General features: G+C 35.3%; 2 protein-coding genes and 1 long non-coding RNA gene across 3 annotated transcripts; 1 reads left to right on the top strand and 2 right to left on the bottom strand.

The window, feature by feature from the left end:
• Positions 1-42,582: 42,582 nt before the first annotated feature.
• LOC149578548 (2-isopropylmalate synthase A-like) lies at positions 42,583-143,691 on the top strand. Its single transcript, XM_089829774.1, has 12 exons — positions 42,583-43,473; positions 58,329-58,542; positions 58,645-58,725; positions 98,935-99,027; positions 99,135-99,221; positions 99,884-99,984; positions 120,175-120,208; positions 120,369-120,443; positions 141,576-141,659; positions 141,834-141,968; positions 142,953-143,098; positions 143,212-143,691. Exons 1-12 carry the CDS (start codon positions 42,770-42,772, stop codon positions 143,342-143,344), a joined length of 1,887 nt encoding a protein of 628 aa, XP_089685900.1. The 5' UTR covers positions 42,583-42,769; the 3' UTR covers positions 143,345-143,691.
• Positions 47,299-47,840, bottom strand: LOC149578550 (uncharacterized). Its single transcript, XR_016356491.1, has 2 exons — positions 47,623-47,840; positions 47,299-47,515 (listed from the first exon to the last, which is right to left on the bottom strand). It is a non-coding gene; the product is annotated as an uncharacterized LOC149578550 (long non-coding RNA).
• LOC149578549 (uncharacterized) lies at positions 47,879-48,569 on the bottom strand. Its single transcript, XM_089802102.1, has 2 exons — positions 48,230-48,569; positions 47,879-48,118 (listed from the first exon to the last, which is right to left on the bottom strand). Exons 1-2 carry the CDS (start codon positions 48,449-48,451, stop codon positions 47,930-47,932), a joined length of 411 nt encoding a protein of 136 aa, XP_089658228.1. The 5' UTR covers positions 48,452-48,569; the 3' UTR covers positions 47,879-47,929.
• Positions 143,692-144,179: the final 488 nt, after the last annotated feature.

Here is a 144,179-nt window from a genome sequence, read left to right as displayed (position 1 = left end):
CCATTCGCGGGGCTTATAATATAAAAGGAAAAGTTTATATTTAAACTTTGTTAAAAAAACCACCAACCCTTTTAAAATAAGGGTATTTGTTATATGGTTAAGATTTAAACCCCCAATTTGGTTTCAAGCCAAATTTATAAAATGGCCAAAGGGGGATTTTGGATACGGGTTAATTAATAGGCCCTATTTTTATATGTTTTGTTATAGCCTATTTTAGGCTAATTTTTTGTATAAAAAGAGGGGGGGCTTTTCTTATGAAGCCATTCTGAATTTTCCAGAGCATCCCGAAGCCATTTTAGAGGAGAGAATTCTAGAGGAGATTTTTGGAGAGAATTTCTGAGAGCCACTCCATGATGCTTATGTTTTGAGTCTGCAGTCAAACCTTTTTAGGCAAAGCCTTCTTGGCTCTTCAGTAACTTGTCTTGTGCCTTAGGAGCTTGTTACAAGATGGTTTCAAGTCAGGATTTGTGTAATGACTTTGTGAATAGACTGTAGCATATTGTAATCAACTTTTAAAGAGTCATTTTGTACTTTGGTCACTCAGTTGAGATAGACCCAAAGATGTAGTCTGTTCAGCTAGATGAACTCTGAAATCAAATCGGTTCTCTCTCTCTTTCTCTATTTCATGTGCTTTAATGTGCTTTTAGTTTTACTTAACTATCATTAAGTTCTTTATTCCGCATTGAACCAAATCGAAGTGGTTAAGTAAATTGGCATAGAGTCAGTGTTTTAACACATTGCACTAGCACATTCAAGGTTTTTTCAGAATACTCAGTTTCTCTATATTTACCTTCCATCTGGTTCATGTCATTCTTAATGTTTAATGTATTTTTAGTTAAACATTAGAAATTAAGCATATGTCCACTTATTCTGCAATTTTTCACTCAGTATATAATTGCCTAGATCTTCGTAATTAGATCAAATATGATCATGAAGATCCTAATAGAGGAAGGATAAGACAAAACATTGCTTTCTTGATAAACTAGAACTAGAGTATAGATTCTAGTGAATATGAATGGGAATCTCTCTCAGATGCATCTTGTGAGTTAGGAGTGGATTTCATCCATGCCTATGCTACCCAACCAAATATAGTCAACGAGTCTAGTATAGGGTCTAATGAGTACCATTCGCAAACTGCTTTAGTGGATCATGCCGGTTCCTTTAGGTCTATTCCTAATTTGGAACCCTTTGGGGCTTTCCCTATTGTCTTGACCTCTCATGTCACCAAAGATGGATCCTTCCACATCAACAACCTTGAAGCCTCCACTTCCCCTCATTGATCCACCGTGATCTCATAGATTGGTCTACTCAACACCAAAGACTGGAACTACCATCTTTTTAGAATGACTATGAGATCGCTTGCTACCTCAACACCAGTGAACCTATAATATCTTCCACCAATGAACCCACAGTTAACATGACAAAAAAAATCAAGTACCTTAGTTAAAAAATCAAGAGAAAAACAAAAAAATAAGTGTTTAAATGAAAAAAAAACCACTTTGTGGCAGTGTTTGAACCCCAAAAAAGTAAAAATAAAGATGTATCCAAGGGTGAAAACTACTTTGAGGCACCTGAGGATGAGGTGCTTGGTAGTCTGCCTAGCTATTTCCAAGATAGATCTTCAGTTCTTATTGAACCTACACAACCTATCAATCTTGGATAATGAATCTCCTATGATCATTCATGTGGCTCAATCATTATCAGCTAAGGAAAAGGAGGAATTTACTAAATTTTTCCAAGAAAAAAAGGATCAACTTTGCACAGACATATTTAGATATGCCTAGTTTAAACATAGATCTTGTCATGCATCATCTATATATTTCTCCTAGTGTCAAACTCATCAAGAAAAAGTTGATAAAAATGGATCCACATGTTGTTGTCTTGGTTAAAGAAAAACTAGAAAATCTCTTAAGTGCAAAATTCATTCAAGCTATTGACTATGCAAAGTGGATCTCCAACATTATACCTGTGTCCAAACATGACAAATCCATTTGTGTGTGCACCAATTTCATTGACTTGAACAAAGCATGCCCTAAGGATGATTTTCCACTTCCCAACATAGATATGATAGTGGATATGATGACAGGTTATGAAATGTATTCTTTAATGGATAGATTCTCTAGATATAATCAAATCAAAATTTCCCTTGGGGATCAAGAGAAAAGAACCTTTACATGTGCATTGTAACACCCCGCCAAGTGACCCAAAATAAATTAACCTAACATTTCACTAAGTTAACCAAACATAAATAAAACGTACATGTACACCATACACATGCAAGTATGGGGTAAGTAACTATAGAACTACATATAATAAATCCATCTATCTAACCATCATGAGATAACTTAAATCACTAACTAAACATATCTATATCATCATCAAAGTAATCATAAACACATTAAATAGCTAGTAACTCATCACATATAGTTAACTGAGTATAAAACAACATCTAATCAAATCTAGTAACCATAAACCAATAATCATAAAACATAGTCAGAAAACTAACCTAAAAGAATCTGATAATACAATCAAAAAAGTCAACTAGGGGTAGGCATTACATCCACTCCCCCTAGAATTTGGCTTACTCCTAGAAGCCTACAAGAAAGATAAAACTAAACTAGGGGTATGCATTACATCCACTCCCCCTAGACTTAGGCTTACTTTTGGAAGCTTACTACAATGACTAGGGTAAATAAAAGTCAAAGAGTACTATCTACAATGTCAAAAAAAAAGCTCATTTAAGAGAGTAATACAAATAAGTTAACTATGTATACACTTTCAATCACTTAGAACAATATGATTCTGGTTTAATAATAAACCAAAAACCTTAGTGATCCAACATTCATCTTTTTAACAAATACTGAAATAGATCCCCTAAAACACTCCAAACAAAAGATCAACATCTCTAAATCCATCAAAAAACATAAAAGTTATAATGTATAGACATAAATCAAAAGTCAAGAAGATAAATATTATGAGTTTCCAAGTTTCATGTTAAAAAGTTCCACTGCTTCTAATTTTTCTTGTTCAAACTATTTAGGTTCAAGTTTGTAACTCTACTGAAAACACCCAAACAAGAATAACATAATGCCCACAAAGACAATCAAAGGCATGCTACCTTAAAGCATAATCATAAGAAAATATGTTTGAAATCTAACTCAAGAGTTATATAAGTTTTGCCTTTTTCTATGTTTCAAGAAATCGAGTCTTAAGTTTCAAGTGTTCAAGTTTGAAGTTTCCAAGTATTAAAGTTTGAAGTTTCCAAGTGTTAAAGTTGCAAAAGACACATAAGATTGTTTACGTTTCATTTCAGTTCAACTAGTTCAAGTGTTCAAGTTTATAATAGATACACATAATAGTTCAAGTTTTGTTTCAGTTCAACTAGTTAACAACTAGTGGCATTCCAATATACCCAAAGCTCCCAATGTAGAAACGCATGCCTTGATACTAGATGTAATGCCCTGCCAGGTGACCCAAAAAGAAATTAACCTAACATTTCACTAATTTTACCAGACATAAAGAAAATGTACACGTACACCATACACATGCAAGTATGAGGTAAGTAACCATAGAACTACATATAATAAATCCATCTATCTAACCATCATGAGATAAATGAAATCACTAACTGAACATATCTATATCATCATTGAAATAATCATAAACATATTAAATAACTAGTAACTCATCACATCTAATCAACTGAGTATAAAACAACATCTAATCAAATCCAGTAACCATGCACCTATAATCATAAAACATAGTCAAAAAATTGACGTAAAAGAATTTGACAATACAATCAAAAAAGTCAACTAGGAGTATGCATTACATGCATGGGGTACTTTCTATTGGAACATCATGCGCTTTGGGTTAAAGAACACATGAGCCACTTACTAAAGGGCCATGACCACTATCTTCCATGACATGATGCATAAAATATGGAAGACTATGTTGATGACACATTGGCCAAATCTAAAAAAAGAGATACAAATCTTGATGGCCTAAGTTTGATAGTGGACCACATGGAATAGTTTCAGCTCAATTTAAATCCCAAAAAGTGTGCCTTTGGCATAACATTAGGAAAATTAATAGGATACATCATATCTGTTAAAGGCATCAAAGTTGATCTAGAAAAGGTGCAAGTCATTATGGAAATGCCTCCTCCTAGGAACATCAGTCAATTAAGAAGTCTTTAGAGATGTCTTCAATCTATTTGGAGGTTTATATCTCAGCTAGCTAATTGAGCACAATCCTTCAACAATAACTTGCACAAAGGTTTCACCTATATCTAGAATGAGGAATTTTAGGCAAGCTTATATCAAATCAAAGGCTATTTGGCAAACCTCCAATATTGATGCCACCCATACCAGGGAAAGCTTTGATTCTATACATCTTAGGTACATAATCTTCTCTAGGAGCATTGCTAGTACAAAGTGATGAGAATGGAAAAGAATGTGCTATTTACTACATTAGTCACAATTTGGTGGCTTATGAAGTGAATTATAGAAACATTGAAAAAGCTTTTCTTGCAGTGGTATTTTCATCCCAAAAGCTTAGGCAATACATGTTGGCTCACACAGTACATCTCATTACAAAGATTGATCCCCTCAAATATTTACTAAGTAAAGCTATGCTTACTAGATGTCTTGCTAAATGGATGATGATTCTCTCTGAATTTGACATTCAATATGTCGAACACAAAGCCATTAAGGGGCAAGCCATGGTTTATCAACTTGTTAATTTTCCATTGCAAGATATTGCTCCTATGTAGATTGAATTTCTAGATGCTTTCATCATGTATGTCACCGAAAGAACATGGAAGATGTTCTTCGATGGCTCTCACACCCAGAATGGAGTTGGTGCAGGAATCCTATTTGTCACACCTCATGGGTATACAATCCCTAAGTCCTATAAATGCTTGTTTCCATGCACCAACAATATAGCAGAGTATGAGGCCTTAACCAATGGGATCAAAATGGCTTTAGAATGGAGGATCACAAAGCTAGATATCTCTGGAGACTCTCAGCTTATTACTGGCCAAGATAATAATGATTATTAAAATAAAGATGACAAGTTGGTACCTTACAAGAAATTGATTGACGCCCTACATAACTACTTCACATTTGTGATATTTTAGCAAATTTCTAGAGCAAAGATAAGGTCGCAAATGCTATGGCCACTCTAGCATCTATTCTTCAGTTATGAGAACATGAATCGTGCTTTGAGTTCCTAATGGAAGAATTATGTTATCCCACATATGACTGCCTCAATATTTATGTTAACACTAAACTTAGGGAATCTAACTACATTAGTCATCTTGACATACATATCTTTGATGCTTGGGTCAAATTCCCATATTTCTATCCAACATAGATCATATGCATATCCTCATAGTTATACGAGTGATGATTGTATGATATCTCGATGTCCCTAATAATGCTTGATGATGAAATTAGAGTGTAAATGTTTTGCGACCCTTGCAAGTAAACCATTTCGCATATGGAGAGAGCTATCTCTTCATCTTTCATAGACATGTGAGCTAACTCCATTATCTTTTCTTGCTTCTTGATCATACCTTGTCATCTTCTCTTAGATTTCACTCATCTCTTTGTTATCCTATCATCACATCTATCTAAACTTTTGACCCTATTTTGACCTAATTTTGAAATCCTTGATCCATTTTCAGGATCAAAATCAAAATCCAAGTTCATCTTAATGGTCAAAATTGCATTTTAAAATTCTACCTTCTTTTATGCAGTTTGCTGACCTTTTGAGGTCTAAACTTTGAATCTTCACTAGGACATCTTCATTTCTCCATGTCTTCATCATTTCTACACTCCGTACCAACTTCAATTTACATCTTTCTCTCCTGAACCATCTTTCTTCTTGATTTGACCTAATTTGCATACTTTATCCTTCTTGGTCAACTCTAGTCAAACTAGGGCATTCTATCACTTCCTTGTGGTCACTCTATGGTTCTAATCACATATTTGCCATCATGAACTTTTCTATATCTCAATTTTCTCATATTTTGTTCATTTTTGCATTCCCTTTACCTCATTTCAATTTTGATCTTGATGGAGCAAAAATAATCTATCATTGATTGCTACAATGATGGGGAGGCTATGATAGACTAGTTATTCTATGTTCCTAGTCCTCAAATCCACAAATCCACAAACACTTCTCTATCTACTTCAAAACATATTAAAAATTAGTAACTATCACTACAAATTTAGGCACGACTATTATATCTGTACTGTAGTCATACAATAGCATTTGCCAACCCTTGATTTTGGGTTCCTTAGGTCTTAAATAGCCTCCTCCTTGGTAAGTGTGTTGAGTTATGGCTTCTTAGCCACTTAAACAAGGTTAATCTTTCACAAAGAAAATGTTGCTCAACAACTTTTGAGGAGCAATTTTTACTCTTACATCACTAAGACCATTGCTAGGTCTTCCCAAGGCATTCTTGGGCTTAAAACTCCACCAACTACACCACCTAAGACCTCTAAGCACACAATTAGGCAAAGATCTCATGATGAAAACTTTTGAGCAACTTTTTATTGCTCAAGCAAGTTTTTCCCTTACACTCAAATAACCAAAATGTAGGCCATCCTAAGGCACACATGTGCTCATATTGCAACAAAAACTCTTATTCCAAACTTCTAACTCATAGCAAATCAATGATCTCATGATGACAACATACGTTGAGGCATTATGCCACTTACAAGGACCAACTAAACTTCTAGGACCTAAACTAGGCCTAAACATAGAAAATGAGCTTTAAGCTCTTATTTTACTTACATGCTTCTTATAAGAAGTTCAACGCAACAAAAATTTGATGGTGGGAGCCCTTAGAAGGGTGCTCCTGCACCATACTTATTCCTTAAAAAAATTTGAGTCACTTTGGGGTCAAGAATAGCCAGATCAATACCAAACTTCTTAAACTGTCCTTCCTCAATCCAGGTGACTTCAGATTCAGGTCAATCCTTCCATTTGATCAGATGCTTCATGTAGACTTGATGCCTTATAGTTTTCTTTACTCTAGATTCCAAGACTTTCTTTGCTTTGGCTAGGTTCTTCTTGGGCATTGCATTAGTGTCAATGTCTTATAGTACCGTTGGTGGAGTTGTACCTTGTTAACTAATATCTACTTTGAATTTGATTAGGTTTGCAACATTAAACACTAGTGAGATGGCTAAGTCTAATGGCAAGTCCACTTTATAAGCATTCTTTCCATATTTGGCTAGAACCTTGCATGTGCCTACTCCTCTCATCTGTAGCTTCATGGGTATGCCCTACTGCATCATTGCTTTATTAAGGTGGACCATGACATAGTCCCAACCTGAAACTGTACTTCTTTCCTCTTTTCATCCATTTTAGCCTTGAGCCTTTGAGTAGACTCCAACATCATTTTCTTTACTTGATCTTGAACCTCCTTGATAGTTTGAGTGAAATCTTCAGCTTGTCCACTCTACAACTCCATAGAATCTAAGTCTCTCAACTCACACACTCCTCTAGGGTGTCTTCCATATACTATCTCAAAAGGACTTCTTCCTGTGGCCTTGTTTACATTGTCATTGTAAGCATATTTAGCCTGAGATATAACATGATCCCAAGTCTGCCCATACTCCTTTGTCAAACACCTTAGCAAGTTGTCAAGCACCTTGTTGATGACCTCAGTTTGACCATCGGTTTGAGGATGGTATGCTAAAATAAAAGAGAGATTAGTTCCCAACCTTTTCCATAATGTTTTCCAAAAATGACCCATGAACTTGCTATCCCTAACAGATACAATACTCAGAGGGAGTCTGCTACGCCTTTAATATTGTTGTATATAGGGTTATGAATAGTCAACTTGTGGCTATCTTAATCCTCAATTAAGTCATGTTATCATTATTATATTATTATTTAGGTAGGTAGATCAGCCTAGGTGTTATGTTGGGTTGTGTCTATTCAACCTAAGCATAATTAGGTGTATATAGGAGGTTGTGAGTCTTATTTCATCATCATAATTGTGAATTGTGTTCTCATTGGAGATATTTGGAGGTTGCCCAATCGAAGTGGCCTATTAATCTCAGATATTATCAATTATTTATATAATATTTCAAATTATTTCTTCTATTGTGCAAGTTATTTCATTACAAGTGGTATCAGAGCATAATCTTGGCACCATAGAGGCAAGATATTTTCTCAATGTTAGGGCGATTTTGGGAAGAGCATAACTTTTAGATTTTAGCAATTTTTTCAAAGATTTTTAAAGGGTTTTTGAAGAACATATTAAAGAAGCCATAGTCCAAAATTTAGAGGAATTGGAGCAAATTTGAGGAAATTATTGCAGAATTACTATTTCTACACAATTTTTTGAGATCTTCATATCTCTCACATCCTACCAAATTGGAGTATAACTTGTATTGGGTTTTTCAATACATAGTACAGGAGCCTAAATTCAAAGCTTGGAGAAATTGAAAAACAAAAATAAGCAAAATATTGTAAAATTAGGAAAATTCTCTCTCAAGGCAACAAATTTGCTAATTTCTTTTTTTGGGGGATTTTTTTGAGTAAGGATTTCTTGGCCAAAGTAAGTTATAGTAAAAAATAAATAAATCAGAGAATTTACATTTCATTTGTGTGATTTATTTCAAAAACATTGGTTTCCATCATGACGGAGCCTCCAACAAGAGGCAAAAAGAATTCTACCACACCAGGGAAATCCCCTGATCAAGATTGGGAAGCAATAGAGGATAGTAATCCCAATGAGGAACTTAGTTAGTTCAAGGAAGAGGTTAAGAAGGATATGTGTGACCTACAAGGAGATTTATCAAATATACAAAGCATGTTAAGCACCTATATGAATGAAACAAGGAAGGAGCTCTCAAGCAATCAAGGTGAAATCTTCAAGTTGAGTAATAATGACACAAATTTTATTAATCCTACGGGATCTAGGAATTTTTTTCCAAAGGTGGATATGCCCAAATTTGATGGCAAGGATCCTCTAACATGGACAAATAAAATGGAGAATTTTTTTGAATTACATCAAATCCCATATAGACAAAAGATTATGATGGATTCCTTATATCTAGAACCAAATCAATTCATTTGGTATCATTAGCTTTGTACTCATAGGAGGAGAAAGGGTCTCACTGTACCATGGTCAATTTTTACAGAAGAACTCCAAGCACAATATAGCAATAGTGCGACTGAAAGCTTCTTTAGCCAACTTGCTAAGCTTTAACAAACATGATCAGTTAAGGATTATATTCAAAAATTCCAAAATCTATCCTTAAGAGTGGATACGATTATAGAGGAGAACTTGAATGATTTATTCTTGCGTGGTCTCGAGGATTACATTCAACATGAGGTATGCATGTTTTGTTCTAGTTCAGTAAATGAGTCTTTTATATTGGCACACAGGGTAGAGGAGAAGTTCTTGATTCCTAGAAAGAAAGGGGCTAATGTGACAATAGAAAAAGGATATTCAACACCTCATCTTCCTCAACCTACTAGGTTGACTCCACAACAAATTGAGGAGAAAAGAGCAAAAGGGTTGTTTTTCAATTGTGATAGAAAATATAGTCAAGGAGATACATGTAGTGAAAATAAATTGTTCTATATTGAAGGTCCAAGTGAGGAAGAAGAGGATGAGCCCATATTAGAGGAGGATAGGGAGTCAAGTGAGGAATAACATGATTCTCAACCAATCATTTCTTGTCATGCACTTTCAGGTTTCAGTGCACCACAAACTCTCAAGGTAGTGGGTTTCTTAAAGAAGCAAAAAGTAATAATAGTTGATTGCCTCACTAAATATGCACATTTTATTGCATTATCACATCCTTTTACAGCAAGTATAGTGGCAAATATTTTCTTGGAGAAAATCCAAAAGCTACATGGTACACCTAAGGTTATTGTTAGTGATCGTGATCCTATCTTTACTAGTCACTTTTGGAAAGATTTATTCTCATGTTTGGGTACTCAATTGGCTCATAGTTCTTCATACCATCCTCAATTAGATGGGCAAGTTGAGATGGCTAATAAATTTTTGGAAGGATATCTACATTGTTTCACTTTGGAAAAATAATCTCAATGGGTAGATTAGCTACCTCGTACAGAATGGTGGTACAATACTTCTTTTCACAGCTCATCAAAAATGTCTCCATTTTTGGCACTTTATGGATACCATCCTCCTTCCATCACATCATCATTAAAGGTGTCACCAAGAGTTCAAGCAGTAAAGGATCACTTGCTTCATCAACAATAGGTACTTTTAGGACATAAGGAGAATTTAGCTATGTTACAAAATTGAATGAAACAACAAGTGGACCAACATCGTAGTGAAAGATATTTTGAAGTTGGGGACTGGGTCTTCTTGAGATTGCAGCCTTATAAAAAAATCTCAATGAAGCAACAAAAAAAGAATAATAAGTTGTCTCCAAGATATTATGGACCATACCAAATCATGCAAAAGATTGGTAGTGTTGGCTACAAGCTTGAGTTGCCACCAACAATGAAGATACATCCAATTTTTCATGTTTCTTGTTTGAAGAAGGTAATTGGGCAGAATATCCCTACTCAAATAGTACTACCAAAACTTGATGAAGAAGGCAGAATAAATTTAGAACCAGAGTGCACTCTTCAAACATGTACAAAGAAGCTGAGGAATAGAACCATGACTCAGTATCCCATCCAATGGAAGAATTTACTAGTTGAAAAAGCCACATGGGATGATGAGGATTTCATTCAAAAGAATCCACACTTGGTTAGCATTGAGGACAATGCTCTTTCAAGAGAGGGGGCATGCTACACCCTTAATATTGTTGTATATAGGGTTATGAATAGTTAACTTGTGGCTATCTTTATCCTTAATTAAGTCATGTTATCATTATTATATTATTATTTAGGTAGGTAGGTTGGCCTAGGTGTTATGTAGGGTTGTGTCTATTCAACCTAAGCATAATTAGGTATATATAGGAGGTTGTGAGTATTATTTCATCATCATAATTGTGAATTGTGTTCTCATTGGAGATATTTGGAGGTTGCCCCTCGAAGTGGCCTATTACTCTCATCTATTATCAAGTATTTATTTAATATTCCATATTATTTCTTCTGTTGTGCAATTTATTTCATTACAAAGTCCATGAATCCTAACTATCTCCTTGAAGAAGAGATGTGCTATATAACTTGCATCATGAGTAGTTTTACATAGAATGAAATGACTCATTTTAGAGAACCTGTGTACTACAACATAGATGTTATCCATACCTTATTTGGTTTTAGGGAGTTCAACCACAAAATCCATGCTTACACACTCCCAAGGCCTATTTGGAATTGCTAAAGGTTGGTAGAGTCCTGCATTCCTTGAACCTCCTTTAGCTCTTTGGCATATTCTACATTGCTCAACATATCTCCATACATCCCTTGCTAGCTTAGGCCAAAAGTAGTATCTCTGTACAAACTCCAATGTTTTGTTTATGCCAAAATGTCCACTCAAGTTGCCATTATGCTTCTCTTGAATCAGATTTTCTCTCATGGATCCCCTAGGTACACATAGCTAATTACCTTTAAACAATAATCATTTAAATAATGGTTCTCAAACTATAGGCACACCTTGTAGGCTTGTGAGAAGTCTTCATCCTCCTCATATAAATTTGTGAAACCTACTAGAGTCCTACATTGCTTGAACCTCCTTTAGCTCTTTGGCATATTCCACATTGTTCAACATATCTCCATACATCCCTTGCTAGCTTAGGCCAAAAGTGGTATCTATGTACTAACTCCAATGTTTTGTTTATGCCAAAATGTCCACTCAAGCTGCCATTATGCTTCTCTTGAATCAGATTTTCCCTCATGGATCCCCTCGGTAGACATAGCTGATTACCTTTAAACAATAACCCTTTAAACAATGGTTCTCAAACTCCAGGCACACCTTGTAGACTTGTGAGAAGTCTTCATCCTCCTAATATAAATTTGTGAAACCTGCCATCCCAATTCTTTGTAGTTGTACTTCTTGGACAGTCAAAATCTTTCTACTCAAGGCATCTACTACCTTGTTGAGTTGTCCCTTCTTGTGCTTGATTGTGAAGGTAAAGGATTGGAGGTACTCCATCCACTTTAAATGTGTGTTACTAAACTTCTTTTGAGTGTTTATATAGCTTAAAGTTTGATTATCAGTAAAGACAACAAATTCTTTGGGTAGAAGGTAATGCCTCCACTTCTTGAGAGATTGTACCAATGCATACAACTCCAAGTCATAAGTTGAATACTTCTTCTTTGCCTCATTGAATTTCTCACTAAAGAATGCCACAGGCCGTCCTTCTTGACTCAATACACCCCCTACTACTACACCACTTGCATCACATTCAATGCTAAACAATTTATTAAAAGTAGGTAAGAGTAAGATAGGTTTTGTAGCTACCTCTTGTTTCAATGTTTGAAATGCCTTCTCAGCTGCCTCAGTCCATTTGAACTTGGCTTTCAATCCTCCTTTGATGGTATCTAGTATTGGTGCACAAATCCCACCGAAGTTCATCACAAACTTTTCATAAAATTGTGTCAAGCCATGAAAACTTCTAAATGCAGTTCCTATTTTAGGGGCAAGCCAATTCAAGATTGCCTCCACCTTGCTTGGGTTCATTTTCAAATTACCTTTGGACACTACAAAGCCCAAATAAACTAGCTCTTGCTGCATAAACACACACTTTTCTAGGTTGATGGCTAATCATTCTTCATGGAGTCTCTTCATAACCAACCTCAAATGCTCAAGATGTTTTACTTTTGTCTTGCTATAGATGAGTATATCATCTAGATATACCACTACAAATCTTCTTGTGAATTCCTTCAAGACCTCATTCATCAATCTCATGAAGGTGCTTCGGGCATTAGTAAGCCCAAATGGCATTACAAGCCATTCATACAATCCATTTGTGGTTTTAAAAGCAGTCTTCCATTCATCACCGTCCTTAATTCTAATTTAGTGGTAACCACTCTTTAAATCCAACTTTGTGAAGTACGTAACACCTCCTAAACAATCCATCAAATCTTCTATTCTTGGAATTGGGAATCTATACCTAGTAGTGATCCTGTTGATAGCCCTTAAGTCTGTGCAAAGTCTCCATTTTCCTCCTTTCTTGGATTCTAAGACCATTGGGATTGCACATGGACTAATGCTCTTCTCGATTATCCCTTGATCTAATAATTCTTGCACTTGTCTTGCGACTTCCTTATTCTGATCAGTAGTAAGCTTATAGGCTGCTTTGTTAAGCAGAGATGCACTAGGAACAAAGTCAATTTGATGACTTATAGCTCTTCTTGGGGGTAGAGTGGCAAGGTTCCATCACTTACTATATCTCTAAATTCTTCCAACATTTGATGCACTTCCAATGGTAGTTCTACCTACGACTTCTTGTCTTCCTCCTTTCGCTTCTCCATGGTAGCACATCCTATGGTCTCCTCATCATGTAATGCTTACACGAACTCTTTACACCTACTAAGGAACACACTAGGTGGCTTAGAAGTTCCCTCTCCATTCTCTATTAAGGACTAAAATTTGAAAGTCCTCCCATCCTTCTTGAAAGAAATGGCATTCTCCTCTCCATCATAGATCACCTTCCTATAAAATTTCCATGGTCTTCCCAATAGAAGATGGCATGCATCTAATGAGGCCAAATATTGCCTTTATTTCATGATAGTTTTTAAACACTTTGTTGATACTCTGTTTTATCTTTGTCAAAACATTTGTGGACCTATGTTTACCAAAACCTATGATAAACCTATGGGTAGATACTATGCCATCTTTTGCTAGTATTATATATATTATGCAATATTTTATATAATTATCAAAATGTGTGTTCTTATATTTGAATTTAATTTGATAAATGTTTATTTGCAAGCATGTCTTTGTATTATAACTAACCTATTAGCAATGAAGCTGAAAGATGATTGGAAGAATTCAAAGATGAGTGCCAATAGCATTTTAGGAAAAAAGAACGCTAAAATGTAGCCATGGTGGAGGAAAGTTGCAATAGTTCCAAAGGACATGACATCAAATATGGAGGAGCTATGAAGACTTATTATATTCTCTGCATTTATTCCTATGGTGAGCAGATGTTCAAACTGTATTATTCCCACCTTAAACCATTATCTCTTCTTCCTGCCTTGAGTTGTTATTTTCCTTCTTTCTCTCCTGTGGATTTAAAGCTAGGTTATTTACTTTTCTATTATGGGAATAAGTGTTGATCTCCTATATATATGAATCGACCCAAGTGTGTTAGTTTAGCCAATTAGAAGAAAGAGTTTATGAGAATAGACTATTAACTTTTACAATGAGTTGTGTTTTTACAGAACTTTGTGTTATGTAATGAATTTCTGAAATGTAATGAATTAAGTTTTTGGCTTCTATCTTGTGTTAGTAGTTTAGTTGAAGCTGACCAAGGGGGGCCATTTGTAAGGTGGATTAGATTAGGTTATAATAGATTTATTTCCAAGCATTCTTAGTAGTTAGAAGTTGTAAGTTCCTTCCTGTAGCATCGCACTTCGTGAATGTTCATGTAGCATATGTGAGAACAACTGTAGTGGATGAACTGAGTTGGAATATTTGTTAGCCTTTCATTATATTTCCAGTATTCATAGAGTTAAGTGTGTTAGTTTCCTACAACAATAGTGTAAGTTCTTTTCCTTGCATTTTACTTTCCTGCAACATAAGCTTAGTGACTCATTAAGAGACCTAGTGCACATACTATGCCAACCATTTCAAGTATAGTCCCTAGGTTGACAAGATTAAATGCACCTCATAGTGGGAAAAATAGTCCTTAGTTTGAATATATTATTCCTAAGCATGGCCCAAAGCATGACTATGATACACCTATTGTGAGGCAGACCATTTTTGGTGCCATTGCTAGGGATGGTGTCAAGCTAGGAGCATTTTTTGAGTCATAGTTCTTAGATAAAGATTTTTTTTAGAAATTTCTAGTTTTGAAGCTTCTTTCACCAGTGTGAAAAGTTCAATTGCATGCATCAAAGAGGAAGATGATGAGATGAATATGGTAGATTTCTTCCATGGGAGTCTATTAATTTGAACGAAGAAATTGAAGAAGAAGAAGTTGAGTTACATTTTGAAGACACAAGCCCTAGTTTTCCCACAGCATCATCATCAAGAGTTGAACCAATAGATACAAGTGGTCTTCAACCTTTTACTGAAGTTTTGGCTAGTTTTCTTGATAACACTACTCTGAATCCACCAGTTGTTAATCATTCAGTACCCAATGTTCTTTTTCAGCAACAACCTCATAATCTAATACCTCCAGTAATGGCACAACCTACTTTTCCATTTTCTCTCCCAAGCTTTGTAAATATTGATAATCTCAAGAATATACTTGCAGCTGCCCTTCCAAAGTTATATGGCCTTGCAATTGAAGACCTTGATACTTTCTTGTTTGAATTTGACATACTTTGTCGTAGTTTTGACTACAACATTGATGCCCATAAACTCAAATTGTTTCTAGCAACATTGAAAGAATCAGCTCTACGATGGTTCATGGGCTTAGGACCCAATGCAAAGGAACTTGGGATGAAATGCAAACTCTATTTTTGCATAAGTACAAAGAGTATTACAAAGCATTTGGTTCAAAAAGAGATGATGTCTTTAGGATATCTCAAAAGGAGGAAGAAACATTAGAATATTATGTTTCACATTTCTTATATACACTGCAGAAGAACCCTCAACATGTGTTGTCCGAGGATTCACAAAAGCTAGTCTTTCTAAGAGGTGTGAATGATGACTATCTAGAAGCACTAGACTTGATGGCTGGTGGTGATGTATATCAAGCTTCCTGGGAAAACCTCAAGAAGATTTGTCAAAACTATTCAAGGTCAACCATGAAGAAAGGCTGAGGACCTCGTTTCACAGTCACCGAAGGAATTAGTCAAGGTATTTCAAAGCTCGAGATATCTAACCTATTGCCAAATTTCAAACAAGACATCATCAATGATGTCGTTACACATCTTGATACAATGACTACAAAGAAGAAGTATGCAAAAGCTAAGCTACAACTAGCTGAATATTGCCCTCATTGCTAGAAGCAAAAGAAGGATTGCCAATGTAAACTAGTTGCAAACATGGAGAACCAGCATCTTCCAACTGAGTACATCAAGATAGATGGAGATGATGAGCAAGCATTATTTATTTCTCAATGCTGACCATGGGCCCAATGTTAAGGTATGCCTCAGGACCCTTTGCAAAATTCAAATTCACATGGCAATCAATGGAAAAACTGTAATCCCCAAGGTCCTCCACAATATCAACCTAATTGGAACAATTTTGGGCAAAACAACCCACAACAATCTCAATGGCCTCAAAATTCCCAACCACCCTAGCCTAACCAACAGAGTAACCAATGATAAAACCAACAAAACTATTGGCAGAACTAGTAGAACCAATGGCAACCACCCCAAGGGAATTGGCAGTCTACGAACCAATGGAGGGGATCTCAACAATGGCCTACCCAAAATACTGGTACTCCACAATTACCACCTCTAGCTCAACAACCTGCTCTAATGCCACCATCTACAAATCTTGGACCTCAAAAGTAGACATAGTTACCTGCACAACCTTAGCCAACAACCACAACAGCCCCATGTATAGTGCTAATGCTCAATAATATCTTTCTTATGCTTTGGGTGTTGTAGATATACATCTAAGATCTGGTACAACTTTACCAGTGCCTAAACTGCCTCTTATAACTGAAATACCAAACCCTCCTATAGCATCAGAACCCTCAGTTGCTGAAATAGTTGACCTAACCAATGTTACCATGTCAACCCTAGCTCAATTAGTAGTGGAACTTCCTTTTCTAGAAAAGCTTATATAGAAGAAACCTAAACAAACAGAGGAATAACCTTTTAATATTGTTAATCAGTTGAAAAACATTCATGTCCAAATACCCCTGTTTCAAGCCCTTAAGGATGTTCCAGTTTATGGAAAAGCCATTAGAGATGCTTGCCTGAAGAAGCCTGGAAGGAAGAAAAAGGACCCCACCACAGTCCATGTCGTGGGACAATTGGCTTACATCATGTTAGGGAAATTGATCACACCAAAATATTCTGATCTAGGAAGTCTAGTAGTGAATGTCAGTATAAATGGTCAGTTTGTTAAAAATGCTTTAATAGATCTTAGAGCTGCTATAAATGTCATGACCAAGGATACTATGAAGAAGTTGAGAATAGAAGGACTAAGGGCTACACCAACAATTCTACAACTTGTAGATAGTTCTACTGTCACCCCTGATGGGATGATAGAAAACATAGTTGTAACCTTAGATTCTCTAGAATATCTTGCAAACTTCATATTTTATCCCCCAAAGTTAATCTATCTGGTTACCCTGTCATCCTAGGTCGACCATGGTTAGCCACAACTGATGCAAATATAAGTTGTAGATCAGGGAATATGACCATATCAAATGGCCAAGCAACAAAGAATTTTGATTTATACCCTACAGCCCAACCATTACTAGATTTGAGCACATCTGTTTGGCCAGATTCAGGGGATGAAGAAGAAAAGTTAAATTCTATAGTACAACTCATGATGTTACATAGACAATCTTCTCTAAAATTGCAAGAGGAAGATTTAGTACTTTAGAGTATCCTCACTAATAGTTATGTGGTACAAAAAGATGTATCTAAAAGTTCTGTGTTGGAATTAATCACATATGAAGAATGTGATAAGAATTGTACTTTTCTCAAAGAACCTAATATTCTTTATCCACTCTTACCATGTGAATTAGAAGCAAGTCCAATCTCTAAAGTTGCTATGATAGAGTCCACCACTACTGTTGAACTAACTAAAGGTCATAATCTCCATGTTAATCCCAAATTAACACACACACATAGATGGAACAGTTAAAAGAATTGCTTCAAAGGCATGAAAAGGTCTTTGCATGGGACTATAATGATATGAAAGGATTGAGTCCTACACTATGCACCCATAGGATATACATCAATGAAGGTTGTCTACCACTCCGTCAACCCTAGAGAAGGATAAATCAAAGCCTTAGAGAGATAGTTAAAACTGAATTGCAAAAATTGCTTGATGTTGGTTTTATTTATCCTATATCTGATAGTAGATGGGTGTCACCCCTAGTCATAGTGCCTAAAAAGGGAGGAAAGTGGAGAATTTGTGTAGATTATAGAGAATTGAACAAGGCCACCAAAAAAGATCACTTTCCTTTACCATTTATAGACCAAGTTCTGGACACTCTAGCTGGAAAAAAGTATTTTTATTTTCTAGATGGGTATAGTGGTTATAACCAAATCAGTATTGCTCCTGAAGATCAAGACAAAACCACATTCACATGCCCATGGGGTACTTTTGCATACTCTATTTTACAATTTGGTCTATGTAATGCTCCTGCAACATTCCAACGAGCAGTTATTAGCATCTTTGCTGATATATCACATGATTGTATGGAAATATACATGGATGACTTCACAACATTTGGAATCACTTTTGAGGAAGCAATGGTGAATCTTGAAAAGGTTTTGGTAAGGTGTCAAGAACATAATTTGGCACTTAATAGTGAAAAGTGTTTCATGCCCATGCAGGAAGGCATGGTACTTGGTCATTTCATATTAGCTACAGGAATACAAGTGGATCCAGCTACAATAGAGGTAATTCAAACATTGCCCATACCTACAAAATCAAAAGATGTAAGATATTTTCTAGGACATGTTGGATATTACAAATGTTTCATAAAAGATTTCAGCAAAATAGCTAGTCCCTTGAATAAGTTACTCACAAAAGAAGCTAATTTTAGTTGGACATCTGAATGTGATGAAGCCTTCCTGCAGCTTAAGAAACTTCTAACTACAGCCCCAAATTTACAAGGCCCTAATTGGAATTTACCTTTTCATATATATACAGATGCCTCTGATTATGTCATAGGTGCAGTCCTAGCACAACAATCCCAAAATCTTGAAAATGCAATCTATTATATTAGTAAGAGCCTTCATGGACCAAAATTAAACTACACAATGACAGAAAAAGAACTGCTAGTAGTAGTTTATGCCCTAAAAAAAATTTGGCATTACATAACTAGCTATTGTATATTTGTTTATACTGATCATGCAACAATTAAATATCTCATGAATAAACCTGCTATAACCGACAGATTAGCAAGATGGTTACTGTTGTTGCAAGAATTTGATATAACTATTGTTGATAAGCCTGGAAAAGCCAATGTTGTAGCTGATTATTTATCAAGAATCCATCATGATAATACTGACATTACTTTGATAGATGATGCATTTTCATATGAGCATTTAGTTCATATTGTTGTTCAAACTCCATGGTATGCAGACATTGCTAACCACATTGCAGCCAATAAAATACTAGAACATTTTTCTTACAAGGAAAAGAAGTTGCTTGTAGAGAAAAGCTTTTGTTTCTCCTGGATGGATAATCTCTTGTTTTACGCTGGACCTAATCAAGTTATGAGAAGATGTGTGAGAGAGGATGAGACATGTGATATTCTACAAGCATGTCATAATGAACCATGTGGAGGACACTTTACAGCAAAAAGAATAGCCTTAAAAATCTTGACAACTGGTTATTATTGGCCTACACTTCACAAAGATGCAACCAACTATACAAGGAAATGTGACAAGTGTCAAAGGATGGGTCGACCAACAAGAACAGATGAAATGCCTCTTAATCCTCAAATGGCATTAAAACCATTTGACAAATGGGGCATGGACTTCATTGGTCCAATTGATCCTCCATCTAATGGGAAATCTTATATTCTTGTGTGCACTGATTACCTAACAAAATGGGTTGAAGTCAAGGCCATGAAACATGCTCATGATGAAAAAGTTGTTGAATTTCTATATGAATTTTTTTTTACTCGCTATGGTGTACCCAAAGAGCTAGTCACTGACCAAGGAGTGCAATTTACCTCTAATCTGATCTCAGAGTTAATGAAACAATAAAACATCAAGAACTGAAAATCCAGTCCTTATCATCCTCAAGCTAATGGACAAGCAGAGGTCACAAATTGTGAACTCGAGAACATCCTAACAAAAATAATTTATTTACATCATAGGGATTGGACCAGTAGATTACAAGAAGCTATTTGGGCTTACAGGACAACCTGGAAGACTACTACATGATTTACACCATTTGAGCTCTTGTATGGAAAGGTAGCAATGCTTCTAATTGAATTTGAACACAAAACTCTAAGGATAACATTGGCATTGGATATTGAACTTCCTGTAGCACAAACAGAATGTCTTCTACATCTTAATTCTCTGGATGAAATGCACAAAGCTTCTTTGGAACACACTGGACTTATACAAAAACAAAGGAAACAATGGCACGACTCTCATATTATTAGTAAACAATTTCAAGTTGGTGACTGGGCACTACTATATGATTCCATATTTAAAGATATGCCAGGAAAGCTGCAGACAAGATGGTTGGGACCATATGAAATTAGTCATGTGTTTGATAATGGAGTTGTTCAACTAACTACCATTGATCCAGTACCTTTCAAATTATTAGTCAATGTTCATAGGCTCAAATTATATAAACAACCCCAAACAAAGGAGGAATTCCTATAGCAATTCCAACAGCCCAATTCAAATACAAACAAGGTAACTCTTCCTACAACCAAAGGTGTCAACCTTCTGCCTGTCGCTCTTCAACATTAGTTTCTTTGTGCATGCTCATAATCAAGATTTTATGTCCATATAAAGTTCACTTTTCATTCACTTTCTCATTCCATCTCATCTCTTTACCTTCCACCCATCCACCTCATCTCATTTCTCTATCTTCCATCCACCCACTTTCCATGTCATCAATTTCTCATGTTTTCAATAAACCCCACGAGATGCTGATAGATGCTGCTAATTTTGATATCACTTTCACCACCTTTTTTTTGGTATGTATGATGGTCAGTTGACAAGTATAACATTTTAAAATTATAATTCACTTATAGTTCGCAAATTCCATCAATTTTTTTTAATACTACATACTTTATATGATGGCGGCATTATGCCAATCCCTTACTTGTACTAGGTCTGACAAGTGTGGACACTTGTCCATATTTAGTAGGGGGCAGGGAAGGTCACTAATATCTAATGGCATTCCTATTTATCTGTAAAGATTTTTTCAAATCTTCATATTTCCTTCATTGTTGGAATTTAATTGCCATAAGTACACAAGTGAGGTGTCGTACCCCTTATTTTTGAATGATTTTTTGTGTCAAGTTGTGATGTGACTTGTGTTTATATTTTATGTGATATGAACCCCATTTTCAGATGATTCTCACACATATTCATGATTTACCTTCATTAAAAGCCAAATTATTGTGCATAAAAAATTGTTATGACATTAATTGCCTGTTAAAACAAAGAAATGTGAGTTGAGTCTGTAAAACAACGAAGCAACTTGAATTCAAAAGGGGGAAAACATAGCAGATAGAGAAAGTGTTAAGAAAATGGGTGGACAGCTACAGAGGAGAGAACCAGTGGAACATATTGTGTTGCTCTTAGATGTAGAGGTTGTAAGAAGGTTTAATACATACGGATGGCTAGGGTATTTCTTGAGTTTGACTACATATGATGAAGAGGTAGCCACATAATTCACAAGGACATTTGATGAAGGCGAAGCTTCCATTTGGGGTTTAATAGTGATTGCAATAGAGGAATGCATTGCTAAAGTAACTAGGTTACCTATAGTTGGAGAACATTATCCCATCACACATAATGCGAGGTCAGTAAGAGCTCAATTTACTAGACCGACTGATCCTCAAATGGACATCACAAAGCAAGGTTGCAAGAGAATGTCACTATTGCCACCATACACTGAATTAGCCATGCATATTATTAGGTACCTTACATGTGAAGGTAGATTCTCATACTTACATGCATGCCATTTCAAATTACTTAGTTGTATAAGGCATAATCTTTCAGTAAAAATTCCAAATTTCTTGTATAATATGCTTTGTATTAGTGCAGAAGAGACTCAAAAAGGAAAATATAATTTCGTTACCCATCATGCCCTAATTAAATTACTGATAGAAAGGCCACTTAGGGATGTGTCTTCCATGACATTGGATGAATTTGTGCAAGCCAAAACTCCACAACCCCAAGCAACCCCTAGTGAATAGCCTAGTGAGAAAAATGTCCCCACCAATGAGCCTACTGAACAAAATACCCAAGAGGTTGAAGCTGAAACTACCCAAGAAAATGTGCAAGAAACCATCCTTGTTCAAGAAATTGTGCCTTCACCTATGCAAGAAACCCCAAAACCTACTTCTAGCAGAGCAAAGAGGAACAAAAACTACAAGAAGAAATCTCTATTTAGGAAAAGGAAGAACCAAACCCTACAGTTGTGAGACAGAAGAGAACTAAGAAAAGTCCTACAACAGAGACACCCAAAGGAAAAGGCAGATGAAAGGCTGTCATACAAAAATAAACCCCCATAAGGAGAATCCCTAGGATGAGAGGGAAAGTTTCTAAAGATTCTACTTTGTCCAAAATATCTACTAAGTAATCCCCAATGCAGATTGTCTCTAATCAATCTCCTACCCATCCTAAAATTACAAGTATTCCCAAAAATCCTAATGAGGAATGTAGGGATGAAATCAAATAAAATCCAAATGATACCCCAATAGACCAACTAGGTACTTCAAGCTGTAGGGATGAAATAGTTCCTGAGCAAGTTAATCCAAACACTACCCTAGTTCCCCATAAATCAACATGGATTACTGGTTTTGTAGAACATTTATGGCAGGAAAAGAGAAAGAGGAAAAGAAATCATGAAGAAGACAGTGGTTCTATTATGCTACAGAAACTTCTTCTTCAATTGTTTGGACAACATAAGTTTGTTGAGGCCTTGTGGGGAGAAGCGAGGAAAAAGATGAATAAAGTTATAGCATCTCAAGGTGAATAAATCGCATATTTAAAGGAACAATTAGCAAGTCCAAAGCAACGGATGGATCATGCCCTCAAGTTGGCTGATCAGGCACTTACTTGTAGACCACCACCAAGAGTTTATGCTCTCTATTTAAAAGAACGACTTCTTTTGTTTCAATTAATGTTAACTCTTAAGGATATTAATGCAAATTTCAAATCAACACAAGAATTTTATGGACTATATCAGACTCTGCCACCCTAGCAGCAGAATTTACTTTGTGAATTATACATTCATAATTTTGTTATCCCTTCAAAGACTCAATGGAATCCCTTTCTCTATATAGGGGATATACATTTAAGATCCCTCATGTCCTGGATGTCCAATGAAGCAAACTATGACAGGCAGCTGAATAATTATAGGGATGAGGAAAGGACAGAACCCTTGCCTTTAAGAGCTAAGAGTAGCAAGCCAAATGAAGTTCTCAGTGTTGGTTCACATTAACTTATGGAAAGAAGAATCCAGAAGTAAGGGATAGGATCTTTGCTGCCAGAGCTAAGGCTTATGCTAATTATGAGAATTTTCCCTACTTTGCTTTCTAGAGAGCTATGACTGGTGCTAGGAGTAGATGGGCAAGATTGCCTGAATCACTTAAAAAGTCAAAACCACATAGTCCCATCAACTTGGAGGCAACACTTCATAGGATTCCAAAGTATCTAGAATTAGGAAAGTAGGCCAGACTAGAATTATGGTGTCCCCTAACCATGCAGCCTCCAATGCTCCTATGGCCTTTGTATGAAATTAATGTCGATAGACTCAACAAGCTTTAGGAAGATCACATAAGGGAAGTCTGAGAAAAAACAAGAGGATTTTACTATACCTTCAAGAGTAGCAGGAAAGGAAGGACTAAGATTGGAGAGTTCAAGTCATTAACAAGAAAGTGCAATGCTTGAGGACAAGCATTAGTTTAGCAGGGGGTAGATGATGAGGCCAAATATTGCCTTTATTTCATGATAGTTTTTAAACACTTGTTGATACTCTGTTTTATCTTTGTCAAAACATTTGTGGACCTATGTTTACCAAAACCTATGATAAACCTATGGGTAGATACTATGCCATCTTTTGCTAGCATTATATATATTATGCAGTATTTCATATAATTATCAAAATGTGTGTTCTTATATTTGAATTTAATTTGATAAATGTTTATTTGCAAACATGTCTCTCTATTATAACTAACCTATTAGCAATGAATCTGAAAGATGATTGGAAGAATTCAAAGATGAGTGCCTATAGCATTTAAGGAGAAAATAACGCTAAAATGTAGCCATGGTGGAGGAAAGTTGCAATGGTTCCAAAGGACACGATAGTGAGTATGGAGGAGCTATGAAGACTTATTGTATTCTCTGCATTTATCCCTATGGCGAGTGGATGTTCAGACTTTATTATTCCCGCCTTAAACCATTATCTCTTCTTCCTGCCTTGAGTTGTTATTTTCCTTCTTTCTCTCCTGCAGATTTAAAGCTAGGTTATTTACTTTTCTATTATGGGAACAAGTGTTGATATCCTATATATATGAATTGACCCAAGTGTGTTAGTTTAGCCAGTTAGAAGAAAGAGTTTATGAGAACAGACTGTTAACTTTTACAGTGAGTTGTGTTTTTATAGTTCTGTGTTATGTAATGAATTTCTAAAATGTAATGAATTAAGTTTTTGGCTACTATCTTGTGTTAGTAGTTTAGTGGAAGCCAACCAAGGGGGCCCACTTGGAAGGTGGATTAGATTAGGTTAGAATAGATTTATTTCCAAGCATCCTTAGTATTTTAGAAGTTGTAAGTTCCTTCTTGCAACATATGTGAGAACAGTTGTAGTGGATGAACTGAGTTGGAATATTTGTTAGCCTTTCATTGTATTTCTAGTATTCATAGAGTTAAGTGTGTTAGTTTCCTGCATCAATAGTGTAAGTTCTTTTCCTTGCATTTTACTTTCCTCCAGCATAAGCTTAGTGACTCATTAAGAGACTTAGTGTGCATATTGTGCCAACCATTTCAAGTATACATCCCTGGGTTGACAAGATTAAATGCACCTCATAGTGGGAAAAATAGTCCTTAGTTTGAATATATTATTCCTAAGCATGGGCCAAAGCATGACTATGATACACCTATTGTGAGGTGGACCAACATCCATGGGTAAGACATCACAAAGCACTTTGTCTTTATAGCCTCTAATTGAAAACTCCACCCATGTCTGCTCATTAACTAGCACACGTTACTCTTGATTCAACCAAGTCACCTTGTAAGGGTTTGCATGGGGAACCTTTGTAAGTTTTAGCTTCTTTGTTGCTTCTTCTGCTATGATGTTATCAGTAGAACCTAAATCCACTATAACCTTGCAAACTTTGCCTTGTATCTTGCACCTGATTCTAAAAAGAGCTCTTCTCTACTTGGGTTCATCTTGATTAGGTTGCTTTATAAGTACCTTCTTGAACATTAGGTTCTCACCCATTTATGATTCTAACTTGTTGACTTCATTAGTGCATGAGCTGTTGCTATCTTCTCGGGTATAGGCTACCCTCTTCTCATTATTTGAGACTGATGGTTTGTCAAGACACCTATAGGCAAGCTATCCATGTTGATAGTACTTCATGGTGACAAAGTAGGAGCTGCTTCTTCCTGCTCCTCTTCCTCTGTTTCCTCAAGAACCTCTTCCTCCACCAAAAGATCCTGTTGTGCTAATTTTTGAACTTTGTTCCAAGAGTCCGCTCTCCCCTTGGCTTATTGATTCACCACCTCTACTAGAAGCACCTCTTTGACCTCCTCTAGAGTCTCTACCCCTTCCTCTATTATTTAAGGTATGGTCCTGCTTTATTTTTTTTTCTCTTGCACCTCTAAGGCCATTTGATAACACTGATGAACTATTTTAGGAGTGTCAAGGCTCATGTCTTTTTGAATATACCACTTGAGTCCATTCAAATATCTTGCCAATATGATGCTTTCATCTTCTACCACCTTAGACCTTAAGCATAGCTTTTGGAACTCTTCAGTATAAGAGTGCACATCCATATCTTTTTGCCTCAAATTCTGTCTTCTTCTATGCAACTATATTTCATAATCTTTTGGAATGTAGGTTTGTTTAATTTTGGCCACCATTCCTTTCCAAGTGACAATGAGACATTTTCCTTCTTTTCCCCTCTTTGTTTGAACAAACTTGCACCAGGTTAGAGCAGTACCTCTTAACTTGGATTTTGCCACTTTGACTTTTTGAGCATCAAAGACACCATCACATTCAAAATGATTCTCTATTCTTTTAATCCATTCCATGATGAGGTCTAGATCCATCTTGCCATTGAATAGAGGAATGCCTTCCAAGGCTTTGCTATTTATTGCCTTGATTGTCTTCAAGAAAGGCTCTTTTGGTAAATTAGGATCTGGTGTTGGAGTTTCTTCTTCCAACTGAATCTTTTTCTCTTTGGGCTTCTTTCTCTTCTTTCTGCTCTATCTTTTCCTTGAATTTATCTGCTATGTCTTAGACCTTGCTCAACAACTATTCAAGTTGTGCCAATCTTTCTCTCAAAGACTTGTTGTTTTCCTCTTACTCTTCTACCTTTTTTTCTTATTCTTCGACATTCTTGACCAATTTAACATTGGTCACCATTGTGTTTGAACCACTGGATTCACTAGGTGACAACATTCACCTTGCTTTGCACTTTCTTTTTTCGACACCTTTGTAGGCTCTGATACTAATTTGATGGGGAGGCTAGGATAAACTAGCTAGTCTATGCTCCTAATCCTCAACTTGGATCTTAGTGTTCTCCAGACACTTATGAAGGTCTATAGGATTTTCCTCTCCTCAAAGAATCCCCTGACCTAGCCTAACCTAACCACCAAGTATAGCTTTAGCTTCTAACAACCTATCAAGCATTTTTTTTCCTAGTATTATCCCTTCCATAGGCTTATAAAAGCCTCTTAGGCTTCTAACTCCTTCCCAAACTCTAATAAAGGTTTTGGTGAGTTCCAAGGTAGTTTTGGGTCATTTGACACCTCTTCAATGCATTGGCAAGATTGGGCTTTCACCTAATTGTAGGGTTTCTTCACAAATAAGGCTACCAGAGGAGCCCCAATCAGACCTCCTTTTGGTTTTGTAGGGCTTTTAACTCCTTTCCTTCAAGGATTCATCACACTTTGTCTTAAGAACATTTTTTACAAATGACCAACCTTAATGATTTTTAGGGTCTTGAGCCTCCATATGACTGTAAAATGCCTATGCCAAAATGTGAGGGTTTCTAGATCTCCTTGCTATCCTAGTCTTTACAACACTTTCCAAGGCTTCTCTAATCCTCTCTTCCACAACACTACACCTCCTACTGCTCTTCTTGACTCCCTCCAAAGGGTTTGTCTTGAAACCCACTCCTCTATCTTATTTGGACCCTTTTGTTGTTGTCTGCTCCCAGCTGGGCTCTGTTGTATCTGCCTAGGGCAAGGCCAAATAAATGTTTGCATGTACTTTCTAAGCCCCTGCTTGCACATATTTATAGGTTATGGTCTGTAGTCCTAGAATCCAAACTGCCATGGTGTGCCCACGATGGAAACAAGATCTACAACCCCATATTTACAAAGCTCTCCAACTCTGGTAGAACACAGTCTACTTTGAAATAAATAAACAAAACACTTGCACAACTTGAAAAGACCTAATCTAATGCACACACAAGGAAGAATTATCACTATACACATTATTCCATCCAACAAATCCACAAACACTTTTCTATCTACTTCAAAACATATTAAAAACTAGTAACTGTCATTACAAATTTAGGCACAGTCTGCTATATCCATACTATAGCCATGCAATAACATTTTCAAACCTTTTATTTAGGGTTCCTAAGGTCTTAAATAGCCTCCTTCTCGGTAAGTGTGTTGAGTTAGGGCTTCTTAGCCACTTAAACAAGGTTAAGCCTTCACAAAGAAAAAGTTGCTCAACAACTTTAGAGCAACTTTTTGTTACTCGAGCAATTTTTGCTCTTACATCACTAAGACCATTGCTAGGTCTTCCCAAGGCACTCTTGGGCTTAAAAATCCACCAACTACACCACCTAAGACCTCTAAGCACACAGTTAGGCAAAGATCTCATGATGACAACTTTTGAGCAACTTTTTATTGCTCAAGCAAGTTTTGCCCTTACACTCAAATAACCAAAATGTAGGTCCTCCTAAGGCACACATTTGCTCATATTGCAACAAAAACTCCTATTCCAAACTTCTAACTCATAGCAAATCAATGCTCTAAGGATGACAACATACACTGAGGCATTATGCCACTTACAAGGACCAATTGAACTTCTAGGACCTAGACTAGGCCTAAACACACAAAATAAGCTTCAAGCTCTTATTTTACTTAAATGCTTCTTATAAGAAGTTCAACACAACAAAAATGTGATGGTGGGAGCCCTTGGAAGGGTGCTCCTGCACCATACAACTATCTATTTCTCAGGAGCATAAGCTTGACCTTTCCATTTGTTCTCGATCTATCTATTTTGCTTAATGTTAATAGTCTTCTTGAGTTCTAATATCATCTCTCTCTCCTAGTGTTTAGTACTATCACTACCAGGCTACACATTCAAGACTTGCAATCTCATTTTGCATTTTGTTCTTCAGAATCAAATCTCCCTATCTTTTGTTGCCAACTTGGCTTTTGTATTATTTGATGCATGTGTTCCCAGATCAATCACACATTAGTCAAAGAGGGGCAAATTTATTCACCTAAAAATGGTCATATAGACTATTAGTCCCCTTCTCAACATTTTGGCTAAATTAGTTAATCATTTGCCTAGGCCAATTTGCTAAAAATAAATTTATTTGATCTTAACCTATAGTTTGACTATACTATCGTAAGTCCATATTTATTTAAAAGAACATGTCCTCTTTTAATTAAATAAAAGACCCCATTCTTCTAACCCAATGTGTACACATAAAGTCTTTTTCCTATTTACAAATTAAAATAAAAAGGCTTTTGTTTCACATGAAAAGTTAACTCCTTTTCATTGGTTGACTTGATCTTGCACACGGATCATGCCAAAGGTCAACCCCCACCCTTGATCATCCATTTCTTGATCTTGATCTCAATCATTAATTTACTTTTAAAAGAGAGAGTTCTTTCCTTCTCTAGGGATCCTATTTTGAGCTAATGTTATGCTATAGGTTTCTTGGAGCACTTGAGGAGAAATTCTATTCTTCTTACCTTATTCTTGCATCCCTCATCTTAGCACTAGATTCATTTCGAATAGCTTGATTTCCTTTGTTATAACATAGCTTACATATCCTAATTAGCAATGGTTGTAACACATTCATCTTGTTTAACTTAGTTGCATCCTTGCATTTCATCATAGCATAATTCATTCTTGCATTGCATGTTTAAGAGCTCTCTTGGCTCTTGTCTAAGGGATCTCCCATTGCATGGTTTACTAGCAATGGTTATGTCTCTAAGGCTTAGCTAAGAGCTCCTCATAGGGAGCTCTAAGCCGCCATTCAAGTTTCTCAAGTTATGCAATACCTTGGATAGATGGGTTTAGAGAAGTGCACAAATTGAGTTTACAATAACAGGTTATCAAAATTGTGAATTCATATCTAGAAACCTACAACCAAGATCTATTTGCAAAAAAATGGTTGGCTACACTTTTCCTCTTCAAGAACATGTCTATCAACCCATAAACATCCATGTATAGGCTGATCATGTTGACTTGTACCTAGGCAAAATTAAAGATTGACCTAGTTTTGTTTTTCAAGTTTCCTATGACCTAAGGGAAGCTTTTTCTATTTCAGGACCCATAGGTGGTGGAAAATCAACATTCTTTTCCTTCTATCTATTTTCCTCTCTTAAAGTATGTATTTTTCCATAGCTCCTACTTTGATGTTTTACATTTGATCTTCCACGTGCTTAGTTACGATATACGCCTCTTGCAATCTCAATCAATCTAATTAATTTGCCTTCACATTACAAAATTAAAGTTAATAAACACATCACAAAAGAGGGATTACTTGCATACTTCCTTGGTGTAATTTGAGTTTAGTATCAACATCCCTTTATCTTATTTGAGTTTTGCTAATCTAACTTGAGTTTTATTAAGAGTTATGTTTGGGAGCCCCTCTTTCTCTTGTATTGAATGACTTAGGGTCAAACTATTTAGCTAATGAACTAATCTCATCTAGTTTACATTATTGTATTTATTGATTTCATTTTATCCTAAATAATTATATTGTTACTGGTGCATTATCTTACCACTATTCGACATTCCATCATATGATGATGCATTTTATTGCACCCAAAAGGGAGTTTCATCATACAATGTTGACCTATTTCATCATTCTCTGGACAGTGAACACTTTCAAACTTTTTAGAGATTGTAAGTTGGTGTTTGAGATACTTGTTTGGGGTCTGCATCTTCCCAGTTTGGAATAGATTGACTATCAACCATTTTTCATGATAGTTGGAATAGTTATCTTGTTAATGTTATATTTTAAACTAGAATGACTAATCATTTAGGAACTTGTATTGGACTAACTGCCAACATTCCCCTTCAAGAGTCATGACATTTCTCAACTACCTAGTGTGTCCTATAAGTCTAGTGGTTGTATCAAGCATTGGAAGGTTCACTTTTGTAGTAATGACAACCCTAGCTTAAAACAAGTGGTATCAGAGCTTGATCATGGGTTCAAATCTCCTTAGGTAATGCCAAGGGGTGGATTGTTGGACTAACTACCAACGTTCTCCTTGGGAATTCATGAAATAAATTAACTACCTCACGCATTTTATAAGTCTAGTGGTTGTGTTAAGCATTAACATGTCAATCTTTTGGTGCAATGACAAGCTTAGCTTGTAACAACTTGTACTTGGGCATTAAAATGTTCATCATATTAAATGCAAATGTAGTAATTAGAATAATTTTGTATGTCAATCACCTAGATGGAAAATGAATTCATTTGAGAGCAATGATAGACTTTAGAAACTTAAGATTGTTGGTTAAGTCTTCCACTTACAATTGTCATGTATGATATATGTATGTTTATAAATTTTATTTAACCAAAAAATATGTTAGTTTATGTTTAATCCTTATTTTTAAAGATTCTCAAATAAAACACTACAAGTTCCAAGTACACAATCTTTTTAAACAAATGTAATTTTAAATTAGTCTCATGGTGATAGTAAAAAATAAAGTAAAAGGCATATTCTTATCCAATGACTATATTGACATCATTCTTATTGTATTTGTTGTAGGCTATACTATTGCAATCAATTGTACTTAATTAGTGATTAATATTTTTGATTTCAACCAATTCGATGCAAGTATTTTTTTTAAAAAATTTTTATCAATAAACGGCCAAGGCCATAATAATTGATTAGAATAAAATTTAAATACAATAGCGTTCCCTCGTTCAAACGGGCACTAGTAGGAAAGAAAATGTCCAGTCTAGCCCGAGACCACGGTCCTTTATTATTACAAATTAAAAGGGGCATACCCCAGTCAAAATATCCTTATTATAAATATTACAATCTTAGATCTTGATGAATGAAAATGATAAAAATACATCTCCTTAAAGTTTCCAGTAACCTCTTGGCGAGGAAACAATACTTCTCTTTCGTAAACTGAATCCGAATACATTTTATCCCTGTTTGTTCACTTCCAATCAAGCCGATTAATGAAATAACATGATTTAAAGCAACATTCCTATTTATCTCTAATTAAAGTTAGAAGAATTCTTAGTAAGAAGTCTATTTGAGAATCCAAGAGAAGAGAAAACATACACTTACTTAAAATAAAGATAAATTAGGCCTAACCTATAAAGGAGAAACTAGACACCTACCCAAATAACCTCCTATAGAAATTTAAAAGAGTTAGCCTAACATTCTAATGTTAATCTTATACCTAAAAATCACTAATAAATAACATCTATTATTCACAAAACATGAAAAACCTCCCTAATAGAGAGAGTATCAAAAAATAAACAAATAGGCTCGTAGCCATCACTCACTTGCAGCTCCATACACTGGCCTACACCTTAAATAGTATTACTAAGCTAACCAGCACATAAAGAAGCTCACCATAATACAACTATATAGCATATCAACTAATAATTTAGGATTTAAGAGAAGACAATATAATAGCTCAATCCATATCATAGAGTCTAGAACTAATATGAAGATTACTGAAATAATAAAAGGAGGGTAAAACTACCAGGGCCCTCATAATTCATTATTCATACTCCATAATATCATAGCCCAATTGAGAGAGGATCGCCATATCATCTCTGAATATCTATCAGAATAGACCACCTACAGATAATCATTCAAATGGAATATCCCCACTAAACTAAATGAATAACCTAACTACAAACTGCCTTAGATTTTCAATTATCATTAGAAGTAGAGCACCATGAATCTATCAAGACCGCAAAACCATAATTCCAACTAATTTGGTGGCATGCAGATTACCAAATTTTGATCCTTCAATAGAACCCCATTAATACCAGACATTGAATCATATAAGAGTAAATTACAAACTAAAAACTCATGCGAAAATTAAAACAAGCTCCATGATTTGGGAAAACATACACCATGAAAATCTTCTGGAACATAAACATTAATAGAAAGTCATTAAAAATATTATTACCATTATAATTCGCCTATGCCAAACACATATTAAGGGAGTTACCAAAATACTCCATACAACCATATCAAAGTATTACATACATGTAGAGTTTAGTATTACTGCTATATATAACAAAAATTATAGTCTTCAGTACAAGACGCCAACTATAACATGATTTCTTAATCACTAAACCAAAAAACAAAAACCATTACATACAACCTACTACTTCCATGCACATTACATACAATCCAATTGGGCACCTGAATTCACCTATTTCCAATATACCATAATGACTTCGGAGACTTCATTTGGATTCTCCACATGAAAATTTGGGGGAAATTCAAAATCAAATTTAGCCCTGCTTGTCTTCTCCGTATTTGGCATATAGAAATTTAGGGTATCCAAATTCTCAAAGGTAACCCCAGGTTGGATATATTCATTAAAGGCGTTGAGGTAATTGATTAACCATAATTTGTTCTCATCCTCAACAATACCCATCCATCAGAGCAGGAAGTGGATACTGGCCTCCATCTTTGGCCATTCCCTGTAGAATGCATAGTTTTTACGAATGACCAAAGAGGGATGACGATAAGCAACCTCTAGATCTGGAGACCCTGGTGGAAGCTCCATGTATTTCTTTGGTAGAGAAATGTGTAACTTGTCATTAATGCTCTTAACCGCCTGTTCGAACCCCTTCCTCTAGGTAGGATTAAAAATGTTGCAATAGAGTCGGATGATGGCTCCTGGATCCACCCTCGCTCTAGCCATGCATCCAATGAAGGAACCGATGATATCACTATTCATCCTCCATGTAAAACTATAATCAAAGATTCCTTCTCCAATTACTCTGCTCACGGTAATCCTAGCCATGTCATCCAGCGGGTTTCAGAATTTTGCTCCACCGCTCTGGTTTAACATTTCCATAGAATGCCATGGTGTGGGCCTCTATTGTGTGGAAGACATATACATTGGAATTCGTTGCAGAAAAAGATAGAAAAAACCTAGGGCCTCGACAGTGACATAGAAGAATAAAAAAAAAAAATCAAAGGGTCTAGAAGCCTGCTTGCATGACCTCATGCTTTGATGACACCAGCAGGCCGAAACACGGGCTAAACACATAGAGGCATGAAGGATAAGCCAAAACCAAAAAATGATAACAAAGCCATGTCGACAATAGAAGGAAACAAGTCTCCACCTTTCCTAATGATATGCAGAAGTGGGGGGCTATCCATGAAAGCACAACATTAGAATCTATAATTCTACTACCATCATCTAATGACCTATAAAAGACAGCTCCACAAAATCATAATGATCTACATTACTATAACCTAAGAGGATAGACAATCCTAAGAAGTAACATTAATTAAAATAAACAAAACAAACAAAGGGGGATATTTTAACATAACCTAGGGATATGAAAAAAGCAGAGAATGTATAAGCTATGTTCCATTAATAATCAAGAAATTAACACCATCAGCTCCTTTGTTCGCTAAATAATCCACTTTCTAGTTACCTTCTCAGAATATATGACATATCAGAGAATCAGTGAAGAATGAGGACATTGCTAAGTTTAGAATTTAGGACCCAGTTAGGGTTAGCACATTTCCTAATCGCATTTAGGATGATCTAGGAGTCACCTTCTATTATGACTTTTGTCAATCCTAACTCCATACATAGAAGTAGACCTTTTTCCAATGCTTCTAATTCTGCTAAATTGTTGAATGTAGGTTGAATCGACATGGCTTTTTTAGCAATCCAATTGCTTGAATCATCATGTATGATACAACCAATTCCTGCTGTTCCCAGATTACCTTTAGCTGCTCCATCAAAATTGAGTTTATACCATCCATACAGGGGAGGGGACCATTTATAGTTTCTTTGGCCTCCTTGTTGTTATTAGTGTATACTAGAGGTAGATTTATTAGATTGATCCAATTCTTCTTCATGAGGCCATTCCAAGATGAAAAGGAATGTTCTTCTTTCCTAGACTTCCTAAGATGTGCATTAGTAACTTCCACAATGTTGGCCTCTATTTTTAATAATAATGCTTCCAATTTCATTTCAATGTCTCTAAAAATATGTCTATTTCTCTCCTTCTAGATTTCCCAGGACACAATAGCTGGGTAGATATTCTAGAGCTTGTTGTAAATACCCTTTACCATATTTGCGGGCCATCCTTTAAGGAGATCAAAAAAGGATCTTGGCAAAGGGGTTGACCACCCTAACCTGAATCTAAGCCATTCCCAACAGGATTGGGAAAATGGACAACTATATAATAAGTGGTCCAAATCCTTGTTATTATGTTTACATAACACGTACTTGGAAGGGCCTTGAAATCCAAATTTGTATAACCTGTCTTTAGTCAAAATTCAATTCTAAAAGGCTAGCCATAGAAAGAAACCTACGTTGGGTAGACAAGCCGTATCCCAACAAAGATTGAGAGGAATTTCTACATTATCCCATCCTTGTGAATGTATTTGAATGTTGTATCCATTTCTAATGCTGTATTTTCTGTCATTCGAAGCTGCCCACATAAGTTCATCTTTCCTCTCGGTTTGCTTAACTTTCCTATCAAACAAAATCTTTTCATAGGCCTCTCTTGTTTGAGAATCTACCCCCACCCCATCAAAATATTTCCAAACCCATTTGGATGAACCTTCCAAAGAGATTTTAATCTTGTAATTACTTACTTTGACTCTCTAGAGAGAAACTAATTTATCTTTGAGGTCCTTAGGGAAGGGCTTAGAGATAATTGGAGGGAAACCATCCCAAGAGTCCTCCCAAAATAGGACCTCATCACCCACTCCTACATCTCAGGTTAGAAATTCACAAATTAAATAACGACAATTTGTCATAAAATTCCAACTTTTAGATCCTTTGGGAAGGTTCCTCATTCTAAAAATCGATAAAGGGTCATCCGCATTAAGATATTTATTGTATAATATCTTAGCTCATTTCTGGTCTCTTTCGTCAAAATTCTATTCTAAAAGGCCAGCCATAGAAAGAAACCTACCTTGGGTAGACAAGTTGTATCCCAACAAAGATTGAGAGGAATTTCTACATTATTCCATCTTTTTGAATGTATCAGAATGTTGTATCCATTTCTAACGTTGTATTTTCTATCATTCGAAGCTGCCCACATAAGTTCATCTTTCCTCTCGGTTTGCTTAACTGTCCTATCAAACAAAATCTTTTCATAGGCCTCTCTTGTCTGAGAATCTACCCCCACCCCATCCAAATATTTCCAAACCCATTTGGATGAACCTTCCAAAGAGATTTTAATCTTGTAATTACTTACTTTGACTCCCCGGAGAGAAACTAATTTATCTTTGAGGTCCTTAGGGAAGGGCCTAGAGATAATTGGAGGGAAACCATCCCAAGAGTCATCCCAAAATAGGACCTCATCACCTGCTCCTACATCCCAGGTTAGAAATTCACAAATTAAATGATGACACTTTGTCATAAAATTCCAACTTTTAGATCCTTTGGGAAGGTTCCTCATTCTAAAAATTGACAAAGGGTCATCCGCATTAAGATATTTATTGTATAATATCTTAGCCCATTTCTGGTCTTCATTTTGCCATTGAAGATTTTTAATCCCAAGACCACCCATCTCCTTGGGTTTGCATATATTTTCCCATTTAATAAGTGTCAATTTTTTATCTTCTTCACAATCCTTCCAAAGGAAGTTCCTAAGCTTTGTTTCAAATTTACTTAATGACTCTCAGAGAGAGGGAGACAAGAAAGGGGAAAGGTAGGAATGGTTGACAAAATAGATTTAATTTTTGTACTTTTTCTAGCCTTTGAGAGCCATTTATCTTTCCAACTTCCAATCCTAGCATCCAATTTTTCAAAGGTATTCTGCCAGACCTTGCTGGATTTCGAGCCCTTCTCTAAAGCAATGCCCAAATATTTACAAGGAAACTGACCTTTCTTGTAACCCATTACCTTGCAAATTTGATCTTCTACATCTTTTTTAGTGTTTAAGAAATAGATCTCAGATTTGAACTCATTTACTCTTTGACCTGATGCAACCATATATGATTTAATTATGGATTTTAGATTCAAAGCTTCTATGACTGTACTTTTTCCAGGCAGGATCATGTCATCAACATATTGTTGATGTGTGATATTGGGCACATTTCGAGCCACATTAATACTGAAGATTTTTTGATTGTTGTAGGCATCTGCCACAACTCTCCCAGAGGCCTCCACCATAATGATGAAGAGGGATGGGGATAAAGGATCTCCTTGTCTGATGCCCCTTGATATTTAAAAAAAAACCTTCAGGTGTCCCATTAATAAGGACTAAAATTTTGGGAGTAGAGATGAATTTGAAAATAAGATTGATCCATTGATACGAGAAACCAAAAGTTTCAAGCACCTTACAAAAGAACCTCCAATCAACCATGTCATAGGCTTTTTGGATGTCTAGTTTCATGAACATGCTTGGCTCTTTTCTCTTGCAAGCAGAATGAATAGTTTCTTGAATAGTAAGGATGCCATCGAGAACGGATCTACCTGGGACAAAACCTGTTTGTTCCTCGGAGATTATTTTCAAGAGCAAAACCTTAAGTCTATTCATTAAAATTTTGGAATAAATCTTATAAATAGTGTTGCAAAGAGAAATAGGTTTGAAATCTCTAGTGGCTTTAGGTTCATATTTTTTGGGGATCAAAGTTAGAAAGGAGTAATTGATTTCTGATAACAACACTCCAGCATTCCTTGAGCCTTCAATGGCTTTCCAAAGGTCTTCTCCGATAATGTCCCAACATTTTTGATAAAAGAAGGCCTGAAAACCATCTAGGCCAGGGGATTTATCATGATTCATATTAAGAACAACCTTTTTGACTTCTTCCAAGGTAATAGATTTATTTAGGATCTTATTATCCTCAGGAGTAATTAATTTTGGAATAAATTTGAGTAAATTAGCTTGTGCCTCTCTATTAGACCCTTCATAATTATTTAGAATTTCCTGAAAGCGTGTCATAAAGGTATCCACAATTTTGCTTGGATTTTTAGTGAGGATACCCAATTTATTTCTAATACTAGTTATTTTGCTCTTTGATCTATTGTATAGGGTGGAATCATGAAAGAATTTTGTATTCTAGTCCCCTTCATCTAACTATTTCTCCCTAGATTTCTACCTCCAAAATCTTTCCTCTTTGGACAATATGTCTTCCTATTTAGCGAGCAATTCTTTTTCTAACAAATAGCGTTCATTATTCATGCCTTTCTTAATTACTTCTAGATTTAAATCATTTTCTTTCACTTCTATCTCTATTTTTTCTTTAAAGATGTTCTTGAAGTGATCTTTATTCCATATAAGAATCCGTTCTTTCAACAGCTTCATTTTGGACACGAAAATGAACATTTTGGAACCTTCGAAATTATCTTGTTCCCATCATTCTTTTATATTTTTGATAAAATTAGGGTCTAGGAACCACATTTTCTCACATTTAAATGGATTCCTAGTTGGTTTCGAAGGCTCTACAAATTCTAATCTAACTGGGTAATGATTTGACCCAGCAATTGGCAAAATGGAAGAGTGCATGTCAAAATAATTCCCATCTAAATCACCTTTAAAGAAAAACCTATCTAATTTCTCCACAATATACGCAAAATATTTCCTCCTATTATTCCAAGTGTAATTCCCATTATTGATTGGAATATCAATCAAGTTATGTTTATCACACCATTCTTTAAAATCCAAGGAGGATTGCAAGAGGTGGCAAATGCCACCTACTTTTACACATGGATTTAAAACAATATTAAAATCACCACCTATTAAGAATGGACTATCCTTATAATTATACATAAAAGAACTAATTTCGTCCCAAACCATTTACTTTCCTAAATAACTAATCGAACCATATACATTAATTAACAAGAATTGAAGATTTGATTTCAGACTCTGAACCCTAACACTGATCTAGTTGTTACTACAATTAAGATAATCTATGGAGACTTTCCTAGGGTTCCAAAGGATTCCTAGACCCCCAGAAGCACCTGTTGATTCTTGAAATGTAGAGCTCCAAAGACCAAGCATCTTATTTAATTTCATTCCTTATGCCTTACTCAACTTTGTTTCCTAAACTAAAATTATATCTGAATCAAATAATTTAAGGTTTTGTTTTAGTAACCTTTTTTTGCTAGGGGCATTTAAGCCCCTAGCATTCTAGGTAGTAATCTTCATGGTTCCTTGGGAAGGCTCTTCCCCTTCCCATTGTTAAGTAAATGATCTATCTTCTACTATTCTTTGTTGATTCCATATGCTCCCTTAAGTTCCTTCAAAGACCTTCTGCCTCTTTTGCCTTTCAGTTTTTCATATTTGGGTGAGCTTAGTCCTTCCTGATTCATCTGTATCCCTAGATGCTTCATTTTGTTCTAAACACTAAAAACCTTATTGCAATCCTTTCCTTCCTTTTCATCAGTTTCAAGTTCTCTTATGATCTAGTTTATTATGCTTGGTTGTTTTCTTTCTCCTGAGTCTGAATCTTTTGCGCTATCCTTAACAATCCCTTTGTCTTCTTGCTCTGATACCATTGCATATTATTTTGTCTGAATCTGACCCTTATTATTATCCTTAGCTTCAATATTATGTAGATCTTGTCTTAAATCTTCATATGTGTAATTCTTACCACCTAATTTAAGAATTCTCTAAATCAATTCTTCCTTCTAAGCTTTTGTGCTACTATCCATGTTCTCAAGGCAGAAAACTTGAACTAGTTCCTTAGTTAACTAATCAAGAAACTCATCTTCTGATTTTTGAAGTACCACTTCTAAATCTATAACACTATCCTTGCTAAGAAAATTCTGGAGCTCTTTTGACAGGGACCTTCCCGTTGTCTTTGTATTATAGTCTGCAACTTTTTGGTTGTCAACTGGAGAAAATGGTGACCTACCAATGGCTATTGGAGTCTGCCAAAACTTGGATCTATTAAAGACCTCTCTAATATGAGTTATGTTTATGTCCTTTGAAACTTGTAACTAACATTGCTCCATTTTAATCTCTTTCTTCAAAGCTATGTGATCTTCTCCATTATTTGGACTTGGTTCAAATAATAAGGAGTTCTCTATGTCTTCTATGCTTTCTTTACTGGTCATCCCTTCTTCCTTGCTTTGCTGAGATGATGTTAACTTTGATTCTAGGGCTACCTCGCCTGTACCACTTAGGTTTTTATCCGTTTGTACTCCACATAAAGGATTAACTCGATATTGTTGCTTATAACTTAATAAATTTTCTCCCCTTTCCCTGGATTCAACCTAATTTTGAATACTTTGTAAATTTATCTCACATTCTTCTATGCCTTTGCTTTCTTTTGATGAATTATTCTGCTCTGAATTGCTCTTTATGCCTATTCTTCTTAGGATCCACCACTATGATTGATTTGAGTCTTACTTTAGCTTCTGAGTTATTCTTATTATTCTCCATGACATTCCTTTTAGTATGCAGAAGATCTGTTAGTCTCTCATTCTTCTGATAAATCTGTGTAGAAGTATTCTGATATGAGGATCTTAATCTCAATTTCTTTTTCTAAATTCTGATCTAGGGAAACTTGCTAAGAAAGTTTGAAGTGAGTGGCAAGGTTTTGAATCTGATTTTCCTAATATAATCAAACTTAATAATTTATGATATTTTCCCTTCAAATGTTTGGAGATTTATATCATAGGATGCTCTGTTTGTTATTATCTTCTTATGAGTTTGAAATGGTTGATTAAGCTTGGTTTTGATGAGCAATTTCACATTGTTACAGTACTAAAATGAGGAATCAATACCTATGAGTTCTCCCATTGCAGACCTTAACGACCTAAGAATCTCTATTTAGATCAGCTCTTGGGGTAAAGACTAGATGCTATACCACATTGGACACATAATATCTATCCCTTCTATCTTAAAATTCAGAATCCATTCTACAAAATTAACTAAATGACCATTGAAAAAACATCTAGACATATAAATGAACTCTTTCTTAATGGACTCATCCATACATCTCAAATAAAGGATTCTTTTCGAAAAGTGAGAAATACTTACCTGCTCTTTGCAATTGTCTTCTAACCAATTTGAAAGGAAAGCTAGATCTTTCTTCGGGCCATTCCATATCGCAAAAACTCCAACTTTTTGATAGTCATACCATAAATCTTCAATTTCCTCATTGGAGATGCGGATGGGATTATCCTCAATTTTTGGGGAAACCTAAAAATCTCAAGAACCACTAAGGTTTGGTGAAACTACAGACACCTCAACCATAGACTGTTAGTGTGGGGGAATATATGAGCACTAATATACTTTTACAGGGGGTTCATTAGGTCCAACCCTAATGGGATGCGGAGGAATAAAAGTCACTAACAAATTGGATCCTACTACAAATGGGGCGAGGGGTGTTGCATCTACTGGGTTGGGCATACTTAGTTAGGTTAAAGACCCTAAACTGATTGTCCAAACTATCAATGGTGAAGATTGGCTGAGGTTGCAGATTACCTATTATACCAAAGACATTGAGAAAGGATTTGCGCTGGACAATCTTTGGTGGTTCTAATCTTCCATTAGACACTATTGGCTGGGGAATTGTTGTATGCTGATTATGCCAATTTTGTCTTTCAGACTTCTCTAACTTCTCCAGGATAGAGAATCTATTCGTTGTCTAGATTGTGTAATCCGAATTCCTCCGTTGCTTGGCCGAAGACCGTGATTTAATACAATTCTTCGGATTAATTAATTGATTTTGCCTACACCCTACAATGACCTAGGGTTTTTGTTTATTTGGATGAAAGCCTACTCTGCTTTTTTCGCATTAACACTGAAATTCGCCATTTTTATTATTAATTAGATGCAAGTATTTTTATTTCTTATTGTCACTTTTCATTTTTCTAAAGTATATATGTGAGTTTTTTAGTTTCTAAATTCATTAAAATTATTTTAATGCGATTTGATTGGCTGATATATTTTGGTGTTATAGGAGCTTATTTCCAGGAAACATTGTATTATAGGCAATATTGTAGGAAGCTCAATATATTAATATATCTAAACTTTAATTCTTTTAGATTAATTATCTTTCTTATAGTTATAAGTTTCATCTTAATTTATATTTTTATATTAAGTGTTTTACCCTATTTACACTCTAAAAGTATTTTTTCTACAAACTATATTCCACACACTAATTTATCCATTTTTCATACTTTATTTTATTTATATATAAACTAATCATAAGTATTTTAAATACTATTATTTAAATTACTTCTATATTAATTTAATTGTTTCAATTTTTTATTTTAATATTATATAATCATTTTATTTAAATCTCGCAATCAAACTTTTATTACCTATATTCTATTTCTATTGAGTACAACTTACGGCAAATACAAGCCACTATGTGACACTTGTGAATGAATGAAAGATTTTTAATGATGTCCACGAGGCTATAAGCCTAAGGGACCCACATAAAACTCCTAGTCAGTCTGATGTGATTTCTCCAGCCTGTCTCTTTTGTTGTGAATCTACATAAGTAAAATGGCCCCCTTGAGGAGTCTTGGTCCTTTGAAAAGGTCTTTTATGTTGTTCGCTTTTAACGTTTCTTTGTGTTGGTTACGAATGTCTTCATATGCTATACAATCCTTCAGATAGTGCCACTTTGTTTCCACCACACCCTCGCTGTAGAATCTACAAATTCTGTCCTCCCACTCTTCCTTAAAGACCTTCCATCTACCAGTTTCACATTTCAAACGGTAGAAACCAAATCTCAATTGTTTTGCGATTATGATTTTTACCTTTCCTTTGATCTTGACTCCTAAATATTCTTTGCTTCCATGTTCGCATGTGAGATTAAATTCTTTGAAATAATAGTTGTTGAATTATTATTATTCAACACCAACATGAATAAATATTTCACCATCTTCATTCCACACTAGCAATCAAATAAACTATTAGCCGATTGGAACACCCCCTAATAAATTAATAATAATAATAATAAAAAATATAGCTTTGAGCCAATTTCGCGCTGAAGAGTAGTAGTAGATTAGAATGCCACGGCAGAAGTCAGTAACGTAGGCCAAGGAACTAGTTATGGGTCAAAACTGTTTTTCTGACTGGAGAGTTTTTGATGGGGAAGGCATAGCAAAGCCTTAAACCCTACATGCACTTCGCTGTGAAGGCACAGAGGAATCTTTAGATCTTCTCATTGCCTCGTTAGGAAGGGGAAGCTTTAACTGGTGATTTTTGACCGTTAATCCTCTATGGAGCAGTTGTGTGGTGGAATTCATCTTACGCCCAAACCCACCATGGAGTCCCGCTTACGCCCCTCCATTTGCCCTGCAAAATCATTGTTTTTTTGTAGAGTTCCGCTCAAACGCGCAACAGAAGTAGGGGCGACAATGCAATGCTCGAGCTACACAAATTTCAGAGTGAGATGCAACAGCAGCGGTGCAGGGAATTCCTATCGGCGAACCCGGCCCGACTATGTGCCAAACCGCATTGACGACCCCTGCTATGTGCGCATCTTCGACACAACGCTGCGCGACGGAGAGCAATCACCGGGAGCCACCATGACCAGCAAGGAGAAACTGGATGTTGCCCGACATCTTTCTAGGCTGGGTGTGGACATTATTGAAGCAGGGTTCCCCATTGCATCCCCTGACGACCTGCAAGCAGTGAAGATGATTGCAAAGGAAGTGGGTAATCATGTCGATGATGACGGTTACGTTCCAGTCATCTGTGGCCTCTCCAGATGTAACAAGGCTGACATTGATGCTGCCTGGGAGGCCGTGCGCTGGGCTTTGAAACCCAGGATACACACCTTTATTGCTACCAGTGATATACATCTCAACTATAAGCTTAAGAAGTCACGGGAAGAGGTCATTAACATCGCCAGAGATATGGTGGCCTACGCTCGTTCGCTTGGATGCAACGATGTTGAATTCAGCCCCGAGGATGCTGGAAGGTCGCCAAGCTTCTTACGCCCTTCTTTTTTCGGTGAAAGTAAACAGTCAGCACAATGTTTGTTTTTTGGACCTTTGAACATCTGTGCAGTTCAATGACAACTTAAAGTTTTCAATTTTTTTACCAAAAGTGCCCTTATATTTGTCTCAAGTAATCTTTGTTAATTGGCAAGTTAAACTCTTAAATTTTTACGCTAGAAATGGCAATAATTTATGTCAGGTAAACTGTATTCATTTTTGGCACATTAGAGTCTATAATCATTTTGTGGAGTAGAACCTATAATCATTTTGTGGAATATAGTTCTTAACCAGATTTCCAAACCAGCGGCTTTACAAAGAACCCAATTTTAAAGACTTAACAATGAACAATATTGAGACGTCTATTAGGTTGACATCCCATTTACAAGTGTAGTCGTTCTTCTGTCATCTATTACTTATGCAAACTGATAATAGTTACAAGACAGGGCAACCAAGAGTGGACAGAAGCACTTAACTAATTCTGATTAGAACGAGAGAGGAGGAGAATGCTAACATATTAGGGTATCCACTTTTACCCAAAGCCAGCATTTAATCACGTTGCTGAGTATGCCAACACCTAAAACTAAGGAATACGCTCTTACAATCTAACGTTTGAGAGTAAATTTAATATTGGCTCCTATATTTATTTTCGTGGGAAAATTTGTTATACGAAGATTTAATTTTTTGAAACGTATTTGAAAACTAGTCAGTTGCCAGAAAAATTCTTTTAAGATATGATTACAGTACTTTTTGTGGTGGATATTGGATTGTTCCTCATTTTAAATAGATATGTGACTGCTGAAGATACGCAGATAACAGGGCATACAAACAGATATAGCTGGCTTCAGAAGCAAGATCTGTAGTTTCCTTGGTCACAAGCTCAGCTTTGACCAATACACTTGCACATGCAAGTTCTTTCCTTTTAAATTTGGGGCTCTGATTATTGCATCAAATTGTGAAGCGAACTTGTGTGCGACTTCATTATTGGAGTTTTGCATTATGGTATCGGAAATGGTCCAAATGTTCAAATGAACCTTCACTATATTTGATTTTGATTTTTGCTTCCTTTTTGAAGGCAGCCCTGCTAGACATAATGAAAGAATACAAATATCTGGGGATTGATTTTCATTATAGTCTCAGCTGGGGGACTTGTAGAGAGAAAATGATAGACGGGGATGGAAAGCGTCATATGTACTTCACAATAGATGCAGACATCTTAAGCTCTCAGACTGGAAGACCAAGAAAACTCTTTTTGGTTTGCTTGCCACACTGGTTGTCCTTTATGGCTGTGAAGTTTGGGAAGGCAGCTTGACAAAATGTGGATGGAGACAATTAGAAAGGATTCAAAAAGACTTAGTCACAAGCAATGTCAAAATCAAGTCCTCAGTGCCATATGAAATTCTATTAGCAAAAGCTAGTATTTTACCGGTGGAGGTGGCAGCAATGACTCAGTTGATAAGCTATTTAAAAAAACTAAAAAACACGAATAACCAATGATGGCCCAAAATTGTGACGAAATAAAGTTTGGTTGGAAGAACTCTTGGATGAAACAAAACATAAATTGGTTGAGCATGTGGAACATCAAGTTGGAAGAGTGTCCTAATACGAATGCGGAAATAATAAAGTTTGCCATAGAAAAGCTTTGGACTGCCATGTGGACTAATAACATGGGTAGGAAAAACCTTCACTATATCAAAGTGTTAAACTCAACTTGATAACATGGTGATAAGGCTTATCTAGGGGCATCTATTAAAGGGAAAGCTAGGTTGTTAGTGGCACAATTAAGGACGGGTTTGCATCATCTCAGATGCGAGATGGGTAGATAGAGAAGGCCCTCAGTGGTAAGAGAGAACTTGCATGTTCTGCGATACGAGAGGGATTGAGACTGAATGACACTTTATCATGGAGTACATAACCTGTGAAGACTTCTAGGCTTCAGTACAAAATCATCTCAAAGCCTGCCAACATGCACAATTCATTTGAAACAAGATCAACTCGACTGGTAGTTTGATTGTCAAGATCCATAGCAGGAGACCAGACAAGGAATATGGAGTTAGCTTAAGGCTGTGAATCCGTGGTCCTTTAGACTGTTCAGTCCCATGGACATCATTAAAATCCTTCATTCATTCATTAACATCTAGGAATCAATGACCAAAACCTTTATTCTCAATATTTTAAGTTTGCTATACCGCGTTTACACAGTATTTGCAAGAAAAACTCATTATTTTGTTGCTATGTCATATTTGAAGTTTCTATATTGGTTTAAAGGATTATGGAGAGTTTTTGTGTGTAAAAGGTGCTGAATTTCAATTGTCTATGACATTTTCAGTCAACCCCAGTTGAGTGTTTCTTTTGAAGTAAGAAAATCAGACATTTGGAACTAAGTTCCCAGTTTGGATTCTGGTACAGATGTGGGTTTGAGATTCGGGTTTGAAATTCATCCAAATCTTTTTAGGTAGGGTTCAGGTTCATTCTGAGTTTGTCTGTACAAGGTTTTAAAAAAAAATACATAAATCTAAAAATATGCTGCAGCAAACAACTTCATACACCACTATGCTAATATTAATACAACTTAGCAAAATACGCCACCACATATATTAATCTTTTAGTTCAAAGACATAACAAAATGTCAAAATACACCACCACATATATTAATCTTTTAGTTCAAAGACATAACAAAATGTCAAAATACACCACCATATCAATGTTTTGATTAAAAAACAATAATGTCAACATTACTAATCGGTCATCTGTGATCAAATATCATCAAAACTCAACAAACAAATCATTATCATTCTGCTGTTGCAGATTAGAAGCACAAATAATGCCACTAGCAATAATACCAGCAGCCTCCCAACTTCAGGATCAGCCTCAACATCACTAAGCAGTTTGTGATCACCATCATCAAATCAAGTGCATCAAAGTGGGCTTCCAGCTCTGCAGACTTTGGTTCAAGATCCTAATACTTTGCCTCGTCTTTTTTGTAAGTATCGTCTTTGTGTGTTGTGAGCCTTAATTTGATTGCACAAAGACCAAGTTATCTGCCTTCTTGGAGTTTAGTCGGTTGCATTTTATTGAGTGGATGAAGGAGTGTGTGCAGGCTTTTACTGAGTATCGCCTTTTCTTTGCAGCTATCACTGTTTTGCTGAGGATGGAAAGGCTTTGTAGGTGTCAACTTTGTTTTCTTTGCAGGTGAGGACTGAGTATAGCCTTTGTTTTCTTTGTAGGCGAGGACTGAAAGTGAATATCTTAGTTGCTGATTCGTGACACGAATCCGATTCGGGCACGTGAATCGGATCCGTGGATTCGGGATTTTTTTTTTTTTTCCCAATTATGATTCGTGGAGGATTCGTGCATATATATATATATACTAAAAAATAAGAGAAATATACATAATTCTAAAACTAAATCATTTCATAGTATGAATCTATGATTCTAGTATGCATCTATGAATCTAGTATACTTGATCAATGACATTGATAATTAATCTATTTTCACGATTATAAAGAAAATCAACACATTCACATTGAATTACTGAAAGTGAAAGTTTGTAACATTCAAAATATAGATTATTAAACTTAAAGTTTATAACATGATTTACTCATAAAAGAGTCAAGAGTCAACACTAAAGTTTTTTATTTAATCATCAAATGGATTTTCAAGAAAACCCGCATCAGAGGGGTACTGGTGAGCTGCAAGTGCTGCATCTATATCAGTAGAGGAACCCAAACCACTAGTAGTAGAGGGGATTGTTAACTCATAATCCTCCTCCTCATCATCCACATCAATCAAAGTGGATCTAGCAAGATCCCTGATGGTCATATCTAAATCAAGAGTCTCGGGTGCTACATCCCAAAGCTTTTCGGGCCCCTTCTTCTACTTAGGATCCTTCCGTGACAACAAGCGCAAATTGTTGTGAATGAACACAAGGTCTTCTGATTTTTTTGGAGCCAACCGGTTGCATTTGATTGAGTGGATAAAGGAGTAAGTACTCCAATTCCGCTCAGCGGCAGAAGAGCTGGCAACCTAAAGAGAAATTAAAAATTATCAATACAACAATCAAGATAAATAAATTAAATAATAAATTCAAGGAATTGAGAATGTTAACCTTAAGCTTAATTTTACAAACTTACTTGGGATAGGACCTTTATGGCAAGAGGTTGGAGGTACGTGAAGGCTTGCCCATGAAGGTACCACCATTTGATGGCACCCATCCTGCTTTGGTCTGCTATGGCAATAGGGTCGAAATCCTCACCTGAGTTGAAAGCAGCAAATTCACTCCTCACAATTGCCCCAATCTCTGGATCTTGGAATATCTTAGCTAGTGCCCTCTTATACCCATCTGCAACCTCTGCATGTCTAAATGGTGGCACTCTACTTGGAAGGCGAAGTACATCTGCACTATAGTACCTGGGGATAACAAAAGACAATTGAACACTATCAAATATCAATAGCACAAACATTGGATAAAATAAGCACAAACATTTGATAAGAACTACAGTACCTCGGGGATAGAGCATATGCAAGGAGGTGCAAAGGTGTGGTCATCTTGTTCCATCGATGATGAACAATTTTTTCCACCTTCTTGTAAAGGGTGTCCTCAGGATCATTCTCCCTCCTCTGTATGACCTAAGATATGAAATATAAATAATAATTATAATTATTGAATATGTCAATTTAAACTTTAGAATCTAGATATCTCTCAAATAAAAAATTGTTGTAAAAGAGCGTAAAACTTACCATTTTAATTTTTTCCAGCATACTATCCATGGAATCATAAATATCCCCAAGGCATGGCTCATCACTATCTGCGAAGCGAAGCATTGCCATTATTGGATCGGTGATTTCCAACACATAACTCACAAGACCCCACCAATCCTCATCTAGTATCATTCTTCTCACACTTAAAGCCCTTGCTGTATTGGAATTCTTCCAAATGCCCCATTGGGGGCTAATGACCATATGCTTCAATGCTTCTTTTACCTTCACAAGTCGTCTCAAGACAATTGTGTGAGAGGCAAAGCGGGTTTCAGCAACCTAAGAACATGTTAAACTCAAGTTAGTAAAACATTTAAAAATTAAAACATGTTAATGTAAATAACAACAAAAATTAATAATTGTGGAATCCAATAATATTCAATTATATATTAAATATAAAAATTTACCTTCAATAACTCCAAGTCCGAGAAACTCCTAAAAATTGCTTGTGACATGTGGTGATTTGTCACGAACATTTGAATCTCTTCAGCTTCCTCATATATCCTTTTCACCCAATCTATTTCGGTGCCAATTGCTTTCATCACTAAATTGAGAGAGTGGACGGTGCATGGTGTCCAAAAGATATGATCATATCTAGACTCTACAATTTTCCTTGCAGCCCTGCAAACTTTTGCATTGTCCGTGACCACTTGGACAACATTATCAGGACCCACTGACTCTATGGCATCAATGAGAATGCGTGAAATAAATTCTGCATCTTTCACTTGCCCTTCACAATCAACTGCCTTCAAGAACATTGCCCCCTTAGGGCATACAGCAATAACATTGATCAATGGACGGTTTCTACAATCTTTCCAACCATCCGAAATAATAGACACACCCGATTGAACCCAAAAATCTCTTATTGGTTGAAGTTGAGCCTCTACATTTTTCCTCTCATCATGTAATATGGTAGTGCACAACTTCTCATAACCAGGCGGTTTGTAACCATGGGGTGCATCATTTATTGCTTCCACCATCTCCCTAAAATAAGGTGATCTAGCAAAATTAAATGAAACACCATTTGCAATTAAACAACGTCCAATTTTGTGATCAGCAATGTCTCTCTTTTCAATTTGGAATGCCCTATCTAGTGGGCCTCTCTTGCGGGTGAGTGGAGATGGGTCTTCATCTTCATCATTTGTAGTTGGCATAGGCAAAAAAGGATGTGTTCTTGTGTTTGTTTGATCAGATGATGGTGTTGGTATATTTGTTTTTTTGGAAGCACCGCGTTTTGCTTTTGCAACTGCTCTATCAGCATCATCTTGCTCTTTTGCTAATGCTGCTATTTGTGCAGCTGGTAATCCCTTTTTATCGCTACCTTGACACATGTGAATTCCTTCACCCGCAGGGCCCAAAAAATGTAGTTTCACTCGGGAATAGGAGCTTCTATGTTGTATGTTGCAAAAATTACATTTCCATATGTATGCCCCACCCTCAGGACATTGTGCAACTCTTGTTGTGTGTCTCCATAAAGGAGACCCCTTATCAATTTAGAAGCTTGGTGATGCAGCCCCACCCCCACCCATTGAGCCTTGACTACTCATTGTTCTATTCTTGCAATCTAGAAAAAAAAAGTGAAAGAAAACCATGCTTCACACTTGCACAAAAACTTGAAAATTTGGAAAATTAAAAATAAATCAATAATCTATGAAAGAATTCAAGAATATGGTTGAAATGCATACCTTAAACACTTCTTGCAAGGTATTTGAAGCTCCACAACCGATCTCCTTCGAATCCAAGCACTTCACTTCAAACTAGCAAGTATGAGAGAGCAAAATGAGAGAGCAAAATAGAGAGCAAATGAACTTGCATTGTGATTTAGAGGGTCGTTTTTAGGGTTTAGGGCCTTTAGGACAAAAGAAAAATATTAAAAAATGATAATGGGCCCACGTTTTTGCAAGTTTATCTTGGCATTGCCGCGGATTCACGCGGATCCGCGCGTGGATCCGGATCCGAATCGGACCCGAGTCCGGATCCGGCCATTTCCAAGCGAATCCGGTAACTAAGCTGAATATTGTGAGTTTAGAAAAACATGGGGGAGTATCATTTGTTAAGCAATCACAGTAGTATTGCGAGTTTAGCAAGTTGTGTGACCTAAAAAATGACCCAAAAAAACAATTAAAAGCCAATTTTAAAAGTTGACTTTGGCAGATCACATTTGCTCACCATTTGCTCCAAGCTTATTGACATCAGCGGAAGCCTGACAAATTTTGTTGCAGAGTCGACCAGGGTTCAATTTGGCGAATTTGTAGCAAATGACAGACAAAAAATGACTTTTGAATGAATTTGAATCGAACTCTAATTCGCTACGAACAAACCTTCGAATTCCAGTTCACCTGAGCGAATATGGCGACTTAGGTTTGGAACATTAAAATAGACATATCAACTGCTGTTTGTGCTCTTAGAGTCATCATTTATCAGTAACTAACAGTTTGAAGTGAAACACCAACCTTGCAAGGAGAATTTGCAGACATTTCCATGGCAGATGTGAATTTTATTAGCATTTTCATTGAGATCTCCAGCCAATTTTTCCATGGGCATAAACTAATAACGATCAATCATTTGTGAGAGGAATCAGCAACAAGAAGGGTATGCATGTCACTTCAGTCACATTATAGCCTACTGACAAACAGTTGAACAACTTTTCAAACTTCTAATGTAGTACCATACAACAGTACCAGGCCAAGCAGCACCTTATAAATGCAGAAAGTTCAGTTAAGTATTGTTTTTGAGGTTGTAAAATCCGATCAACATTTAGGCAATAAAAGCAAATTAATTTTGGGATGTTTTCAAGCTATTTTTTGCCTAGGGTTATAAGTGATAATAGCTGTTGTTTATTCCAAAAACCAGAAATTTACAGTTCTACAGTTATGCATTGGTTGGCACATTCCATTTTTATTTGAAACTTCAGAAATAAAGAATAGGGTTTTCAATTGAAATATTTTAGGGACATCATAGAAAATTTGTATTCATTTGGTGTTTAGATGGTACGATGTAGTGAAGTGGGTTGATTTGTGTTAGGAAAATGTGTCAACATTGTATTTGCATATAGTTAACTATTGGAAGAAGACTCGGATGTAAAAAAACATAAAGTGGTTGAGCACATGGAACATCAAGTTGCAAGATTGTCTACCACCAACGTGGAAGTAAAGAAATTTGTCATGGGAAAATTTCAAACTATCACGTGGTCTCATAACACGTGGTGAAAAAAGACGCATTATATCTAAGCGCTCAATCCTTCTAGGGGACATGGTATCAAGCTTATCGCGGGTCAGCTATTAATGGTAAGGCTAGAGTGTTAGCAATTAAGCTGAGGCCCAATTCACACCATCTCAGATGCAAGATAAATCGATGGAAAAGGCCTAAAGAGGAGTGGGAGGAGAGGATCTGCAGGTTTTGCGAAATAGGGGTTGTTAAAACTAAATGACGCTTTCTCATTGAGTGCATGACTTATGAGGACATTCAGGTCCATTACGAGGTGTGTAGTTAATTTGAAGAGGATAAGATGAGCCAGACTGCCAGTTTGATTATCAAGATTCATAGTAGGAGATCAGATTTGGAAAGGAATATGGAGTTAGTTTAAGGTTTTTGTCTCATAGTCCCATAGGCCATTGGTCTTGTGGACGTCATTAAAGTCCTTCATTCATTCATTTTCCCAAGGTTTGAATGGGATGGACAAGCATGTTGGCAAATTTTTGTTGCAAGATCATGTCCAATTTTGGAGATATTAAAGTTTACATTTTTGGAAATTGTCAATTTTTTATAATTCAATTTTGAAGGCTTTAAAAGCTTTGAAATGGCCCAAAAATGTGGGTAAAAGGCTAAGTCACCGGTTCAGTTGTGGGGACAGACTCAGATACGAGAACCTAGTTTGTGGATTCATGATTTTTTCCCATTATGGTTTGGGTGGGTTCGTGTGTGCCGCATATATATATATATATATATATATATATATATATATATATATATATATATATATATATATATATATATATAACAAAATAAGAGAAATATACATAATTGTAAAACTAAATCATTTCTTACTATGAATCTGTAGTGCTTGATCATTGATCAGTGCCAAATGTAGAGACTCGAAGATAAACATTAAAAATTTAAATAATTAATCGTTGATCTATGCTCACGATTCTAAAGAAAATCATCACATTGAACTATTGCATTACAAAATGAAAATTCAAAATATAGTTTATTAAAGTTTGAAACATGATTTAATATTCATGAATCATGAAGTGTCCTTGTAGGAGTAGGAACTTCTATATTGTGCTTTGCAAAATTTGCATTTCCAAATAAACACCCCCCGGCCTCTAGGACATTGAGAAATTCTAGTGTCTCCATAAATGAGACCTTTTATCAATTTTACATTTTTGAGACCCCTGCCCACCCATTAAGCTTTGACTACTCATTGTTGCAATCTATAACAAAAATGAAAAAAACATGCTTTAAAACTAATACAAAAAATTGAAATTAAAAAAAAAAATTCGATTATTGCATTCTCTCGTCTTGATGATGGATCATAGAGTGTGATCCGAAACGTTGATGCTAAAAATAACATACACAATCAAATCCAAAAACAAAGCTTGCTTGAAACAATCTATCAAAAAACTAAAGAAAATGGTTGAAATGCATGCCTTAAACACACAATTTTGCTTTTTGGAAGGTACTTCCACTCCACAATCGATCTCCTTCGAATACAATCACTTCACTTTAAACTTGCAAGACGGAGAGAGCAAATGTGAAATGAAATGTGTTTGGAGGCTCCAAATTAGGGCTGTTCTAGGGTTTGGAGAAAAAAAAATAAAAAGACCATTTTCAAATGAGTTTGGGCCTACTTTATTTGACTTTGGTTTTAGTCATTATTGCAATCTATAACAAAAATGAGAAAAAAACGTACTTCAAAACTTGAAAAAAATTTAAAACTTGAAACAATCTATCAAAAAATTAAAGAATAAATCCATACCTTAAATGCTCAAATCTGCTTTTTGGAAGGTATTTGCCACTCCACAATCCATCTCCTTCAAATACAATCACTTCACTTCAAACCTGCAAGATGAAGAGAGCAAATGTGAAACGAAATGTCTTGGAGGCTCTATATTAGGACCGTTTTAGGGTTTGGAGAAAAAAATAGTAGAAAAACCATTTTTAAGTGAGTTTAGGCCTACTTTATCTCACTTTTGGTTGTACGGGATTCCCTCGGGTTTGCATGGGACCCCTCGGGTCCATGTTGGATTCGCCCAAGGTTCATATTCAGACTTGTGGGTTGCAGAATCGAATGGACCCAAAGTTCGAAATGTGGACCAAGGATGAATCCAACATGGACTGATCCATGAATCTGAACCTGGTTCAAGGATCTAGGTGCGAATTTGGTAACGTAGGTAAAAGGTGTCGCAAGTTACTAGGTGATAAGGCATGTTGTGAGCTTTTTGGTGCTTCAAATGATTCATTAATTGGACACGATTTGAAAGTTAAGGCCTTCGATTTGGGTCTCTTGGAATGAGAAATGTATGAACTTGTTGAGCATGTAATGAATTGTAAAAGGGAGTTATACGTGTTGGTATGTGTTTTGACACATCATAGGACATATTTGATTGGAGATAAGATGGGCATGACTTCATAAGTGGTTTTTAGCCTGTGGTTTAATATTATCATTCAACGGTTTCATGTATTGCATCTCCCATATATTAGGCGTGTGAGATGGAGGTTGTATACAATAGTCTTATAACTATTTAGTTATTTCAAGACCTTTGGTTGGTGAGACTTTTGTGAGATGCTTGCTTTGCAAGTATATTGTAATTTGTTTTTGATTTTTGAATAATACACTGGCGACTTTTGAAGTGTGGGTTTTTTTTTCCTGAAAGGGTTTTTACGACATAAATCGCTGTCTTGTGGTATGCATGTTACTTATGTAATTTTTATTAAGCTTTTGAAATTGTTGTAAAGATATGAGATTTTTTTTTACATTACTCTCCCCTCAAGGCTAGTGTGAGAAGTTAATAACTTGATACACTACTTCCTTACAATTTGTTTGTTTGGTTGTGTTGTTTTGCCTTGGTACCAACTAGAAATCAGGTGGTGGCATCTATGAGATTGGAATGCATGGAGATATGAGATACTCAAATCCTCTAGCATTAAAGTTCTCTTCATCTGATTATTCTTTTCACTCACGAGTGCCCTCACTTGTTTTTTTCTGAAATTGGATGTCACTTGCACTAACCCTCATTGCTTTGACTTTCCTTTGTCTTTCTTTTGAGAAGACCACTAAAATCCTTGGCTTTGCAAAAGTACCAACTTTGATAGCATTTTGTTGATCTTGGATCAACTTCTCCCATGCATGGAAACTTCTCCATTTATTTCTCAATTGTTTTGACTCATTTATTTTTTCTTGAGTTCAAAGAAACTGTATTAAGTTAGATATTGTCTAGTTTTCACCTTCTTGGTCTAGTTTTTAATAGGTAGTGTATAAAAAAATGGTTAACCAAGCTCTTAAAAATACAAGGCAAGCAAAGTATTGCCCCTTCATTTTCCTCAAAAATGTTAGTTCTCCAAGTAAGAGTTGTCATACCTAGGAAAACGTTATTTCACCTTGAAAACATAGGTTAGTAGGTTAGTATAGGGAAACTTTGAGTGGCAAAGCTTCATGTAATTGTTTGGGCTTCTTGTTGACAACTGCTTGATCTTGGTTTGGGTCTTTTATCTTCTTGCTTTGTGGGTTTTCGTTGGCACTCTTTATGGATGTATGACTTGAAATTGTTAAAAACTGACTGAACGAAGACAATGGAATTTGTGATTGTATTAAACTAAGGCTCCTTAAATAACAAATTACAAGGCAAAAGTCACTTAAAATAGCGACACAAAAAATAATGGACTAAAGCACTACAAATATTTGAATCTAAATATAGAACCTAAGATGACCATTAACTAGAACTAGCTAAATATAATGAGATATTAAAAATATGTTAAAAATTATTCTGATACCCTCCCTTAATGATCATTCTATCAACTACCGCACAGAAGACAATACATGTCTTGTAGTCACAAATACTTTAGAACACTCTGCTGGTACTGAGACCCTCCCTGAATTTGTAGAATGTCAATGACCAAGTGTAGTCAGAAAAAAAGACAGAGAAGGTGGCCCCCTTCTTCAGAATGATTTGCAATAAGAGAGAAAGCTTGTTACAGACTCTTACATTGACCCTCTCAGAATCTACAAAATAGTTGATCAGAAATGATCACAAAAACACCCAATCTGATGTTGGATAACTGAATTGTCCTCCCATGGAAAGAAAGATACATTGAGGATAGCTGTGAAAACCTCCAAATGTTGCAGACGAGCAGGATGCCCCCAAACTGACTGCAAAATATTATGATTTGAAGAGTACAAAGCATCATTTTTTTTGAGAATAATGGTAACAACTCTATAAAATAGCATCCCACTCGAACTCTGCGTATTACAGAATCCAGAAACGATTTTTTAGCAGAACGATTGATGAAAACCAAACATGATATTTGAGGTGAAAAATCAATCAAAACCAAACAAAAGACGGAAGATACGGATCAACGAATAAAAAAGTCCAACTAAATTTTTTAAGAGGAAAAATTATGAAAAGCCACATGATTTTCTTTTTAGGGAAATAAATTATGAAATCCTATCAGATAATTTATGAGGAATTTTTGTTTTTAAAACACTCCCAAAATTTTTTAAGGGAAAAAATTAATAAAGTTAATAAACCCATGAGACAATTTTTTTAGGAATTAAAAATTCTAAAAAAAACGTTAGCCAAAAAATACTGAAAACCCATTGCACACTTGGGAGGGTTTTGAAAAAGTCATGGTTGCTCGAGGAAATCACGTGTTTGCAAAAAAACATGAAAAATCTGGACAAAAATCAGGAAGACTGCCGGTCAAAGCTGGACTAGATAAAACAAAAACATGGACTCCTTCCAAAATTAAAAACTTTCAAAATCCTGAGCCCTCCCCTAAGGGAGTCTGATGCCATGAAATTGTAAAAAGTTGAATGAACAGAGAAAACAGAATTCATGATTGCATAAAACGAAGCTCCGTCTCCTTAACTCTTAATTCTCATTGATAACTATGACTATTTATAGATTGATGACATTGTTGTTGAGACCAAAGACTTAGAAAATCATCATTTGGTGCTTTAGAAACTTTTTGTTGATTTTGCTTTTTGATGTAGGTGAAGGCCAGTTTGCATATGTGATAGGTTTGACCTAGAATTTCTTTATGGTGAGATAAGTGAGGCTTGCTGATCTCTCTCTTTCTCTGGGTAGTTAAACCATCAAGCCTTCAAGTAGGTGGTGTGGGCATCTTCTGAATCTATGTTACTTGATTCAGCCAAGCTGTTTTGGTCCGGTTTACGTTAGAATTGGTATAGTTCATTTTAGATCTAGGTCTGGTTTGTATTGGATCTAATATTAAATTCGTCACAACAAGATCCATCTAAGCCTTTCATCAGTTTATCTTTATCGCATTTGAAGAACTAGGTTTTTGGTGTCATTTATTTACAAATGTTTTGTCATTGATAGAGACAATTGACAACTCTGCATTCTACTGGGTATTAGAAAAGGATACTGCATTTCAACTCTTGAATCAAGTGGAACTATTCTTTCTGTGCTAATGGCAGGGGATTAACTTGGAAGATTGGGCAATATTTTAATCTTGCATGTTACCTATTAAGCGCAGTCATATTCTCTTGAAAGTGAAAAATTACCCAAAGTATTATAGTATTATATTATCAGTATTTCTATACAATATAATAATCATAGAAATGAGATTTCGACTTGACGCAGATTAAGCAAGGCTGACCTGATTCAGGTCTCGACAAAAAATGGTAAGACTTGGCAAAAAACCAGTTTGTAGTGAGTCTCACCCAGAGTGAGTTCTTGGAGAGTCCTAGAACTTTGATTGTAATATCATAGTTATATATTATAATGTGATAGTAATATTGATATATTAGAATAGCTAATATTGTAATATTACAGTTATATATATATATATATATATACTTATTAGTATATAAATATTCTTTACAATCAACTACTATTACATAATATATTAACGTTAATTAACATTTTATAATGTTTATATATATATATATTTTTTTACATAAAATAATAAGTATGGATAGTGTTTGTTGTTTCTGCTGTATATATACGATCTTTGCCAGATTGCCTTACAAAATTTAACATGAAATGTGCACGACCCTTTTACATACAAGCATCAAATTAATCCCCAATAGATTGCAATTGACATCATTGTCTGGCTGACATATGCATGCCTTTAGATCCTAAAAATATTTAAAAAAAAAAACCCTCTCGAAACAAAAGAATAGTTTTTCAAATCCCTCTAAAAATTAATATATTATAATATATAATAATATAATATTACAGTTATATAATATAATGTTTTATCAGTATATATTCTTTATTTATTAATATTTTCTGAGGTTTATATATATTTCTTTATATTAAGTAATAAGTATTAAGAATGTATGTTGTTTCTACTGTATGTATATGATCTTTGTCAGACCACTTTAGAGAATTTAACATGAAATGTGCTAAGGCATGTCCCTTTTACAGACAAGCATCTATCTAATCCCCAATGGATTGCAATTGATATCATTGTGTCTGGGTGACATATGCATGCCTTTAGCCCCACAAAATTTTAATTTATTTAAAAATCCCTCTCAAATAAAAAATAGTTTTTTCCCCCCAAACTTGACATTGTTTGAATTGTTGTGTTAAGTAAATGTAAATTTGTTTTTGCTTCTAATAATATATTATTGAACTACAGAAAAATGGAAGTGTATGATATGGAATTATTTAATTTTGTAAACCTTAAAAGTTCTTTTTGTTTCATCTAATATTTTGCATTTCTTTTCAACATGGGTACTATTAGAACCTTTTTATGTTGAAGCTATGACATTAAAATTTAGTCTCTTTATTTTCTGGCATCTCTGATTTATCGATGCTTTGTTGCTTGAGTTGTGTTTGTTATTTACTGCTCTCTGCATTGTAGTTGATGTATTGCCTATTTTCATGACCAGGTCTGATCGTGAATTCCTTTACCAAATACTAGAAGAAGTGATCAAGGCAGGAGCAACTACCTTAAATATTCCAGATACTGTGGGGTACAATCTACCAACTGAATTTGGAAAATTGATTGCAGACATCAAAGCCAATACTCGTGGTATCGAGAATGTTGTCATTTCAACACACTGCCAGAATGACCTTGGTCTTGCAACAGCTAACACTTTAGCGGTATTGGTCTTTTTTTTGTGCTTTGTGAAAAATTGCTTTTAGAAAGTTTATTGAACTTTGTATTTAAAATCTAGTTTCTTATGCTAGACCATATGGATCCAGGGTGCATATGCAGGTGCCAGACAGGTAGAAGTCACTGTTAATGGAATTGGAGAAAGAGCCGGAAATGCTTCATTGGAGGAGGTAAATTCTGTCTCCTGTATATGTTGGTAGTTATGGCAATCCTTTGCTAGTTATTGGTTGAAACTTAATTTATTTTTGTTCAACTTTTGATCAACTGATGGATGGGGGCATACTAGTTGTAGTGTCATATGTTTGTTTTGCATTTGATCCGGCCTTGAATATTTATCTTGTTGTTTTCCCTTGATGCTTCAACTAGTAATGTATCCATCTAAATATAATAAATAAAACTAAAAGCAATGAAATTTGCAAATGGATCAAGTTTTTAATATTAATTGACATATCTTGTCATTCTATGCATAGTTGATTGGTATATGGCTATAAGGTTTGAATAGAGTGTTGATGGGCATGACACCATGGAGAAAGCTGTCTCAAGTCTGGATGTATTATGCTGCTCTGTTTTCTATTATCCTTTTTTAGCACTTTTACCTTAGGGTGATTTTGTCAAACAGTTTGCATACATTTACTGACAAAGTACATTAACTTGCTGATTAATGAAAACTGCCAATTCAAATAAATACTTGCAATACTATTCTGATTTGTTTCATTTAGTCATAGCAAATACATTTATTTGAAAAAGCAACATTAACATCATCTAAAATTGAAATACATTAACCATAGAAACTGCTGTTCACAGAATTAGGATGTTTTGATATTCAACCTGGATGTTAAAATCTAAGCATGCACCTACCAAATAGACTAAGCATGAGCACCTTCAGAACTTTGTGTCTTCTTGCTGCTAAAGGTCTGAAATATCTTCAAATTCACCTTCAAATGTTCTTACAAAGATTCCTATAGTTTTGGGATAATATTTTAGTCATATAAGAATCCAGAAACCACCAAACCAACCCTTCAATATTGAGAAAATGTAATTCAGAAGTCTATTCCAGCAGCTAAATGCAAGGAAAAGCACAAGGTGATTTACATAAGAAATCTGTTAACTTCTTTACCCTAAAAAATTGATCCAGATCTGGTTGGAACCCTTAAATGCCTCCAAAAGTTGATTTTGCAGCCTTCAAACACAAGAAAATACCTTTAGATTTCAAGGAATCACTTGAGCGAGGAAAATAAATGCTAAGCCGAAACCTGGTTTCTTTCTGCTTTGAGTGCTCTGCTACAGCAGCTGTAGGCTGAGACCCTCCTTGCTTTTGTTGTTTAGAAGCAACCCGATTTCAACAGTCCTTTATTAAACGACCAAATTTGTGGCAGTAGTTACACTGGACTTTCTTCTTCTTTGAGCTATCCCGAGGCTGACTGGAGCCTTTCTGCTGAGCTGACTCAGATTTGCTTTTACCCTTGTGAAAGGATTTGGTTGTGAAGGTTTGTTTTGAGGAGGATAAAGTAGAACTTTTACCAAACTATTCTTTCCAACGGTCCTACTGCAGAAGTTTGATGCATAAGTTTGGAAACTTTAAGTCACATTCACTGCAGTAATGTTGAGTATTTTGATGAAGAGCTCATAGGATTTAGGTAGAATCCTAATTGCTTATCCTCGTCCTCCATTTTTTCGACCAATGGCTTCTAGTTGATCTCAAATGTCTTAATCTTCATTAGATGCTCTTGTAAGGACATACACTAATCCATCATGATAGAAAATAGGTGTTTCTTCAATAAGAATGCACAACTCTCATTTGATGTCTGATGGAGATCCTTTAAAATAGTCCAGATCTCTGCAACTTTTTTTTCTAGATGGTACTTGTGGCAACTGACCATCAGTAATTGAGAGCTTGATAAGCATGACCGCCTCTCAGTTGCACTTGTCAAACTTGTCCCGATCTTGTCTAGCTCTGGTAGGAAAAATCTCTTTATCCAAAATAATACTTTCAAGGTGACAATATTTAAAGATCATCATCATCTGCTGCTTTCGTTGTTTGTAATTGTTGCTATTCAATTGCCGATTGTCTTTCAACATTATGTTGCTCAAAGATGCAATCTGCATGCTTTTCAAGGTACAAAAATGACAAATTCTGAAGAGGCAAAATCAAATTATGAAATCCGAGGCATGGATAACAAAGCACAAATAAAGATAAATGTAGGTACAGACTTCAAGAAGGATGAAGTGCAGTTATGTGAAGATTTTTTACAGGCCCGGAAAATTCTGACAAAGATCCAGAAATTTTTGCAAAGGATCCACATGTTAGCTAAAATTTTGTATCGACCAAAAAACTAGAGATTTCTGCAGAAACCTTAGCCGACTAAAAACAGAGATCTGAAAAGCTTTGAAAATACAAAGAAAATTGTGAAAACCAGGAGCCATTGCCAAAAAACAGAGGATTGAGCCCTAGACGTACAGATAACATCTTCATAGTCGCAAAGAAATGGGACCACGGTTCTCAGAGAAGTTGTGTTAGAAAGCAGGGAAAAATGTGAGTCTAAAGCCACAAAAACTTAGAAAAATTCCCACCTACAACAAAAGTGACCAAGGAGAAAGGTCTTGAGAGTCAAAAAGTTCAAAAAACAACCTCATTGTAGAGAAAAGCCTTCGAGTTGTAGAAGATTTTCGTGGCTGGAGATGGATGGAGAAGAAATGCAAACACCAGAGATTTGTTAAACAAGAGCCGTAGAGAGAAAAGCAATCCCACCAAGGGTTCAGAAGCAGGCTCCACCAAATCAAACGCGACCTGGAAATCTGGCCTTTTTTTAGGAAAGAACTTGATGCAGAAACCCTATGCGGGTTGTGAGAGGAAGAATAAACCACAACACTGAATGTATAGAAGCCCCAAACTCAAAAACAGGCCACTATTCTTTAAAGTCCGACCAACAAACAGACACGACAAGCCCATTACAAATTGAAATATTTGGGCCCAATAATTTCAAAAAGAAATTATCAAATTTTCAAAAAATTTAACACTGCTCTGATCAAAACAAGCCCAATAATTGAAAGAATAATGAAATGATCATTTAAAGAATTACAAAACAGATGTTCCTATAATGAAACATTTGCTAAAAATAGCAACAATCTAATATTTACACTAAGTTACAATATTGACAATTAAATAACATACAATAAAGATATTATACTAATACAAAGGAGACAGAGGCTCCTTAAATAAGTAAATACTAAGGTGATGATTGTAAAAGATACAATCATTAATTGAGAGCCGAAATAAAAAGATTCTAAACTATCTAACTGACGCACAAAAAGTAGAAAGTTGCTAACTAAACTAACTAGACAACTTAAGAGACCTAAATGACCATTACAAGGTAAATAATACAATATTATTCTAATACTCTCTCATAATGGTCAATTTATTAGCTAACTTCCCTAGAGAAGGCTTGATAGAATCTGCAGGTCATTTGGCTATGAATGTGTAGAAGGGTGACTCCTCTTAGAATGTTTTGGATATGAGCCCACTTTTAAGACTCATTGGTTGGACTTCTGATTTGCCAACTGCTTTCTGCAAAACCATTGTATATGACCAAGTTTACCTTTATCCTTCCAACATGATATCGGGTAACAAACTATCACTCCTCTATCTAAAGACACCGATTTCAACTTCAAAAAGCTTAAAATATTATTGGGAAAAAATGATTTTGCCACAAAATTGTCAAAAGTAGTAACATCTACGATTTTGTAAATAAATCATCAAAAACTTTTATAGAACCATGTTCATCCTCAAGTGAATTTGAAAGCACTTCGTAAGAAATCATCCAAATGTTTTGTCGAAGACTAGAAGCCATGATTTTTTAAAAATTGTTTGAAAACAACGAGTCCATGACAAAGAAAAAATTCAGTTTTTTGGAAAAATCGACCAAAACGCTTTTACAAAAAAATACAATTTTTGTGGAACAAATTGTGGAAAACCCAGGAAAAACCACATATTTTTGGAAGAATGTACAAAACTCAAGAGTGTAGAAGAACTTCACACAAATAACCCACAATTTGTTGAGAAATTGTGTACAAAAGCTTGAAACCCTTCCAAGAATGACATGATCCCTGCAAATTGCACCAATAAATTGTATCTGTGAAACGGCTCTCAAAAAGCTCTGTCCTCATCAGAAAAATGATGCTCAATGCAAACCCTTTCACAACATACCATGAAACAAGCGTGAAAAAAAATGGCTGTTGTGGAAAATCCTTTGTTGCAGGAAAGAATATGTAATGTCCCCTTTTTGGTTATTTGATATTATTGGATGCTCTGACAGAATCCTTAGGGTTACATCTTTGATATTGTATGCAGTTTGGAAATTTAATGTAAATACCGTGGTGGCCAAAATGTATAAATGTCAAATTATGTACAAGAAAATGATTTGTAGAATGCTTTGAATATACAAATTACTGATATTTGCTGTGTCTAATGTAGCAGTTGGAATATGTAATAAACTGAAATAATACAATCCTTGCTGTATCTTTTATGACAATAATAATATGCAATAATGATGGTTGTGTTTACAATCAGATACTTTGTGGTTGCTGATATAACCATAGTTCAAAATCTTGTTCTCTGCCACTTATTGGCGAGGCAAAAAATAAAGTTCTCAGCAAATATTGGAAATAAATCAGAGACTTCTCAGGAAAATATTGGGAATTTTAAAAATGACGTAAATTTAATTAGAAATGCATTTTTTTGCAAAACTCAATAAGGATATGCATTTAATGAGTCAGTAAATGATTAAACAAACCAAACAACCTGATCTAGATATATATAAATGCAATATGTAACAAGGTTGCATCCTTGTGTGGAATGTCGATGACTGGCAGCCATATTTAGAGATTCTGAACTCTAAAGCAGATTAGAAATAGAAAATTGTCTTTGTAAAAAGATAAGCAAATACACATGTCAAGTAAAACATGAAACTAATTTACATCTTCCTCTTCCCCTTCCCACTAAAACGAAAAAGAATTTAGAAAGCTTACTGGTAAATCTGGAATCTGCTTCTAATCCACTTGTGATCTATCTAGGAGGGTGCCAAAAAGTAGTTTTCTCTGCCAAAAAGTATTTCTCTCTGCTGAAACCCTTGTCTTCTCCTCTAGACACTCAAAATTGCACAATGAATGGGCAAATTGCCGGGTGTCCCAGTTTTACTGGTGCTGCCCAAGAGAAGTTGTTAAGTCATCACGAGAAGTTTGTGATTTATTGTAGAGAAGTGGCTACCTTATCTGTGAGAATTCGAGGTCTCCTTGGCTTGAATTTCTCGCCAAAAAATCTTAAGTTTTCTCGTTTTGGAAAAGTTCTTGCGAGAAGTAGAGATATCTGCCACTTCTCAGAGAGATTTTAATCTATGGAAATAACAATCTTCATATACAAAATGATCGCTATAATCACTTACACTGATTGAATATTTGTAGTACATATGAAGATTACTTCAGCAATCAAATTGCTGTTTTTGACTAATCTTTCCACATGTGCAACCTGTGACTTTCCTGTCTCTGATATATATACTCCTAATTCTTGCAAACGGTGTTGTCTATGATTAGACAAATTTCAAATTTGTGCTTGCAACATGTGAATAGCAGAGATGGCCGACACTTGATATGAACAGATCCAAGAAGAATAAAATAAAATCAGATGTCTTTGATGCCTTGAGAGGATAAGTTGATTCTTTGTTGTTTTGATTTATTTAGTTTTACACCGACACTTGTGTACATGGGTACGTTGGGATGAGTTTTTGTGACAGGGGGACAAAGGGCTTCAATTTCAGGACAACGACGGGGGCACAAGGTGTGTTGTATACCATGCATATAGAAATTGAAATGCTAGTTATGAAATGATGTTTCAGTATAACATATCAAATCGAAATACTTGAACAAGCAAAATTGCAACACGAGCCAAACTCATTGAACATTCAACATAGTAACATAGCACATACTCTATAGTAACACTCAAAAATCAAAAATCAAATGGAAGTTCTAGTACTTGTCCTAGCGGCGGTATGGTTGTGGGATGGTGGAGGTGGAGGTACTTGGGTACTCCGAGTCCCTGGTGCAGGGATGTTTCAGGGACGGGTATTTTGAGGTTTGGGGGGGGTTGGTGGTGGTGGTGCGTGTCCCTGGGTTTCACTAGATTTATTCTTTCCACATTGCAATCTGTGATTTTCCATATCTAATATATACTCTTAATGCTTGTACATGGCGTCGTCTCTGATAGATAATAGATGCTTGCAACTTGAGAATAGCCAAGATGGTCAATTCTTGGTATGAGCGTATCCAATAAGGATATAACTAGATGTCTTTGATGCTTGAGAGGATAAACCGTTTCTCATAACATACTTGTGATTCGTGAGTGGAAAGACACAATGATAAGAGATGCCTCAAACCTATTGATAAATAGATTAGTTAACACCTTAACCACTTGTTATACTTGAATCATACTGTATAATGGACAAGTCTTCATCTTTACCTTAGCTGATTAAGATATTAAATTGTTCTCATAAATTAGGTGTAAATGCATTTATGAAATATGGGGTAATGTAAAGAATGCATCATAAATGCAGTTATTGAATGATTGAGAATTGAAAGCAATTATGAAGTGCAATGGGTAAGTATGAAATATGATGCTATGTAATTCAGAATTATGTCCAATTAATGGATGTATGGTTTAGTGCATTGTAGTGTATGGTAATGTAGTGGATGAGTGCAATTTTCTGAAATGCAAACATGAAAGGTGTTTACGTGATGATGGGTGGATTTAGATGACCATTATGTCACTGGTCCTTCATATGGTTTCTGTGAGATGGCGCCATTCATAAGTGATCATATAGGTCACTCATAAATTGCGTCATAATTGTGCTAGCTACATGTATTTGATGGCATGGTGATTTTCAAGTACATCAATCACTTAAGTATTAAGAAACTATATTATGGTTTGTTTTGTTCCTAACATATAAATGCATATTATGTTCAAGAGACAAGGTCTACTACCCCTTGCCAAAACTTCCTTGTTTGAAAAATACAAACGATTTAATGTCTAAGGTTATCACAAAAAAATGGCCTCTTTACAAAACAAAACACTGCTGGAGATGCATACATAGCAGTAGAAGCTCGACCAATTGTGACACTTGTAGACCCAAAAAAAAACAAGTGTTGGATATAAGATAAATTTATTAATGTCCAACAAGAGACCAACAAGGGTCTAAGGGACTAAAAGTTTATAAACAAGGGAAACCACACACAACAAGGGCATCAATGATGCCCATGAAAGAACAAATCAAAAAAGCAACAAAGAAGCATAGGAAGACACCAAGGGAAAGGACTAGGGGTCCTTCCTTGGTTGAAGAAGTCCATCACCGAAGGATAAGGAATAGGGTGACCAAGGATCCTAGAACGCCTTTAAATACTCTTGGATGAGGAGTGTTGCTGTCTGGTGAGTCCAAAACAAGGTCTTATTGATCTAATGTGGCTAGGGCCAGGAGTGTAGAATTGCTGGTTCATGTCCTTGGCGGGGGACATGGGCGCATAAAAGTTGATGATACACTGATCCAAAGCCTGGTGTTGAGGAAAAAACAGTTGCAAAGTACAGTCTTGAAGCTGAGTGGCCTCTCGAAGATAGAGCGCCAACTAATACAACTCAATGTAACTGAAAAAGCCGATAAGGACCTGCAATGCTGGAGAAGACACTCGATTTGAGCTTTATTAGAAAAACTTAAAACAACTATTCTAAATATTTCAAAAGTTTCAAGGATATCTTTATAATTTTTCAAAAAAATTGTTAAAAAAAAAACTCTGTAAACTTATTCTAGGTAAAACTACGAATATAAAAATTTGCCATAATGCTATAGGCTCTGACGCTATGACATGATAATTAATTGATTGAAAAAGATGTGATTATAAAGGAGTTAGAGGCTCGTTATGTAAGCAAATTCAAAGATGATGTTTCTAAAAGAAACAATGTTTAAATGAGAGCGGAAATAGAAAGACACTAAACTTTTGGAGGCACAAAAAATAGATTGTTTCTAACTAAATAACTAGATAACTTAAGAGACTTAAATGACCACAATGAGGTAACTAATACGATATTATTCTAATACAAGTTTGTCTCAACTAGTTTAGTTTTCATTAGTGACCTTGTTACCTTCTTTGGGTTATCTTGTTTTGAACTAGTTTCTTTGGGTTGTTTAACAATTTGTCTTTGCTATCTCTAATGTGATTCATGCATCTATATGACATATAATAGTGCAAACCAAGGTTAATTGTTTAGGGAAGGTTGACAAATGGATTTTCTCTTTGACGCACTTGTCCTAACTCAACGTACTAGTTTGTTAGACCTTTAACACCTTTCCCCATAAATGATGCCAAAATGTTGGGACGAAGTTAAAAAGGCTAACTTTTAAGGATTATGGCTATAATTTTGATTTGTATATACAGTTTGTACTGAAGAAGCAAAGGTTTGCAAAAAATTGCGATCAATTGCATTTAATTGCTAGTCAACCAAGTTCTTAATTTTTCCCTAAGAATCAACGAAAAACCGGTCAATGAAGTCAATAACTTTTATGGAGATTAATTGCAAAAAGATGAACAAATTAATCAAGATTAAAACACATGAATGCTAAAAAAGCATGAAAACCCTAAAGAGCACACAAAGCTCATAGAACATACTTTTTTTTTTTTATAAAACCTGTCATGCAAAAGTAGTTCATCGTGGATTGTTGATGGTAGAAAATCTCAATTAGTAGGGTTACATGGGTCATGTAAAAATATAAATAAGAAAATTAACCAAGTTAATAATTCCTATATTAATATCATTTTTTATTTTTATTTTTTTGATTGGCAAACGACCGAAGCCTTATAGATTATATTAATAAAATAGGTAAAAATTACAAATATCTCCGTTCAAGAGGGCACTGGTAGGAAAGAACGGAGAAGAAAACCTTCAGTCTTGCTTGGGACTTTTAGTCCTATACAAATTATATAAATTAAAGGGGCATACCCTAGTTTCAAATCTTTATGATGGGCAAAATCCTTCTTTACTTCATTGCCCTTTTATGTTGCATTCCATACTAATTTCTATTTGTTTACAATTATATACAGATGCCTTTAATACAATGAGTTTCTTTTAGAAACAATCTTCCTTTGCTTCTGGTTGAAAGTTTTAAAATGGGGTTCGATAAGGAGTTCCTGCTTTGTATTTCCAAAATGAAGCCTAGTATGCCATCTCTCACCACATTGAAAACAAGTTTGACTATTTTGATGAGTAGTTCTTATCTGGTACCCTGCAACTTAAAACTTCATGCTCATTTTTAGACATTAGTTCTCAAAATCCAATGGGTGTTCTATTATCTCTTAAGAAAAAATTGATATCTGTATCCAACATATTTTAATGGATATTGTACTAGGATATAGTAATAATAGAAATATGACAAATGTATAATTTAAACAAAGGACCTTCTGTCTTGAGCTGAAAAATAACCCCACTAGTTGAATATCCTGAATGGTTAATAAGAAGCATGCCAACAATGCTACCAAAAGGCAAAGCTCCAAGTGAATGGTTTGAATACGAGAATCCATTGAATCTATCACTATACCTTCTTTGATTAAATTCTTAAAACTTTATGTATAAGGTCAAGGTTAATTTTGGTGAAAGTCTAAATTAATTAACCTTGATATTAATGCCCTCTAAGGGTAAGTATAAGAAATATTCCCTAAATCGTCTCCCAGAATGATAAACTACTGATATTTGCCTCATTTGGGAAAAATTAAAGAGGGCAGAAGAGACCCAAGATTAGAGACTGCAAACATTAAAATTTATCAATCCATTAAATAAGACAACAAAGAATCAGGATGCGAACAGGATAAGAGAGAAGCAAAGATAAAAACGAGTAAGCGAAGCGTGCATAATCTAGAATTTTTAGCAGACTCCTACATGCAAAAGTTAAAAATTGCTAAGCCAAGATTAAAAAGGATAGCAATCTCTGGAAGCCGTAACAGAGTATAACATAACTGCCCTAAAAATTGCCAACTTTGATTGTCTCTATTTAGAAATTTGTAAAAAAGATTTGTTATAGGATCGAAACCAAAGCTTACTAACAGTTTGAGTACCCATCGTCCATATAAAAATAGGAACTACCTTATCATCCATACTTAATACCAATATAATGATAGTCCTGAATTAACCATGCGAAACATAAGGAAATACCAGACAACGATATGAAAGCAGAAATTGTTTACAAATCCACAATTCAAGAAGAAATCTGCAAGTACTATCTATAATCAAGAATAATAGTTGGAAGATAACAAAACGTTAAATCGAGACTTTGCTTGCAAATTCCTTTATATTAATTATCTGGAAATATACATATATTTCATGATAAAGATATCAGATAAGAACTAGAAGACCAAAAAAAAGGGAACCTCTTGGCTAAATATACAAAAAACTAAGGAACTAGGGATGCTACATTGAAAGAAACAAAACCTCCAATCTAGAATGGTCGCCCAGAGGATGCTAGAAGAACATCAGTCAAAAACATCCACAAGAGGGGCAGTAGAACAAAAAGATGCTCAAAACCTACACCCCTCAGCCAAAAACAGAGAACCAACCAAGGCAAATAGGGGCTTATATGACAAAAACCCCAAAGAGAGGACCCCTGTAGGCATAAGTATCAACCAAAAAAAGAGGCTGAATTCATTATATATCTTCCTCAAGCTTCCAATAAACCATGACCATATCATCCACTTCCTCCAAGTCTGCTACCATGGCGCCCGGAGCTGGAACATACAATGTCTTCTCCCTACTTGATTTATACAGATTTGGAAGAGAAAAGTCAAGATTGTTAAGGTCATCAAATTCTACCCCTGGCTCAATGTAGGAGTCAAAGATGTGCAGATAATGAAGTAGCCATACATTATCCTGAGCCTCGACAATACCCCTCCAACGAAGCAGAAAATTTATACTAGCCACCATCTTAAGCCATATAAGGTTGAAATGATTAACATCTCTGATTTATAAAATGGGATGCCTAATTACAGCAGCTTGCTTTAAACTTCCTGGGGGATTAGCCATATAAATTTCTGCAAATGGAATTTCCAGATTCCTATTGACACACAATACTGCTTCTTCAAGGCCCTCTAACCAGATAGGGTCAAATATATTATAGTAGAGCCAAATGATCTCCCACTGACCTATATTAGCCCTAAACATACAGGTTATGAAGGACCTTATGACATCACTATAGGTTTGCTACCTATACCCGTAATCAAAGAATCTTTTCCCTAAAGCCCTACACATAGCGATCCTATTCATATCATCAATAGGATTAAGAATCCTATTCTAGCGCTCTAGTTTTACTGTACCCATAAACACCATAGTTTTGGCTTCTGACGCGTGAGAGATATAACTGCTTCCATTTTAACCTATGGTGTAAAAAACATAACGATAGTGACCGATCAACGGACGAGAAATCTTAAATAGACCGATTGATTAACTTGGCCTTCGGTATGGGTCTCGATGTTTCTAGATTATTAATCATGAACTCAACCACGACACTTAGATCCATACTATATCATGATGATGCTCTTGTCTGGGGATTCACTAGGATTAGTTAGATATTTATATAGGCTCAAATATCACGCAATATTCTGTAATCTTTATATTATAATTTAATAGGATATTATAAAAGTATATAATAAGAATCGATTATAATCCTAGGGGGATATGAATAAAAGTTAGATAGTAGATCAAAACAAAGTAGAGGTATTAAGTCTACTTAGGTTGTTATTAGAATAGAGAATAATCACATACTATTGAATGTTTTCTGATGCTAGAATAGTAATGTCCTCTCCATCCGCACCCCTGTTTGCTAGGTGATTTGCTTTTTTATTTCCCTCTTGATAAATGAAGAAATCGTGTTTCCTCAAACTTATCTATAATATTAAGAACTATCTCCAGTTTTGAGTTAATAATCCAATTCGGTGTTGTCCTTTTTCTTAATGCGTTGAGGATGATTTGAGAATCCCCTTCAATGATTACTCTTCTTACTCCTAATTATAGGCTCTGATTGAGCCTTTCCTGAAGCGCTTCTAATTCAGCTATATTATTCGTTGCAATGCCTATTGGTTTAGCTCTCTTGAGTATCCATTCACCTGACTCTGAGAAATTGATACATCCAATCCCTGTTTCCCCTAGATTTCCTCTTGATGCCCCATCAAAATTTAGTTTTATCCATCCAATTGGTGGCGGTTCCTATCTACAATCTTTTCAAGCTTGGAGATATTTCCTATGATAAGTTGACGGAGGATTGATTAAATTGATCCAATTCTTCTTCATTTCTGCATCCCAATCTGAAAAGGATCCTTCTTCATTTACATCTTTTCTTAAGTTTCTATTCATAACCTCTATAATATAGGTTTCTACTTAATTGAGAAGGGAGGGAATATTGAGTTCCGAATTTACAAATATATGCCTATTTCTTTCTTTCCATATTTCCCATAAGAGGATAGAAGGAGAGATATTCCACAATTTATTATATACCTTACATTTGCTGCCTTTAGGTCAACCAATTAGAGGATCCTCTAAATTCTCTAGTAGTGGAGAAGACTAGTTTAACATTTTGCGGATTAATATTATTTTTTATTACGAAAATTTAAGTTTTTAAATTATAATAGTGGATGAAAAATATAGATGAGTTTATTGATATTAGTTAAAATTTTGTAAATTTTTTATTTTATTTAATTGTTTTACAATTATCCTTTATAGACAAAAAATATACCTATTTTTTACGTTTTAATAAGAAAAAGTAGTATCTATTTTTTGACCTTCTATAAATTCCACAAAATGTTTTTATTTCAAATTTTTTAAAAATATATAAATTTAATATTAATATTTGCTATATAAGAGTATTTCTTCTTCTTTTTTGATCAGTAATAAGTTTATTTTATTCAAGTGGTAACTGGGGGAGGGTTGGCCTGACCCAAGGCTAATAACAAGAAAGACTGAACTAAAATACTTTTGCTGATTTGATTTTTGATTAGAATGTCACATTTGAAAGACTTCGTGTGGACTTATTTTGAACACGAACTGGCAATAACATGTAGGTTAAAGGGAATTGGCATCATATTGAAATTAGTCATGAAATTTACAACTTTAAATAGCCTTTGGCAAAAGAAGTGGGAAATAATACTGCTTTATTCAGTCTATGCTCTACATATGTCACATACTAGCAAAACAAGCTCTTGATGCAATTTTGAGAGCAAATAAAAAAAAGCTCTTGATGTTATTTTGAGAGCAAATAAAAAAAGGTGAAGAATTGGGGTTGAAGTAGGTTCTATTTCTAAAGACACTTGGAGGAATTGATAGGATGAGGAAAATGGTGCAGTGGGGGTTTTCAAGGAATTTGGGACAACACCTACTTCTGCCAAATGTGGGCCAAACACAAGTGTAGGAAACATTAAGGTTTTATTCATACCTCAAACTACACCAAGATCACAAACGACTTTGGAGAGTATAGAGTGGAGGAAAATTGTCTATGAACAAGCAAAGGAGGCTACTGCGAACTTTTGGTACTCCTCTAGCTGGTCATTCTACGTTGCCAGATCTCCATATGGGCAAGTTATGGTGGATGTTAGATTATGATACATTAAGAGTGGGTATGCTCAATATGGAAATGTTGTATGTGCACGAAATTTAAAATAACGATTAGAGTGAGCGCACCATTATGTTAGATGGATGAATAAATAGAAGGAATCAAACATCAACTTTCTTCTCTTGTAATATTGGCTCTATATTTTTGAAATATTTAGAGATATTTGATAATAATAAGTTTCCAATTGCATTTGAAATATCCCGAATCGAATATTTACTCGATTTTTCCCTCAAAATATGTAATGCCCCACCAGGGAACCCAAAAGAAGTTAAAGTTTTACTAAGTTCTCCTAATATTTTTTTTAAAGATAAAGATAACATACAACAACAATAATAGAATATAGTGGAAGCAATTATCATACATTCATACATCAACAACATATAAACAGGTTACAACTCTTAAGGGTCCCATGCCGATGAATCACATTTAATTTAATTAACACTAACTCCAATATATAATAACTCCACATCAAAGAATAATATACAAGTACAAATTCCATTTAAATAATATATAATTATATATTATGCCACTTGGCAATAAATATAATGCACAGTCATCCACTGTACAAGTCACAGGGTATGAAAGGCTGAAATAATATACATCATAAAAATAGATTACATCTCTAAAGATCTTATGAAATCAAATACAGTACACTTAGAGTAAAACCATCCATCATAGAAATACAAGAATAGATAGAAAGGAATACAAGATAGGAAACCACATTCACGGCATCGAATTGTCAGATCTCAATGGTATAAGAAAAACACTACCACCCGACCTCATGGAACCCAAAAAAACCCACTCCCACCACACTGAGGAGATAAACTCAAGTCCCAAATAGGATAACAAACTCAAAAGTCAAAACCAACATCTAGGTTCAAGGAATCCCCTGAAAGCAAACTATCTAAAAGGGTAACAAGACACATGTATCAACTAATCCCAAAGGCAACATAGACACGTAGGGAATCTATTATGCATGTGGGCAATTGTCATCGCACGAGCCAACTCTAAGGTTACTCGGCTCATCTTTTAATCCTTCGGCCCCCTAGTGACACTATGCGACACTAGTATCCTTTCGTACTGACAAGGCATACTAACGAAGCACGGTCGCAACCAAGCGTCCTCTCTACTCCCATCTTAGCCTGTCCTAGCACTCAAGGCATGGGCGAGGAAAGCAATCACTCTTATTAATTCATTTTAAACCCATTTAATGAAATGTTATCACTTATTAAATAACCTACAATGGTTTACCTGTCAGCCTTCTTAGGGCCTCGACCTCCATTGCAAGCCACTTCCCAACATGACATATAGATAACCTACCCTAAGCTTAGTAAAATCAAAAAGATCTCAAAAGACCACATGCCATACATCAATTCTTAAACAAGCAACTGACAAGCATTGAAATATCACTAGTCAAAATACAAACATCATTAAAAATGACCATCCTAACATGACTGATTCAAGAAAGTACACATAAATCAATCCATGTCATAACATGACATCACCAAGAACAAATCATACAAATACCTCAGTCCTATACAAGTGACTATAAAGCAATCCAAATACAATTGATTGAAGACTCAAAAGTTATATCAGAAAAGTCACACCATTCACCTCAGTTTCACATAAGAACGCTGGAAAGCAATAACAATCGATAGATCAAAACACCTCATAGAGCATACAAGACACATTACCATGGTTGAGTATAAAAGATCATGATCAAAACATCATCATGACATCACAAAATAGAACTCCTGTGCCTCTGGTAAACATCCTAATTTGGTCAAAGTACTAAGTCAACCCAACACCCAACAGTAAAATCACACGGCATAAAAAGAGTACATACAAAAGTAACTTTCACAAAATATTAGGTTTAGAAAACACAACGGTTTAATTTTCATTAAAGGTTTTCAAGTTTTCATTTTCGTTTTTTCAAATATTAACCTTCATAATGTTTTCAATCTCAATCAAGGTTTCAGTTTCCATTTCTCTAGTTGTCAGATTCACTATGGTTTCCAAGTTTACTAGAATTCCAGACGATTCAACAAATAATATAATGTTGTTTAAACATTGTTTCATAGTTCAATTTGTTACCAAAACATAAGAGTTCAGTGAACATGCACATCACAATTTTTATCTTTTTAAAGCATGTTAATTACTAAGGTTTTCGAATAAGAAAACTTCCCTAGCAATATAAATTAATTTCATATAAAATCAAATCATCAAGCACAACCCAAGTTTACTAAAGATAACCATTAATTCTCCCAATTAATTTATTTGATTTTCAATTTACTTTAGAATTATATTTAAATAATAAAGGTAAAAAATCAAATTTTCAAATAATTAAATTTAAAATTTTAACAATACTTATTAAAATTATTAATAATAAATTTATTGCACTTTGGAAAAACTTTTCCAAAAAGAAAACCCGCTAAAAATAGAAACTTTCCCAAAATGGCAACTTGATAAAAATGGAAACTTTCTTGAAATGGAGACTTTCTAAAAATGGAAACTTTCCCAAAATAAAAACCTACTAAAATATGAACTTTCCAAAAATGGAAACCTATTAAAAACATAAACTTGCTAAAAATAGAAACTTGCTAAAAATAGAAACTTTCCAAAAATAAAACTTGCTAAAAATAGAGACTTTCTTAAAATATAAACCTACGAAAAATATAAACTTTCCTGAAATAGAAACTTGCTAAAAATAGAGACTTTTCCAAAATAGAAGCTTACTAAAAACATAAATTTTAAAAAAATGGAAACTTTCCAAAAATGGAAACTTACTAAAAATAGAAACTTACTAAAAATTAAAACTTACTAAAAATGAAAATTTTTGTCATGCCTAAAATTTATGAGATAAAACACAACCAATTTTTTTTGACAAAAAAAAAAAACAAAAACTACTAAGTTAAAGATATACTACACTGGATCCTATACTTAGCCCCTAGCTAGTGCTGAGACCAAATCTAGCATAAAATCATTGACATTCAAATACACAAATGTTGTTCTAATGTCTCAATAATAATGATGATACATGATCATAGTTAAAATGTAAGGTGCTAAATCACGTATGTTAGTCACTAACCCAACACTTTACTAAATATTAGCAAACATAAAGATACTACAATACTAATTCAAGAAAAAGCTTTATTAATTGAATGTGATGAATTTGTAACATAATTCACAATTAATTTAATTCAAAATAAATAAATAAATATCTATTAAGCAAAATAACAATCAACAAAATACTCGTTGATGTGAATGACCATTCAAGTATTATAATTCCAATTATTCAGAAACGTTGGATAGACGAACTTGCTAATTAAAATAATGTCTATCATACAATTAAATAACTTAATCAAATCTTTAATCTAATAACAAATACCAATACTCAAATTTAAGTATACTATCATCTAATGGTAACATAATTCTAACTACCTTCATTTATTACGAAAATAAAAATTCTAACATTACCAAGACAATAATAATACATTTAATGACTAAAAATTTTAAACGTAACAATATTATTAAAATAAAATAAAATAGTTAAATCTAATTAATGTCTAAAACTATAATTACTATTTAAAACCACATATATTATCCATTAACTACATTAGATTAACAATAAAACAAAATCTAATATCAACAACTACTAACACAATTTATTAGTTTCCGTACCTTAAATCCCATAACATATTATAATAGATTTCATTTCTATCATATACAAGTAACCTTTAATAACATCATAATCCCTCAACAATTTCATTTACTAAGACATTTATTATCACTCATCTTTAATAATACTCCATCCATTACATTACCCGAAAATTAACTACTACTAGATATACTTATTTAACTATTTTCCACTAATTTGCTTAACAACATATCTCAGTTTTATTTTCTTTTCACCAATAAGGTTCTAACCTTTGTAAAAATAATATTATGTATTATGTATTACCATACATTGAATGACCTATATAGATTCAAAATGTTGACGAAGTGTCGAATTTAAGCAATTTAATTTTATAAATATCATTTATTAACCAATCTAACCTAGTTGTTGTATACTACTACTTAACACTCTTAAAATTTATACTCAAAACAAATAAAATATTTTTACATTATATCATCCTACACAAGACACAATATGTACAATTGTTAATCCCACCCTTCATCTATCCTAACCACTAACCACTAAGCACGTCCATACACAACTTTTACTAAAGCTTAAATAATCAACACAATAATCTGCAAAAAGGACACTCTAACATTCCACTTCCCACTAACCTAAGAGCTACCCATTTCCCCATACGCCTATCCTCCCTAGAATGGCGCCTTGCTTTGCTTTCATATTAAAGGCACCCAGGGAAGAACACTTGTCTCCTAAGTCCGAGGTTGAAACATTAACCATACACACAAGGGTACAACCAAATTCCATGTAGTATTAGGCGCCTAAAAAGGTTTGAAAAGTTCTCAAGAGACGGGCTTACCTTTTTACCACCACTACACCCAAGGCATGCTGACTTAAGCCATTTAGATTTGCTTTGAACCGCTTCCCAAGTACCATTTACTCCTTCCTAATCACATTTTCCAAGAGGTAGGCGGCTAAGGAGTGTGCTGATTATGTCAAAACATAGGAACCCGATTCAATGTTGAGTCCAAGATAAGAGCATTTGGGATTGGGTCTGACAATATTGTCAGAATTGTTCCCTTCCCAAATCTCTTACACATGCGCCAAGTATTCCAAGGCAAAGGAATAGCGCTTGAGAGGGTTAGGGCTTATTTTATTTCATTTTCTTGTATTTATATAAAGATTAATGTATTAGAGGGTGGGTACATCCTAGTTTAAAACAGAACATAGATGCCTAGGTTTTATTTAATCATTGTCCTATGCTTCTTTTTTTGGGTTTTATAAATGGGACGACCTAGGGTCACGGGATTTGCATGGTCTTTTCTTACAAAGTTTTAGGAGTAGATTTATTTATTTATTTTTTGTTTTCTATTATCTAAGTTATGATTCTAGGGAATATCTTCTTGATTATTTTATTGCTCTGTATTAGCAACTTGATGTGGGTTATTTTCTTCTCTCCATCAAATTTCCAGAGAATGAAATACACACTTCCAGGTTTAACTTATTGTTCACCCATATTTGCATCTTAGTTATTATTATTATTATTTATTTTGACTCTTACTTAAGGTTTGGTGACATGGAAACTAAGCATAGCATTGAGTATTAGTGCTAATACCAATAGATGATTAAGGCACCGAATATAATTCTCTATTGAATTATACCAATATCCATTTGTGTTTTATAACTTGAGAGTCAAATCTACTATCTTTTTACATGAGCTACCATAAGTGAATGCATCTTACAACTATTATTCAAAATATAATTATGATTGTTTCTAAACATGAAACTCTCTCATATATGACTGAGAAGATAATCAAGTATTCTAATTGAAACTAAGAACATAAAGATAGAGTCTTATAATGCAAATAGTTAGCAGACCTTCAAATTACTTTCTTTTCTCCCATGAACTCATACCTCATAGTAGTATATACAAAATGGAGATTTGTTTTTATAGCCCAATACAAAACAAAAGAACAGAAACTATACTTTTACAAATACAATATTTGATGCCATGACAGACAATATCTCCTTCCAGACAAATGACATATCCCTTCTTCTCTACTGTGCAATCATTCATTGCAACCATATGAACATTATGGAGAGTTCTCCATTATAGTTACAAGCAAAATGACAAGTTTTATCTTCATGAAACGTCCATAAGATGATCATACCAAGCTTGTTCCATTGCTCCCTTGAGCACAAAATCTGCATATGCAACACAAAAAAAGAAACAACAACGACCATGGGTGCTTTCCACCCAACCATAGGCCTCCAAAGAGACCACTCCCGCGCTAGGAGAACAAGGCTCAAACCGGGTTTCACACATACATCACAAAATTTTGCATGAAGACACAACACAAAACACAATCAACACCCTTCCATGGCTTGCACAATGATTCACCATTGGAATCATAAAATGTTGGGTGAAGGTGGGCTCTTCAAGGAGGAGAAATTCAAACATCATAAGTATCATATTGCCAATGCATTTTGCCTCTTAAGGCCACCACAACATAAACAACATATTGCCACTGCATTGCCTCTCAAGGCCTTCAAAACAACCATCTTCTCCTCATCCACCAAACCTCCTTGTACCTCCCAAACAACAAGATTCATGGCCATGATGGAGCCCATGCTCCATGATAATAACAACCTCATCATGAGGTAAAAACAAAATTTTCTTTCTCACCTGCAATGTCAAGCCCAACTTATGCCCTTCACCCAAGGCTTCTCTGCCCTCCCAAGGGTTAGTGAAGCCTTCACACCCATAATCACAATCAACACTCACATTCAAACAAGAAACAACAAAAAAACAAACAAAGAACAACAAAACAAAACCAAGAAAGGATCTCCAAAAGCACAAAACACATTCACTTCTTGCCAACACAATGACAAACTCATAACACAAGATTCACAATGCAATGCATACTCCATTGATAACTTTTCACACTTGCAGAGCTTCTTATCCATACTAAAGAAAAGGAATAAAAGAACATGTTTTAGTCACCAACCTTGGTCCAAGCTAGGGTAAGGATAGTCGTAGAAGAGCTCCCTTAATCTCCCTCCACAACCTAACTGTCTCTAAAATTAGAGAGTGGGTAGACACCCCACTAGTTTGTCCAAGACCCTCTAATAAGGCCTTCCCACTAACTTATTTTAGCAAAAACACTAAGCCATCCCCCCTTACAAACTTGTCTCCTTTGATTTTGCTATATTTGGTTTAGTGGAAACATGAAAGAGAACACATGTGACAAGTCCATTTTCGAATTGGTGGAAGAATGCATGGATAAAGGGGCCCTCTAGGGTGTCTAGTCACCATCATGGTCAAAATTAGGTCCCTAACATGCTATACATGGTTACCAGGAGACCCGTCTCCCCCCTAAAAGTGGCGTCTCGGAGACCGAGACGCGTCTCGGAGACTTTTCGCGTCTCCGGAGACCTCAAAAAAGGTTGGAGACTTCATGACGAAGTCTCCTGAAGTCTCCCCGTCTCCTAATCCAAAAAGTGAAGTCTCCCCGAAGTCTCCTGATAAAATATAAATGTAAAATATAATATTAAATAATTTTATATATTTTAGCCCTCATTTAAATGTTTTTAATGCAAAAATCTAAGGTACTATATGAATTCCGTAACAACTGCTTGGTGATGTACGTCACCTATAGGAACACGATACAAGTCTAAGACAACATATTGGAAGCTGTACAGGATTGCAGTAAAGATCCCAAATCACATAAATTTATGCGGCTGAGGAATTAGGGTGCAAAAACTGTTGTTAGTGCATTAGAAGATAGTATTACGTATGTTACAGAAATCTGATATGAAAATGCTTGATAATAGTATTATTCCTCATGAGAACCAAGCATCTATTTGCTGATAAAGACTCAGCGATAACAGTGATAGACTAGAGGTTTTATGTATGTTAACATGAATGTATTTGGTCCCATATTTCTGTTTTTTCAAGAGGATATCATGTTTCAGTTTGATGTATAAGTCGTATTTGTTATTCGTACTTGTTTATCTGCTGTTGGCAATATCCTAGTACCAATATAGGAATCTTTGTTAGTTGAATCTGTGTAACTGGAAAAAAAACACTATTACAAAATGATTTACTCCCTTTTTAAACTAAGCAATCCTAACTCTTAGTTAGAAAATAGAAATCCTAAGTGTGTCTCTATGCATGCATCAATGTTGAATAATTCAATAATTTTCACAAATTTTTTGTAGCAATGCCAATTTGTCAGGTTTTAAAATCTATTTCAGTAATATACTTCTATATCTGACCGCTTATTATTATTATAATCTTTGACAGTTTGACTCTATGAATCTATTTTAATTTTTAATGTGACAACACTAGTATTATTAATTTATTATTTACTTTAGTCTTTTAGTCTTACGGTATTACTATTTTGAAATTTTGAAATTTTGTATTTACTTTTAGTATTAGACTCTTAAAGTTTAAACTATTAAAAATTTATTTAAAAAAAAAAAAAAAAAAAAAAAAAATTTGCCGTCTCCAAGTACCCCCGTCTCCTATTTGAAAAATTGCCGTACCGGTACCAGTACCAGTACCGGAGACCTCAAAGTCTCCCCGTCTCCCGGTGACCTTGATGCTATACTATCACATTGAAAGCTTATTTTCTCATAAAAGATACTTTGAGACCACCTAATGACCCCTCAAAATCCTAGCCAAGTCCAAATTCGAATTTCCTTTGATTGAGACTCCTCATGGCATTTTTTTCTACGTGAGGTTAACTTGGGTACTACATTGGGGTTAGGTTTAGGTTAGGTTACTTCTTGCCAAACCCTGAATGACATGGCATCTACACATGGACAACACAAGCGTCAAATGACACACACAAAACAACACATTACATTAAAAGTGACTTAACTCCAATAATACATGAACTAAGCTATTACACACATATACAATTCACATATACGAAATAAAACACATTACAATGAGGTTTGAATCTTTTCCACTGATTCAACCTTGGCTATGTCATGTTTGTAGTAGTTTGAGCCTTAATTCCCCTTTAAACCCATGGTCAAATTCCTGCACACTAAACTCAAGCATCAGTAGTCCAAGAAAATCATGCAAACAATAAGTACATAAGTGAAATAAATCATTATCTCATTGAACATTAGGCCTGCGTATATCTCATCATCTCAAATTAGCTTTCCCTTTCTTAATCATTTCAAATATAACATCCAGAGTATTAGAATATCAAAACTGGCATATCACATTCGACATTTAAGTTCCATACTTCATTCTTTCTAATTAAATTACTTTTCTAATAATTTCCACGTAAAATGCTCAAAATACTATAACATCAAACTTCGCTTATCATCATAACATTTCAATTTAATATTCTAGATAAATTCATAATCTATTTTTATCATTGTGACAAGATGTTGAACCTATTGCTATTGAATCCCTAGGTATGCGGTTTAGGTCTCAACGTATAACAAAATCTATCCTTTAACTCTGATTTCCACTTAAACATTACATTCTTATATTACGAGCATTTCTACCATTCAATTTCTGTTAAAGCAATCTCAATAATTTAGAACATGAAATGGAATCATTAAATAAATCAATTAGGTCATAATATGCAGAAGCAAATGTGGATCATCAAAATGCAATATTAAAATGACATAACCCTATAGTCTCAATAGTATATCAAAACATAGAATTAGGATTATCATAATGCAATTATCTCATATATACTATGACAGTTCGGGTGGGGTCTCACAATTTTCCAAAAGTGGAAATTTATTAAAAATAGAAACTTTTCAAAAAATGAAAACTTACTAAAAATGGAAACTTTCCAAAAACATAAACTTACTAAAAACATGAACTTTTCAAAAATGGAAACTTACTAAAAACAAAAACTTTTCAAAAATGGAAACTTACTAAAAACGGAAACTTACTAAAAACGGAAACTTACTAAAAATGGAAACTTCCCAAAAAATAGAAACTTACCAAAAATGAAAATTTACTAAAAATGGAAACTTTCCAAAATAGAAACTTACTAAAAATGGAAACTTTCCAAACTAGATTTGATAGAGCAACGAAATTTAAACAATTCAATTTAGTAATTTAAAACTAGTTTTCTTTTCAGTTTCCTTATCTCGAATTTACTCAAATTCATTACGAATCACCCAATTTAAATCAAACGAGGGTTTCCAATCTCAATTTAACAAACAATTGTTTCAATTTAATTGATTCTTTCACAGACAAAATCAAGGATAGAGAACAATAAATTTCAAAACAAGTGTTTCAACCAAATCTAAAATTCTGAAAAAAGATTTATTTAGACACGAAGAAGATAGGAATTCGAAGAATGAAAATCCACTGTACAATTAAACCACGAGATCTTACCTGGATCTGATGCTAAAACAACGGATGCATAGAACACGCAACAATTCCCTTTTTTTGAAAACCATCCTCTCCGAAATTGCTCCTTCAAAACCTGTGTAATTGCAAAATGAGACCTAGATTCTTGATAAAGAGTTCTCCCATTAATTTGGGGCTCTGATTATGCAATCACGCGATCTTTGATAAAGAGTTCTCCCTTATTTCGGGGCTCTGCTCGTGCAATCACATGATCTCTGATAAAGAGTTCTCTCTTAATTTGGGGCTCTAATTGTGCAATCACGCGAGGGAATTCGCTGATCAATTACTGTTTATTTATCTTATTGTCTTTTACATCTTCATGCACAAACTTTTAGATATTTAATTAATATATCTTTATTAAATTAATTAGCTTTCTCTCTTTAATTTAATTTATTATATTTTAATTTCATGCAGAGGCTTTATGCAATTTAATTAAAATAAACTTTATTAAATTTATATTCTCTCTCTAGTTAATTACGAGACGTTTTAATAATATATTTATTAATTCAACTAATAATATTATTTAGAGTTTATTATTTAAAGTAAATCTCATAAATAATAATTATTAAATTAAATAAATATAATTACGCCTAAATTAGAACCATAACTTTATCTTTCAGTTTCATTCTTTTATTTAATTAATTTAGAGACATTTTTAATAATATATTTATTAACTTAATTAATAACATTATTTAGAGTTTATTACTAAAAGAAAACTACTAAATAATTATCATTAAATTAAATAAATATAAATACGTCAAAAAATAGAACTTTAATATAATCTTTTAAATTTAATTATTTTATTTAATTAATTTCTCAATTAATTAAATATTGAATTTCCTTTATAAAAATTTCATTAAATTAAATCATTAAATTATCTTTTAATTTGATTTAATAAAAACAAAAAATCATCACAGACTCACAAGACTAAATACGAAAATCCATCATAAAGCACAGAATACTAAAACAAATTCTAGGGTAAAAATCACAAATTCACGTCACTTGACGAATTCAAAAAGGTGAAATTAACTTAGATACTTGTCCTACTTTCTAGGACAATTGGCATAGGGTAGGATTTGGACTCAAGAGTTATCTCCCCACTTATACCATCGAAATATTGTAATAGGGTACACTCATCTTGATAATTCAAGGAAGTCGATACTCGGTGCCTGCAATATGCATAAAATTCATGCATGTACAAACACTTATATTTTAAACTAAACAGGCAATCGCAGAAAGTGGTGCTGCGTGTAGATCCCGACTAGCAGGTGACTACGACTCCTTTCTTTAACCACATTAGAAACGTCAAACATAAAAACAACATACACGCACACCATACACATGCAAGTATGGGGTAAGTATCTATAGAAACTGCATATAAATCATTCATCTGCTAACATCATGAAATAATTGAAAGTCACTACATATATATCATCATCGAACAATCATGCATACATGAAATAATTGAATTAACTTAGTAACTCACCACACATATCAACTAAATATGAAATACATTTAATCTAATCTGATAATCAAGTACCGATAATCTTAAAATAGAATCAGAAAACTAGCCTAAAAGAATCCGATAGTACAATCAGAAAAGTCAAGTAGGGGTAGGCATTACAAAATATATTCAAATCTTAAACATAGGCAGATTTATTACGAAACAGCAATAGAAACTGGTAGATATTCCAAAATATTTAAGATTCGAGCATATGAAAATGCATTACAAATCAATAGTATAAAATCTGTAAACTCTCATAAAATTCCGCAAGACATGTTATTGCATTGTACAATAGCAATATGATAACCAACATTCAAAATCCAATCTTAAACACAGTTTTATAGTCAGATTGGAACACTAAGAGAAGAACCTATAAGCGCATACGAGACACCTGAAGTGACGTCTCTACTAACAATGGGTTTGCGTTCATTGTCTGTTGGAACGAGGGGCTAGATCCTCACACTAGTAGAAAGCTAAAGCTTTCTGAATAATTCTCTCAAGAGCGCTGAAATCTAAATCATAAATCAAGTATATCCCCAAATGCAAGAGTCTCATCTCCTTTTATCTTTATAGCTACGACTCTTCGACTCCCCTTCCCAGCCTTTCGTCTTATCTCTCTTTGTCCTATTTAACCAATTTTATAATATTAAATTGACCCTTTTATAATTTGAGTCTACTACGCTCTCCAAGTCAATTTTTAATTGTCATATCCCCATTTTAACATAGAATTTTAATAATAATTAGATAATAAAATATTATTAAATAAATAATGGTAATAAAATTATATTAAAACTAATACTAATATATAAAACTAGGAAATAATAATTATTTAATCTATATTATTAATGAAATAATATTTGGTATGATATTTTAAATAATTAAAAAATAATAAAATTTCAATGAGTAAATAAAGAAATAAAATTAGATACAAGTGACAATATTGTAGAAAGTATGCAAATTTTCTAAATAGAATTTAATAATAAATAATAATAAACACAAAAGAGTAAGTAAATAAATAATATAACATAGAATAATATAAATTCACTAAATCTAATGAAAAGGCAAGAGATGTTTAACAAATAGACATCACTCCTTAAAATTAAGATATTAAAGGGAGGAGAGTTTATTTTAGAGAGGACAAAAAAGGAGTAGGAGAAGAGAGGAGTTCAAAAAGGAAAAATGGAAGAGGAAAGTAATATGAAAAAAATAAGGAAGTGACTTTTTGAAAAGGTGTCAATGATATTGAAAGGATGTGAACCTTCGAAAAGGTTATAATTATGAATAGTTGCGACTCTTCAAAAATATTATGATTATAAAGTAGTGAGACTTTTCCAAAAGATTTTAGTTATAAAGTGTTGAGACTTTTTGAAAGTATTATAACTATGAAGTGTTGTGACTTTTCAAAGAATTTGTATTATGAAAGTGTGTGACTCTTGGAAAAGAAGAATCTAAAAAAGGTATGTTTATGAATTATAGCTGTTTAATTATGTTTATGAATTTATTTATATTAATGAACCGTACTTGCGAATAATATTGTGTTAGCTTATGGGGTTAACACCATGGATATTAATGAGACTCGAAGTATGGAGCATGCGAGATATTAAAATCTCTATTGTCCGCCATCACTGAGAATCAATGTGAACTCGAAGCATGAAGCATGTGAGATATTAATATCTACATTGTCCGCCATGGCTGAGAATCGATATCGAAGCATGGAGCATGGCAATATTAAGATCTCCATTGTTCACCGTGGCCGATAATCAACGTGCCAAAATATTTTGATGTTGTCAAACATATGCATATGTTGTTGGCCTTGGATAGAGTATGTCTGTCTAAGAAGAATCTTAAGGGATGCGCTCCCAAGATGATGGCGAGGTAGCTATGAGCTAAGTAGCCTGATCTGGAGACGTCCTTAAGATTGGGGTTAACTTAGAGGGTAGAATAATATAGTTAGTTTTATTATTATTGTGATTTTAACATTTATTTTGCAGGTATTACTTGCCCCTAACTAACCCTATTAGTGGGGACATTACATTAATAGTATACAATTACCTCTTTAACTTTTCTAATGTCCCAAAAAGGGACATTACAAATCTCCCCCCAAAATTGCTTGTCCTCAAGCAATTAATACTAGGATCCCATATAAATCTGTAGGTAGCTCTATAGCCCGATTTGAGAACACGTCCTACCATACTACAAAGCAAGGTGTCGAGATGCAATCCATCCACCAACCAGATCCCTGGATCCCATGTTAATCCAAGTAATGTCACTGCACCTGAGGGCTGTAAAACTCTGAATGTCATCATATCCAATCTCAAACTGAATAAGGTTACAACCAAGTTCTCAATAAACCATGGGTACAAATAGCCAACACTTGGGTCCCAAACGTTGATGGCATAACTGGCTGATATGATGAGATAAAAATGTATCCAAAAGCTACATATACCCCAGTAGATGGTGATGACTCGTCCCAAGTAGATGATGTAGGAAATGAGCTGCCCACAAGCTGAAATCAACACCAAAGGCGCATAAAATATAATACTGCCATCATCACTCTGAAGAATCCCTAAACATATAGGGGTCATGAGAAAGAATGAAGCTGAAAAAACATTCCCTATGATCAACACATAACTCTCCTCAATCTTCCACCCGGATCTGTTTAACTACTGAAATAAGAAATCCATCCAACCTATATAAAAGTTAAAATTCAAAACCATGTAAAGGTTGTACGAAAGAGAGGCAACAGTAGTCACTTCACCACACCAATCCTGTGACCAAGGTTCGCTGTTAAGAACTGCAGCTTGACCTGAGTATTTGAAGTCAAGGTCATCCTCTTCTTGGAAATCAAGAGGAACTCTCTCCTCTACCTCAAAAAGTGGATTATCGGAAATCCAAACAGTATCTACCTCAAACAAAGGGTTATCTATAAACTGAAAGTGATATGAAGTTTTGGAACTTGGTTGCTTGGGGCAACTAGCCAAATCATACGTTTGTTGAATGCTATCAAGTTCATCAATTACCTCAAGGAAAAACTCCTGCCTCTCTTTATCCTCATGTTCTTTTTAATGATTTGCGCTTCGAATCTGATTTTTCGCTTCCTAAAGAGACAACTACGTATCAACCAATGCTTCACGAACATACTTAAGCTCCTTGTTGAGTTCCGTAATCTCATTCCTTTCTTTATTCAATTGGTTGATATAGGATACAACAATCTTAAGAGTATAATCCCCGTCAGAAAGCAAACATAAGTAATCCGACTTCATAGATTCGAAAGCTGTTTTGACCAGCTACAGATCAGCAACAGGCCAATCTCCTTTCTGTTTCCTTTGTGCCCTCCTGTAGAGATCCTTAACCATCTTGTGAGTGCTGTCATAATGTACCGGATATGCCACAACTCTATCCTCATTAACCTTCAACTGGTTCTTTAAGGTGTGCATTTCATTATCATCATGTTGAAGCGGTTCATCATCTTGCAGTGTCACCTTAGGTTGTTCCTCTAAATTCATGTCATGGACATCGGGAATATATGAATTATCACCTCTCTTAGAATCATAGGTATTCTTTCCTTTGTTCTCTTGATTTTATGTAAAGGCCAAAGTGTTGACATGTTATCATTTGCATATAAGGACTCATCATACAAGGACCCCAACTTGTTACTACCTCGTGTGCTACCAACCTCATCAGTCTTCCTGTCAAAGCTAACCTCCAATTCACCAATGAAGAAACTTGCACCTTGTGTAACAACTTTTGTGTGATTACGAGAAGGCTACAAATTAATGGTGGTTGACTGTTCTTCTTTTTCAAGATCCTCTATTAAATGATTTTGGCCTGTTGGAAATTCTTCATACAAACTTTTGCACTAGTCTTTTTCAAGAAGATCCTAAACCAAATCAAAGTACTTTCTTCTTGCCATATCCGTCTTATTTTGCTGCTCTAGATGAAGCTCTAGGTAATCACTTAATAGTAAGTCATTCTGAACTTGAGTATGATGTTTTTGATACTCTTTGTAAATGTTGAGGATTTATGTTCTTATATCTGCTGATTGGGGCACCCACGGTCCAGAATATTCAACTCTTTCTTCAGGATTGCTAACACTCATGAAGGGTTGCCTCTTGACTGCTTTTGTTTCAGGCTGTGCAGAGATAATAGAAGAGGTTGCCACTACGGCAAAATCATGCTTCTTGAGTGTTCCATCTGCACCTTTATTATGTTGATGATTCAACATGCTGCCTGAAGTGGGTAATATCTCAATTGCGTTCCTTTGATGTGTTTCTCCACTTGTATAGAGCACTTCTAAATAGAAAGTTGTAGTTCAAACACCAATAATCAGATACCCAAATTCTTCGCAGTAGGACCACAATTGCTGTCAAAAGATACTTGAGGATAGTATTTATTAAAGAGTGGAACTATCGAGGCCTTAGGAAGTTCATACAAATAGTCAGTACACATTATCTTTTGCACAATTGCCACCTCCACTATTCAATGTTGAATACTTTATAGTATAAGAATCTATCCCACCTTTAGCTGGGTAATGTAAACATGAATGTGGGAATTTGTGAGTGAAACCAAGCTGTTTAGCTGTTTGAAGGCAACAAGGATCACATTGCAGATATAAACTGTTGTCATCTAACAAGAATATCTTCAAGCTCAGCTCTCACAGATTGCAATTTCTAGAAAATAAATATCTCCTTGAGCAATTTTCAGCTCTTCAACAACTATTTAACTTTTTGTTGCTTTCCAAGTCTTTACCAATCCACAACCATTAACTTTTGCCCCATCGGGTACGTAACACTGGATGTGTTGATTGTAAAACCAATGCCACTTGAAACAACATAGCTCATGCACAGGTACAATAACTACAAGAGTGGAATATATATGTTTTTGTAGTTATTGTCTTCACCAACCAGGAATATAGTCGACATTTCAGGTGTTGTCACACTCCTGTGAATGGATGTTTCTAATAACAACATAATTTAGAAGTCTCTTATATTAAGACTGGCATGTATTGTCGTTCCAAGGAAATGGATAGATATCACCACTATAATTAGAGATGACTTCTAGATTTTAATCCACTAATACATATCATGTCGTTAGCTCTACCTTAACCTTTCCAGAGCAAACATCAATGAATTATATTGTCTTTGATATATGCAGGGGTGATTAAATATATGGGCCAGTATATAAGCAATTGCTACTCCAATTCTTAATATTTAAACAAGTATCGTAATCCTTCAATATGTCCAAACAAGTTTGGCCACTTGAGTCAACGTTGCAATGGTAAATTGAGTTCTAAATACCACCTGTAAGCTTCTTCCCGCTGTGTAATTCCAGTCCTCTTTAATATTTATACTCCGTTAGTTATAAAGTGGGAGTCGTGACATGTATTCCCTATGCATGATGATGTGTCTCATCTTGAGACGTGTCATTCTACAGAGCACCTCAACAAACGTTTAATGAGAAGTTGGTTACTTTCCCACTCCAGTGGACCCCCACACGGCAGATAACTGCTTGAAAAAGTAAATCGTGGCTCTTTTTAAAACTTATCGATGATTCACCAACTGGTCACCAAATTCTTTCCTAGTTTATTTGGCGAGACTCCGTTCTAAAAAAATTGATAGCTTTATGTATTCCCGTGAAGAAGGGACTCGATGATTCCAATTAATTGTTGAGAGATTGTGAAGTGTCTTTGCCTTTCGGATCATGTACCAATTGTTGGTTTCCAAAGCCGCAGATTGGAATTCTACGAGTCTTGCCAACTCAATGCTGGGATATCTAGCCGGTTATGGCCAACTTGACGGGATCAATCGATGCGATTCAAACTCCCTGTGCTTTTGGCTTCGCAAAACCAAGGCGGGTGTACCTAATCTTGGACAACAACCTTAAATCCAAGATGCTTAAAGTAGATTGGTTAGAACATGAATACAATGAAAGTTTTCCAAATGACAAAAATTATAGATAACTTCAAATTTGCAAATTACGAATTAAGAATAAAAGTAAATGATTATATAAATGTGATAATGTTTTAAATAAAGAATACTTATAGATTAATGCAACAAATGAATATATTAATTCCTCAAAGGAAAAAAATGAAATAATCGCCAGCATATGGATTATGAATCAAGAGTAAAATAAAGACCAGTGCTTGATTAAATGGGCAAACAGAGTCAGTATTATAAGTTGAAACGTACAACTTTATAAAGTTCAATGTATTTAAACTATAAACAATTTCAACAATTCAGATGCAATGGATCAATTATATGAACGCAATTTTAAACTAGTCTAGGATGCAGTTTTAACTCCTATGATATGGAGACAAACTAGACATAAATACAGAAATAATTAAATATTTCACAATATTTATGTTTATCAAGTTTAAAATGCAATAATGACCCAGTCCACTTGTCTGAACATGAAAGCATTTATAGAATTTAAAATATTTATAAAGGACGCAACTTAATAATATTTCAACTCCAAAATTTAAAATAAATAATTATGCCGGAAATAAAATCACAACAAAGACACTCCTTATAGATGATCTATCTACTGCGAATCTATCTGAACTACATAAAATTCACCCAATAATTCAAATCCACGAGCTTTGTTCAATCGCTCATTCCTTTACCAATGAAAAAATATAATATATCAAATTATGCATAAGATATGTAAATTTTTTAATATGAATACGAATTATATGTTGTGTCTTTTACATCCTTATTTATAAATAATGAAAAGGTGCGTGGGTGAATAGACACACCCATTCGGCACCTAATCAAAATAATGCAACTCTTTGTAACTAAAAACTATTGCTAATTCCCTTAGAATATTTTGGAAGTTAATTAAAAATACAAACTTTGGATGAACTTAGATGATATATGACAAATAGAGGGATATATCGATGCCAATAAACTTTCTTCCAAATATAAATTGGGTACTTCAATAAATGTTGGATTTAGAGTTTCCGCTTCAAAGATATGCATGGCAATGTGTTCCATCACTCCAGACTTTCTTCATTGCTTCTTGGCAAGGATAACTGGTGCACGAGCATGCTTATAATCTCCAACCTGAATGTACACACGCTCACCTGCAATAACACATAGCATTATTAGATATCTACTTCTGTGAGATTGGTTATTCACTCTAAAATATACTTGAGACAATAGCACTCTACCCTCAGGACAAGTGTATATTCATTTCCCATTTCTTGGCTGCCGATACTTGGTCTAGATGCCCAATTCGGCTGGTAATGCCTCCTCCGCAACACAACTTATTTATTTGCTCAATTTTTTAAACCATTTCTGATGGACTGCCTATTAGTTGACTGTGAAATGATCTGGATTGGATGCTCTAAGTAGCATTTGTCTGTTCGTGTCATTGTTTGCCACGTATACCATACTTGTCGAAAAGTGGAGACTTCCTTTCAAGCATATAGACTGGCAGACATGCTATTGCATATGAAGTTTCTATTCACAAATTAGTTGTTATCACTGATTATGTATGTGTTAATATCAGGCTTAGATATTCCATGGCATCTCCAATGTCATGAGACTTAAACTCCGATATTTACGGTAATAACCCTGTTTTGTAAAACTCTCTCATTCATAGCTTGCTGATAGGCAGTTTGAATGAGCAGTCTTCAACCTGATTAGATTAAGCAAAATATTTGTTCTTTGTTGTATTAGAATGATACTCTTACAATATCTAATGCCATCTCCAAGTATTCAGTAAGCCTCTTTTCTGCAATAATAACAACGTATGATTTCTGGTCATTGCAGTCCAACTTGATTCAGATATATTTAGTCCAGCAATTCAGCATCAAAACATCAACTCCTGTGCTATCAAGAAGGTTTAAGTCACTGGTCTACCACAAAGGCTATTTCTGAATAACATTCCTCTAAGGTCATTCCATAAAGAAATTTATCAAACACTTCAGCATGGAAGACCTTTATAGGCTTTAGTATCGTTATTAAAAATAGCATAGCACTTCTTAATTAGAACACCTCCTTATTTAGATGTTTGTAGAATTACTGCCTTGTACGGTCCATCCACTTCGAAGTTTCAAACTCAATGGAACATTGTATGTCTGCTGGAAAACATTGGTATTGGTCATTAGTGTTATTCCTTGCCATATCAATATTAATCATAACACATGGATATGATATTGTCAGCCGCCTCTTGGGATCCAAGAGTGCTCAAGACCAACCATTGGCTTTGCTAGGTTGAGATATGATAGTAAAGCGTGGTGCTGATAATTCTCATGCACCTTTGAGTAAGATTTGTTTATGCTTCATATTACAACCACATGCCTTTTCCGGTCTTTCAATGATCTTCTGCACATTTTCTCAAAAATGAATGACATCAATGACAACCTTTCCATTATCTCCAACATTACATCACCAATGGAGGCCCTATATTCTGTAAAAAATTTGGGCTTCATCACCAATAACAGCGGACACGATAGTTGGGGAGAGCTCTGGCACTTCACCGTTCTACAAATTGTTTTGACACCTACCCCTGGTAACACCTCTAATCTAGCGTTTTTGGGATATAACGCACTATTCAGGCATCACGTGATCCCCGTGGAAGATGAACGTTACTGCCAAGACCAAGAAGGAAAGAAAATCAAATCTTCCATCGTCCCCTGTGACTTGATTCTACAATCTGATATCTCATAATAGAGATACCTGACATAATGGTGCCTTCTATAATAATTTATTGCGCCATATGACGATTCTCCTTCCAAAGTATTGAGGAGGGAATACCAAATAATTTCGTGTGCGTTAGTCTTTGGCTATTGAATTAGATTTGATTGTAGTCATTTTCCAAAATTATTGTTCCAGCCAATCAAAAAATATTGCTCGACTTCAATATTTAACTATTTCCTCTCCCATGTAGTTCGGCAACAATCATATTTTGAATGTATATAGTCCTTGACTAACATCAGACTGCAAGTCGTATTTCCTTTCTTCTTATAACCCCCTGTTTTGGATATGAATCGAAAACAATGGAGAGCTAATTCCAATGTAGTGTAGCCTCTTCTTCTTCCGCTAAGGATTGTCTATTCTTCTGCCTGTCGTTCAAGCACAAATCTCTTATATGATGCCCTGTATGTGCCAATACCTTGACTACCTTCCATCACTCATTCTTCCTTTTGCCATTATAGCTCTCACTTCCTGAAAATCAATGGTGACGTGCGAACTGACCTTTACATTAAAGGGCATACTTCTTGATATTCAAACTCCCAACACAAAACGTGTCATTGGACTCCTTGAAGTTATAGAGGGCCCCTATATGAATTCCAAATGTGTAACTATCTGTAGAAAATATCTAGCTTCACTTACTCTTTGAAGTTCTGAGGGGAATATTTAAAGTACAAAACCCTAGGTAAAAACAATGTTAAATTCTTAGTAATATTTATGAGCCAAACCAGCTTCTTACAAATTTATTTGTTTGATGAAATTTTTACCAAACTTGGAGCGTCTATATTTATTTCTTGACGTCATAGGTTGGCAGGTTCAAAGCTCTGATACCACTAAAATATCCCGAACCGAATATTTACTCGATTTTCCCCTCAAAATATATTCAGATCTTAAACATAGGCAGATGTATTACGAAACAGCAATAGAAACCAATAGATATTCCAAAATAATTAGGATTGGAGCATATGAAAATGCATTACAAATCAACAGTATAAGATCCGTTAACTCTCATAAAATTCCTCAAGACATGTTATTGCAATATACAACAATACAATAACCAGCATTCAAAATCTAGTCTTAAACTCAATTTTACAGTCAGATTGGAACACTAAGAGAAGAACTTGTAAGTGCATACAAGATACCTGAAGTGACATCTCCATGGACAATGGGTTTGCGTCCACTGTATACTAGAACAAGGGGCTATGTCCTCACACTGGTTGAAAGCTGAAGCTTTTTGAATAACTCTCGCAAGAGAGCTGAAATCTGAATCATAAATCAAACATATCCCCAAATGCAGGAGTCTCACCTCCTTTTATCTTTATAGCTATGACTCTTCGACTCCCCTTCCTGGCCATTCGTCTTATCTCTCTGTGTCCTATTTAGCCAACTTTATAATATTAAATTGACCCTTTTTATAATTTGAGTCTACGCTTTCCATGTCAATTTTTAATATTATACAATTACGTCTTTAACTTTTCTAATGTCCCAAAAAGGGACATTACAGCATTGTTTGAGATGTATGACTCAATAGTCATGGATATAGGGCCAACAAATGTGGTTCATTTTATTAATGACAATGCTTTGTTGGGAGATTACTGCAAACTGATAACTTTCTTACCCCATATGCAATACATTACCTTAACCTAAACCTAGAGGAAAGAGGAAAAATTTGAATGGGTTCGACTGGTATTGCAAAAGGCTCACACAACCACTAAATTTATATATAATCACACAAGGGCTTTGAGTATGATGCTTCTTTCACGAGGGGCAAGGAGCTAGTTTGACTAGGGGTGACAAGATTTGCAACACACTTCCATGCACTGTAGATACTTTGTTAGCAACAAATGAACTTGAGACAAATGTTTGTTTTAGTTGAGCGGATGTAGTCGAAGTTTGCGAATCAAATAGATGACATAGTAGTGGCAAAGTACATATATTCTACCATTTTTTGGGATGCATCTAAACAAGTGGTAGAATTTTCAAAGCCTTTAGTAAAAGTATTGAGATTAGTGAATGGGGATAAATATCTCATGGGATATTTGTACGAGGCCATGGATAGATTCAAGGAGGTGATGAAGTGCATGTTAGTAAATAACATGGATAGGTATATGCTATTACAAATATAATTGACAGGAGGTGGGATGGACAAATACCCTATCCTCTCCATGCTATAGGATACTTCATCAATCTACCGTTACACAAGGCTTGTTCAAGTGCATGATTCTTTTTTTTCCAACCTAGAAACAATTGGATGAAGCTACGTCAAAGTTGCAAACATATAAGCAGGCAAGGGGTTTTCTTTGCCCTAGGGCTACTGTGGAAGGTCGGAAGACCTTCCAACCAGATACACTATATAGTCTTTTGGTAGCCCTTTTATCTTGTTGACATGATGATTGATTTTTGTTAAGATTTGAGTGTAATAATTCTCTGCTGAAATATAATAGAAATATTGGTTTTTGGACTTATAGTAATTTTGTCAAACGCTTGTCAGGAAACCCAATCCTTGAATAAGTTGTTTACTGATATGTACTGAAATAGCAACTAACAAAGATAGTATGCAACAATTACTCAAATAGTAAGAAACTAAGTCCTTAAAATAAATTTTTGAATGGAGTTCAATTCATTCATGCTGTCAATAAGAGTGAGGTTATTCAAGCATCTTTATTGCCATATTTTAAAGACAGTAGTTTGCATATGTACTTGATTGAAGGCTGAGTTTTTGAGTTAACATACAGTCCCTCTTAGCTGTAATCTGTTTCAAACATAGTTTCAAGAATCACGGCGATTCATGCGATTCACGCGATTCGGCGATTCGATTCAAGCCAACCGATTTTTTGTGAATTGGTGAATCGAATCAGCGATAAAGGGTTTATGAAATAAGTTACTAAATTTCAAGGATTTTTTTAATTTTCCGATTCATGGCCGATTCGATTCCAATTCATGGCCGATTCACGATTTGATTCGGCCTTGCCGATTTCGATCCGATTTCGATTCTTGTTACTTTGGTTTCAAATGTGTGACTAATGTAACTCCATAACAACTTCCAAGCTCTTGTTCTGGTCTTACACTGCCTGTACTTCAAAACTAATACTGCCTGACTGTTCTGCTAGTTAACCTATTAACCACTGTATTCACGCGGCAGGAGTGGCAGAATGGAGCTGGGCAGAAGAGGAGACACCCAACACTGGCGTCTATAACTTTTTAACTCAACGTATTCCTTTCTTGGTGCTGTGTCTTCAAGTTGCGTGCTTACTATTGTTCCGTCCCATCATACCTGTAAGAAACTCCTTCACGTATAGACGTGGATATCTGCTAACCGTCTGCTGCTCTAACTTATAACTACTGCGATTTCCCTATGCTAATCTCAGTCATAGAAGAGACGGCTATATTGGAGAACAAGATTCATGGGATTATTACCTCACGGTGTGTAGCTGAATCGTCTCACCTCTTTTTTTGGCCATCCAACTCCCAACTACTGATTTCGACCCAGCACTGATACCCTTGGAACTCTTACTTCAAACAAATCTCTAACTTCTATAGTCGGCTATGAAGTCAGGTTTGCTTCCAACTTCACATTAAGTATTTCCTTAAGGTTTTTTCGTCCCTCAAGAAAGATAGTCAAGTCACATTTAAGTAACCATGAATCTGTTTAATAACATAAACTCTCGTGTGTCTTAATCCCAAGATAGTGTCTCTTATTTTTATCCTTGAAGTGAGTGAAAAGCATTGGGATAAGAGATGTGGGATTAAACTTCAATTTCGTCCTGTAGTCACTTACGTCACTATATAAAGTGAATGACTTTTTAGAACATAAAGTGACTTATTAAAGTACTTTCAAAACATTAAGTGACAACATAAGATTAATCTCCCTTGTGACTTGGCAGGCATCCTGACTGGTGAAGCCGTTAACCTATCCGGATGTGGAGATAGATTAATCTGGTGCCATAGGACTAGAGCAGGAGAGGGGACATGACAGTGAGATACTCTCACATGACATTACAAGCACATAATGTGCTCTTCATCTCAATGGTGGGATTTTTGGGTCATGAATGCAAAACTTTCAGGTTGTTGGTGATATACATTTTGACTTAGCCATGCAACTCATTTGCTTGTGAGTGTAATTGGAGTGTTTTTGTACAGATACATTACAAGAAGTGCAACCACTTAACACAAGAATGAATCAATGACTTGGCATTTGTTCACCCCAACCTTTGCTTGAAGTTAAAGATAGCTCAAAGTAGGAGTTCTTATAAATTGCAGCAATTGAAAATGTATTCATTGTGTTTGTCACTTGTAAGGAAAAAACTAATTTCTACTTGGATAAAAATATGACTTATTGAGGAAGAGGAGCCAACTGACCTTGATGAGCTTGATCTAGACTCAGAGTGGATTGTTGCTAATGAAGATGATGACAATTATGTTCTTGAGCCTAATAATTTTGAAATCATGGAACAAGCCAACTTTTCAATTCATATTGTTGAAGGAATTAGGAGAGGCTCTTCTTGAGGAGCTTCATCATCATGGCCTCCTGCCATCTAGCATGTTTACATTTTATTTATAGGAAATTTGTACTTAGCTTATAGGCTGGCTTTGTATAGAGTCAAAAAATATACTTAGCTTATAGGTTGGCTTTGTATTGAGTAAAAAACTATATTATAGTTGACATTTTGACAACTGTCATGCTATTGTGCTATGATTTGTGCAATATAATCAGAAATACAAATATAATCAATGAAAATCTATGTTCTATAATTAATGGGTTGAACTCCATATTTTATTTGATCTTAATGTATCTATCCTATGGAAATGCCCTTCAATTAAAATTAAAAATTTGTAGTTTTTGAGGGTTCTTTTTCAAATTTCTTGGTTTTTTTTCGTAAATTTGATTTTTTCCTGATTTTGTTAACAAAATCTCATGCTTTTGGTTTGTCGGTGTGCTAGCCAAACCCGCTATTGTTGTATCATGTCAAATAAGAACCACATGCTACCATTGATAATGCTTGGAAAATGCATACGATTGCGCTCCATGGGCTCTTATTACACAGATTATGCTCACATATAACTGGAAATATGGAAGTCTTGTGAACTCATGGAGACAATGTTAGACCTGACTTTGTTTGTAAGAAGAAAACTCAGAAATTAAGCACATAGACTACAAATGTGTGATTATAACATATCAAACATGAGATCCTTTCACAAAGAACAAATTTTAGCACTGGGAATCTTGTAACCGTGGTGTTAATATAAATTTATATCATTAACAAAAGCAATAAATGCCTATAGTCTGTTTCATGTTTAAAGGTGGTGTACATAAGATCTAAGTCATTATTACACAATCACCCAGGTGAAAGTAACTGCTGAGGAGGACAAGAACATCTGGTATTTTCAAGAATTCAGAATGCAATGAAAAACTCAAATAGAAGTAAATAGGGACTCGTATAAATTCAGATACTTTAACAAAGTCAGGCATCCCATTTGGAAGAAGATTAGATGGATCATGCATAGAGAACTGAAACAAAGATAGATAATTCTATAAACAATATATGGCCTGAGATAAAACACATAATTTTTTTTAGAAATCGTTTATTCTATGAGTGTCACAAGGACAAGTGGTGAGGGTTTGTCTGGGTTATTTTAATATTCTATTGATTTTATTGTGCTTGCATTACATTCCGTGATCTTATCTTGACTCGTTTAACTTTGGTCAATAAGAAAATTTGCTAGTGTAATAATACCCTATGTTCTGTTTATAGCTTTATTTAACAATAAAACTCTCCAAAGAAATTAAGTTTAAGGAAGAATAAATGGATGAAACAAAACAACAAATCGATGAGTAAATGGATGAAACAAAACAACAAATTGATGAATAAATGAGGCATTACATACAAGAGTGACCAAACACCAATTGTGTAATAAAAAAATATATGATAAATCTTTCTTACGACTGCCATGTGGACAAAGCAAATTGGAGGAAGAAACTGTACTATGTGAAGGAGTTTAACTTACATTAGGAACACAATAATAAGGCTTACACAGAAGCTCCAATTAGGATTGGATCACATCATCTCAGGTGGACTATACTTGAAGAAGATTGGGAAATGAGAACATGCCTATTCTGCAGTGAAGGGTTGGTGGGGACAGAATGGTAATTCATAATGAATGTGCAGTCTACAGTGATATCTGTATGTAGCATAAAATCAGCTGAAAGTGGACAACTTAACTGTCTTATTCGAGAAAACTAGGCTGGGCAAAACTTCTAATTTCTGATTGAAATCCTTAGCAGGTCTGACATATAAATGAGTGAAAATGACTTAGGGCTGAGGCTTGCATACCATAGACTGCTTGGTCATGTGGATTTATTAAAATCAATTATTCATTTATCTGCTATAAGACATAAAGCCATTTTATATATAATCATTGAATTTGGTTATTCTTTAAAAATTTAAATAAATATTCCTTCTTTTTGCAGGTGGTGATGGCCATAAGATGCCGTGGTAGAGAACAGTTAGATGGCCTTTACACTGGAATCAATACAAAACAGATCACTATGGCAAGTAAAATGGTAAGCTCGTGCTATGTTTACCTTATTATTGTTTTAGAACCATTTTCCTACAAGAGTTTTGATTGGTTTTCTTCTATTGTCATATTAACTGTGATTTCTGCTATCAGGTATCAGAGTTTACCGGAATGTCTGTACAACCCCATAAAGCTATTGTTGGAGCAAATGCTTTTGCACATGAAAGTGGCATCCATCAGGCAAGTGTAGTATTTTTTTTCTGAAATTTATTTTTTATGTGCCAAAAATGGATGTGTTAGAACTTCTCATGTGTGCAGTATAACCCAAATCTGATGGAGATAGGAGCCTCTCAGTTATTGTTGTAACTCTCTGTGGGAACACGTATTGGTTATGTTGCAACCATTATAAGTTGCATAGCTATTTTTTACAATATTATAGTTATAAAACTTGACACAATCAATGCAGAAAACAAAAATAACTCAGCAAAAAACTTGCTTGCTTGTCATGCCCCTGAGCCTTAGTAAAGGTCTTAGCCATTCTCCACAGATACCAAATCTTATGCTGGCTCTTAGAATAATGAATGATGAGGAAGACAGGAAACCTGATTATATTAATGCTATTTATGTCCTCTTTATTTTATATTTTTTTGGGTGATGGACATTTTTTCCTTGTGGGTATTCGTACTATTTGTTGTTTATAGCTCTATATATTATACATTTTAGGGCTTACACTTGCTAGGTATGGCTATTTTACTGGTTTTCTTTTAGTGTAGCTCTAGCTCATGTCTTCTTTTGGACTTCCTTTACCTATTGACCTATTTGGCTCGTCTGTAAACTACAATATCTTTCTTTCTTTATGGTAACTTTATATTCTCAATAAATGCATTCGGATGCTTGTGCAGGATGGTATGCTTAAATTCAAAGGTACTTACGAAATTATCTCTCCAGAAGATATTGGATTAGCACGAGCAGATGAATCAGGGATTGTCCTCGGAAAGCTTAGGTGTATTTTCATCTCTATATTTGATTGACTGTTTGATAGCTTGTTAAGAAGTTTTACATTTTTTCTCCTCTTTCATCCAAATGTATATTTGCTTCATTTCATATGCAACTGGTTGGTGCTTTGTTAGACTTTAACATTTGATATTACTATGTCGTCATCTGTTTCATCTTCATTTGCATTGTACCCAATGCTAAATTGGAACATGCTTGCATTTTTTTTTCTCTTTATTCAAGTTGTGTTTTAGTTTTGTGCGAGATGGAGTATCACAGTTAGCATAGTGTTCTTTGCTCTATATGCTACTAAATTGTTAATTCTAGTTTCTTAGTAATGTTGTCACATATTTATGTATTTTGAAAGTTGCATTAGATTTTGCCAAAATATGTTGTGATATATATATGGGTTTGATTTTATGTACTTTCCAGATGCTAATTTAAATGCTGGAATGATACTAAAATTCATTAATTGAAAGATAAAGAAATGCATTTTAATTTAATTGTACGTTATCAGATTTGTGTGTTTGACCCACAGACCAGATTTGGATCCAGATTGGGCTTGGATTTGTGAACGGGTATGTCTTGGGTCCGCGCAGCTATGGGTCTGCCCAGATCTGCGGACTGTGGATCTGAGCAGAACTTCAAAGTCAAATTCGGACCCTGTGTGGATCTGGCCCGGACTGGTCAAGAATCCTAATGGACCACAAGGCAAAACATAAGATGCGGGCCCAAGACTTGAAAATTTCTATTTTTTTTTGCTTTTGTTTGCTCTGACCCTAAAATGACCCTTATTCAGTCTTTACAAACACTTTTCATCACTCATTTGCTCTCTTCATCTTGCATGTTTGAAGTGAAGTGAATATTGAATAATGTTTCAAATATCAATGAACTATACGTATATTTTGAATTCTCATTAAGTAAGTCAGTAATTTGATGTGATGATTTTCTTTTGAATAATAATGTTTATCTTTGACATTTGGCATTAATCAATGATCAAGCATCATAGGTTCATACTATCAAATGATTGAATTTTACAATTATGTATATTGCTCTTAATTTTTTTGAATATATAATACACACACACAGACACACTCACTCTCTCACAAATCCTTACGAATCATAATGGGATTTGTTTTTCATGAATCCACGAATTGGATTCTTGTCCCCAAATCTGAATCGGCAACTTAGATTTAATTGATGTAGCTTATATTATTTATCTGATCCTCTGATTTTCAAATCAGACACGAGAGTCAAATCTTAGAGCAACAGTTGCTACAAAATATGTTTGTAAACAAATTGCTATGAAGCATAGAGATTTGGTTAAACAGTTCATTCAAAAAGTGCTGAATTGAGAGGATAATATCATTTGAAGAAATGTTAAGCATGTTTTCATTTTTATTTTGCTTAAGACTAATATTCTATGGAAATAATTAATGTCCAAGAGTGATCAAAGCTGCCAGTGGAAGTTATAAATACATCAAGTTACAATAAGTTGCTACTTTTGCTGAACATTATATTTGAACTTTGAAACTTATTCCTTAATTTGTCTGGTTTATTTAAATGGTCATCTAGGTCAAATAAACAAATAAATGAATACAAATGAAACCATTGATGTTTGAACAGTTCTATCATCAATCCTGTTTCCCTTTGGGTTACTTTCTCACCTATTTAGTTTAGTTTGCTTGGGTCATACGTTATGTCTCACCCTGGCATCTACATACAAGGGTTTCTATGCACATTTGCATTGTACACTTATGTACCAATATTGGCAAGAGAACATTCTTTTCTGCTTTTGTTTCATTTGGGAGTTTCTTGTGTTGTGGAAGATTTCTGGTCCTGAAGTTCTTTTAACACACATGCTGAAACAGTGAGTACATGTGATGTTAAAACCATAGAAGCATAATTCTTTTGGGAAAAATTAGGCAAACCAAAAGAGTAGGATTTTTTGAAAGAATCTTGAAAAATCGGATTTGCCAAAAAAATAAAAAATCACTAGGTTGCATGGGTATGCGTACCCACACCCTTGGGACATGTGTCCACGTATACAAGTACCAGTTATACATTTCCCAAATACCAGTACTCAGTGGAGAGCATCAAGCTAAGGACCTTGATTAAGATTTCTGATTTTGTTTCGGTTTTTGTTTACGTATCTGCTTGTTGTTTATCAAGCTTAATTCAATATGGAATCAATTTGAACCTTTGATGCAATACCGATTGCTAGTAAACTTTATCATTGTTCAAAGTCAGAAGTTTATCATTTGCAATATGATTTATGGTCTTCTTGTTCGTGTTTAAAATCTGCCTTCTCTATTATGCATCTAAACATTTATCATATATTTTTATTACAAACATATTGCAAATCTGAAACTGAGAGTAATACACTAATTTGCAAACTTTATCACTGTTTTTGTTTTGGAAAACCATTGCCACGACTAGTAATTTCAGATTTTCTATAAATACTAATTATATTAAAAAAAGTTTGACATGCCCAAGTACCCCCGTCCCCTATTTTGAAAAATGGGCATACCCATAATCGTATCAGTACCCTAAGTACCCAAGTACCCCCATCCTCGTGCATCCTTGAAAATATGAAGTAAAACAATAAATAATTACTTTAAAAATAAATAAATTAAGTGACATTTCCACATCATAGATATATTAAGAATAAATAAATTATAGATTTTAACTAGTGGATTTTAAAGAATATATTTTCATCATATAGTTTTTATAGATATTGCTGATTTCATTGCACAAAACATTTTACTATAGCATAAAAAATAACTAGATGGAGACAATTCTCAAATGTCAATTACAATATAGTTTGTGACTTTGTACAAAGTCAACCTATAAACTAAGTATAAATTTCCAAAATGTCAAAAGTAGGCAATGGCATGCAAGGGGGGAGGCCCTGCTGATGCTTCTCCTTGGGAAGTTCCTGACTTAAGTCCTTCAAGAACACTTTGAGAAAAGTTTGCCTCTTCCGAGATTTGAAGATGTTTTGGCTCAACATCATTGTCGTCGTCGTTGTCGGCATATCATCATGGTCATCATCGTTGTCATCATTTTCGTCATCATCATCATCATGTTCTTCACCACCACCACCACCACCACCATCAGCATCATCATTGTGATTGTGATCGACATTGACATTTTTAAAAACCATCACCACCACCATCACCATCATCATCGTGATTGTCATCGGCATCGACATATTAAAAAACATTATCATCATCACTTTTAGGCTGAACAATCCACTCTGACGTTGGATCTATCTTGTTGAGATTAATTGGGGAGTCATCCTCAATACTACTCATTTTTTTACATGCAAAAATGAGTCTTTGCCTAGAAATGAAAAACACATCGAAAACATCTTTCAATTGAATGCAAGATAATAAACTCCCACCTTGAGCTTTCTTCAGCTTCAATTTTAGTTTGTGTTTAACAAACACCAAGTCATTCATCCGTTTTTGTCTTAGACGGTTGCATTCTTGGAATGTTTGTGCTAAAAAGCACTCCATTTACGCTCACAGGTGGATGAGTTGCATGGCTGGGTCAAAATGCATATCACCGTCCACATGAGATTTTTGCATTTGTGACCAAAGCATTTGAAAACAAGATTATGGGGATATGATATCATGTAAGAATATCTTCAAATCTTAACAAATTTGTTGATCATTTCAACCGAAATAAATGGACTATCAAAAGTTCATACGTAAGAGTCTACTTGGTTGGAAGATCGTTCTACCCTCCTGGTCCTAGAAGAAAACCCTTTCCCTTTTTAATATTTTATACATTTGCAGCTCTGACACAGTCTTTCAATTTTTATGTGCTTTGAAACATTTTTTCCATGCAAATGAACAAGCCTTTTGTGATCTCAACATCGATATTTGTGAACTTCGTGTTGTAGAACAATGAGGGATACAAAAAGTATCTTGCAACTTGAAGAGGAGAGTGCATCTATCTATCCCATCTCCTATCAATTATGCCTCATGATGGCTGATATCTTGTCCTATCATTTTCCAACCTTGCCTTCATCACCTCCTTGGCACTATCCATGGCCTCATGCAAATATATCATTGGGGATTTATCCCCATCCACTAGTCTCAAGACTTTTTACAAGAGGCTCTAGGAATTGTACCACCTGCTCAATTGCATCGCAAAAATAGGGAGAATACATGTACTCTGCCACTCTCATGCCATTTGTTCGACTTGAGAAGTCTAATTCCATCCACTCAGCTGAAACAAACATGTGTCTTAAGTTCATTTTTTGGTGAATTAGAGTTTGTAGTACAAAGAAGTGTGTTTCAAACCTTGTCACCTTGGGTTGAACCAACTCCTTGCCACTTGTGAATTGGCACATCAAACTCAAGACCCTGGCGTGATTGTAGATAAATTTGGTAACTGTGTGAGCCTTTTGAAATGCCTCCTTAACCCATGCAATTTTTCCTATGTTCTCTAGGGTAAGATCAAGTCTGTGTTTTGTGGTAAAAAACATAGAGGGTTATTTGTTTGTCAGAAGTTTCCCAACAACACCACAAGCAACAACATTGTTTGTAATAAATTGAACCACATTCTGTGGGCCCACATCTGTGACTACTGAGTCATACATCTCGAGCAATGCAGATGTAGTTTTGATTACATGTGATGCTTCTAAAATATAGTGCCTCTATTTGAACATATGAGGAAGTTAATGAGTGATCGATTCCTCCCATCTGTCTATCCATATGACATAATGGTGCACCCAGTGCTAGTCCACTCTAACTGATGCTCGTCAACAACACGTTGAACATCTTTTACTGCATCATTAAGCAAACCAACCCTCATCATATCGTAAGATGGGGCCTTAAACCCAGGCTCTGCAGCTGCAACACCATCCATTATAGCTTGCCAATATGAAGATCTGCAAGCATAGAATGCCAAGGTAGAGGAGAAATAAAATTTTGAAATCCCCTTCAATGCCCGTTCATAGGCAACTTTCTTCCACCTTGTACTCTTTAAAGTGGTTTGTGATCTTGGCGTAGAATGAGGTGCGAAGAAATGATTGATGTTCTCTCCACTTGTGTTTGGGCCATGTGTTATAGTCTTAGTCTCTGAATCCCTGAAACTCTCCCCCCCTCCACCATCTTCCTCAACCAATTGTTTTCTCTTAACCTCTGTAGAACTAGAACTTATTTCATTCGCGACTCTTGCCTTTTTTGCATTATTCTTACGGATTCCATCAAGAGCTCTTTTGGCCTGGTATGTGACATCTGGATGACAGTTGCCGCATATCGCGGTGTTATTGCCTGGTACTTTTGTCAAATGCCATTTGAAGCGGTAAATTCTGCCGCTAACATCATCACCCACAACCAATGTGCAATGTGTCCACACTAAATCTCTTCAATGTGACATTGAGATAAAAAATCTGCAAGACTAGTTTAATTCAGTCTTTTAAGTTTTGCTAAATAAATGTGGACAAAATTTCAGACATATATGCAGATTTATTTTTTAAAAATTGTAAACATTAATATATGTGGATTTTATATTAAAAAAATACTGAAATATAATTTTACATATTCAACAAATAGAAAAATATAAAACATTCTAATATGCACTGAAATATTTACAGAATTTATACAAAATATGTTTGCAGAAATTACAAAATTTATTATCGAAAAATATTCTGTTAGGAGAAATATATGGGACTAGTTACAGAATATTCATGTAAACTGTAGATTTAGACAGTAAATATATAATAAATATTCTGTAACTAATCCCATAAATAATAAATATATATTTCATGAAATATAATGAATTTTCTGTAACTATCATTTCTTGATTGTGTAATATTAATGAAAAATAGTGAATATTCTATAGCTAATATTTTGTAATAGTCTGTACTAAATTAATAAACTCAGAGTCAATGCTTGTTTTTGTTACTACAAAAAATAAGTCTGAGAAACAATTTCAAACTCATCAATAGAACACTGAAACTAAGCAATAGATCACTTTCATCTGATAAAATGCAAATACGAGAGAACATTTCCTACAAAACTATACAATTTGTCTCATTTGGCAGACCTGCATCAGTGGCTTACGTGCACTAAGGAGATGTGTTAACTATTGGCTGCTAGTAAAAGGCTCCTAGGAAATTAAAAGAGAAATATGGTTATTTCTACATTTACAGAAACATGCCCATGTAGGCCCACTCAAATATAAGACAATTTGTGCATTGAGTTAATGTTACAGAACTATGAGCCAATGAAAAAGATGACTTAAAGATATATCCACAGATGTAAAATAGTGCAATGTATACTATTCCCAATAACATCCAAACCTCCCTACCATTCATCATGGTAATTGCTAGCTCCCAATCTAGTTTATTCTAAGACAAAGATGCATGGCTGATGGAAGACAAACATGCAATCTTGACTGAGCATTAATGACTCAATGTAAGCTAAAGGTCCAAGAAAAGAAGACTTATCACACACATGCACAAATAGACGGTCCAAAACAAGAATGGTGCAGGAATGGCTAGATAAAGAGATACAATATGTGATGGTTAAAGAGGATGTTGGATAGACATAAGAAGTACTATCACCAAACAAAGCATAGGTGTGAGCAGGGTAACATACAACCAAAACTCACCAACAAGATATAGATACAACCAAAACTCACCAATTAGGGACAGCCACAATATAGAACTCGAGACCTCAAACTTCACAACACACACTGAATAAAGAAGACTTACTCTTCCCTCATGACACACGCTGGACTTGTTGAAGATACAGTTCAAACGACTCCACAAGCACACACTCCACAATCAACTCTGACGACTCCCCCAAAGAATTGTGCAGGAATGGCTAGACAAAGAGATACAATATGTGATTGTTAAAGAGGACGTTGAATAGACATAAGAAGTACTATCGCCAAACAAAGCATAGGTGTGAGCAGGGTAACATACAACCAAAACTCACCAACAAGATATAGATACAACCAAAACCCACCAATTAGGGACAGCCACAATATAGAACTCGAGACCTCAAACTTCACAACACACATTGAATAAAGAAGACTTGCTATTCCCTCATGATACATGCTGGACTCGTTGAAGATACAGTTCAAACGACTCCACAAGCACACACTCCACAATCAACTCTGACGACTTCCCTGCAAATAAAACAATCAACTGCAGATTTGTGATTAGAACAATTGACTACAGAATTAAGTAGGAAAAAATGACATTCTTTTGCTGCCATTTTGGTCTTCCCAACAACATAATTTCACATCAATTCTTTATTAATTGCGTTTGAAATGTGAGCTTTTCCCAATTATTTGTGAGTTTTTGGCATATATATCATTGACCACATTGACCGATTATATCTGTTTTTTTAGGGAAAAAGTCAGCTTAGGTACCGACTGTCGATGAATTAGGACTAATCGTGATATATTGAGGATTTTCACTAGACTGGTTAAAACAAATTTCTCTTCCTTCAAACCCTACTGTGTTTTTTGCACAAAGAAAAAATGCATAAGCTATAAAATGAGACTCTTTTTCCTCATGCAGGAAGAGCTCGGGTGCAGACGATCACAAAGAAAAAATATTACATGCTATTATTTTTTAATTTTTTGTAGTGTTCATAACTTTATATACTAAAAAAATTCACTTTTTGAAATGGGTTGATCATGAGACATCATATACCTCTCAGCTGCCCCTTCTAGTCTCCAACTATCTCTCCTCATTCTAGGGACGTTTCCTATGATTTCTAAACTTTTTGTGAATGGCTCGGGGATGTGCCCTGGTGTCCCCTCATCCTTGAAATGTCTCGGAAATAGAGATATACCGAAAAGGGTAGGGATATACCCTCGAATTTCCTTGTTCCAAGAAGCACGAGGACACTTAGAGTGGACAATAGCATTCAAGGTGTCATATTTATCATTCATAGCAATCACTTCTAGGGCATAATGCTCTATGCAATTGCAAGAAAATATCTTACAAATAATATCTGGAGGGGGAACAAGTGGATACAAATGAAACCAATGGGGATGTTCGAGTTGCTATCTCTCCCTTGTTTATATTTTCCCCTATGATGGAGCCCCAAATTTTACAAAAATGGGGCCCCGATTTGAGAAACATTACTCGATGAAATTGTCATTGATGTTAAAGATTTAAATACCAGATTCACTGATTTGCATTACAGTAAACAATATCTATATTGGAGAAATAGTATACAAACCATCAAACGTACTACAAAGATGGACACAAGAAGTAATGCCAAGTCTAACAAGCATTTACATTAGAAGCATCACAGTAGATAGTGACTAAGACATATACACATCAACTTGAATTAGAATATAAATGCAGTTTATACAAATGACACCAAGGACACAATTACAGCGCTTAGCAAAGACTATAACAGTGATTGGACATACCATTTACTGAAGGCCGTATGCAGATGAAGAAGTACTTATAACATTGTAATGTTTGACAGCGAACAATGATATTAAGTAAATATATTTAGCGAACTGGTACAATGATTCCTAGAAGAATTGATCATTTCAAAACAATGATAATTTTTGGCATACACAATTGAATTCAAGCTGAGCCTTTATCAAGCCCACTAAAGACAATGAAATGATTCAAAAATTAAGTGGAAAATGCTAAGGAAAATATGATGGTCTTGAAACACTCAACATCGATTTATTTGAAAGCAGCCATATATGGAGGACATATTGTAACGATGATATTGACAGGTTCAAACATTTAATTATTTGATGCTATTAGTGATTGGTATGTACAGAGAAGAAGGTTCTTAAAAAAATGAGGGATATTGCCCAGATATGAGTATCATCATTTGCAAGACGTAAGTCATAAAAGTGAACTGACAATAAGGACATGACTCTTTTGTGTGCTGAAGTTGAAAGCTTTGTGCCGACTGTTTTATGTGGATTGGAAATATTTTCCAGATCGATGATGACAGACGTGTAAACTTTTGGGGTTTGACGCAGTCAAATCATGTTGTGAATGTCTTTCTGAATCACACCTGTGGAAGAAGACATACGAAGGAGATAAGTGATTAAACAGAAAGGATGAATTCTGAACGGTGCCAATAAGAAAAACAAGAAAATAATGATAAGTAGGCATCGCCAATTCAATAAATTCCAGTTATGTGTCGTGTAGTTTTTGTCATGGTAGAGCATGGAAATTCAAGGCATTTGAAGGACATCACATTTGAAGATAAAATAAAGGCCATAATCAGTTATCTTGACTATAATATCTGCTAATCATAACTTGGGAATAATAGAGGCCCGTCACATTTGTGGTTAATCACACAAAATTAAGAATAAAGTGAATTAGTTGAAAGGGGGTGTGAACTATAGAAATGTCCCTTCAGGCGAAAGACACAACTTTTAATTGGAAAGATCGCATATAAATTTAGAATCTATTATTTGCAAGTAGACATCGATTTTGGAAAAGCAATACAATTACTTGAAAAGAAACATTCTGAATTTTTGTAAGGAGGAACAAGCAGTGTAAATGATGACTTTTAATTTAAATTCAAATATTATATTTTAAATGATGAATAAAAGACCTTTTTGTTTATATTTATTTAAGGCATAGACATTTAAACTACAGTTTGGATTTGTCCTTTTATGATCAGTAAGAAGATTATTGAATTATTCTGACAAAGCTTATACATTGGATTTTCTGCATTCTTTGCTCGATTATCAGGGAGAGCGTGAAATAAATAAGTATTTCCTTATCTCTGTCTAATTGGACTTCCACTGAAGAAGATAAAACTCTTTTGGACTGACAGAGAATTGCATATAAAATTTGTCTTTTGCAGAGCTCAGGAATAATTGATGATATTTTAAACAAATATTGACTTTTAAAGTTGTAGATAATTATCTTTGTTGTGGTTGACTTTGTTACCCGAATAAGCAAAGGCACTGGTCTTTTGAATCATTGAAGTACAGTTGTTAGATTTATAATTGAAGTCAATAATCTATATATATCCTTCTTGCAAGCACAAAATTAATGGTTGATAAACATTATACAAAACATTCAATCATTTCAAGCACAAATAATGTTTTATTTGATCGAGTTTGAGGATTTTGCCAACCGAATAATTCACAAAGTCTAAATTTGCTATATAAAAACTTTGAACAAAGGTGATTAGTTTTGAGGTAAAGTTCTACCCACCTAGGTGTAGCAATACCCAAAGTGCAGGGGAATCTGGATTGTTCTTGATCATTGGCTAGAATTGATTGAGGAATCCTATTAGAGAATTGGCAAAGCACTTGGATTTCCAATCTGCGGTTTTGGGTACCAACACCCTATTCAAGATGATTAGAGAATGATGAAATGACAAATCCATAATGAACTATGGAGATCTCCAAATTTACAAAGCTTACCAAGCTTCAGCATCAATAATGAACTCCCAAATGGGATCAATATTGAAAATGAAGCAAGACAAAATTTCTCCACATGTCAAGGTGTTCAAGAAATCAATTACAATGCAGTATGTTAAAAAACTAAATAAAATGTACCTAGGGCTGAATCTGAATAAAGTGCATGAGCAAAAGAAATGAGTTCAATATCTTTCCAACGTTGCAAGAATCATGAAAATCGGAGAAACAAACAAAAAATAATGAGCTGAAAGGTGCAAATGGGACATCTGACTTCAAACAGCAGTAAAATTTGATAATAAGACTTGCTTCACTACAAAGTAGATGGAATTAACTTTCCAGCAATATTTTGTTTGTGAAAATTTGATACTGTAATGAGGAGATATGGATCTTGAAAAAATGTTCTGTTAGGGCATCAATAACTAAGTATTGGGTTACCGATGGAACTGGGGGTTGAGCATTGGTGGACCTTGGAGCAATGCCACTACCTAGGGTTAAGATGGCAGCATGGCTGCACACTGTTGATGGCTTGTGGTAATCAAATTTAATTGCATCACAAAACCATCAAATTAAAAAAAGATTGTTGATCATACATGATGATTATGTAGGGTGATGTAGACACACTAAGTTTGTTTTAGATAATATTCCTAGTGGATATGCGAGTATGTCAATCATGTTAGTGATCATACGGATTGTAGTGATGAAATTTATAGACTCATTTGAAAACCCTTAAAAAAGTCTCAATACTTTCCTTTGCTTAAAAGTTAAATATGAAGTGCAATAATTGAAAATTGGGGTTTCTGGGCCTTCTAGGCTGATTTGTGAGGTTTATTTTGTGCCAAAATGCACCCAACAAAATGGCATGCACCCTTTTGATTAAAATTGGATTTGGGCAAATATTAAACCATTTTTTTCTTCCATAGGTTAATTGGACAAGCTGAAGGAAAATAATTAATATAATAAGTATTTTATATACCAAAAGGACATTCAACTATTAAATGAAATTTTAGTCACTTATTGGGGTGTTGAAATTTGTGTCATTTTTGGAAAGTTGTTGCAAGATGCATTTTAGAAAGTTTCCACCATTACAAGTGGAGGAGAAGCTTTGATAACTCAATGACATATTTTTGGCAACTGTCATAATTAATTTAGGTGGATCTCCCAAGGGAGGAGTTAAGGGTAGGTCCCCATGCAGCTGCTAAGCTTATTTTGGCTAGCAGCTGCTGCTCAACTTTTTTAGCAGCTATTTGTAGAGCTGGTGGCCCCATGCTTATGAATTTTGGCTGCTTATTTTCTGATCGGTTAGCTTAAAATTATTTAAAATAAAATCATTAATAAAAAGTGATTTAGAGAAAAAAATGGAGACAAATAAATGGAAGGAAAACAAATTGTACAGCCACATCTTGTTTTTTTCAATTAGTAGTGGCTGCTTATTTCCAGCCCCCCGCCTCTTTTCAATGCTTATTTTCATTTTATAAGCAGCGGCTGCTCCACTAAAATAGGAGAAGATTCTGTTTTATCCTTTTCCTGTCATTTAAAATGCATGGGAACACTACAGTTGCGTAAAATTAAGCAGAAATTGGAGTTAAGCAGCCGCATGAGGATATGGGGTAATTTTGAATTTTGCCATTTTGGGACAGTTGCTACGGAATGAATTTAGAAAGTTTCCATTGTTACAAGTGGAGGAGAATCTTTGATTACTCAAAGACAACTTTTGGCAACTCTTATTATCTTAGCAGGAATTCTAAAGGAGACAGTTCAAATTTGAGTGCCAAAACATATGCATGTTGGATTCGAATATTGGGATCTCGCTTGTTATTTTTTTGTTCTCTATATTTGCAGATTTGCAGGAAGATCCTCCAGTGGATGAATCCCTATCGATGGAGGAAACTTGTGAAGGGAAACATACGAGCATTGTATGAGCAAAGGATGGAAACCCTTGTTTGTAGAGGGCATTCTCACTCAGAGATTGCCTTTGGCTGAAGGAAATTTGGTGGATCATCAGTTGCCTCTTTTCTAGTTTCTAAGATTACTTTGGGTGTCGTTTGGAGTTCTTTTCAAGCATAGTCTTGTTATTTTTCTAGTGTGTGAGGCTTATGAATGCGTTACAGTATATGCTTCTGTTATTGAGTCTGTAATCAGTCCTTTTTATTATTATTTTCGTTTGATGAACAAACTATTGTTTTTGCATAGTTTGGTGATTTGAGTTTAGAAGTTTTGATGTGTTAGGCCATAGTCTTTTTTGTTGTTATAAATCTGATTTTTAAACCTGTTATATGCCGTTGCATGTCAGAAAATCAATGCAATAATGTTTATGGAGAGTTCCCCAGTTGTGGTCTATTTTGCTACAAGACCAGTTAGCTAGTTTGGATGTCTTATTTGCATGGCATAACTATTTCAAATTGAATTTTCAGATCTCGATTATATTCTTCTTTTTAAGGATAAGGGCATGACAATGGTATTAGAGCATGATCTTGCCAGCACGCATGGTAACTTAATTTGCTGAGTTGAATTATGGGAGAAATTTTTTGAGTGTTTAATTTGCTTTGGAGGATATACTCCAAAAATTGCATGATGGCATGAACATTCTAGATCAATTGGGAGAGCTAAGTTATTTAAACAAATGCAACATGGCATGCCATGAGAGGTCTAAAGGTCTTGAGTGTGAAATGGTTTGCAGATGGCATACAGATTACAGCTCCCTACACAAAGATATCAAATTTAAAATATCTTGTAGAGAATATGTATAACATGCAAAGAGAGTGAACCTTGAAAAGAGGTCAAGGAAAGTACAAGAATAAAGGTAATGAAGAACAAATTTGAGGGAGAAATATTAGCACACCATTCTCATGGGAGTGACAAAATCCTAAAGTTTCTTTGTAAAGGATATTTAAGAGAGTGTAAAAAGGAAGAAAAGTCAGAGGTTGCTAAGGAGAACATCAGGGAAAAAATACAAAAAAAGGAGCTATCTTATGGTAAGTGAAAATGGAAGTTGCAAAAATAATGTCAGAAATAGAGATTGTGCTTTTCTTGCATTAACCCTTGGGATACAAGTCATAGATGTTAGAGAAAAGATGAGGTTAATCTAGAGAAAGAATCAGAAGACATAGAAAAGAAGACCTTAGAACCAAAAGAGGTGATGACTACAACAGAACCAGAACTGCAACTAAATCCAAATTCAAAAGAGGTAAAGGAACCTACCTTGGATGTTCCAGATAAAGACTCCTTAATGCATATTTCTATGTCCTCCAAAAATCTACCACATGAAGAAAGTATTTGCAGCAATGAGGACATTGAGAAATCAGGTTTTCATATTGAAGAAAGAGATTTGAAAATAGAAGATGATATATCAATGATTTTCAATAGTATTTAAGAAACACCTAGCAACATTTCTCCCATAGGAAAGATGGCACCATCAATATGTGAGAATGGTCTACAGATTAAGTATGCTGGTGGATATGAATATGTGAAGGATATTCTAGTTGATGATGCTCCCTTTGGGAATACTATTGTAAATATTTCAAGGATGTTCAAGTCAGCAATAGGGTTCAATATCATTGCAAGCCATTTATCATCATGGCAAGCATCCTAACAATGTAGAAAAGATGAAGAGTGCAAAGTGGAGGGAAATTCTGTTAGCTCAACTTCCATATGATGAATGATGTTGTGGGATACCAGTGTTTCAACTCAATCTAGCATACAGGTTGCAGGTAAAAATCATTTGGTAACTGAAAGAATTTTATTGATTCAATGATGGCACGTGCCAGTGAAATAGCAATGAATGCAAGGAAGGGAGAGCTTTACTTATTAGATTTGAGGAGTTCAAGATGAAGGAATGTAGACTACCCTTTGTGCTTTCAAAGAATGATCCATTGATTGACTTTTGTAGTACCACAACGGATAGACATGCATTTTAAGATTTTTTTTTTGACTTACAAGTATATACATGTTGAGGATATTCCTACATCATCAAAGGAGGCTGACCTCATTGTTGGCAGCCAAAGGTGTCCAAAGAATGATAAAACTTCATATCCATTGGTTCCTCTTATATCACTGCAGAATTCTTGTGACCTAGAAAGCATGCTAACAAGGTTGACAGCTAAGAGTTATAGCTCTGAGTATATGATATGAGGATTCTTTGATTCAAATTCAATATTGCTTTTACATATTGGTCCAAAATGCAAGCAATTGATGAATATATTTTCACTAATTAGAGAACTATAGCAGATCTAGAGCAGATTAAAGAGCACAGTTTGAGGGTTAGTTATTGCAATTTTTGAGCAGCATTTATGCAAATCTTGTGGAGGAGTTTGTGAGCAGTTCTACAAAGTACTTTTGAGTGAGTTTGTGAAGATATTTGAGTCAGATCTAAGAAGTTTTGGAGCATATACAAAGCTAAATTGTATTGTGAAGTTCATATGAATCATCATTTCTTTGTAGGTTGGTGCCTCACATTCAAAGAGATTGGTGTCTTGCTGAGTTGGTGAGGGGATTGGTGTCTCATTGAGTTGATGCCTTTGAAGCTTGCAAGAAGTTTCCAACATAAGCAATATTTCTATTTAATGCAAATTGGTCAACTAGCTGCCAATAAGCTCTCACCTTGCCCATGTAGGGAACCTGATGATTAGAAAGAGCTAAGACTTGAACTAGTTGTCCCACTGAGGACATTACCCATTCCCATGAGTTTGATATGGGAAGGAGCTTGACTTGTTTATGATGACTCTTCCTATGTGTTTATACTAGCATGATATGTCATATTAGTTAGGGTGTTTTGTATGGCATTAATTCGCTCTTGTATATTATACTCTAGTGATTATAATGCATCAATGATGTGAGTTTCTAGTATGTCATATGACACTTTCTATATAATTGTCAAATATTTATTATATAACCCATTGTTTTTGTTTGAAAAAATTGATGGAAGTAGCAAGTTCTAATAAGTACTAGCCAGTTGGAATCTCTTGAAATACTTGCTAGGTCCAAGTAGCACCTTTGGCAAGAACATAACTATACGACAATATACTAAAATTTTTCAAATACTTTTGTAATTTGTATTAACTATTTAAAATTGGATTTAGCATCTTCAATGTATTGATTCCAACATGTGGATTTTAGGCCCCTATGGTATATTCTTTATTTTTTGCTCTTACCTGATCTAACTAGTTTATAGCAAAATCTTCAGTTTTGACCTTGTGTAATATAACTTAGACGGTTATTGTTTATGTTAAAAAAATAGGATCAATTTATCTAATCTGTAACTTGTAATAACTCTTGTAAATTTTTATGTGTGTTTCAAGTTACCTTCTCAAATCATGTGTATATGATTTCAAGAGGCATGTCTTGTAGAGACATGTCTTTTTAACTCTCATTAGTTATCAATAAAATTTGCTTATTGTCATGATTAAGAGAAGATTATATATATGTATGTATGTATGTATATATATATGTGTATACATTAAATGAATTAAGTATATATCTCATATATATACAAAGTATTTGATATATATACTAATATCTTCAATGCATTTTATCCGATTGAAAGTACACTAACATTAACACTCCCTCTTAGTTAGGGAGGATAAACATATAGGCAAATATTACTCCATTGGCAATATTTAGGAATGATACATCAAGAAAATCTTTGATCAGAAGATTTCCATTATATGATATTGTAGAAGTATTGGCCTATTAGAATATCAACATATGATATTCATCAATGACTTTGAGTAATGGCCTATCAGAACATCAATAATTGATATCCACCAAGTACTCATTATGGTAATGGCCTATCAAAATATCAAGGCAAGATATTTACCAAATACTTATCATATATCTATACAAATAACTTATAGACTACCAATTTAATAACTTCTAACACTTAGTTGTTGATTTACAAGATAAAGCCTTTCATAATCTATTTCAACATTTACATAAAATGTATATCATGATTTAAGTTATTGTAAGATTGTCACCTTCCAATAACTTTTGCAAATACAAGTGAATCATTTGGAAGTCGTCACTTCCTCATGATGTACATAGGGGGTAGGCTCATACACGCATGACATCAAAAGTTCATATGAAGTCACCGCGGATACTGTCATGTGGTGTTGTCATGGCATCGATCACGAAACATATCAGAGAATAAGGTTTTCACCTCAAACTTATCTCTCATAGACAAGAATGTAATACAAAGGATTGCACTTGCAATTGCAATTTTTTCTTCATGAAGAAACACTAATCTTTTGACCTTTTTGATGAGGTTACTAATAAAGTTTCAAAACTCCCTTTGAGTTTGATATCAACTTTTCTAACCTCTTAGTACAAGGTTCTCTTTGATGAAGTGTCAAACTCCCTTTGAATCTGTTATTATCCTTTTAACCTCCTAGCAGAAAGTCATGTCACGCTTTCCTAGTTCAATAGGTATCCTGATAGCATAAGGCCTTCCAGCTTACATGATGAAACTTTATCTGATGAATCATAGTCCTTTAACTGCACTAGTTTCTGATCACTAGAGAGTCCATCTCAACATGGTCTACTCCCTCTGAATCAATACAATGAAGATCACTAAAAGTTTGACTAAATCATATCATCTATCTGCTCCCTCTCTTTGTCCAAGATTGCCTCTAATGAATTGTCAAACTCCCTCTTGATATATAGAAGGATACTCATAATCTTAATCATCAAAGATATTTGCTTAAAGAGTCTCACTTTATCTAGCATGACAATCAAATGACTAATGAATCCCATATCAAAACTTATTTGGAGCCACTGTCATAAGATTAAGTCCTGCATAATATTTCGTAGCATGCCTAATGTACCAATCTTCTGTTCCTTAAAGAACATTTGAGAATGTAACGTCTTCTTCAAGAGGGTTCAAGTGGGAATGAAACATTGTTTATTATATTTCTTCTACAATGTAAAATTCCCACTTTTATATCATCAAACAATATTTTTTATATCGTCAAATATGGCAGACTCCTTTCTGTTATTCTTTTTCTTATTACAAATGCTCCTCTAAAACTGGTCAATATGAACTGCAACTGCACCCAACAACTTACATTCAGTTTACTCAAGTCTTTATCAATTGGTCTTTCAATGATTGCACTCTAGGCAAGATTCCTCCTTATGGATTATCGCACCATATGATTGCTGGTGTGAGTCGAGCACAGTCAAATTGATATTTCAATTGCGACACTCATTCTTGCTTATTTTATGCTCAGACAGACTGCTTCATAGTGGTTGAGTAGAGATTACTTAGGCAGTAAAGAGAACTGAGAAGAAAAACTACTAAACCACCCCCTTTGATTGTCTCTATGGTCTGTCTTTATATTATCTTTCATCACTGGATCGACGAGACTTGAAAATTGTCTTACGGATAATTCCTTTCTTTTCTTAAACTTCAATGATTGACATTTCTTCTGACACCATGCATCTCGTACTGATTTTCTGGTTGGGAACTTTCAGTATAATATAATCACAGAACGGATCCACAATGAAACAGAGATGGAAATAAAATTTTCAACCATAGGGATTACAAATGAAGGAGGAGTTTCCAAGATGTTCTCAAAACTTGTCCTTTCTAGTAGTTTGGAGTCTTCAAACTCTAGAATTATCAATTTGAAGCACTAGTTACTCTCCTACTCTGAAATGACTCACAACCTTTGCAAGTCCACACCAGTAATCCACACCCAATAATGATAGGCACACTCGATGAGCATAAATCTTCCCCATATATGGTGTATAGCATATTTCCAGCTGAGACAATACTCTGAAGTTCTTCAAGAGTTTGAGTGTTTTGTGCTTTGATGTCAACTCAAGGAAAGTCAACACAACAAGCTAGCAAGACCCGAGTCCTTTCTCACGACACTCTTTCTTCAGATTTTCATTGTTCCCTAGAAGCCACACAATTTATGACAACTCAACAGAATCAAAGCTCGGCATAGCCATCCATGACTAGATCAATATCTCCAAAAACTTCAATGCTAACAAAGACCACACCCAGAGATATGGAAGACAACTCTCAAGCTTGCACCACCAGTCGTATACAACCTTGAAATGCTACACAATGAAGGCTTCGATGTGGGCACTGTTTCAATTTATAACATTTTGTCTGCTTGCTGCTGCAAGAACAAAACGGCGCCATTGTGTATTGCGTATGATTCACGTGTTACTCAGAAAATCTGCCACTGAGTTTAGAACACAATGGTATTGCTGTATGTTGCATATGGACCCTGTGCAACTCCGAAGTGCTCTTCTTCATTAGTATATCATTTCTTGTCATTGGTTTATGCAGATACAGTATTTGGCCACACTTTGTCACCCACCATCATCACTGTTAGTTTCCAGAATATCTCGTTAATTAATCCCCACGTTTGTATCATATTTTAGCAGACATAGGATATGCCCGTGCAGTTCAAATGGAAGATCTCCTATTTGTATTATGCACCGGTGGTAGTTGTTTTTAATAACAATATCGATGATTATGCACTCCTCTTGTTTGAAAACAGTTCGGTGCTACAGATTGGAATCCCCGTCAATGTATTGTATTCCTTCATCACCAGGAGTATGTGATATTTCTGTCATTTAGTTTGTTGAATTGCAACGTTTAGAGATCTACATGCCTTCAGAACTGCACCATATCAAATTTATATGTAAGACCCACATTAAAATCTCCATGCCAAAAATGATCAAGTGCACTTTCCACTGCAGATCACACATTTGTTTTCTCAATGCCATCTCAGTGCAATAATTCATACAGTTCCTTGGGTAGACATTAATCTGGGATCACATGCAAACTTTTCAAGCCCTTGGTATTATTATATGCAGTATTGCCTGATCCATTCACAAGCAAGTTTGTTTCTTTCCACAAATGGTATTCTGTTCTGACTTTTAAGTTGCTGGGAGTATTATTTATTTTCCAAGCAGGATCAAAATTTTAATCTTGGGCCTATCATGGCCATGGTTAGTTCCTCAACAGAGCCTGTTCTAATGCAGCAGATCTTCAACTTGGCTCTAATACCATGTTAAAATAATAGGATCGATTGATCTAATCTGTAACTTGTAAATTTTTATGTTAGTTTCAAGTTACCTTCTCAAAGCATGTGTATATGATTTCAAGAGGCATGTCTTGTAGAGACATGTCTCTTTAACTCTAAGTAGTTATCAATAACATTTGCTTATTGTCATGATTAAGAGAAACATAATATACATATGTATTTATGTATGTATATCAAATACATGTATACATTAAATGAATTAAGTATATATCTCATATATATACAAAGTATTTAATATATACTAATAACTTCAGTGCATTTTATGCAACTGAAAGTACACTAACATAAACAGTTTAATGTTGCCTCTGTATTGACTATAGAGTTAAATTTTCCAAATTCTGTAACTAGATATGTGATTTAGACATACAGGCAGACTCAAGAGAACGAGTGTAAGGACGATTTCTATCACCGTTTCCATTTTTGAAAATATTTATCTTATATATTTGTGTGAAATGAGCAATGGATACCTATCTGGAGTGATATCTCAGGAATCACTGATAAGGTAGAGGAATACATCATATTATCAAGACAATCCTTGTGAAATTATTAAAAGATCGGGTCTTTTTTTTAAATATACTTCTAGATCTAGTTACTGTTTTCTCAAAGGTGCGCAATTTCTTTTAGGCTTGGATGTTGTATAATCTGAAAATTGTAGTGAGAGGAGTCTGCATGTAATTTTTCTTGATGAGAGTATCACTTCTTCCCTCTTACATGTGGTATAATCTGGAATATTCTTTTGATTTTTGAACCAGTGGTCGCCATGCCTTGAAGTCACGATTATTGCAGGTATGTGAATTTTAATTTGAAACTACTGACAGTGTAGTTTGAGTTTTCCTAACTGGTAAGATAATTATTGGCTAGGGACTGGATGTAGATATATTCTGTGCTATACTTGTTTCTTCATGTATATTAGGATAGCCTGAATTTTTGTTTATATTGATGGTAGCTTGGCTATGAGTTGGATGGAAAAGAATTGGATGATGTTTTCTGGCGGTTCAAAGCTCTTGCAGAGAAGAAAAAGGTAAGGAATACCTTTTTACCACCATCTATGCAAAGACTTCATCCTTCTATTCAGTCACAGTTTCTTTAATATGTTTTTTATGAATTGTTTGTTGATAGAAACACCTGAAGGATAAGTGGCATTCAAATTGTAATGTTTACTTGGACTGTGAAATAGAAATAAGTAAATCATAGAAAAAAGCTCTTTTGGTAACATACAATCATGGAAAGAGTATGCTTGTAACAAGCAAGAAAATGTGCTAATGTACATAAATATTAATAAGTTTGGTAAATTACTAGTGGTTTGATGTAGGCAAGTAACTCAAATAATATGCCAAGTTAATGAATGAATGAAGAATGAAGGTATTTTATTGACATCACGACCACGCATCAGAAACCTAAACTGTTTTCATGTTCTTTTCAATGTCTACCCTCCTGTTATGAATCTTTATCAGATAACTAGTGGTTTGTGCAATCTTGCTTTGTCAAACAGCTGATGTAGACAGCCCTCCTTCAAATTGTTCTCATATTGTTGATGGATATCCTGGTATGCAGCTGTTTAGCACTTAGAGATCCAGATACAGAATATCGACATTGGGATGGAGGGAATGATTTAGATCCATTGGAATTGCTAAATTAAATAAATCAAGACTTGATATTTTGAAACCTTGCCTTAGTTTATTTCATTTGATAACACTTGTGGTGAATCAGAAATAGAGTTGTCCTCAATGTATAATGAAGGCTTCTATATTCCCACTAGAGATTTACCTATGAATTCTTATGAAATTGCAGCTGTTAATTTATTGACTGATGATTTTTTATTTATGCCTACTTTAGTTATTAGTGGCTGCCCTGTTTGGTATATCATCGAATTTTCAGATTTGGCTTGCTGAACAAAAGATATTGAATTGCATGGGTGTTGGTGGAGTCATGCCTTTGGGTTAGATATTGCATATAGGTTGGTTTTCTTTCCCATATATGGAAACAATGAAGCCTACAACATAATTCTGAATGTCAGTTTATCCTATAGTAGTAACAATTGGTGGCTTAATGGGGTGATCTTCATACATATTGGGGGTGCTTTTGGCATGGGAAGAGTGCTATATTGTGCAATTGGCTGATACAGGAGATTAGTGGATGGATGAACCACTATTTCTACTCCCAGGATTGAGTTGATAAGCTGATTTGGGATCCAAGAGTTGACGGGATGGATGCTCTGCACCTTGTGGATTAGGTTGAGCTACTACATAGTTTGAGATTTAATGTAGTTATGATCAGAGTCACACAACATATAGGTGCAACAATGTTTACTAGATTGACATGTTATCCAAGGATCTTACTAATGGATGAGCTGCATCCTTATTTTTGGTTCCAAAGCATGGCATGTCCTTGTAACATAGTTTTATCAGTATGAGACATAGTGCGGCTTGCAGTTAGATATGGGATCTTGGTATTGGTTTAGGGACTCATGATTGCTTGAGGGCAAGCAATCTCAAGGAGAGAGGATTGTAATGTCCCCATTTTGGGACATTAGAGAATTTAAGCCAAATGCGCAAATATTTTGAAGTGACTTAATTGGAGCCTAAGTTAGATTATATTAAGTCATTTTAATATTAAAAATGAAATCAAAGTTGACAAATGGGGAAGAAAACGATGGTCAGATGGAGGAATGTAAAGAGTCTCTAGGAAGTTGCTTAAAAAAAGGAAGAGATGTCATCTTACAATATGCTGGATTTTATGTGTGATTGGGGATGGGCATTGAGTTTTGAGTCTCTCTTGCAAAAACCTGTGAATTTTCAACTTCATTTTCAGAACCTGAGGACAGAAACCTTTAGGCTCTACTTGGCAAATTGGATGCAAACCTGGTTCAACTTTGGAGATGAATTCATGACAGAGTTCACAGTGGAGTTACAAGTTCATTTCTATGTGATTTCCAATCTAACTGTTGTTGTTGTTTGTAAAATTGGATTCTATGTTATGTTATTGTATTGCTGGTTTATAATGCAATAATGAATTCTGAAGTTCTTTATTTGAGCATTTGCTGGTCATTTGCTTGTCTAGCTAAAATTTTATTGCATAGAGTAATCTGTTGCATTCTGAAAATTATTTTGGGAGATTTTTGGGGAAAATATCCGGTACAGAATATTATGAGGAGCGAACGAGAGGACTTTACAAGCAGAAGTATGAGTCTTACCATATTCTCCCCCTTCAGGTTCTCCACTTTGGATGATGCCTCCATTTTGTAATCCATCCCCATCGGCCCCCTCTAAACCCTATGGTCTCATTCCACCAAATTTCAAGACACTTCCATTAAATATAGTGCTTGGTGGGCATTCTGTTTTGCCATCTTCTGTTGATAGCAACGTTTGAAAGTTTGTTTTTGTCTATTGGCTTCCTTAGAACTACTGACTCCCACTCTTGTGTTTTGTTCACAATATTGCTCCCCATCTCTTTTGATATCAATACCTGTTACAAATGTAAATGGCGGAATACTTGAATAAATTAATCAGAGATCAAACTGATCTATATATACAAAGAGGAGAGTCGAATAGAATAGAAACATTCTAATATTTACAGAGATATAATAAGATACAATAGTGAGCATTAAAAAGAAACATGAAGGTTATTTTAATACCCCCCCTTAATGCTCAATCTATTTACTACACCAATAGATCCCCTGAATTTAACAAACTTGTCAGGACCAAGGGGTTTTGTGAAAATATCTGCTGATTGCTCTAAGGTAGGAACATAGCGTAACTGAATAGATCCATCTTCTACTAATTGTCGGATGTAATGGCAATGAAGCTCTATGTGCTTGGTTCGTTCATGAAACACTGGGTTCTTGGCAAGTTTGAGTACGCCCTAATTTTCTGAAACAAAGAAGTCGGACTTGCTTGAGGAATATGCATATCTGCAAGCATCTGCCGGAGCCAAACTGCTTCACAAGTTGCCTTGACAGCTCCTCTATATTCTGCTTCTGTAGAGGAGAGTGCATGTGCTTGTTGCTTCTTACTGGTCCAAGTAACTGCTGCAGATCCGATACTAAACACATAGCCAGAAGTAGATTTCCTGTCATCAACTGAGCCGGCCCAATCGGAATCGATGAATCCACTGAGCTGAGGAGTATACTCCTTGTGTAAAGAAGACCATAATCTGAAGTACCATGTACATAGCGTAACACACGTTTTGCTGCAATCCAATGATCAGTCTTGGGTTTTGTCATGAACTGTGAGATGTAGCTGATTGCAAAATTGAGATCAGGTCTAGTAGTAGTAGGTAGATGAGACTGCCTACTAGCTACCTGAAGAGTGTTTCATCTACAGGAGGAGAAATAGATTGTGCAGACAATTTCAGACCAGTCTCCATAGGAGTGGAGGCAGATTTGCAATCCTGCATTCGAAACCTATCAAGCAAACTTCTGGCATACTTGGACTGAGACAAAAAAATAATGTTGTCAGTCTGCCAAACCTCAATACCTAAACAATAATGAAGCAATCCGAGATCTGTCATATCAAAAGTTCTGCATAGATGCTGTTTGATTTCTGAAATCAAATGTTTTGAATTTCCAGTAATGATCAAATCATCCACATAGACAACAAGAAAAAGAATATCATTACCAGAGTGTTTAATATACAGATTACTGTTTGACGGATTACGCTGAAATCCTTGAGCAACCAAGTAATGATCAATCTTTATGTACCAAGCCCTAGGGGCCTGTTTAAGATCATAGAGGGCCTTCTGGAGTCTACATACTTTGTGTTCTGAATCGGCAACCTTAAAACTTGGGGGCTGCGTCATGTAGACTTCTTCCTGTCATTCACCATTGAGAAAGGCGCTCTTCATATCCATCTGATGAACTTTCCAACCATACTGAGCTGAAATTGCAAGAAGAATGCGAATAGTGCTCATCTTGGCTATCGGTGCAAATGTCTCCTCATAATCAATGCCTTCGCGCTGGGTGAATCCTTGAGCAACAAGTCTGGCTTTGTATTTGTCCAAGGTACCATCTGCATGGTACTTGACCTTATAGACCCATTTACAGCTAATGGGTTTCTTCCCAGGAGGGAGATTTGAAAGAACCCAATTGTGGTTCTTTTGAAGACTCTGAAGCTCAGCATCCATTGCTTGTTCCCATTCTGGAATTGCTTTGGCCTTTGCATATATCTGGGGCTCAGGGATATTGTGGATATTGGCCATAAGAGCTATATTAACTGTGTTGTGCTGAGGGCTCTTATTTCTTAAGGTTCTACCCTCAATTAGTTCATCAGGACGAAGATCACTAATTGTTTGAGCCCACCATTTTGGCCGAAGAGTCGAGGAGCCAATATCAGATGCTGTCGGAATAGTTGGATGAGACGCAGGAGCCGGAGTTGTATTATCTGGAAGTGACTGAGGTGGTGTATCAGTAGCATTAGATGACTCATATAAAATAGAAGAACCTAAGTCAGAGATTGCTGAAGATTGAATCTTGGAATATGGTGGGGAGTCAGAGAGCGGAAATACAAGAAAGGCATCTGATTCACCATTCTTAAATGGTGTCCTATGTTGCTTGCCTGCTTGGCAAGCTCCGCAAACGCGATGGTTTTGGGTCTGAATATTAGGTAGGCCATGGACTAAATTATCCTGAGCAAGTTGTGCTAGATATTGAATGTTTAGATGACCGTATCGCTGATGCCAGAAATTGCTGAGAGCGGATGATTCGGCGATGAAGGCATGCTCAAGGGAATCGCCTGAATCTACAAGCCTATAAATACCATGATCCTCAAGACCGAAAGCAAGGGTAGTGCAAGAAGCACGATCAATAATCAAACACTTATTTCCACTGAAAACGACATCCAACTGAAGAGAGTGCTTCATAATTTGACTAACAGACAGAAGATTATGTTTCATGCCAGGAACATAACATACATTGAGAAACATGAGTTTTCTTCCTCCAAACTGAATCTGAACATTGCCCTTGTCGACAATATTGTATTCTTCACCACCTCCAAAGATTACTGAGTCAGAATAGGGAGTGAATTCAACAAACCAATCACGCCTATGAGTGAAATGTCGGGAGGCACCAGAATCGATGTACTAGGCAAAAGATTTCATATGATTTGCAGGTATGCTGGCCATAAAGGCATGGTAGATAGATTCTTTCTGCTCTAAGTGTTGGGCAGCATTGGCTTGCTGTTTAATTGAGTCCGACTTCTGATGCTGCTGATACAGATGCTTATAATATGTGAATATTTCAAATGGCACAAACTTCGAGGTGAGAAAATGAAAGACCCGAAAAAATTGGAGTACCCAGAAAAGAGCTCAAAAAACCCAAAAATAAAATGTTGTCGGAATCTAGATCCGCTGGCTCAAAAATCGAGGCACAAAAAATGAGGCACCCACAAAAAAATGATGAAGACCCATTTGAGATTTTAAAAAACCCACCAAAAATATGTGATCAGAAAATTTTTCCAAAGTCAAAAAACTAGGGTTTCGAGCAAAATAACAGTCGGCAGCCAAAGAGGTCAAAAAGGCAGAAAAATGATGTTTGCAGGTAAAACAACAAAACCTAGCAGCTGAAACGTGAGCAGAATATCCAACAGGGATGGACAAACTCGTTTTTGAAAAAAAAACCAAAAAATCCCACTTTTTGAGATCTGGGTGTGAACAGATTTGAAAAAATGACCTCCAAATTTGAGAAAACGACCTTCAAATTTTTGATTTACAGACTAAGCCACGGGTTTCCAAGAAAAAAATTGGCAAAAAACAAATCCACGATTTTCCAAGAACGCCAGTAGCTGAAGACACAATTTTTCAGTCGATTTGCACAGAGGGTTTAAACCCTAGCTTTGATACCATGTTACAAATATAAATGGCGGAATACTTGAATAAATTAATCAGAGATCAAATTGATCTATATATACAAAGAGGAGAGTCGAATAGAATAGAAACATTCTATTCTAGACTACACCTAAATATTAGAAACATTCTAATATTTACAAAGATATAATAAGATACAATAGTGAGTATTAAAAAGAAACATGAAGGTTATTTTAATAATACCATCCATAAAATCCTATGCCCGAAATTAGTGAGCCCCGAGACTCACTAGCAGAAGCCAAACAAGTTAGCAGGGATAAGGACCAAACCAAGGTAAAGAGGAACAACAACACCCCACAAAATAAAACCTAGGATGCAATAAAAGCAAAACAAAAAGCCAAAGCCACAAAGTAAGAACAAAGACCGAAAAAAGGGTACTCCAAGCAAGCATAACATGGCTAAGAGTACAAAGTAAGGCAAGGATACAACTATAGATTCAAACTTCGAGGGGATGATGTATCATCTCCCAGAGTGCACTTGTAGATCTATTCTCTCTCAGGTATTTTTCTTCCTCTGGGTATTCTAAACATACTTCTCACACAAATTTACCTATAAATTTGTCCAATCTTACAAAATTTGGACATTTATATATTTATAGATCATGCCCATCACATTGGGTTAGTTTAGTCTATTTTGAAAAAAAAATTACATATGACACCCTCCTATAATCTACACCAAGAGATCTATACAAAAGAGAAACAAAGAGGTCAAGCCACCTTTAAATATGTCATTGAGATGGGCCTTCTGTTTGCGGATTTCCATCATCTCCAAAATGGAACCTCTGGGATGAAAATGCCTCCTTTTGTCTTCCTTACACATCCATAAGCATGTTGCATTTCCTTCTTCTCAAACTCTTTTTCTCATAAGTAAGCCTTCAACGAATCCCACCTGTCACAAGCTCCATTAATCCTAATTTCTTTCTTGGTAGTAGTACTCCATACTAAATAGGGTTGGTAGCTATCCCTCAACCTGCCCACTAAACACCAGTGTTAACCTTGGTTCGACCACTGCCAACATGGGAATCATACCACACCATTGCCCTCATCACCTAGAGTGCTTCTTCCTTTGTCCCAAATTGTAGAGCCCATGTGAACACAACCAAAGAGATGTCTATATTGAGTCGATATTGATGCTCATTTACCATAAACTCTTCCCTAGCAAAATTTCTAAAGCTTGCATGAATTTTGGCACCTTATACAGGACGATGCCTGTCATTTTCCTACGAGAAATCTTCTTACAAAAGGGTCGTTACTGTTTTACAGTCTTTGAAGTGAAGTGTGCCTCTTTCTACCTAGGCTGCACCATATTCTTCTCACTTTGCTTTGCACTCTTTGAGCAATTGTAGAACAACTTTGAATCTTCTACCATTTATTGTTACCTAAACTCAACGCTCTAGACACTTCCCACCTATTAATTATTCTCTCTGCATTTTGCATTGAGGTTTTCTCACACGTCTAAAACACAACTGCCATTCTCTAATGCCAGCTATTACCCTCTGTCATCATTCATAAGTGTAATAACCCTAATTGGTTATAGCTTTAGACAACACTAAATTTCTTTATTTTGACATTAACTCAAACATTTGGCAAGCAGCGCTAATACCACTGAAATGAACTCCAAATGTTTTGTTGATCCGCAATTTCCTCAATTCCAAATTACCACACTCAAGTAACTAAAAGATAAAGGCAATTCTCTAAATAACAATGATGATGGTCAAGCCAATTCAGATTGCATGGAAAGATTTTGCAGATTGTTTGATGAACACTAAAATTCTGAATTTTGAACAAACAATAATTCTGAAATTTAGTGCAAATATATCTTTTTCGAAGCTAATTATGAAATCAGAATTGCAACATAAATTCGATGCACTTGATGATCACTACATACAATTGCATGATAAAGACTTAATATCCCCACACAAAACCATTAGGAAAAACTCATTCTTGTTTATTCCCTCTTCTCATTTCGACCACTCCCCATCAGTTTTATGGAAGTCCTCTATAACTTCTTCCTTTCCCAACTCTACCAATTTGACACCCAATTTTGACATTGCCTTACACAGGGACTCTAAAGCTTTCAAATTCTTCTAGATTAGACCTGATTTTTTTATCCACTTGTTCAAATTCCATACTAGAGATGCTCCTTTAGTGGTTTCCACAATCGTGATCAAAGAGTCCTTGTCTACATTTAACCTCCTTACTCTATGTTGCCTTGCTTTTTGGATAGCAAGGAGTGCCACTTGGGTTTCACCTTCATTGTTTGTTCGCTCAACCAATTTTTGAGCTTCAATTGCCAAAGTATTACCTATCCAATCTCAAATAATGTATCTAGCTCCACCCGGTCCTAGGTTGCCCTTAGAGGCCCCATCTAAATTAATTTTTAGCCAACCTTGCTTTGGCTACTTCTACTTCTAAACTTATTCCTTGGCCATGGAAGGATTATCCTCTCTAATGCTTGAACGGGCCTAAATTTGAAGGAGGGCCACCTTGCTTGTAAATTTCTATCTTTTGTCGTGAAAGGAATCTTGGATAGATTACTCGGAGAAGCTGAATTACTTACAATTCTAAGGTTGCCATTTCTAGTTTAGACTAAAAGGTAATCTTGAAAAATTCATCTATTGCCCTCTTCTGATATCTCCCTTATCAATATGGATGGGTAAACCTACCAAGCTCTCAAGAAAACAGATTTAGTATTGGGGATAGAGTTTAAACCAACCCAGGCCAAACTCTTGCAGGGTTCTACAAAGTCGACTTTGCCACTTCAATCTTTCCATAACAAACTTCCAACTAGCTTGAGCAAATTCACAACTAAGCAACAAATGATCTAGGGTCTCTTTTTCTTTATTGCACAAAAAATATTTAAATGGCTCAGTAAATCCTATTCTCTTCATTCTATCCCCTGTTAGAATTCATCCTAAAAAAGCTAAACACGCGAATGCTTCAACTTTAGGAAGGCTGTGTTTATTGCAGCAAAGACTCAAAGGTTTTTTATTGTATTTTGATAGGAATGATAAATTTTCTTGTGTTGTCAGGAATAATTGTAAACCTTCGGGAATATTTAATAGTTAAGTGTGTAAGTTGTTCGATACCAAAAGTAGTTGGAACGCAATGGTTGAGTTGCAACCGTTTGGGTACTATATGTACACCTGCCTAAGTGGCATTAGAGATCAATTAGAAGTACATTGTCTTATATTGTGTTGACATGAACATTAATGGAAGCAACAGTATGGTTTTATGAAACTCAGTGTTACATTCTTTACTTTTCTATTATGCACTAAACCTTTTTACCTGTGAGGTTAAATATTTGATGCCGTTGTCGATTTGAATCCGGAAAGTGCAACGTAGCGGATGGCACAAATGGGAATACCTGCACCACAGAACATTAGAACTAATAAAGATGACGTGATTGACTTTTACGAAGGTGAGCACGCTTTGGTGGAGAACTTCCATATACTTTTTCATGCAATGATTGAACATGCAATGATTGAAATGTTAGTTAGCAGAGGAGCCATATGAGTAAGTTCTAGAGGACACAGTTTGGGATGCTCTGAATGTTAGCCTTGCCACCAATAGACTGTTGCACCAGTTTCCTCGACTATTTGCCCAAGTATTCTTTGCACAAGCACGACGAAGATAGGAAGCTGAGAGGAAACAATGTAGGTAGCAGACTCTCAAGAACTTTCTCAAATGTAATCGTCGGGAATCTGAGGATCGAGATGAAACCCGATGAAGATCTAACCCATGAGCCTTACTGTGGGAACCTTACTGTTGGAATGTAAATGGAGTGTGTGAAAAGAACACTGAAACTCTGTAACGGTTGCATAGATGACCCATGATGATGTCGGAGAATATGTATAAATTATTGTGTTCTTTCTATATGTGTTGTTTCAAATTCACGAATGAGAAGTATATATACCAAATACACTAAATAAGGATAGAAATATAAGGCAACAAATCGATTGTGTACAAGCTAAACACCAAGCCATAATTCTTGCACAACAAACCGAACAAAGATGAAGGTTAAAGCCAATCGCCGAAGAGAACCACGAAGGTGTCACTGAGGATGACCATGAGGGTGTTGTAGGACGTGCAATGACTGAAGGGGAATGGTTCGATTCACTAGAAGCCACGACAAGGATTGGATTTGATCGAAGAGATACGTGAATAATTTTTAAACCTATCCATCATACCTTGAGCGGAGGGAAATCTAGGTAGAAGCACTCGAAGCGAAAGGGAAGAGGAAGCAAAGGAAGCCGAAGACACCGAAGCAATGAGAAGTGTCAGGAGGACACTGCACGGTGGTCAGGGAAACCTTCCACCATCCAATTCTAGCAGTTTGGGAACACAACAAGTTGGTCGAAGACAACCGAGAAGAATAATGTCGCAAAAACAAAAACTACCCAAGTTTACTGGTGAGGGGAAGGAAGATCTTGTCAGACATTGCCGTATGTATTGCCATATGTGTGAAGCTATCTGGATGGCAAATGGGGTTACTGATAGAGACGAATGGGTTCATTAGTTTCCTACAACCCTATGGGGTGTTGCTATTAACTGGTATTTAGATATGGACAAAACGAAAATAGGTTCATGGGACGATCTTAGAAAAGAATTCCACACAGAATTTAAACTGCTTCAGGACGATAATGAGATCGTCACAAAATTCTTTAGTGCTAAACAAGGGAAGAAGGAAATTGTCCGAGCCTGCAATAGAAGGTTGAAGGAATTGCTCGGGAAGATGGAAACCCAACTGGCAAACGAATTGAAGGAGAAATGGTTCGTCGATGGATTGAATGCATCTCCAAGAAGAAAAGTCAGGATAGTACTGCCAATGTCGTACAACAATGCGTATCACTGAGCTTTGACTTTGGAAAGCAAAAGTAAAACATTAAAAAAGAGAGAAAATTGAAAATTAAATAATAATAAAATAAGAACTTTATAAAGTCGATGGGAATAACAATGTTGGTAACACATGGAAATAGGAAAGGTCACAAGGTAAATCGATGCACCAAGAAGTTTCATATTGCATAGTGATTGGAAAGAAGAGATTGCACTGGAAGAAAAGCTAGGAGAGATGGGAGAACGAAGTAGAGTAGCACCAGGAGGGGGAGTGGAGACTATGGTGCAGACAGAGGACGAAATGCCAACAGATGATAGGAGGGATAAGGATGTACATGCATACCTCCATGCTATTACCAAGGTAGTGGATAGAGGCAGGTTACTTGCAGCACGATGAGAGGAGGCTAGGGAAGAGGCTTGGGTAACAATAGAGAAATCTTGGGAGGAGATAGCTACCCTACTAGCCACTTAGTAGACCGCTTGGAAAGCGGAGTGTGTATAGTACTAGTAGTGCAACTAGAGGCAGCCACGTAGGGTAAGAGTTTGGTGGAATAGCAGTTGGCAGAGCCAATGAAGGAAAATGAGGTAGCAAATTTAGCATACGATAAGGAGGCTGAATTACAGGAAGTCACATTGATGTTGAAGGGGGTAGTTGATGAGAATTCGCAGATACGAGTAGATCGAGATATTTGCACTCAACATGTGTACCAGTTGTAGAGGAGACTGTATGCTTCTACGTCCCAACCAACAGCTCCAAGGATGCTTCCTCTTCTTAGCTTGTTTTTTTTTTGGGGGGGGGGGGGGGGGGGGGATGATGTTGTCTAGAATAATTATAAACCTTCGGGAATAGTTAATAGTTAAGTGTGTAAGTTGCTTAGTACCTAAGGTAGTTGGAACGTGACGATTGAGTCGCAACCCTTTGGGTACTATATGTACACCTGCTTGAGCGGCATTAGAGATCAATCAGAAGTACATTGTCTTATATTGTATTGACATGAACATTAATGGAAGCAGCAGTACAGTTTTATGAAACTCAGTGTTCCATTCTTTACTTTTCTATTATGCACTAAACCTATTTACTCGTGACGGTAAACATCTTGTAGCTTAGCTTGAAGTGTTTTAACTAGTTCTGTTACAGTCACCCTCTCACACAGATTTTCTTGCTTGCATGTGATGTAAAAGGGATTGCATGTATTCATTTAATAATTTAAGAATGGTGGAGTAGGTTGATTGGGTCCTTATCCCACAAATGAATCGGGAAACAAAGCATTTGATAAAAGCTGGAAGTTCATTCTATTTTGTGAAATAGATTATTGATTGCTTGAAAACCTTAATATGGATTATTGAAAGGGATAAGAATAATTGCTATGAGTAATAATGATTGGGTATTAATCTTAACGATGAAGGTATTTATTGTGCATATGCCTCTGACTTAATGAAAAGGCCAATTAGAAAGGGTTGATAGGCTAGACTCCATGGTTGATTTGGAGATCCTGATGAGCAAGCATTTTCCTCTGCATCGCCTTCAATTTCTCTTTTTATGCTTCCTAAGGCTAGTGGTTTCATTAGCTGCCAAAACCATCATGTTACCTTTTCATGCTGTAGTCCTACTTATGTTTGTAACCTACTTCATAATGCTAACTGATTTGATTGATTTAAATGGGAAACCATTTAGTCTATTAAAATCCATCTCACTCCCACATATCTATAGACTTCTTAAGAACGAAGGTTTTGGTGATGCTTGAAAGGTCACTATCACATCTTGTTGGGAATCCTTTGGAACACAAGGAAGTTGACACATGTTACATATCCTTCTTGCCTTGTTCCAACAATCTTCCAAGATATTGGTTAATCTAGCATATAAATGGAGATCAATTCCCCTCTATCTATTTTGCGGGTTTTCAAGAAGCACAAGGCCAATCTTGGCATCAAGCTATTCCACCTATGTCACCTATGGTACATAGTGTCTCTATATCTTTTCAATATTAAACAGCATGGTTAAGGTCGTAGTGAGAGTTTGTAAACCTAGCTATATACAATACTTTGCTCATATTTTGTGTTTTGGGAATTATTGTATTTGTCTATTGATAAGTTTCAATTGCTTTTTTGCAATTTTAATGCAATGATGTGTTAAAATTGTGTGCTTATGACGAATTTTTACTTTGGCTGTCCATTTAGAGATCTCAAGAGAAACACTTGGGAAACTTTGTATTGTGTTTGGTGGGTGTGCTCATGACATGTGCCTTCAACAATTCTCGAACTTTGACAAAGATTTTGTTGTATGAAGCAATTGTTGTAATGGTCCTATTTTGAATTTGTGTTAATTGGTATTCTTGTAGGCTATGGTTCTCACATCCTTTTGAGTTTTATTCTATAACATATTGAGTTCTATTTTAAGATGATCTACTTTCTATTTTGAGATGATCTACTTTCTTGATTATTGTGTTCAATGGTGAGGCATATTGTCCTAAATATCTAAGCCTTTTTTAAAATATATTAATCGAGTTTATTCATTTGTGTGTTCCTTTCCCTTTTTACTCATCCATCATTTCTCATTTGATCATATGACCCAATTTTGTTTTAGCAAGTTATGTTTTATGCTCTTAAGGGCACCGATATTTTTTTATAAATTTAAAATTAAAGTGCTTAGCAAACTATTTAATGTGACTGATGATGTTGGAATGACATGCCCTTTGGCTCCATGTGAAACACTTTTGACCTGGAGTTGTCAACCAGTGAAATGGGGGACCTCATCCTCTTATTATAAAGCCGAGGGCCAACCCCAGGAGCACATTGGATCAGTGAAGGCGTAAGCTCATGATGACAATGGCCCAGTGGGGGTTTGAAACTGGGTGGGGACAACACCACAACCACCACTTAACCAACACACTAGGCCGTTAAGGGCATAATTAATCAAGCTACCATGAATTAGATTTGATGGGAGATCTATTTCCTGTATTGTATGTACAATGTTCCATAGGGACATGCTTCAAAAATCCAAGTGTCCTCCCCGGCATTTTGAGGGCGAGGACATTTTGGGAATGTCCCATCTTTTTCAAGGCCAGGCAGCCTATTTTTTTTGGTCCACAATAATAAGGTAACTTTTCAAGAAAAAAACTAAAAGATTGCCAAAAGGCTAAAAGTGGGGAGGATTGTAATTGCAAATTTTATGCATTGTGTTTACTCATTATTTCAATGCAATTTATTTTTTGAAGTTTAGCCCCTTGCCATCAAGAAAATTCGTGAACTATTTTATTGTTCATGAAACTTGTCATCATATCCCCAAAATTGGAAGAAATGTTCCATGCATTATCATTTGAAAAAATAGTCATTAGCAACAATCTCAATCTTCAAGCACGACAAAATACTTTTGTTATAACTAGCTATAGAAGAGTCAAAGTGCAGAGGATTGTCTTGTGAAATTCATTGCAAATTAATTTTATTTTTATAATTTTAATTATTGTGTGTTTTTTACTATAGTTCGTGATGTTTTGGTGATGTGGACGGGGGACGATAGGGGATGCATTTCTAGGATGTTTCCTAGAGGACTAAAAATAGGGGACGGCAGTATACAATTTTTTAATAAAATGTGTGAATTTTTCAAAACACATTAAGATATTATAGATGGAGAGATAAACCCAGAGATCTGTCAATTGATAAGACAATATGCAAATAAATCTTGGATTCACGAGTTACAGGATAGTATAACAACATAAATGATAATAATAGTGTTTGAAATCGGTATTGTTTAACAACATTATAACAATATTCTCAAACATCAAAACATGATCTATCAATATAAATGTCCAAATCAAAATGTCTCAAACATATATCTATAAGTCTCAAACTTCAAAATACAATATAGGTCTCATTCCAGCTATTATTACAATAATAGACAATCATCTATTATTAGTTAATGGTAATCTATTTGTAATGTTGTGTAAATATTAGAATGTTTCTAATATTTAGTTAGCTTTAGTTAGCTATAGCACTTTTAGCTTTCTTTCAGCTAGAATAGAATGTTTCTATTCTTTAGGACCGTTTCCTAAGGAAACATCGTTCCATTCTTTTATATATAATGACCTTTCAGTGCATGTTAATAATAAGCAAATATTTTCCAATTACTTCATAATATGGTATCAGAGCTAATACTTCAATTTTTTTTGAAAATTTTATAACTTCTTTTGAAATTATTTGTTACAAATTTTGACATTTTTTTCTGAGATTTCTCAAAAGCCCGTCTAGGGGTTTTTGTTTCTATGAGAAATTCGTAGCTAAACACATCGCAAATCGTTTTTTCTCTATAACCAAATAAGGTTTTTCCAAAGAGCGGGTCTGTACTCCAAATCGCATTTGCTAATGCTCGACTCTCTATTGATCATGAGCAGAGATCAAGATTCGCGAGCTAGGGTTTCTCTATGCAAACTGCGTGGTCTGGTCGTGCAATTAACACCATCTCTTGTCGCATTTTTTTTCAAACTGCTCTGTCCTGCTTTTGTGGCTGCCATTTTTAGACACCGTCTTGGTGTCGGTTTTACCCTCCAAAGCCAAAAACAACCAGAGATCATTTGCTTTCTACCACAAATCGTCATTTGTTTGCTTCCAAACTCTATTTTTCTACAACTTTGACTATTCATAGCCAGCGACTAGGGTTTTCTTCGAAATCCTAGTTTTTGACCACAAATTTTTCTCTGAGTAGATATTCTTGGTGGGTTTTTCGAGAGCTCAACTGGGTTGTCCGTTTTTCTGGGTGCCTTGATTTTCGAGCCAATGGATCCAAAAAATGACAAGATTTTCTTTTCGGGTTTGTTGAGCTCTCTTTAGGGTCACTGGGTCTTTTGTTTGTTTGCCTCAAAGAACGTGCCTTAACAGATTTTTACGTTTTTCATTGAAAAACGTGTCATGGCATCTTTAACAAACATTTTGTTCGAGCACAACTCAAAATTCAATGGTCAAAATTATGGCACTTGGAAGCAGTGGATCATCGCAATTTTTGAATATCGGAATACCAATCAACTTGTTTTGGGTGTTACGAAGCGTCCGACTACTCTTGGTATTGATCAAGATACTTGGGATCTAAATATTTGAGAGGCAATGATGCTTCTCAAATTATCCATGGTTGATGATTAGCTCTCTCAAATTCTATCCGACAGGACAGCTGCCAAGATCTAGACACATTTCAAAGGTCTTCATGAGACTTCTAACAAAAGTAGAGCTTTCATTTTGAAGAACATTCTGTTTTCTATTGTCATGGATGAGCGAACCTCGCTCCAGGCACACTTGAATAGGATTTAGGAAATCCATGATCAGTTGCTTGCCATCGGTCGCAAGATGGAGGAAGAGGACATTGTGGTTATCACTCTTCGGAGTTTACCAAAGTCCTATGAGCATTTTATCGAGACTGTCAACATCACGTCTTCAAATGTTGATTTGAAGTTCACTGATCTCTACACAATTCTGCTTCGACAAGATTGATGGAAACAACAGTTCGGTAGCAACTCCAGCTCCACCTCCATAGAGCAAGCCTTTGCCGCTAAATCCTTTTAGAAGGATAAAGGCAAGTTTCAACAATCGTCTCAGCAAAAGTCTTCTCCTCCCGCATTAGATGGCTCCTGGAAGAACATTCAATGCAACTACCACAAGTTTGGGCACATGAAGGTTGAATGTCGGAAACGCTTAGCTGCACAATCTAAGCAATCAAGTTCGTAGCCCAAAGCAAACAATGCAAAGCACACTTAGCAGACGAAATTTGCCTTTTACGCCTTCATGGCTGAAAGACCTATAGTTCATGTCAAGTCGTCTGCCTGGTACATTGATTCAGGTGCCTCTTGTCACTTCACTCACCGCAAAGATTGGTTCAATGACTACCACCCTTATTCAGACTTTGTTAGTTTTGGTGGCCGAGAAGAGTACATAGTTGTCGGCAAAGGCGACATTCAAATTCTCAGTTTATTGGGAGGAATCTCGTTTTTCTCGATATGTACTATGTTCCAGGGATGGAACTAAATTTAATTTTAGTCAGTCAGTTACTGCGACATTCTCCACACTTGGATGTCACCTTCAGATCACATCAATGCACCATCACTAATCGGGCAACTCAGTCTACTGTTGTAGTGGGTCTTGAGGATCATGGTCTTTTTAGACTTATTGATTTTGGTGATTCTCGTGACTTTAGCTATGGTTGTTTGACGGTCTTTTGTTAGCACACTTTGGCATCAGTGATATGGGCACTTAAATGTACATTATCTCTCACAACTTGCTTGGGATGAGCTTGTTCTTGGATGGCCAGAGATTCAGACTCAACAGCTTGGAGTTTGTGATGCATGCCAAGTTGGGAAGCAACATCGCACACCTTTCACAAGTGGCGATTCATGGCGCACTTCTTAGGTGCTTCAGCTTGTTCGTGCTAATATCTGTGGCCCTATGGCCACTCCTTTTGTTCTTGGGTCCAAGTATTTTCTATTGTTTGTTGATAATTTCAGTAGAAAAATGCGAGTGTATTTCCTTAATATGAAATCAGAAGCATTTCATGTATTTCAGAAGTTTAAACCTTTAGTTGAAAAAGAGTTTGGGAAATCTATTATTACTCTTAGATCAGACAATGGGGGGATTTTGTTCTAATGTTTTCTCTAGCTTCTTGGATACTTATGGCATCAAATTCTAGTTAACCACACCCCATACACCACATCAAAATAGTGTTGTTGAATGTCGAAAAAGAACAATCACCGAGATGGCTCGATCCATGCTTGAACATAAACATGTTTCGAAGAAGTTTTGGGCATAAGCAATTAACACTATAGTTTTATCTGTTGAATTGGTCACCCACAGTGGCGGTCAAAGGTAAAACTTTGGAAGAGGCCTGGGCAGGTCATAAGCCCAAAATCAGTCACTTGAATGTTTTTGGCTCCTTGCTTTTGTTTGGAACCCTGATGCGTCATGCACCAAGTTGGATGCCAAGAGTGAGAAACTCATGCTTGCTAGATATAGTAGTCTTCACAAAGCCTACCGCTTGATCGATGTGAGACATCTCATCTCATCTCATCTACAGTCGTAATGTAGTCTTTGATGAGCAGCGATGACCTTTCATTCCTGTTTTTCCTGTTCCCGATCCAGCAGACTAGCCTCTGAGGGCTCATGATTTGGGAGGTAGGCTTCCATTAGGTCCACCTAATGGGAGGGTTCTAGTAGCTCTTGCAACTCCATTTATACTAGTGATATCTGTATAGACACCTCCAACAAAATCACCTCAATTTTTAGATGCTTCCCCTGAGTTTGATATAGAGTCTTCTGATGAGGAACCTAATCACCAAGCATCTCCTGATACTAATGTTGGTCATTCTCCTCTCTGGCCTAAGTGGTGGGCTAAGACACTTGCTGATCTTTGTGATGATGAGCTCATTGATGGGGAGAACTGCTCAGAAAAAGAGCAAACCTACAAAGTTTGTTAACTTTGCTCTCATGGCCAACATTCATAGTGTGTTTGAACCTCAAACATATTCCGAGGCTAAAGGAATTCCAGAGTGGGAACAAGCCATGACATCTGAACACCAGAGCTTGCTAAAGAATAACACTTGGGTCCTTTCTGATCTTCCACTAGGGAAGAAACCCATTCGCTGCAAATGGGTTTACAAAAGTAAATACAAATTGGATGGTACTTTCGATAAGTACAAAGCTCATGTAGTTGTGAAGGACTTTTCTTAGCGTCAGGGCATTGATTATGAGGAGACCTTTGCTCCTACTGTAAAAATGAGCACCATTAGTTTAGTCCTAGCCATGGCAACACAGTTTGGCTGGAAGGTCCATCAGATGGACATCAAGAGTGCTTTCCTAAATGGTGATCTCCATGAAGATGTCTACATGACGCAGCCTCGTGGTTTCAAGTTTGCTGGTAAAGACCATGAGGTTCTTAGATTGGTAAAAATTCTCTATGGCTTGAAGCAGGCCCCTCAGGCATGGTACATAAAAATTGATAAGTACCTTAGTGATCAAGGCTTCTAGAGGAGTTCTTCAAACTCAATTTTGTACATCTAGACTATTGATAGTGACATCATCGTTCTGGTTATTTATGTGGATGATTTGACCATCACAGACAGTTCGGCTTGATTCAAGGAATCCAACAGAATTTATGCCAGTGTTTTGATATGACTAACCTTGGCCTCATGCATTATTGCCTAGGTGTTGTGGTTTGGCAACAGTCTTCTGGTATATTTGTCCCTCTCTACAAATATGCTAGGGCTTGTTCAGACAAATTCCGTATGCAGGATTGCAAGCTTGCATCTACACCTATGGAGAAAGGTCTCAAGTTATTTGCAAAGTCTGATTCTCCTTCTGTTGATGATACTACATACAAGCAGCTAGTAGGCAACCTCATCTACTTCTCTGCTACTAGGCCTAAGATCAGCTTTGCAATTAGCTACATCTCATGCTTTATGACAATTCCTAAGGTTGATCATTGGATGGAAGCAAAACGGGTGCTTTGTTATGTGTAGGGCACTTCAGATTATGGGCTTGTTTACTCGTGTAGTTTAATCCTAGACTCAGTGGGTTCACAGATTCAGTTTGGGCAGGCTCTATTCATGATAAAAAGTCAACTTTTGGATATGTGTTCAGTTTGGGATCTGTTGCAGTCACATGGACCAGCAAGAAGTAGTTGGTAGTTTCTCTCTCCGCTACAAAGGCCAAATACAGAGGGACTGTTAAGGTAGGATGTGAAGCTGTTTGGCTTCGTCGGATGCTTTGTGATATGCAGATGTCACGAGTAGGACCGACTACTCTGTTTGTTGATAATGAAGGCCTTATCAAGTCTGCTCGAAATCCAGTCTTCCATTTACGAACCAAGCATGTGGATGTTCACTGTCACTACAAATGACATCTGGTTGAAAACGAGACAATAGGTTTGCAGTATGTTCTTACCACAGATCAGATTGTAGACATTCTCACCAAGCTTCTTGGTCCTGATAAGTTTGTCAAATTCAAAGGACGGCTTGGTGTTGTAGATAGATTAACCATAGTTTGTCAAATTCAAAGGATTGCTTGGTGTTGTAGATAGATTAACCTTTAAGGGAGGGTATTACGATAATAGATAATCGTCTATTATTAGTTAATAGTAATCTATTTGTAATCTAGTGTAAATATTAGAATGTTTCTAATATTTAGTTAGCTTTAGTTAGTTGTAGCTTTTTTAGCTTTCTTTCAGCTAGAATAAAATGTTTCTATTCTTTACGATCGTTTCCTAAGGAAACATTGTTCCATTCTTTTGTATATAAATTTATAATGACCTTTCGGTCTCTGTTAATAATAAGCAAATATTTTCCAATTACTTCGTAATAGCTATCAATATATTTAATTTATTTTAATATCTATTATTTAATATATAAAAATTTCATATATTTGTTTATCTTAAAACCAAAATATAAAACATATTTAATCACAATTTCTTTTGCTGAATTTTTTCCCATGCCAAAGTTTTGAATAATATCGTCCATGGATACAAATTCGAACCTTGTGGGCCCCTCGCATTACCGCTTTGGCACTAATAATTTTAAAGAGTTTTTTTTAAATGCCAAAAAACATCCAAATGTGTAGGGGGGCACTTTTTCATTTCAGGGACAGATAGGGGACATTTTCGGTGTCTCCTAGGTGTTTCTGGGATGGATAGCTGTGCGCAAATGTCAGGGAATGTTTCCTGCCATTTCTCGTGGTTTTTTGAAATCGGGGACAGCTGGGGGACATTTTCTTTCCATACCACTATCCTCAAAACATTTCTGGGATATGAATGAGTCCCATGGGGACAGGGAACACATCCCCATGTAACTTAGGTTTTTAAGCTAGTGTTACTGTCAATGAAACTGTGTCACCCCATCCCACAAACTTGGAGAAATATGCACACATTTTGATTTAATAAAAACAGTTACTAGCAACAAATTCAACCTTGGAACACAAAAGAGTGAGTTAATAACAAGACATAACAAGCTACAAAAGAGTCAAATATTTTCTTGCAAGCATGATGATTGTAATAATTTTGAATGACACATTGAATATCATTGCAATTGCCAAGTCTTCCAGAATGTCCAACTCTATTTTAACTTCAAAACAAATCCCAGAAATGATGTTCTGTCATGTAGAGAGGTTGAATAGAATCATTGTTTACCTTTGGAGAATTATTGAAAACTTTTCCTTTTATGTTACACTAATAGAAAATGTTTCATGCTTTCTAATGGTTGTAGATGACTTTTGCTACTCAGTTTTGTTTGCTGCCATTATAAAACTTGTTGCCAGGATTTAGCATTGGTAATGCCTTCCTTGACACACTATATTAGCCTTGAAGTGAATTTGTTTTGTTATACTTAGGTTCTATCTCATATTCTTATTTTGATTGGTTCTTTTCTTAAAATAGAATGTGCATTGGAACCTAATTAAACACCAGAGAATTAAATACTTATTTTTTGTTCTCTTTGCAGTCATTGTCTGATGGCGATTTGGAAGCATTGATTTCGGATGAAATATTTCAACCTCAAGCTATCTGGTCACTTGCTGACTTGCAGGTAGATAATTTTAAATATTTATATCAAGGAATTTGTGATATAGCATGTCTCATACTTGATAACGAGGCATACTTCAGCTTCTATTATTACTATTTTAAAGCATAGGAACTACAAAACTCTTATTTTAAAGTATGAGCTACAAGATTTTAATGTGTACAAGACATTGAAATGCAGGTGACATGTGGAACATTGGGTCTTTCCACGGGAACTGTCAAACTTTTGGGTCCAAATGGAGAAGAGCATGTTGCATGTGCTGTTGGAACTGGTCCTGTAGATGCTGCATACAAGGCTATTGATAGTATTGTTAAGGTATCACTGAATAAGCTATTTGTGGTCACTTGTAAGATTTATCTTTTGTGTGTTAACTTCTACTTTTTCTCTTGAGATCAATGAAGCATATAGTTATTGCATGATATGCTTGAATGTTAAATTGTTAATTATTCAGTTTTTTTCCCCTTTAACTTTTTCTGTTTGGTGCGAAGTATGTAACCAATTTCTATTTCTATAGAAGATGACAGATATATTGACATCTTTTATAAAATACAACAATGAAATGTTTTAATAGAAGTTGGAAAAACGGAGATAATCTCCAAGATTGGGATTTATCAGAGATTTTGGTAAGATGTGTCAATTTCCGTGGGTTGTATGATGTGTTTAAGAAAATAATATTTCTGTTTGCTCTATTGTTCAAAGTTCAACCACCAAATTGTCAACTGGAGCTTTGACAATCTTAAATACCAAAATCATTTCATGACATTTAGTACAGCTGTGTTTAAAAATACATTGTGTGGGACACGGAAGGTTAACAAGTTTCTGATGCCAACTAGTATTTACCTTTGGTATTATATTGTATATTACAGTTACCAGTCAATGCATACTCGCATGCTTTGAGGAAAAATGGTATAGGAAGCATATTTATCTATGTGATGCTCTAATCTATGGCTGTGCATTAGAGGCAAATAACAGGGTCCAAGTTTATCTTTCCTTTGGTCGAATTGAAACTAGTGCGATGAATAGGTTGATAATGATTTATGAAAAATCCTAATTTGTAATCCAATAGTTTTTGCTTGTTAGTAATGCATAGTGAAATAAAGTCATGGATGCCCTTGTGTGGATGCTGCAATATGGCTTCTAGATTTCTAATCAAGTGAATTATCTCAAGGATTTATTCATTGCATTGTATTAAGAAAAGCACCAATCTACAATTCGTTCCTCCATCTCAAAAGGAAAACTAATTTTCTTGATAGGCATATATCTTGATTGAAGGAAATAACAATGAATCATGACATCCAGGTACCTGTGACTCTTCTGGAGTATTCACTAAATGCTGTGACGGAAGGTATTGATGCATTGGCATCTACAAGAGTTGTGATCCGAGCACAGCAAGGACATTCTTCAACACATGCAATTACTGGAGCAACTGTTCAACGGACCTTTAGGTTTATATATTATTTTTGTTATCATTATGTTTTATTTTGAAAATTTTCATAGTAGACAAAAAACATATATTTCTATTTTTTCACCTTGATCTGGTTCTTCAATATTGGAACAGTGGGACAGGAGCTGGAATGGATATTGTGGTCTCTAGTGTGCGTGCATATACAAATGCCTTGAACAAAATGTTGGGATTTCAAGTTGAATCTATGAATCCAGAGAGAAGCCATGCTCATCGTGTCTCTATGTAAAATTCGTATTCAACGAAGCATCATACTCAGTGTAGTCCATGTTTTGGTTAAGTGAGGTTTTGAAAGAAATAACTGTAAGCATATTATCTCATTGATTTTGGTCAGAGTCAGATTTCTCTTATTTATTTTTATTTATTCAAAATTTCCTGATTTTTTGGGTCATGTGAATTATTTTCAATTCTGTATATTAACGGTATACTTGAATCATGATATTCAACATTAGTGCATCCAAAATGTAAGGAATGAGTACCATCTTGTGTTGTAACTAACAAGGTAGGTTTGTTAATCAGGACCCCATTTGAAACAGTTCGAAGCTAGTGATAATATTGAAGTCTAATTAAATGTTTTGTGTTTGTTTCAAATTTCATATTATTTATGAAACAAAGTAATAGTATTTATATTTCCCGTTGCAAATTTAAAAAATTATATTGTTTTGTACGAGTCTCTGCATACATGGAGGTTGTACTTAGCCCTGTTAGCTGGCCATAGTTTTATACCACATAAACACAACGAGACTCCCAGATCACTATGGCTGACTTTCGTCTTTGTTTCATCAATCAGTTTCATACTCAAGCAAGCTTATACCTTTATGCTCATGAGCTGACTGATGTTAGCTTGAGACTACCTTTGCACACCTCTGTTACTCTTTAGGAGGCATATGCCCCAGATAAACTACTTGTTGTGTAGTGTCCTAGAAGCCCATCCTTGAACTATAGTGTTATGATGTGTCGAAGCCCGTAGGCTAGAAGTATAAGTGCCTATTGTTTCTTCTCTAGTCTATGGTAGGCCTAGGTTAGGCATCCTTGGACAAAAGAGTGGTATTCCAAGATTGGTG

This window comes from Cupressus sempervirens, chromosome 1 (genome assembly GCF_028749045.1).
Source record: "Cupressus sempervirens isolate cs-2001-9-10 chromosome 1, ASM2874904v1, whole genome shotgun sequence".
In the NCBI taxonomy this organism is placed as follows: Eukaryota; Viridiplantae; Streptophyta; class Pinopsida; order Cupressales; family Cupressaceae; genus Cupressus; species Cupressus sempervirens.
This window is presented reverse-complemented; position numbering and strand designations above follow the sequence as displayed.

What these genes read in the sequence shown, in the direction of transcription:
- LOC149578549 (XM_089802102.1), bottom strand. Translation starts at nt 48,451, where the DNA reads ATGGTCATTAGCCCCCAATGGGGCATTTGGAAGAATTCCAATACAGCA. An exon ending in TGCTGGAAAAAATTAAAATG is followed by an intron (nt 48,119 to 48,229) that starts GTAAGTTTTACG and finishes TTCATATCTTAG; the next exon opens with GTCATACAGAGGAGGGAGAA.
- LOC149578548 (XM_089829774.1), top strand. Translation starts at nt 42,770, where the DNA reads ATGGAGCAGTTGTGTGGTGGAATTCATCTTACGCCCAAACCCACCATG. An exon ending in ATTGTCCTCGGAAAGCTTAG is followed by an intron (nt 99,985 to 120,174) that starts GTGTATTTTCAT and finishes TTTTTGAACCAG; the next exon opens with TGGTCGCCATGCCTTGAAGT. An exon ending in TGAAGTCACGATTATTGCAG is followed by an intron (nt 120,209 to 120,368) that starts GTATGTGAATTT and finishes TATTGATGGTAG; the next exon opens with CTTGGCTATGAGTTGGATGG.